This window comes from Paroedura picta, chromosome 13 (assembly GCF_049243985.1).
Source record: "Paroedura picta isolate Pp20150507F chromosome 13, Ppicta_v3.0, whole genome shotgun sequence".
NCBI classification, from domain to species: domain Eukaryota; kingdom Metazoa; phylum Chordata; class Lepidosauria; order Squamata; family Gekkonidae; genus Paroedura; species Paroedura picta.
The window spans coordinates 38,510,493-38,652,326 of record NC_135381.1 but is presented as its reverse complement, the minus strand read 5'-3'; the positions used below and the strand labels follow the sequence as shown (position 1 = coordinate 38,652,326).

The 141,834-nt window shown below is 47.7% G+C and overlaps 4 protein-coding genes and 1 long non-coding RNA gene across 8 annotated transcripts; 4 read left to right on the top strand and 1 right to left on the bottom strand.

The window, feature by feature from the left end:
- Positions 1 to 7,953: 7,953 nt before the first annotated feature.
- TBX22 (T-box transcription factor 22) lies at positions 7,954 to 32,561 on the top strand. 2 transcript variants are annotated; one of them, XR_013226302.1, is made up of 9 exons: positions 7,954 to 8,475; positions 9,639 to 9,789; positions 14,411 to 14,512; positions 19,618 to 19,792; positions 21,851 to 22,015; positions 22,875 to 22,939; positions 25,461 to 25,546; positions 25,894 to 25,969; positions 30,349 to 30,479. XR_013226302.1 is itself a non-coding variant. In XM_077308626.1 (8 exons), exons 1-8 carry the CDS (start codon positions 8,337 to 8,339, stop codon positions 30,966 to 30,968), a joined length of 1,503 nt encoding a protein of 500 aa, XP_077164741.1. In that variant the 5' UTR covers positions 7,954 to 8,336; the 3' UTR covers positions 30,969 to 32,561. The 2 variants fall into 2 exon arrangements, 1 of the variants encoding a protein (XP_077164741.1); XM_077308626.1 differs by lacking the exon at positions 25,894 to 25,969 and having other exon boundaries at positions 30,349 to 32,561.
- A 35,450-nt stretch (positions 32,562 to 68,011) lies between these two features.
- CHMP1B (charged multivesicular body protein 1B) lies at positions 68,012 to 87,032 on the bottom strand. 2 transcript variants are annotated; one of them, XM_077307941.1, is made up of 9 exons: positions 86,829 to 87,032; positions 80,575 to 80,672; positions 79,655 to 79,801; positions 79,372 to 79,440; positions 79,047 to 79,154; positions 77,867 to 77,910; positions 76,177 to 76,249; positions 75,326 to 75,399; positions 68,012 to 68,686 (listed from the first exon to the last, which is right to left on the bottom strand). In XM_077307941.1, exons 1-8 carry the CDS (start codon positions 86,842 to 86,844, stop codon positions 75,355 to 75,357), a joined length of 600 nt encoding a protein of 199 aa, XP_077164056.1. In that variant the 5' UTR covers positions 86,845 to 87,032; the 3' UTR covers positions 68,012 to 68,686; positions 75,326 to 75,354. The 2 variants fall into 2 exon arrangements, with proteins under 2 accessions (XP_077164056.1, XP_077164055.1); XM_077307940.1 differs by lacking the exon at positions 68,012 to 68,686 and having other exon boundaries at positions 74,715 to 75,399.
- A 1,256-nt stretch (positions 87,033 to 88,288) lies between these two features.
- Positions 88,289 to 95,070, top strand: ERCC6L (ERCC excision repair 6 like, spindle assembly checkpoint helicase). Its single transcript, XM_077308218.1, has 2 exons — positions 88,289 to 88,530; positions 91,592 to 95,070. Exons 1-2 carry the CDS (start codon positions 88,313 to 88,315, stop codon positions 95,007 to 95,009), a joined length of 3,636 nt encoding a protein of 1,211 aa, XP_077164333.1. The 5' UTR covers positions 88,289 to 88,312; the 3' UTR covers positions 95,010 to 95,070.
- Positions 95,071 to 113,204: 18,134 nt separating this feature from the next.
- On the top strand, positions 113,205 to 129,167 carry TENT5D (terminal nucleotidyltransferase 5D). Of its 2 annotated transcripts, none has more exons than XM_077308637.1 (3): positions 113,205 to 113,586; positions 124,489 to 124,619; positions 127,893 to 129,167. In XM_077308637.1, the coding sequence occupies exon 3, from the start codon at positions 127,909 to 127,911 to the stop codon at positions 129,085 to 129,087; it is 1,179 nt and encodes a 392-aa protein (XP_077164752.1). In that variant the 5' UTR covers positions 113,205 to 113,586; positions 124,489 to 124,619; positions 127,893 to 127,908; the 3' UTR covers positions 129,088 to 129,167. The 2 variants fall into 2 exon arrangements, with proteins under 2 accessions (XP_077164752.1, XP_077164753.1); XM_077308638.1 differs by lacking the exon at positions 113,205 to 113,586 and adding an exon at positions 123,302 to 123,420.
- A 2,038-nt stretch (positions 129,168 to 131,205) lies between these two features.
- Positions 131,206 to 137,293, top strand: LOC143822943 (uncharacterized). The gene is made up of 3 exons (XR_013226314.1): positions 131,206 to 131,966; positions 133,810 to 133,938; positions 135,625 to 137,293. It is a non-coding gene; the product is annotated as an uncharacterized LOC143822943 (long non-coding RNA).
- Positions 137,294 to 141,834: the final 4,541 nt, after the last annotated feature.

Sequence of the window (141,834 nt, the reverse complement as noted above, 5' to 3'; positions counted from 1 at the left end):
CTTTAAAACCATCGAAATTTCACTCTGCTGCCTGCACACGAAAGCTTACAGATCTTGAATAAAACGTCGTCGGTCTCAAACGTGTCCCCGTAATCCAACTTGGCTCAATTGCTTCAGACCAATAGCCACGCGAATCTGTTTTCCCCGCAACTTGCCTTTCAAAGCAGCGGCGGCGGAAAGGCGTTCAGTGGCGCCGGGAGAGAAAGGTGTAAAACTCAGCGCTCCGGGACTGAACACGCGGCATCCCCTTAAATGCAGGCAGGAAGAAAGCAAGCGAGGCTGGGAAGAGAACTTTTTATTCTTCCTCTCCTCCGTTCCTCCCCGTTATAAACATCACGGTGGAAACGCCCGAGAGCTCCGTCGCCGGACCCTCGAATGCTTTCCCAGCTACTGTCTGTCTGTCAATAAAACCAGAGTGCAGCAGGGGCACCTTTAAGGCCAACCAAGATTGATTCAAGGCGTGAGCTTTCGAGGGCAGGCACTCTTCCTGGCTCTTTGCTTTCGTTGCCAGTGTTCCAGAAGGTCTTTAATCCGGGGCAAGTTTGCCTAAGCGGTCGACTGCTCTGCAGATGTCCGGTCCGATTCACACACAGACGCTTGCTCAAAAATAAGTGTGGCTTGCGAGCAGGTAAGCTTGTGTGGGAAGCAGCGACCCCGGAAGGCTCCTGCTGCTGCGGGACTATTCATTGTGTTCTCGTGTTGCACACGCGCGCACAGCCACGGGTTGTCAACCTGTCAATCGTATTGGAAACGTATTTATTTCACGGGGAGGGGGGGGGCAGGCGACCATGAAGTGGTCACCATCTGATGATGAAGAAGATCCACCCCGAAACGAGGCGAGTGGATTCGGAAACCCTTGCAGAGAGAGAGAGAGAGAGATCTTGGGAGTCCCTCGAAGTCTCCCTAAAGAAGAAGATGGTTCTATATGCCGCTTTACTCGAAGGAGTCTCAAAGTGGCTTCCATTCGCCTTCTCTCTCCTCTCCCCACAACAGACACCCTGTGAGGTGGGTGAGGCTGAGAGAGCCCTGATATTACTGAGGAAGAAGAAGAGTTGGTTCTTATATGCCGCTTTCCTCTACCCAAAGGAGTCTCAAAGCGGCTTACATTCGCCTTCTCTCCCCACAGCAGACACCCTGTGAGGGAGGTGGGGCTGAGAGAGCCCTGAGATTCCTGCTGGAGCCCAAGGTCACCCAGCTGGCTGCATGTGGGGGGGGGTGCAGAATCGAAGTCCGCACTCCTAACCACTACACCAAATTGGCTCTACCAAAACACTGACGGGAAGGGAAATCGAGACTATCTGGGAGGGACCTCAATTCCTGGAAGGAAACCACGTCGATCAAGGGAAAGGAACCCGCAAATTGCATTAGCCCTGCAAGGTCACTTTTCCATTCACGCCAACCCTGCCCCCCCCCTCACCGTATGAAAGAGGGGGGGTCGCTCTTATTCGCCTTTCCCCCCTTCCTTGGTAAGAGTCCAGGTAAACCAGTTAGTCCCTCCTCGGGAAACAAGCTCCGGGTTCGAATCTCAGCTCTGCCGCCCCTTCCTTCCAATCAGCCCTTGGAAGGCTCGTCGGGGGGTCGAGAGGAGCCGCCGCCTCCCGCGGGGAAGATTCTTGTTAAACCGGGGGGGGGGGAGCAAATACAATGGATGGCGTGAGGTTGCGTTAGGCCAGAGCTGGGCGATGCGAAAACCTTGAGAAAGCCCTTTCAAATTGGGGGGAGGGGGAGGGGTGGGGGGAGGGGGTCGTCCGCCCCAGTCGGGATATGCTTTTTGTCATTCCATATTCTGACCTGGCTGCCACATCCTTGCATAGTTTCAAAGTCAAGCGTCAAGTCTCCTTAAGGGCCCACCTGGACAGGTGAGGCATTTTTTTTTAAAGCTCTCTTCTCATAACGAGTCTTCTTCTCTCTTAGGTACCGTTTCAGGCCGGGACGGGAGGGGAATCTTTATTACGCGGACAAAGCAGATGCTGGGGGGGAGGGGGGACTGATCCAGGGACACCCTCAAAGGCCATACCTGCCCGCGCCTCCTCGGGACTGTCTCCTTCTTCAGCGAAGAATCCCCCCGCCGCCGCCTCCTCCTCCTCCTCCTCCACGGCTTTTCTTCCCTTCATTGGCACAGATTCAAAGGGGTCGCCGTGTTGGTCTGCAGCAGCACAATAAATTCAGAGTCCAGCGGCACCTTTAAGACCCATAAAGGTTTCTGCAAGGCGGGAACTTTCGAAGAGAGCTTGCACTTGAAAGCTCACGCCTTGAATAAATCTTGGTTGGTCCTTCAAGGTGCTCCTGGACTCTGGTTTTAATTATTTAGTTTGTTACAGTGACTCGATGGGAGCTGCGCAGTCCCCCCTCTCTCCTGTGAAGCGGGGCGATGCTCTCCGCAGATGGCGCTCTGGCCCGCGGGCGACACGTGGATTCCCCCCCTAGAATCCCCTTTGCTCTACTAGGAAAGGCGTCTCACCTTTGAGAGCCAACCTGGCCTAGTGGCTTAGAGCGGCCGTCTCTAATCCGGAGAACCGGGTTTGATTTTCCCCATTCCTGCTCCCCCTGGAGCTTGTTGGGTGACCTTGGGTCGGTCCCAGTTCTCTCAGAGCTTTCTGAACCTCGCCTACCTCAGAGGGAGAGGAAGGGGGAAATGCAACTGTAACCCACTTAAAAAAACAAACAAACAATTTCTTCCCCTCCCCCAACTGGGCGTTTGAGGTTTTTAATGGGGGAGGGGGTCACCAGAAGTCGAGACAAAAACTGTAGCTGGCAGGCAACCTCCGGGACAGACGAAACGGCTTCACCTGCGCAACCCACGATCATGTAAGGCAGGGGTAGTCGACCTGTGGTCCTCCAGATGTCCATGCACTACAATTCCCAGGAGCCCCTGCCAGCGTTTGCTGGCAGGGGCTCATGGGAATTGTAGTCCATGGACATCTGGAGGACCACAGGTTGACTAACCCTGATGTGAGGAGTTCGTAGTCTGAGGAGGAGTGCTTGCACTCGAAAGCTCACGCCTTGAATAAATCTTTGTTGGTCTTAAAGGTGGACCCTGATTTCACTGTGCTGCTTCAGACCCACACGGCGACCCAGGTGAATGCATCAGAGGCGGGCATCACCTGAACATAAAGCATCCCCACTGGGGGGAATCCGAAATGAGGGGAGCGGGAATTGTCTCCCCTGGAGGCAGGACTTCACTTCAGCCAAGCGGTGGACCGAGGACGATCGAGACGAAGGACGGGCTGCGATTCTTTAATCGTCTCCACGGCGATGGTTTTGCTGTCTGGGGCCTCGATGGGGAAAGGGCCGGCAGAATCTTTTTGAACTTGGGGGGACAAACAGCACCCTAACGCGGCTCTGGACCGCAAGATGAAAGGAGGGGGGCCTTCAGTGATCATCTTCCCCCCCCTCCCCGACCTCCGTTTCCGGAGGCGATTAATCCCGTGCTACTTTAGAGGCTCGCGCCGAGGATAATCGAACCGCCCTGCAATCTTTACGCCTCGATAAGGAACTGCGACGCGGCTCTGACGGTGCGGGAATCAGCGTTGAAATGTGGGGTGGGTCGGTGCAAGAAGCTACCGCTGTTCAGGGATGGACTTCAGGAGGCCATGGGTCCTGGGGGGGGGTGAGAGAGGGGGGGGGGTCCCTCACAGGGAGAGGGTGATAGCATTCGAGAATCGCCCCTTCGGACGGCGGCGACACGCTGGCACTTCTGTCCCGAAAATGCCCTTGGGGGGGTGGGGGCTGCTCAGAACGAGGTTGCCAGGGGACCCAGCTCAGACTGGAAAACTTCTTGATCGACGAGCATTTTTATTTATTCATTTGTGACGCTGATCACGTCTCTCCCCCCCCCCTCCCCCGGACCTTCAAGACTGAATACTGGAGCTATAACAAGGGCAGCTTGCCTCGGGCACCCCAAGCTGAGGGGAGCAGAAAAAGGGTACCCAAGTCCACTTCGTCTTGCTCTCCTTCTTGTTATTGGCCTTATACTTGTTCTTGTTATTTAAAAAAAATAACCAAAAGGACTACCACAAAAATGTAGAGGATGCGATTTTATATTCCTACCTCGGTGCAAACTTAGTTATTTTATTTATTTATTTTTTATTTTATTTATATTTATATGCCACCCTCCCCCGAAGGCTCAGGGAGGTTTACTGGGAACAGGAAACAGACACAGATAACACGGGGTAACACATGTGACAACAGCAATAACCGTACAGCAACAATAAGCCCAAAATGATAAGAGCAATCATAATATGATAGAACTGCAAAAGAGCCTCAGCTCGACTCTTACTGGGACCCAGTGGGTTAGGTGGATTAGGGTGGGGGGGGGGCTTTGGGGGCCAATTGGAAGCGATGACTCTGCTACCCTAATTTGCCAAGGGAGTCCACTCCTTTGAGCAAGAGGCATTGCTTCGGGGAACCCCCTCCCCTCCTCCCTTCAGTCAAAGTTGGACCAGAAGGCCCAGAGGGAAAATCCAGCCTCGGCTCCCCTTTTTCCCTTCCTGAAACGAAAACATAAAATCCTGCAAGAATGAAATAGGCCGTCTCTGAATGGAGCCTAGAGGCTTCTCCCTGAAACGACCATTAAAAGGGGGAAACGACTCAGATTGGGGAGGGGGAGTCTTGTAATTGCTTCCTGTAGGATCCTTTTTTTCCTGAAAAGCACGGAGCTACTCGTTTGTGTGAAGTCTTCTACGGACTCGTACGAGCGCTGCTCCCGGAGGGAATGGTCGACTCAAACGGGTCGCCGTGTCGGTCCGAAGCACCCCAATGAAATCAGAGTCCAGTGGGGCACCTTGAAGAGCAGCAAAGATTTATTCGGGGCGGGAGCTTTCGAGTGCAAGCACTCTGCCTCGGAGGAAGAGTGCTTGCACTCGAAAGCTCACTCCCCGAACAAATCTTTGTTGGTCCCGGAGGAAATGGATTCTCTCCAGCGACACGCGCATAGCTTCCCCGCTCGAGAGAGGCTCAAAAGAGAGGAAGGAAAACGAACTGGGCCCCCAGAGTCCCTCCCTGCTGTCCTGAAGTACCAGCGAGTGGTGTGTATATATTGATTCGCCCGGATAAATAGACAACGCTTTCCCCTCGGAGCAGGCCTGGAAACGTGGGCTTTCCAACAGAGCAAACATGCAGGAAACAGACGCGTTCAAGCTGCGGGTCTCTGCGCTGAGATTTCTGGGCGGATCGGGTTCCGTGAAATAACCAATAGAGACGATTAGGATTATCACGGTAATTGAATATCGGTTGAAAAGGACACGTTTATCCGGCGTGCCTGACTTAAAAACAAAAACCTTGTCTTGGCATTCGAGGCGTGCTTGACTAGGAAGCCATTCCCACGGGCCTCCGATGGCCTTGGGCTGAAGCAGGGGTAGTCAAACTGCGGCCCTCCAGATGTCCATGGACTACAATTCCCAGGAGCCCCTGCCAGCATTCGCTGGCAGGGGCTTCTGGGAATTGTAGTCCATGGACATCTGGAGGGCCGCAGTTTGACTACCCCTGGGCTGAAGGGTCGCTGGTCTCCAGCACTCCTTAGCCAAACGCGCACCTCGAGGGGCAGCCGGAGGGCTCGAACCCGCCGGGTGAAGGACGGCCTGCAACAGTTAGATCAGCGGTGGTCAAACTGCGGCCCTCCAGATGTCCATGGACTACAATTCCCATGAGCCCCTGCCAGCTGGCTGGCAGGGGTTCATGGGAATTGTAGTCCATGGACATCTGGAGGGCCGCAGTTTGACAACCCCTGGGTTGGATCGTGCTCCCCACCCTTCCCCTCCTCATCTGCTCCGGGCCTTGTTTTCGGGGTGGTTCCTGGCTCTCCTGGGCTGGGAGAAAGCAGGGAGCAAATCCCCCCCCCCCGAGGGACGCCGCATGGCCAGCAGCAGACCCCCAAGCCCGTTCCTTCGCGGGCTCTGTCTGAAGTGGAAGGGGGCGGCTCGAGGAGGCCATTTATGACCCACCCAAAGGCCTCGACCTCGAGATCCTCTTGGTAGATCCCCGGACGGGAATCCTTGGTCGTTTGTCACAAGGTCACCCTCTCAGGGATCCACGGTCCTCTCGGCCCCTCTGCTCTTGCTTCTCTCCTCCTGGCCTCGCTTTTCTCGCTGTGGAGAGGAGAGGCAGGCTGGGGTCCAGGAGCGGTCGGGTTCGTCTGTCCGGAGCAGTAGAAAAATACCTGCTGAAATCGGCTGCAGGGCCGGAGCTTTCGGGAGAAACGGCTTCCTTTCTTCAGAGGAGACCCGTTTCGGTTCCTCCCTCCTCTCCCACTGAAATCCACGTTGGTCTTCAACGCCAGCCCAGTCAGAGGATATATTCCCTGTCATGTAAGGCAAGGGTAGTCAACCTGTGGTCCTCCAGAGGTCCATGGACTACAATTCCCATGAGCCCCTGCCAGCGAATGCTGGCAGGGGCTCATGGGAATTGTAGTCCATGGACCTCTGGAGGACCACAGGTTGACTACCCCTGATGTAAGGAGTTCATACTCTGACCAAGAGGGCTTGCCCTCGAAAGCTCACGCCTTGAATCAATCTTGGTTGGTCCTAAAGCTGCCCCTGGACTCCGATTTCATTGTTGCCTTCTGCGTAAAGTTAGCCTTCGAAACGAACTCTAATTTTCCTTCCCTTTTCTTCTTCTTCTTTTTTAAGTGTGTGAACCTGGGCTTCTCTATTAACCCAACCCACCTCACAGGGTGGTTGTTGGCGGCCGGGGTGGGGGAATAAAAAATGCAGGGGTTGCGAACCGTGTTGGGAGGCCCGTAGGATCCCCCATGGAAGAGAAAACTTCAGGAGAAATAAATGAGAACGAAAGGACCATGATTCCTGGCCCTTGCCCACACCTCTTGAGTAACTGGCGTTTTGAAATGTCTTGGAGTCTTTACCGGAGAGGGCGAAGTGCAGCTTGGCGGGTTTAAGCACATCAGAAGAGCCCTGCTGGATCAGGCCAGGGGTCCATCGAGTCCAGCCTCCTGTCTCACGCAGGGGCCAGCCAGTTCCTCTGGACGGCCAGCAACAGGGCACGGAAGCTGCGGCCTTCCCCTGATGCTACCCCCTGGCTCTGGGATTCAGAGGATGAGTGCCCCTGACTGTGGAGGTTCCCCTCGGTCACCATGGACAGTAACCACTGATGGACTTATCCTTCAGGAAGCGATCTAATTAGTCAATCAAAATTATTAATGGTTTAGCCATAAAACGTCGGTGCATTTGAGCGGCACCACGTCCAAATCAAAACAACCAACCCAAACCCGCCGCCCAGATCCGGGCTTCCAGCCTGCCCTTCCAACCTTCGCGGGGAGGTAAATTCTAGGGCTCTCGGATTTATTCCCAGCAACCAACCCCGGCGGTCAGGTTTAATCGTGGCCTTCTCGGGGTCTTACTCGTGAGGAAGTGAACATCGGCAGGCTCGGGGGCGGCTCTAGGTGGACATCGTTTCAGGGGTCTTTCTAGGATTCGCTTAATAAAATCAGAGTCCAGTAGCCCCTTTAAGACCAACAAAGATTTATTCAGGGCCCGAGCTTTCGAGTGCAAGCACTCGAAAGCTCACCCCCTGAATAAAACTTGGTTGGTCTTAAAAGCGCTGCTGGACTCTGATTTTATTAGGCGACTTCAGACCATTTGAATCTTTGATTCGCTTGTCTTTCAATGGACCAAGAGGAGCTTTTTGCCTGGACTGCCAACTTTTCACTCTGCCCCTCCTCCAGACGATGCGCCCGGGGTTCACCGGGAGACCTCCCAGGCCCCCTGAGAAGAGATTCCACCCACCCACCCACCCAGTCCCGGTTGTGGCACTTTGCCTGTCGCAAGGGCCCCAAGCAGGCAATGACGTCGAGTTTCCCGAGCGTGTCCATCGCCCCGATAGCGGACTTATGCTAAGGAGAGCCCCCCTTCCCGCCCCCCTTGGCCCTTCCCCGTTTCGTGTCCCCCTCCCCTCCGACATGTCGCTCCTTTTCTTAAGCATTCCCATCAGTTTCCAAAACAAACAGGGCGAGCTCCTTTCCTGCCTCCTCCCGATGGGTTCAGCTGAAGCGGCTTTGGATCTTCGCCTCTCCCTCGCACTTCCGACGTCCCCCCTCCCCTAAAGCCGCCAAAGAGGGCTGTCCCCCCCCCTCTTGCTACTCACTCCCTTGGAGAACCGGACAGACTCTTGGAAGTGGAGATCCAGTCTTGCTTAGGATACCGGGCAAGGTGATCGAAAAGGGTCCCCGGGCCGGCAAGGAGGCACGGAATTGAGCTGCCCAAGACTCCCGGAGGATTTGGAGAGGGGGGTGGGCAGCTGGGGGGTGTCAGAGGAAGGGGAGGGGGGTTCCCTCCGCGGCGTCTCATAAAGAAGAGAGGGGACCGTCAGCGCAAGAGGCCGGCATGGCTCTTAGCTCCAGGGCCCATGCCTTCTCGGTGGAAGTTCTGGTAGGCAACTGTGCCAAGCGCAAACTGGGAGATCGGGAAGAGGAGCGGCCAGAGAAGGCAGCAGAGGGGCGCCTGCGGAAGAGCCAGGTACCAGGTAAGTCTCTCCTCCCTCCCTCCACCTCTCTTAAGTTGCGGTCCCCCTGGAAGCCGCGGAACTGCTGCCATCCCGAGAGAAGCGAGCCTTAGAACTGCGCGGCGCTCTTTGGCGCAGCTCGAGTGGGTGGCCGGTGGAATCGGAAGCTGCGCGGCGCTCCCTGGAGCCGAGGGACAGGGCAAGGAACGCTATTTCCCGCAAAGAAGCCCATTTAGGCAGAATCCGATGGGTCTTCCTCACCAGGAAACCCCCCCCCCTCCCCTCGGCGCTTTGAGACGAACAATACCCTGGTATAAATTGACAGTCTGAGGCTCCTCTTCGGCTGTCCACACGCCCAGAGGCACAAAGGCTGTTCGTCTGTAAGGCGTTGTGGGGCTCCGGTTTCATTTTGCTACCATACGAAATAAGTCCACAGCTGGAATCTTCAGGAAAAGAGGGTAAAAAACCTCCTCAAAACTGCCATAGAACCAACCTTCCTTCTTTCCCTCTCTCCTTATCCTTCTTTCCTTCGTTCCTCCCTCCCTCCCTGTCTCTCTTTATTCCTTCCTCTCTCCCTTCCTCCCTTCTTCCTCCCTTCCCCCTTTTCCTTCCTTGCTTCCTTCCTTCCTTGCTTCCTTCCTCCCTCCCTCCTTCCTTCCTTCCTCCCTTCCTTCCTTGCTTCCTTCCTTGCTTCCTTCCTTCCTTCCTTCCTTCCTTCCTTCCTTCCTTCCTTCCTTCCTTCCTTCCTTCCTTCCTTCCTTCCTTCTTTACTTGCCAGTGTCAGGAAGATTCGCCTGTGACTCTCGGGCTCCCCACCCCAGCCCGCGCAGCCAAACCGAAGGGCTGGCTCCTTTGCCGCTTGTTTCAATAGCAGAGAGGGATGCCGGTCTCCCCCTTTCCAGAGCGAGAGCAGCTCTGAAGGCGAAGGGAAGGCCTGGCCTTTTCTGCGCTGAAGAGTAGCGAGGAGAGCCTAACCTGCGGGCCGTGGTGTGTGGGCAAGTGGGAACCTCGGTTATGTCCCTAGTCTCACCGCGAGTGCCTGCCCTCCAAAGCTCAGCCCTGAATCTATCTCGGTTGGCCTTAAAGGTGCCCCCCCCCCTGGACTCTGATTTCATGGTGCTGCTTCCGAGCAACAGGGCGACCCATGTGAGCCCCCCTTCTCATGTTTTCCCTCCCTGGCGCAGAGAAGAAACCCAAAGGAGGGACATCGCTGGCCGTTCCGGGGGAGCCCAGAGAGGCAGGAGCGAGTGAGATCCAAGTGGACCTGCAAGGCTCCGACCTCTGGAAGAGGTTCCACGAAATCGGGACGGAGATGATCATCACGAAAGCTGGCAGGTAGGGCGGTCCCGTCGGCGGCTCCTAATGCCCTCCGCGCCCGCGCTGACAAGGGCACACCTGGGCCCCGAGCGCTGTCCCCGATCCACGACTGGCTGGCCCAGCTGTCTCCTCTTGAAGTCGGGATGTTAAAAATAATAGTTACAATAATAAACCAAGCGTAGGTTTACTCTCTTTCCCCGAGCAAACCGGTGCCTTCGCCTCTGTCCTCCCTAGGAATCCCTAGCGTTTTCTTTAGGGGCGCAAAAAATTTAAACAAAAAACAAAAAACTCCAATAGGAATGATGTTATTTTAAACAAGAAAAGATTCCTCTTGACGTTCTCTATTGCATTCCGCAGTATTTGCGGCCTGAGATTTATTGTTATTTATATCTGGGTTCCTAATGAGATCCTATTCACACGGGGCACGATCCGGGCAGAATGCGGTGCTGATCAAAGGCCACGAATTTTACATGGCTGGCCTCTCCATCTAGCGAAATAAAAAGGCCTGAAAGGTGTTTGATATTTGCTGGATCGTGCGGAACATTTCGGGGGGAATCGGTCCCTTTGATTTGGTGAGTGCAAGCCGCACCCCCCCCCCCAAATTCTCCTTGAAGCTCCCCTGTTCACTCCGTTTCTTAAGGTGAGGTCGCCTTAATTTCAGCTGGATAGATTCAAATGAGTAGCCATGTTGGTCTGAAGGAGCACAATAAAACCAGCGTCCAAGCACACCTTTAAGACAAACCAAGATTGATTCAAGGCGTGAGCTTTCGAGTGCTTGCACTCGAAAGCTCACGCCTTGAATCAATCTTGGTTTGTCTTAAAGGTGCTCCTGGACGCTGGTTTTAATTTCTGCAGGTTTGCCGTGTTGGCCTGAAGCAGCAGGACAAAGTTTGAGTCCAGGGCCCTTTTTAAGGCCAATGAGGTTTGATTCCGGGTGTGCTCTTTCGTATCTGAGGAAATGCGTGTGCGTATCAAAGCTTGCACCTTGAATTGTCTTCGGTCTTGGAAGCGGCAAGTTACTGCTAGAATTGGGCTCTCTGCTTTGCCGGGATTGCTGAAGCCTGTCTTCTGCCGGTCGAGTCTGAGAAGGAAGGTCTACAAGGGCTGGCAGCAGTTCTCCAAGAGCTCCGACGGACTTGATCCCGGAAGTTCACTGGTCCTCCCTCCAGTTTGATGGGGATGGCAAGACCCAAACCTTCTGTTCCCAGTCCAAAACTGGTGATACCGTAAACCTGGGCCAAATGGGCACCTCTGGAGCACAGGTTGAGCTATAAAGGGATTGATTATTGTACTTTCCTTGCCCCTGGGGGACCCAAAGCGACAGACAACACCGTCTTCTCTTCTTTTCATTCCTACAAAAACAAGCTTGCGAGGTAGGCGAGGGTGAGAGTGTGAAATTGGGCCAAGGTCGCCCAGCAAGTTTCCGTGGCGGAGCCTGGATTCGATCTTGGGTTTCCCAGGGCTCAGCACCACCGTCCAACCACCGCTCTGCTTTGGGCTCCTGATATGATGGAGAGAAAACTTAGCCTAAAACCAGGCTGGGTCATGGATAGTCTTTAGATTTCTTTTCCAGCCCTGCCATCGCCCCTCCTCTTAGAAACGAGTCCATCGCAGATTCAGAAGTGGGGCTAGTTCGACCCCCTTTCTTGCTCATTGATTAATTGGGGACCGGCTGAAGTCTTTGAGGCTTACACATGAGGAGAGCCTTGTAGACCCCCCCCCCCCCAACCGCGATGCCTCCTGCACTTACTGGAAAGGCATCAATCCTATAGGAATCAAGGAAATCTCACAGGATCGCAAACATGTTTCTGGAGGCACTTCGTGTTGGGTCCCATCCGTTGGCGTTCCCTTCAGGTCTCGTAAGCCTGACAGCCTGATTCGATTCTCATTTGAACCGAAGTCGCTCCTATTTAACGGGGCTTACTGTGATTATCCGTAGAGAAGAAGAATTTCAACATCACGGCCCTTTAAGATGCAGCTTCGAAGTCTGCTCGGTTTCAAATACCTGAATTTCAGGGGGACATAGCCTCAAAAGTGAAAACATTGTGCAAACATACCGTGCGCAGATGGGTTTTGCATACATCCGGATTCTGAAGATCCTTGCCAGGGACCCCAAATCTGCCCACCTCCCCGAATGTGACGTAATTTTGATGGAACAAAGTCCAGGGGTAGTCAAACTGCGGCCCTCCAGATGTCCATGGACTACAATTCCCACGAGCCCCCTGCCAGCATTCGCTGGCAGGGGGCTCGTAGGAATTGTAGTCCATGGACATCTGGAGGGCCGCAGTTTGACTACCCCTGGAACAAACAAACAAAAAAACCCAGAGTCCAGGGGGGCACCTTTAGGACCAGCAAAGATTTATTCAGGGCGTGAGCTCTCGAGTGCAAGCACTCTTCCTTGGACTATGTGCTTGCCCTCGAAAACCCACGCCCTGAATAAATCTTTGCTGGTCTTAAAGGTGCCTGACCGGACTCTGATATATGTATTTTTTTTGTGTTACTTCAGAACAATTTGAATCTCTAATTGTGATGGGTTAACATCCCCTGCAGGGGGATACCTTTAAAAATACTCTTTGTGTATCTATAAGGGACCGAGCAGTGAATGGGCGGCGGAAGCAGTGATGAGTGAGGCTCATTCATTCTTTCCCCTGCGGTGGCGGGAGAGATTCTCCCCCAAACGGCAACCAAAGCAGAAGGGCACGATTAACTCCCTTCCGTCTCCGTGTCCAGGGCCAGGGCCAGCCAAGTGCCCCCCCCCCACCTGCATCCCGCCCTTCACAGATTCCTGTCTAAATCCAAAACTTCCGCTTCCCCCCCAGAAGCTTGGCTAACTCCAGCGCTGAAAGCCCTGAACGTGCTACTGAAAGTACCTTTCAAGTGAGTGCGCACCTGTATTTCAAACAGCAGCAATGGGTGTGTATGCAGGTAGATTCTGAAGGGGCTGTGACACAAATCCTGCGGGCCACGCCCCATCTGGGAAGAAAAGGTGACTGCTCTCAGGCACTGGCAAGGGAGGCTCGGAGGCAGGAGCTAAATTGGGCAGTTGGGCTCTGGGAGACCCGACCCTGGCAACGAAGCTGTTGGGCGATCTTGGGTCAGCCAGCCTCACCTCCCTCACAGGGTTGTTGTGATAATCTGGAGGAGAGTGGAGTCAGTACCGTTGGGGTCTTGGAGCAGCATAAAAGGATTCTCAGACTCCTCTGCAGCCCTATGAACCGGCCTGTGCTACTTTAATATAACTTTCTGCATACTTCCGACTGCCTTTAGGACTCTGAGTAAATACTAAGGAATCCTCTTAGTAGCTACCAATACCACCAACAAAAAGTAGTTCTTCTCCTGACAGGACTTTTCACTTTCCAGCAAGAGGGGGCGGTAGGCATTAGAGCACAGCACCATTGCAAACACTGGGGGGGGGGCAGGGTCTCCTAGCTGTCGGAAAGTGTACCCTCCTATCTGCTACTATGAGTAGAAGGAGAATGCACAGTGTTATGCTGTTCACATTTCCTCGCAAGGAAGCCCCACTGATTTCCCTGGCTTTTATTTTTGCAACATAAATGCGTGCAGAGCCTGGCTGCAGGAATTGTTCTGCATCCCGCCTCCAGCCCCCCTGGAATTCTCACTCCTACATCCTCCCCCCCACCAGCAGGCCTGCCCAGGGGCCTTAAGACCCACTGAAACACCAGGTCGTCAGTGTCTTGAGCACAGCAAACCAGCAAGGCCTGATGGACATCACCGTATTGCAGCTTGAGGGGCTAATGCCCTGCTCAGACCCCCCCAAGACTTCCTGGGAACTGAAGCTCCCTTCCTCAGAGATGAGATGTGAGTCTTTCTACTCCGCCTTCTGACTAGGCAAAAAGGTCTCCGGGCTTTCACTTTCGACCCATCTCCCATCCTATGAAAGCTCATCTCTTGAATCTCCAAAGCATTCCCGGGCTCGAACCTCCCTCTTTGGGGCCTGCAGGGCTTAGTCCTTTGATGCTTGTGCTGGCAGCAGATTGCTTCAGGGACCGCCAAGGAGGGGAACCCAAGCCAGGTCCGAGTGCAGCAGGGACCGTCCTTGCATGCTGCCCTCCCTTGTCAGGCCTGAACGACAAATACGCACTGCTTGGAGACACCTTCTCGCCCAGCCTGCCACCCTGTGGGGCTAGTTTTCTACTGGCAGGCAAGGAAGCTCCATCTATGGAGCACATTTTTGGATCTCCCCTTTCTGCCCTCCTCCTTCTTCACAACAACCCTTGGACGGAGGCTGTTCAGGCTGAGAAAGTGGCAGGGGACCAGTCCCAAGGTACACAGGGAGCTTCACTGCACAGGAAGGATTTGAACCCAGGTCTTGTGAATCCCAGTCTGAAAGATTCTCAAGCATGGGGCACTGATTAAGAATGTTGGACTGGAATCTGGAAGATTCTTATTTGAATCCCAACTCTTGCCATGGAAGAGGTCACACGCTGTCCGCTAGTCTCCCTCGTGGGGTTGTTGTGAAGATAAAACAGAGGAGAGGAGAAGGATGTAAGCCGCCTTGAGTCCCTGTGAAGGAGAAAGGGGGGTATTAAAAAAGCAATTAAAGACATAATGAATGACTATCCGCAGGCCCTTGTGCGGAGGGGAAAGGCCTTATCCTCTGTTGCTGTTTCTCTCTTAGGCGGATGTTTCCCTCGGTGAGAGTCAAAGTGCGAGGCCTGGACCCCGTGAAGCAGTATTACATCGCCATCGATGTTGTGCCGGTTGACTCAAAAAGATACAGGTAAGAGCCAGGCTCCCTTCGTCCTCCTCCCCCCCCCCCCATTCCAGGTCAAGCCAGGGGCCTGCTTTTTGCAGGGGTTCTGGAGCTATGGCGCCTGTTTCGATTTCCTTGTCTTCTTTCTCTTCCTGCTTCCGTTTCCTCATCTTCTTCCTCTTCGGGTATGATAACTGTCTTCAAATACTTGAAGGGCTGTCATAGAGAAGACGGAGCACAGTTGTTTTCTGTCGGATCAGAACCAATGGGTTGAAATTAATATTTGGCTAAACATCCGGAAGAAGTTCCAGACAGTCAGAGCGGTTCCTCAGTGGGTCTTAAGACAGGCTTCCTCGGGAGGTGGTCAGTTCTCTTCATTTGGAAATTTTTATAGCAGAGGCTGGATAGTCATCTGACAGAAATGCTGATGCTGATCACCACTGTGGGCAGGCGAACTTCCTCCAGGCCAGGCTGGATTCTGGAGATTTTGGGTGGAGGGATCACTTGGGCATGAAATTGGGGTCACCGTGGGTGGGCAGGTAGTTGTGAGTTCCTGCATTGTGCAGGGGGTTGGACTAGATGACCCCGGAGACCCCTTCCAACTCTATGATTCCTCCTTTTCCTTTTCGTCTTCTTCTTCTTTTGGGGGGAGGGATTGGGGGGGGGACCAGAGCGCAGCCTGCTCCCAACTTCAGGGAACTTTGTGAATCTGCTGAGAAGGATTTACTCCAAAACGCGTAAAAACGAAAGCGAAAGCCAGCCAGCCCCGGCGCCGACCCTTCCACATGCGACTTTCGTGGCATCCTCTCGAATTGCCCCCAACGAAGCGGGCCGGACCGGGCCTCTGGACCCGCAGCCAGTCCTCTTCGGTGGGGAACTGGGGGCTTCTCCTGCGTTCGGGACCCGTTCCCACGTTCCAAATCCTCGAGTCCCAGCGGAGTGACGCATCAAGGGCAGGAGGACGCGGGGCAGAGACCGGGGGCGGCGACTTGCTTGCGTCCCCCCCCCCCAGCCCGTTGATCCCCGCCGCTCACGACAGGAAGCGGAGCTCAGTTCCCACGTTCGGTGTCAGACTCGCAGGAGGCGTCCGGCGGGGGGGGGGGGGGGCACAACCAGGTCGGTGGAAGAAAACTCCAGCCTGGTGGAGAGGGAGGGGGTGAAGGATAGGTATTTGTGCCAGGGAGGGGCTGCCAGCCAAAAAGAGCTGAGGCCCTGGCCAGATGGAAAACAAGGGAACTGCTTTCCGGGTGAACAGGCGGAGGGTCTTGGGCACGGGTTCAGGTGCTGTGAGGATGTGCAGGGGATTCCCCCCCCCCTTCTTTCAGAGCTGAGCAAACTTTGCAAAGGGAGCCTGAAACCCAAGCCAGCTGGAGGGCGGGGCGGGGGGGGGGGTGTCACACCTTTGCTCTCTCCCTCTCTGGATTTCATTCTCCCTGCAGATCACCTTCTTCTGCAGGAGGCGACATTTTCAGTTACGTTGATCCAGCTTTCAGGGAACCTTGAGACCCAGTGTGGCATAGGAGTTAAGAGCGGTGACCTCTAATGTGGCGAGCCAGGTTTGATTTCCCGTGCCTCCCCCTGCAGGCAGTTGGGTGACCTGGGCTCATCACAGCAGTATTGTCAGGGCTCTGTCAGCCTCACCTCCCTCACAGGGTGTCTGTGGTGGGGAGAGGAAAGGGAAGGCAAATGTAAGCCGCTTTGAGACTCCTTCGGGTAGGGAAAAGCGGCATATAAGAACCAACTCTTTTTCTTCTTCAGTAATATCAGGGCTCTCTCAGCCTCCCCTCCCTCACAGGATGTCTGTTGTAGGGAGGGGAAAGGGAAGGGGATTGGAAGCCACATTGAGAATCCTTCTGGTAGAGGAAAGTGGCATCTAAGAACCAACTCTTTTTCTTCTTCAGTAATCTCAGGGCTCTCTCAGTCTCACTTCCATCACAGGGTGTCTGTGGTGGGGAGAGGAAAGGGAAGGGGATTGTAAGCCGCTCTGAGACTCCCGATAAAGCTGTTCTGACCGAGCAGTGATATCAGGGCTCTGTCAGCCCCACCTCCCTCACAGGGTTTCTGTTGTGGGGAGTGGAAGGGAAGGCAACTGGAAGCCATTTGAGCCTCCCTTGGATAGTGAAAAGCGGGGTATAATCACTCTTCTTGTTCCAGAGGGCCTCTTTGGCAGCCTTTGCTCGTCTGTGTATAAACCATTTGGCCAGAGGATGCTGGGTTTAAAAGGGGCTCCCTAAGGAGTAGATGGGTGGGGGGGACCGCATTTAGCACCTGCTGGAGGTGGCAGAAGGGGACTTTTTGCCTTTTGTTGCCCCCGTGAAAGACCGGATCAGGGTCAGAAGGAAAGGCCTCTGCAATCAGCAGTGCCTTTGCTCCAGGATTTGAATGGTTGGAAAGAGCAAGCCATGCAAGCCAATGAACTTGAAATGTGGGCTTGGAGGAGACTGGCCCTTGAATGGTGGTCACACTGAGGTATTTGGTCACAGAAGACAAAGAGTCACTGGAAAAGAAGAAGAACCAACATCAGATGGATTGTCTCAAGAAGGGAAACCAGGGCCCCTGCATGCAAAAGACCTGAGCAACTCTCCAATAGCACCTTTAAGACCAATACTGCCCTGAGCCATATGGAAGGGAGGTATACAAATCTAATAAAGAAATCATACAATAAATAAATAAATAAAAACTTGTAGCCACAGATTTGGTTAGTCTTGAAGACGCTCATGGACTTTTGCTCTTTTCTACTGCTAGAGACAGATGGATACAGCGACCTTGATCTATCTCAGTCTGTCTCTCATTTAGGTAGGGAAAATCATATGCATCACTATAGGATCGGTGAGGCTTGTCTTGGCAGTCGTACATGTGAAAAGGATCTGGGGGTCTTAGTAGACCATACACTGAACATGAGTCAGCAGTGTGACTCGGTGGCTAAAAAGGCAAATGGGATGCATTAAAGGGGTAGTCAACCTGTGGTCCTCCAGATGTCCATGGACTACATTTCCTATGAGCCCCTGCCAGCGTTTGCTGGCAGGGGCTCATGGGAATTGTAGTCCATGAACGTCTGAAGGACCACAGGTTGACTACCCCTGCATTAAAAGAAGTATATTGTCCAGATCACATGAGGTGATGTTACCCCTTTATTCCACTCTGGTTAGACCTTACTTGGAGTATTGTGTCCAGTTTCGGGCACCACAACTGAAGAAAGATGCAGAGCAGGGGTAGTCAAACTGCGGCCCTCCATAGACTACAATTCCCATGAGCCCCTGCCAGCAAAAGCTGGCAGGGGCTTTTGGGAATTGTAGTCCAAGGACATCTGGAGGGCCACAGTTTGATTACCCCTGATGTAGAGAAACTGGAGCGTGTCCAGAGAAGGGCTACAAAGATGGTGAAGGGTTTGGAGATGAAGTTGTATGAGGAAAGGTTGAGGGAGTTTGATCTGTTTAGCCTGGAGAGAAGTTGACGAAGAGGTGATATGATAACCATCTTCAGATACTTGAGGGACTCTCATAGAAAAGAAGGAGCAGAGCTGTTTTCTGTTGCCCCAGAGGGTCAGACCAGAACCAATGGATTTAAATTATGGTAATTCAAAAGAATTTTCAACTAAACATCCGGAAGAAGTTCCTGACAGTGAGGTTCCTCAGTGGAACAGGCTTCCTGGGGAGGTGGTGAGTTCTCCTCCTTTGGAAGTTTTTAAGCAGAGGCAAGATAGCCTCCTGACAGAAATGCTGATTTTATGAACTTAGGCAGATTGTGAGTGGGTGGGCAGGAAGGGATGTGCCAGTGTTTGTCTCTTGTGGTCCTTCCTTGCATACCCAGGGAATTGCTGATCGCCACTGTGGGATGGTAGGTGAATTTCCTCCAGGCCAGGCTAGATTTGGATATTTTAGGTGGAGGAATCACTTGTGCATGAAATAGGAGGTCGCTGTGGATTGGCAGGTAGTTGTGAGTTCTTACATTGTGCGGGGGTTGGACTAGATGGCCCTGGAGGTCCCTTCCAACTCTACGATTCTATGAAGTCACCACATTTAGCTGTACAAAATGGGAATCCATGAGCTATGACTCACAAAAGCTTTTCCCTTGTGACAAACATTAGTCTTTAAGGTACGCCTGGACTCTTTTTCTACTGCTACAGACAGATGAACACAGCAACCCGTATTGTTCATCAGCAAGTCTGTTAACTATAGGTTGTTAATTTATGAGTGTGTGCATGAATTGCCCTCAAGTTGCAACCAATTTATGGATGTCCTCGAGGATTTTCAAGGCCTAAGAGATGTTCACAAGAGGTTGGCCATCGCCTAACTCCATGTCATGACTCTGCTATTCCCTGGAGGTCTCCCGTCCAAATACTAACCAGGGCAGGTTCCACACACACACAACAGATAATGCCCTTTCAATGCACTTTAGATGTTGCTGTTTCACACAGGAAAGTCCAGTCGCCAAAGCACACTGAAAGTGCATTATCCTATGTGTGCGGAATGGGCCCAGGACTAACCTTGCTTAGTTTCCAAGATGTCATGAGATGGGGCTAGTCTGGGCCCATTTATTTGTAGGGTTGCCATAATTCAGAAGCAGCCTGATAGCACATAGCATGCACAGATTCTGCACTCTGGCATATTCAGCAAGGCAGGAGAATACAATCCAGTGTTTTAATAATAACATTATTACTATTAATAATTGTATATTTCCTGTATAGAAGATCTAGTTTACGTATTGTTGATTTTCTTGACCGTTGGTCTCGGATCATAATAAGCTAAATTAATAATGTCACCCATTTTTTATCAATTTAACTCAACTCACAGGTTGTTGTGGGGATAAATGCAGGAGGGGACAACTATGCATGCTACCTTGGAGGAAGGGCAGGATCCAGATAGCTTGGGACCTTCTGCATGCAACACAGGGGGTTGGACTAGATGACCCTGGAGGTACCTTCCAACTCTATGATTCAATTCTAGGAGAGATTCCCCTGTACTCCGATTTTGTTCTAGGGACAGTCTCAGCATTCTTTATTTCCATTGGAAGGCAGGTTGGTATTATTCCTGTACCATGCGATGGGAAGAAGCTCTCCGTGGAACTTGTGTTCCAAATCAGATCTGCCATGTTCACCTTGCCATTGGTTTGTTCTTTGGTTTCACTGGCAGGTATGTCTACCACAGCTCCCAGTGGATGGTGGCTGGGAACACTGACCACTCGTGCATCACACCCCGGCTGTACATTCACCCGGATTCCCCTTGCTCTGGAGAGACCTGGATGCGACAGATCATCAGCTTTGATCGGGTGAAGCTGACCAACAATGAGATGGACGACAAAGGGCATGTAGGTGTGGACTTGGGGATGGCGCATTTGGGATGGGAGGCGGAAAGAGAAGAAGGGCAGGCCACAAGGGTAGCCAAACGACAGCTCTCTAGATGGATGACAATTACCATGAGCCCCTGCCAGCTGGTAGCTCTCCCACTAATCCATCAGAGGATCCCCTCCAATATTGAGATCTCTAACATCGAGATCATGGTTAGATCTATTGTATTGGTGCCACCCTCTTCTGAACATTATTCTCTCCACCAGGCGGAACTAAGATCAGAATTGTGACCACCGCCGCTATATGTTATATGTAACTTTTAATTGGGGTTTTTATGGGGATTTTATTGTGTTTTAAGTATTTATGTTGTAAACCGCCCTGAGACCTATTGGGAGAAGGGCAGTCTAAAAATTAAATAATAATAGTAATAGTAATAGTAATAGTAATAGTAATAGTAATAGTAATAGTAATAGTAATAGTAATAGTAATAGTAGTAGTAGTCTTTGGAGAATGTAGCCCATGGTAATTGTAGTCCATGGACATCTGGAGAGTGACAATTTGGCCGCCCCTGCAGCAGGGCTTACTTGGGTTCAGCCCCTGAAGCATTCCAAGTGGAGGTGTAAAGAGCCCTCAAATCACAGCTGACTTACAGCTGCCTCTTGTGGGATTTTCAAAGCAAAAGATTTCAGAGGTGATTTGTCCTTGCCTGTCTTTGCATCATGAGGCTGGAATTCTGTGGTGGTTTCCCACCTATTTCCTAGCCAGGGCCAGCCCTGCTAGATTTCTGAGATCTAATGAGAATGAGCCATCTCAGGGTCCCACTCCAAGAGAATATCTGCCATAATGCAAAGGGATATTTACCTTCACTCACGAGGTTCTGTTGAGCAGCAAGGTCTCTTCCCTTGGGCACCACAACAGAGAAGGCCTAGGCAGAGAGGCCACTTCTGATGTCCCCTTTAGTAGTCTTCTGCAAAACACTGCTGGAATCCGCCAATGCTCCAGTCATGGGAAGCCACTGCGGTGTAGTGGTTTGGAGGGATGGACTCAGATGTGGGAGAACCCGGTTCAAAACCACACTGTCTTGTAAGTTTGCTGGGTGTCCTTGGACTAGCTGCACATTTTAAGCCAAACCTACCTCATAGATTTGTTGTGAGAGTAATGAAGAGGAGAATAAGTCACTTAGGATCTCCATTGGGGACCAAGGTGGGGTATGTGAATATTATTATCCATGGCACCATTGCAAAGAAGGTGCAGAGAAGCCTTTTCTGATATTATAAGTACTGTAATGGTGGAGAGTGCTGTCATCCCATCATAAGATCTAAGCCGGGGGTAGTCAAACTGAGGCCCTTCAGATGTCCATGGACTACAATTCCCAGGAGCCCCTGCCAGCATTCGCTGGCAGGGGCTCCTGGGAATTGTAGCCCATGGACATCTGGAGGGCCGCAGTTTGACTACCCCTGATCTAAGCCACGAGGGAGGAGCACAGCATGGGTCTTCTTCTGGTTGTCACCTCACTTGGGAGCTGGGGCCATTGAGCATGGCTGCCGCAGGTCCAGTTGCTGGAACCTCCATAAAGGATCTCAGGAAGCAGGTGAGTGGGGAGAATTTTGTATTCCCGAGAGGTCTCAAAAAACTCAACTAGACAGGCCCCTGGTTTGATGCCAGACCAACCAGTTGTTCATAAAATGAGAGGAAAGAATTCTTTGATTTCATGTTTATGTTCAGGAGACTCTTTGGTGACAGAGCATGGGTTGGGGGGGGCGAGGCACGAGCCCAGACTGTTTCTGTGCCAACAATCATTTTCTATTCCCTTGTCTCTGGTGAGTGTGGTGGGGGTGGTGGTGAAAGACTACCGCTCACATTTTTAATTCACCTGTGGAATTCGATGCTGGCCTCATTCAAATGCTACATTTGAAAAACTCTACAGAGATTTCTGTCCCTTGGAATTCTAAGCTGCACACAACAAGGGGGAAAGAGTTCATTTCACTGAATAAGAAGACTTGGAGCTGGCCTTGCTAGTTAATATTTTTCCTTTCCAGAGATGAGGGTGACCTTTTTATTTCCCCCCTGGTTTGCAGATTATCCTGCAGTCGATGCACAAATACAAGCCCCGGGTCCATGTCATCATCCAGGATTCCCGGTTTGACTTGTCTCAGATCCAGTCCTTGCCAGCTGCTGGAGTTCATACTTTCTCTTTTAAAGAAACAGAGTTCACAACTGTCACAGCGTACCAAAACCAGCAGGTAACTCCCGCAGCTCTTCATGGGGCTCGCAACTATCTTGGTGATTCTGTTTTTGGGTTCTGCAAGTGTTTTTAATCTGGAGTGTTTATATATTTGTGTGACTGTTGCATGTCTAATACAAATTTTAAAAAAGCAAGGTAGCAGGCTGAGAGTGGAGTCTATAAACAGGAGGAGGAGGAAGAAGAAGAAGAAGAGTTGGTTCTTATATGCTACTTTTCTCTACCCGAAGCAGGCTCAAAGCGGCTTCCAGTCGCCTTCCCTTTCCTCTCCCCACAACAGACACTCTGTGGGGTAGGTGAGGCTGAGAGAGCCCTGATATTGCTGCTCATCTGAGGTTTACATCCCTTCCTGCTTTGTAGCTTTACACAAAGAATAGTCTGTCTGGTATCTCCTGTGAACACTGTGGACATCTTGCAAGGAGACAGGAAATGACAGCCAAATTCAGGCTTGACAGTCAGTTTTTGAAATCTGGAAGTCTGAATGTGTCGTCTTAAAATTTGGGCCAGCGTCCTGTCTTTTAGCAAATTCTTTATTCAAGGTTTCATAAGTGTACAGTTATATCAGCTGGGTGGGTTATCAGTGGATGACCAAAAAGCATGCGCCCAAAACTTTTGCCCTCAAGTGCCCGAGTGGAAAAATGAATATTCTGAAATTGTATTAAATGTTGAATTTGAACAAGTAGTTCTTCAGACTGCAATTGAATAATCTGGTATAAACATTTATCCTGGCAAGAGGCATTTGAATAGCGAACATGTACGGGTAATATTCTGTTGACCTAGTTTTTGAGTGTTTCGCACTTGTGTAGATTGTGATCTAATGTTTGGGTGTTTTTTTTTCCTTTGTTTAAAAACATTCCTAGATTACAAAACTGAAGATAGACCGCAATCCCTTTGCTAAAGGATTTAGAGACCCTGGAAGGAACAGGTATGCAAACTTTATCTTATTTATTAAAAATAAAAGTCCGCCTCCAATGTCCTGCCTTCGCACTCATCTCCCTCTCCCAGGGATGGGATTTTATTTTTATTTTAAGTGAACTGCCTGGAGCAACAAATAGGCATACAAGCATGCAGGCAAAGCCAAAAATTATTTTCCCCTAAAGTTGTCACACAAAGCATGCCTCTCTAAATCCCTCCCCCAAAAAAATCAGGAACGAAATCAAGACTTGTGATTCCATAAGGAGTGGCAATAAAAAAGCACTGTGTATCTATGATTAGATGCATAGGCCTTTCAACGGAGAAGTATTGAATAAAAAAAAATTAGTGGGCACTGTGGGCTCTTTAAAATGTTGAGAAAGGGGATTGCTTGCCTTGCTTGATTGACTGGTGGAAGAGAGTTGTATGTATATTGCATTGCTCTCTTCCGCCATTTCCAGCAGGCAATGTGGAGTAGGGTTGTGCGCTTCCACTGCCAAAGCACACAACCCTAATGCGAAGTGTAAGAAGCACGAAAAGGCAGCAGATGGAAGCGAGACAGCAAGAATGGCTGGAGGTGTGATAATATTTAGCACTACGACATTACGCTGGCATAACACTATTTTTTTTGATGTGCAGAAATGCCCCGAGTCCTCCTGTCTTAGTCAGAAGGTGGGAGAGATGCTGTAAAGAATGCTTGTCAAGGGTACGAAGGGCCAATGTATATTGTAGTCAGTTTGCTTAGCACAGGGGGGAATCTTATGTCTGTATAAAGAAAGCCAGCCTCTGCTAAGGTCTCAACAAGGGACAATTTCCCATCTCTAATCCCACACAGTTCTCTCTTTCTTAATTGCAGATCAGTGGAAATCATTTTTAAGTACTTCTTCATGTCACAGTTTCAATAGGAAAACATCTTGCATGCATTATGTCAGTCAGAGCGGCAGAAAAGCATGGAGAATTGGTGTCTAATATTTGTAGCCAGTGTGTGAGAAGGATGTCAAAGGAGTGCAAGCCATTGATCTAGAAGGAAAAGATCATCACCTTTTCCTTTATACCTTGCTCTCCCCACAACTGGAATCGTGGTTGGTGTATGTTGCAGATAGTTCTGGCCAGCAAAAAGCCAGATGTCAATTTCTTTCAATGACGCTCCAAATAAAATCATGGAAAGCATAGTTCCTTCTCTCTGGCGTTACACAAAGTAATAAAAGCTAACTAAGAAACGTCAATAAAAGTCTCATTTCTCTTTAGCCGAGTAAGCAAATGGAAAAGGGAAAGGGGGTAGTGAAGAATTAAGAGGCAGAGCGAAAGGAAAGAGGTCTAAAGGAAAGAGAAGGGCTGGAGGAGAAGAAACTGGACCCAAAGGGAAAAGCTGTAATCTGTCGCGGAGGGATGGCACAAATATGAAACTGGTCTGAGCACAAATCAGGGTTTGAAGACCATTCTGGGTAACGGGCGTTTGCTCAGTCCTTCAGGTACCAATAGAACCAGCACTTTGAACAAACTTTGAACCAAGGAACAAATTGGCAGGGCATGCATGTACTAGAATAGTGGCCTGGTTAAGATGCCGCCAACGGCATTAACATCCTGCACATGGGTCCCGTGTTCCTGTTTAAGAAACACAGAACAGCCCAGAGACAGGGTTCGCCTGAGTAACACATTCTTGTCACCTCTCAAAAAAGGATGCAAACAAAATGGACAGAAGACCAACTGTGCAGAGCCCCACGAGAATACACACCTGGATCTTTGTTGCGTATGTCTTTGTGCGTGGGTTTGCCAACCCAATTTGACCCCACCCTTTCTCCAAGCAGCATACCTGATTCTGTCTCCCCAGTTTCGTCCTCACTGCATTGGGAGGTGAGCTAGGAGGGGCTGTGGCTCAATAACACAGCATCCACTGGCATCCAGAAGGTCCCAGGGACAATCCTGACATCTCCAGATTAAAACTTACCAGGCAGTAGGTGCTGTGAGAGACCTGCACTTGAGACACGGGTCAAGGTCAGCTAGCGAGCCGGGTGTCTGAATGAGGAATCCTGCCCTAATCCAAATCTTTATAGCAAACCAGGGCCCGTTCCACAGACATAGGATAATGCACTTTCAATGTGCTTTGGCAGATGGAATTTCCTGTGCAGAACAGGAAAATCTATTTCTAAAGTGCATTATCTATTGTGTGCAGAATAGGCCCAGGTTCAGGTGAGTGGCCACGTTGATCTGAATCAACAGAAGAAAATTAGACTCTTAAGTTTGTTTTATAGCAAATCAATTCAGATCAAAATCAGTATCGTCCCCTCAGACTGGCAGTGGCTCTCTAGTGTCTCCAGTGTCTGTTTCCCACCATCAACCACCCAATCCTACTACCTGGAGAAAGTTGGGGATTGAACCTGGGACCTTCTTCATGCCAAGCAGATGTCCCACCACTCAGCCACAGCCCCACCACCAGTCTGCTAATGTAAGATGTATAACACATTTAACTTCGTAACTGACTTTCTAAAAATGCTTTCTGCACACCAATTTTACTTCTAATATTTGCTTTCTAGAGGAGTATTGGATGGATTGCTGGAATCATATCCATGGAGGTCGTCACTTACTCTGGACTTTAAATCTTTTGGGGGAGAAACTCAAGGTGTGTATATCAGTTCCTCAGTGCCTTTGAAGATAATGACTGGATATTGTGCAATAACCTTGTATTTGTGGCCACCTCATCTCTGTGACTCCTTTGGAATCAGTACGCTGGAAGGAAGATGTTGTATTCATTTTTAGGAAAATGTCCTGAATTCTAGCCTGCAATAAGCACAAATTTGGGGGTTTACCCACCGGGCTAGAGAGTTAACATTTTATAAAGATTATATTCTCCCCCTGCCCCTATTTTTTCACCATCAGATTATTTGCTCTGCGATGATATTAATGGTTAACGTTTTCCAGACCTTCAACTATGTTTTTTTCATTTCCTCTGACCAATTTCTCCCATAGTTCTCAAGGTATGGTACCCTGGCTAATTCTTCCTTTTCTGGATTGCAACTGGGTTTTCTGACAGGAAAAATGAAAGGTAACCCACCCCAATCTTCATCCCCAATCTATATTACACACCCCAAACACACAGGCAGTTGCTTTTATTTATTTATATTTGAATTTATTATCCACCTTTTCTCTGGAGACTCAGGGCGGATTAAAAGAACATAACTCAGAGGGTGGTTGTTCCTCTTCCTCTTCCCCCCCTGCAGGAAAATACTCATCTGCAGGAATGCAACAGGATCTACTGGGGATTTCAGTTTTGGTCACGTTATACTAACTGCTGATTTTGGTCTATTGCAGTGTGTTAAAATTTTTTATCTTGCCCTTTCTCTGAGTAGTTCAAAGTGGTGAACAACAAGAAAAAAAAATGGGGGGGGGGGAGAGAAAACCCAGCTTGTATTAGAGTTGAGAACCTAAAAAGTTTGAGAAAACTGCAACTTTATATGATATAAACATATTTCTCTTACGGGTCCCTTGGACTGCAAGGCGAACAAATCGGTCAGTCCTAGAGGAGATCAGCCCTGCCTGCTCCTTAGAAGGCCAGATCCTGAAGATGAAACTCAAATACTTTAGCCACCTCATGAGAAGGAAGGACTCCCTGGAGAAGAGCCTAATGCTGGGAGCGATTGAGGGCAAAAGAAGAAGGGGACGACAGAGAATGAGGTGGCTGGATGGAGTCACTGAAGCAGTCGGTGCAAACTTAAATGGACTCCGGGGAATGGTAGAGGACAGGAAGGCCTGGAGGATCATTGTCCATGGGGTCGCGATGGGGCGGACATGATTTCACAACTAACAACAACAAAACATATTTCATTTGTATTCATATAAAGTTGCAGCTTTCTCAACCTTTTTAAGTTCCGAGTCCAGAGTGGGGTTCAGAGCTTTCCCAGTCTCTGTTTGATCTCTGCAGCAACCCTGGGATGGAGACTCGCCTGAGAGTGCGTCATTGGCTTAAGTTCATGGTTGACTATGAGCCTGAACCAGGTCTCTTCATCCTTGACTTATGCTCTAACACCACATCAAACTGGACCGTGACAGAGTGCCATCCCTTGGCTCTTATTATGGGAAGGAAAACCAGCACAATTTAACTCTGAGTTGGAACATGATAATAGCAGCTGACTTTGGACACAAACGGCAAAGAGAGAGAACTGATTTTATTATTTTTTCAAGGGTATTTTCCCCCCCATCAGCTCGGTCAGCAGGGAGCTGGTACATCTGTGGTGGAGCCTACAGGCGGTCGGCCCCTCCATGTCCTGGAGCTTGGCATGTTCCTGGCCTTGCTGATTAATCAAAGGAGGAATTTATTCTGCTTTGAGAGCTCTTGCTCATTAATCTATCAATTAAATTGCTTGAAGCTGGCCGGCTGGATACAAACCAAGCCTTATATTAGGCGGGGGGGGGGGGGCGTTGGTCACACACGCCTGATTGGAGAGGCATCCACTTTAAACTCTTTCCAAGGAGGGTAGGAATGGCAGAGCGGATTTGTTTTTTTTAACACTGTGAAACAGGCCCTCAAAGGAGGCGAAAGGAATTAATCCCACCACCCAAGAGTGATGCTGCTGCAGAAAACGGTTCTCTTCTCCGTCTTTACGGATAGGCCAGGTCACAATGTGCCTTCTGCCACATCATGTTGCATGCACTGGGGCTCCAATTAACGAAATGTTTTTCATCTCGTTTGGGGCCAAACATGGCCATTTTACCTCCATCCCCCTTGAATCTCAAGCACGCCCTGCTGTGCTAGCTAGCGTTTCAGCCGCAAGAAGGATCCGGCCTCGGATTCTCAGTGCCCTCGGAGGCATAGTTGCTCCAGTTAAAATTTCAAATGAGCAGACTCAGGCCAGGATACCTCTGCTTTGGATTGCAGTGTCAGATACACGACAGGTACAGAAATCTGGGGCAGGACATACAGATCCTTTTAGGAAGGGAGAGAGAAGATGTATCCCACATGCTTCATGGAATGATAAGAGACTTCCCAAGAGCCTCTCCTGCTTTTTGCCTGGCACTCTCGTGCCAAACCAGATTTTTCAAACAGATGTTCCATTGGAAACAGATTCATGATTGGGTTTAGGTGATCTTGCAGATCCCTTTGGCCACACAAGTGAGCACTGAGGACCGATTTGGGCTCAGCCCAGAGCTGCATTTAGCATCTGGTGCCTAGTTTATTTAAAGTGCTACTGGGGATGGGGGTGGGGGATGGGGAATGTCTCCCAATGGGAAGCACACCCCTTGAAATTCAATACATAGCACTCACGTCTGGTGCTGCTGGTCATGAAAATAAGATGTTGGCTTACGAAGTCAAAGACACACATACCGGTGCGGTCATCCTAAAAGGTAAAGGTATCCCCTGTGCAAGCACCGAGTCATGTCTGACCCTTGGGGTGATGCCCTCTAGCGTTTTCATGGCAGACTCAATACAGGGTGGTTTGCCAGTGCCTTCCAGTGGAGGTGAAAGGCCAGAAAATATTTATCGTGTGTATCGGTGTGTGTCGTGTAGGCAGGAGATCCAAGGATTGTTTGGCAGCCAGGCAAGGGCCGCTCGGAGGCAAGGGCCGTTCGGAGGTAGTGTGCCATTTCCCGCTTCTGCATCATGACCCCTAGTGCTCCGATAGGGCCAAGCTTACCTGGACTATCCAGGTCAAGACATACAAAAGGAGCCCGCCTGTGATGCAAAGCACAACAGAAGATCAGGCACAGAGGAAGCCTGCAGTAATTAGGTGATGGAGAAGAAAGGCAGAGATCTATCTGACAGTGCCGTAACTAACCGGAGAGTATTTAGATTCCTTTGGGGCCCATCCAATTTGCTTTCGATGAGGATCTTGCTGGGAGACTGTCCAAGACCCCGATGAACTGCTGAGATGAGTGGAAGAATTCTCCCGCAACCTTTCCTAATTTAAATTCAGTTGCAATGTTGAATTTCTTCTTTAAACCACTCACCCTTACAAATAAGGCGTAGTAAGAACGGGATGTTGTAATCTGCTGGATAACATTAACATTTTTCAGCAGCACTTTAGCTTTTTGGTTTGCTTGTTGCATGCTGATTTTTAAGAAGGCCTTTCAGAGGATTACAATGCCATAAAGACCCTCTTCTGAAGCTGCCATTCCTTCCAGGGGAACTGATCTGCATAGTCTGTATAGGAGTTATCACTTCCAGAGATCTCAGGTCCTACCTGGAGACTGGCAATCCCAGGTGAAGTGGTGTACCTCTTTTGGAGAGGCACAATCCCCAGGCACAGCCGGTGGCAGTGACTCCTATAAATTACATGATGTGCAAGTCAGTTTCATGGCATCTAAGAAAACATTACCAGGTCACCCAGATGGCTGCATGTGGAGGAGTGGGGTATCAAACCCAGTTCTTCAGATTAGAATTTGCTGCTCTTTAACCGCTGTACTCTGCTGGCACCCTAGCTGAGAATTACAGGTTCAGGCAGAGGACGGGCTATGAATTAGTACACAGCATCATGAAAATGTTTAACAGAGACAAGGGCCTTACAGGAATAACAAGCTGTGTTTTTGAGGTTACCATTTGTCTGTGTTCAACTGGGGGAGAAACCTAGTAGAGGAAATAGAAATGTCAAGATTAGAAAGACTAATGGACATTCCTAACTGGGGAACAAACTGGGAGTAATTAGCAGAGCACCTGTCACCTTGCTCTATTTAGTGGATCTGTAATTCCTATTTTGCAAGACGTAAGCTATGCTAATGAAAGCTTATACCTTGAATAAGGTCTTAAAGGTGCCCCTGGAACCAAACTTTGTTCTGCTCCTTCAGGCCAATACCTGAATCTATAAGAAATGTGTTCCTTTTTGAGGGGTGTGCGTGTATAAAGCATCATCAAGTCACAGCCAACTCATGGGGTGGTCAAGACAAGAGGCATACAGAGGAGCTTTGCCCTTGCTTACATCTCTGCATAGCCACTTTGGATTCCCTTGGGGGTCTCCCATCCACACAGTAGCCAGGGCCAACCCTGCTTAGAATCATAGAATCATAGAGTTGGAAGGGACCTCCTGGGTCATCTAGTCCAACCCTGTGCATTGTGCAAGACACTCACAACGCTCTCGCTCATCCACTGTCACCTGCCACCCCCTTGAGCATTCACAGATTCAGCCTCTCCGTCAGATGGCTATCTAGCCTCTGTTTAAAATTTTCCAAAGATGGAGAACCCACCACCTCCCAAGGAAGCCTGTTCCACTGAGGAACCGCTCTGACTGTCAGGGACTTCTTCCGGAGGTTTAGACAGAATTTCTTTTTAATTAATTTCATCCCATTGGTTCTGGTCCATCCCTCTGGGGCAAGCTTCTGAGATCTATAAGATCAGGCTAGTCTAGATACCAGGAAGACAGAAAGGGGATAAAAAATACCCTTCTTGTCCATGCTCTTTGGTTTGCTAATGCCTTTCCGCTTGCTTCATTCTAGGTGGAAGTCCAGGCTCTTCCCCAGTAATTTCCACCCCTGGGACCCCTTCTCCTCTCAGCTCCCTGCTGCCCCCTGCCTGCTCTGCTCCCGCATTCCACTTGTCCACAAGCAACATCAGAATGTCCTGCCCAGAATCTTATCTCCATCAACTCGGCCTCCCCTTCTGCTACAAACTCTGCCCGGCAAGTCTTTTAAGGCAGCCGTCGCTGATGTTCCCCAGCCACGACAAACTGGCCCACGCGCTCAGTCCTCCCCTCCTGCCCCATTTCATGGTGGACGTGCCCTCGCTGTCTTCCCTGAGCCTCAGGAACGTGAAAAGCGGCAAAGCGGAAGACTCCAACGGACCCAGCTTGCCGGGGCCTCCTTCGGCCGGTCACATGATCTATGGTCTGCATGCAGCTGGCAACCTTTCCCCCTCCAGTCCCGTCACCCGGGAGACACTGAATTGTGCCCTGCACCCGCCGTACGGTTTCTATGGCTATAACTTTGCCGTGCCTTCCAGGCTGATGAACGTGGCCAGCCATTTCAAAGCAAGCAACGGCCTGCCGTCTGCTCTCCACGAGGGCAGGTGTAGCCATCCTCATCCACCCTGGCCGGTGGCCATTCACCACTGCCTCTGAGGGGGGTCCATCCCCCTTCCGGGCCCCTCTGGGACAGCACGCATCCCGTCCCTTCTTGCACCAGCTCTTGCAGACTCTTTGCCAAAGACCGACGGAGTGTTGGCCATCAAGTCCTTTGTGACCTGACAGAGGCATCCGTGACTCATTGGGACAAGGAACAGATGGTGATGGACCATTACAAGCGGAGACAGTCCTTTGGGCTGCAGCGGACCAAGGCCAATGGAGATGTTAAAACAGACTTGGTAGGCCCAGCGGTACTGGCTGCATGGGGTCTCCTGAACTTGGGCCACAACAACAATGGCTGTGGGTTCACCCAATGGGTGAGCCTACACCCCTTGTCGTTCTCCTCATCATAGCCCTTTTTGGCTCGGCTTGTTTTTGGTTTACGGTGCCCTACAGGGGAATTTCCCAGTAAGTGATTGGGCTGCTCCATCCCTGGCAACTATTAATTGCTTGTGTTGTTTTCAGGGTCTTAGCAAAATGTCTACCTGTCCTCTTTAATATTTGCACTTTGCAGCAAAATCTTAGCGGTGCAAGGTTGCCGCTGTGTAAAGTGATCAGATTTGTTTCCCTGAGACTTTATTTTTCTGTCTTTAGCCCTAAACTTATTTGGAGAATATCTCTGCATAGCCACATTGCTCCTTTACAAGATGGAGAAATCCAGTGCTTCAGTCTTTGTCATTCCCTACCCCCCCCCTCTACCTATTGTCCACTGTGTAAAGCACTTAAGTATATTTTCCCACGCTTTCCAACCCCTGGAGAGTTATTTAATGACTGCAAATACCATCGTCTTGTACACCTACTTCTAAGATGGTACATGTACATCTGGACTGTTCAGCTTCAGGTGGGGCCTCGCTTGATTCTCCCTTATACATAAAAACATCCCTTGCATATGGAAAATTAGCATGTCAGAGAGAAGATTAGAACTACTCCCCCCTGAAATGCTAGCTTTCTAACTGCAAGGGAAGAAATTTGCTGGGAGAAATAATCTTGTGAACTTGACCTTGGCAGTTTAACAACCCAAGTACAAGTGTCCACCCTGACTGTTACTTAATCAAACAAAAGAAATATAAAAGGGTCACGTCCACAAAAGTCCTGGGAGCTTTCTTACTTCATGAGCACTGACCAGATTCAGTCCAGCTTCTGGCATCAAGGTTACCATTCTATGTGTCTTTAGCCTATCCTGTTGTCAGCTGCAGTTTCTCAGTTTATCCTGACCTTTCCTTCCATCTTTCCTTCTCACTGGCTGCAAATCTTACTCTGAGCATTCAAATAGATTAGTTGAAGATTCTGCATCTTGTTGCACACCTTAAATAAACTGGGCATGCAGCTTGCTGTTAGCATTGTGGGGGGGGGGATGTGTATATTTAAAACTTAGCATGTCTTTCCTCCTTAAAATTCCCTTAACAAAGCAGGGAGCTTAGTCTTAAATTCAACACAGAGTGGAGGTTGAAGGGTTAAACTTCTTCTTCCTTTCCTGCATGGCCTTGAGGGTAATTGAGGCTGGACAAACCTGAAATATTTATATATACAGAAGGAAGGAGATGACAGCAGGCACTAGGATACTGGAAACAGGGCTGCATCACCTTAGATAATTTGTATACAAAGAAGATATTAAAAGGTTAACAAAAAGGAGTGGACAAAATTAAATTGAAGTAATTTCTAATCCTTCTCCTTGAAATTCACACTTGCTCTGAGGAGCTCAGCCCTGCGTTATAGTGTCACAATTTCTCTCTTGAAAGCATTCAGCGTTATCACTCTAGCCCAACGTGTTATGTGTGTGGTGTGCATGTATGCATGCATACATGCCAGTCTCAAATGATTTGGAGAGCTTCATATCTGACGCAGCCCTTCTGCAGAATGCCAATTCCACTTCGATCTGGTGCTAAAAGTATAGCCCTTGCAATCCCATTCAGGCTAACTTGGAAGTAGTCCGCCAACATGCCTGGGAGGAAAAATATCCTGCCCCTTTAATTGATGGGATGTTATTTAGCAAGTTAGGTTATTGGCCTCCATGCTGTACATTTGCATGTGTTAAGCTTCTACTTAAAGAGACAGGACTTTTTTTCTCCAGGTCTGTTGGTGGTCCTTCCTTGGAGAGAACGTCACTAAACACAAAAGGGTTTGCTTCTGAAAAGGACTGCCTAGAATGGGTCCCTGATTGCCTCTTTTGTGTCTATAACAAGAGCATCATAAACACCTTTGCAAAACTGTGCAATGGAACAACTTGCAGGGTGAGCCATGCCACTCATCTGACAGTGATGGCCTCCCAAAATCCTGCCTCCTGCCCAAAACAGCTCTCTTCCTCTTGCCAGCATGTCATCGTAGGGGGGGTTGAGGGAGGAATGTGTCCGTGTGAGGCACTGGAGGGAGTGTTCATATTGGACCAGAGAAAAGTGAGCTCAAATCGTCACACAATCCGTGGCTTCAGGCCAGTCAACTGGGTCGTATTCGAATACCAGAAGCAGACTCCAGCAGACTCCATGCAGGGTAATCATCATTCCGGTCATAATGATACTTAGATGTAATGATAGTTGAGTGCTGTTTTCTTTTCTGTATGCAATAATTAGGCATGTTTCTTTCAAAGTGAGGGGTAGACGCAAAGCGGAATCCTGACGTGCTCTGAGGCTTAGGGGGCATAGCAGGCCAGGCAGAACGGCATCCCTGAAGCTTGGTCCTGGAGTCTGCAGCCAAAGACAGGAGCACATATTCAGGCACTGACTGCTGCAGCTTGGAGACTTGTGACATTCAAGAACCAGTAGATGGGGGGTGGGGGCGGGTGGTCAGGGTAGAAGAGCTTCTGAAAAGGAGCAATCTATCTGAGCAGTGAACATTAGGAATTTCAGCAGCAGTATCTCTAAAAGAGCCACAGCTCTACTAAACATGGTCTGATGCTGGCTTGCTAGAGCAGGGGTAGTCAACCTGTGGTCCTCCAGATGTCCATGGACTACAATTCCCATGAGCCCCTGACAGCAAATGCATTTGCTGGCAGGGGCTCCTGGGAATTGTAGTCCATGGACATCTGGAGGACCACAGGTTGACTACCCCTGTGCTAGAGGACTCAGGATCCTCCCTTGAAAACTATCCTGCCAACAATACTGTGCCAGCCAGAGTATACCTGACCATCTGCTTCCCTCACAGGCTCACCTGTATCCCCATCACGTGACAACACATGCAAATCCTGCCTCCTGGGTTGTCTTCATCACCTGCCACACTCAGGCCCCATTCAAATAAAAACAATGAAGTATAGTTCAATCAGACTCCAGTTCCCGGCAAGGCCCATTTAGACATGTTCCAGTAACCCTGGGGGGTGAAAAGTGATGTTAAGTCACAACCTGCGTGTAGCAAATTAGTTTTCCACGGGAAGAGAGGTTCAGAGCATGTTTGCCCTTGCCTGCCTCTGCGTTGCCACCTGGGACTCCCTCGGGGGTCTCCCACCCAAATACTGACCGGGGCTGATCCTGCTTAGAATCCAGGTCAGGCATTTATTGGCTGGTGCCAAACCAGGTCTATCCCACAAGGGTCAACAGCTGGGTTGTCACCCACAGTTTCTACTGATGGTGTTTGGATACGGTCTCTGGAACAAACATTGCGTGGCTGAGAGAGGCAGTGCAGGACTGCGGATCGTGGCAGCAGGGCTGTGCCGTGGTCTCACCAAGAATCTGACATGACTGAATGACAACAAAAAGATCTCCGAATTCACCAACCACAGTTGGGCAAGGGAGGCTGGTGTTTGCAGGCCTCAGACATTATAGTAGAGGGAGGTTCAGGTTGTCGTCTGTGCAGCAAAGTAGGAGGAAAAAAACACACCATTTGTCTATGGTTTATGCACAAACCAGGTTTTGTCACATGTCTGGAAAGACTTCCCAGAATTTCATTGTACAGAGTTGCCTGAATGCAGCCACGCACTGGTCATTTGATGACGACGATCATAGAATCATAGAGTTGGAAGGGGCCACACAGGCCATCTAGTCCAACCACCTGCTCAACGCAGAATCAGCCCTAAGCATCCTAAAGCATCCAAGAAAAGTATGTATCCAACCTTTGCTTGAAGACTGCCAGTGAGGATGATGTCATCCGTTCAATCACCCTCGGCGATTCTATTGGAAAGTTTTCACCATACTTTTCTGTCAGTGACCGCTTCTTTTAGTTGGTTCATGGTCATCCCTGTGTCGGCTTTGATTGTGTCCAGCCAGTGGATCTTGTGGCGACCATGTTCCCTTTTGCCACTGACCATGCCGAGCATTAATGATTTCTCCAATGAGTTTGATCGCACCCAACGAATTAGTGATGTACTAAAAAAAGGGATGCCCACCTGGAATCTCTTGGTATCTTCTGAGTTGGCCTGGAGTACCCTGAATGTGGAAAGAAGGGAGCTTGGTACTGATATTCCCCAGTATGGCAGCTAGTGAGTCATTCCTTTAGCCTGCTAGGGAATCAATGTACTCAGCCTCAGGGTGGTTCGGGCATTTGTGCACAGAAAATGGTACGTGGAGTTCTTCTAAAATACAAGTGATCAGACTTTGTATGGCCGGGACCCCTCCCTTTCCCCATTCCCTCCAGGCCATTTTGGAATTCCCTCCATTCCCTCCAGACCATATAGGTCATTGCACAATACACACACACACACACACATTTGTTAACTCCCACCCGATCAGTGAAAGCCTTCTGGGGCTGTTGTGAAACCCTGTCCTAAAATTACAGCTGAGTTCCACGTGAAAATGGAGAAAATGACTTTTTGGAAGAGTGGACTGTATGGATTTATACCCTGCAGAGGTCATTCCCCTTCCCGAAGTCTGCCATTCCCTTGCCCCACCCCCAAATTTCCAGGAATTTCTCAGGATTGGCAAACACAGTAGTCACCCATGGGGAAACACTTCCATATGTTCAATGGTCAGTCTCCCCTGATGGCTATCATAGTCACTCTAGCTAGATTAATTTCCCTGGCTGACATCTATAGAAAGGGGACCTCTACATTCAGGGGCACTAATCCTCTGAATCCTAAAGCCAGGAGGCAATCCCAGTGGAAGACCTTGGCTACCGTGCTGTAGTTGGCCATCCAAAGAACAGGATGCTGGATTCAGTGGGTTTCTGGGCTGATCCCCCTGGGCTCTTCTTATGTTCTTGTGAAGGCCTCCACCTCTCTGCCCTGTGTGAGGATCCTGGACTAGATGAACCACTGATCTGATCCAGGAGGGCTCTTCTTGTGTTCTTATGAGTGTCTCCGCCTCTGTACTCTGTTGTTGGCCATGCAGAGTGAGAGGATGCTGGACTGGATGGACCACTGGTCTGATCCAGCTGGGCTCTTCTGATGTACTTATGAAAGCCTTGGCCTACAGGCCCTGCTGCTGCCCCTCCAGAGGAACTGGTCTGCTGCCATTATATGCTGGACCAGGGGTAGTCAAACTGAGGCCCTCCAGATGTCCATGGACTGCAATTCCCAGGAGCCCCTGCCAGCATTCGCTGGCAGGGGCTCCTGGGAATTGCAGTCCATGGACATCTGGAGGGCCGCAGTTTGACTACCCCTGTGCTGGACTAAATCTGATCCAGCAGTGCTCTTCTGATGTTCTTAAAGATCAAGCAAAGGAAAAACAGGGTTTTGTTAGGACCGGAAGTTAACCTCATGGTAGAGGCTTACTCCTGATTGCTGGCAGTCCCCAAAGGCAGCAGCCAATGAGGGAACTTTCCCATCTGTTAAAGAACCAGGAGATTTCTGTAAGTTCAGTTCTCACACTGTTCACTGCATGACTTCTCTCCCTCTTAACACATTGCTGAAAGCTCTTTTCTACTGGTCTGCTGAAGTTCCATCAAGTTGCAGCCAACCTCTGGCAGCCCAATCAAGGGGCGTTCGGCGCAAGCGAGAAGAGTCTTCTTTGGTGGTCTCCCTGCTTCGTTTCTGAGATCTGACAAGACAGGGCTACCACTTGCTGCCTCCCCTTCCCTTTTTCTACTCGCTTAATGCCATGTCTTCTGGAACAGGCCAGCCCTGTTTTGGCATCGGGAGCAGAGGAATTTGTAAATCCATTGCAGCGTTTCTTTTTCGGCTTCAGCTCCAGCTTCTTCTACAGATGTATGTCTCAGGTTCAATGCCAGAGTCCCCTGTGAAGGATCAGGTGGTAGATGATGTGAAAGAGACCATGGAGAGGTGCTGCCAGACCATGGAGATGGTGATGACCTTGATAAAGCAGCGGTACAAATTACTGCAAGGCAGCCTCATGTGTGTCATTGTACTTAGTGCAGAATAACCAGAGCTCTTCCACCCTTTACATTAGACCAGGGGTAGTCAAACTGCGGCCCTCCAGATGTCCATGGACTACAATTCCCATGAGCCCCTGCCAGCGAACGCTGGCAGGGGCTCATGGGAATTGTAGTCCATGGACATCTGGAGGGCCGCAGTTTGACTACCCCTGCATTAGACAAATAGGCCAATTCCTGCAACAAAGAATAAATGGATGTAAGTCTGGCATTAGAAACTACAACATTTAAAAAAAAACAGTGGGGGGAAATGTTAACTTTCTAAGACATTAAGCTGCTGGGCTAAGAGTAACAGTTGGCTTACAAAGGGATTTCAAGGAGAGATTAGAAAGAGAGGTTGCTGAATCGCAACTGATAATGGAACTCAAGACAATACATCCTCCTGGACTTAATAGAAACCTCGGCTTCCTGTCTCATTACCACTGCTGAGTTCTTCAGGACCACTACCTCTTTGCATATCACACTCAATCCAATCACACCTGCAATGGTCATTCACCTTGACTCTTCAAAAAATAAGGACAGATGGACTCATGTTCTAGCTGTACCGGAAAAAGTGAGCAGTGACTCATGAAAGCTCATACCAACACAAATCATATAAGCCTTTAAAGTGCTCTTGGACTCTTGGTGCCTTTCTGCACCCGTTAAATATAGTGAAACACTTACCTTAGGTAGTCGTTATATTCCGGCTCTTCCACATGACATCACCAACGTCCAGCTTCCAGGCAGCAAATGGCTGGCTACATCCTTCATTTTCAAGCGCTAGTTGGGGAATTGCATAAAGTGGATTCCCCCAAATAAAAAGCGCTATCCCCTCCCCTCCCCCAGTGGACAACCAGCATGTATGGAGGCGAAGAAGCACTGTGTCCGCCTCCAATGTCCTGCCCTTTCTCTTCTCCCGGGCAGGGGATTTTTCTTTTAAGTGAACTGCCTGGAGCAATGAATTGGTGTACAAGCATGCAGGCAAAGCCAAAAACTATTTTTCCCCTAAGTTATCACACACCTCTCTAAATTTCCCACCCCCACATCAGGAATGAGATTAATTTTTGAACTATTCAAGATTCATGATTTCATAAGGGCCTTCTACTGGCCTTTGGTTAATCATTATAAAAAGCAGTATGCATCTCAAGGGCTGCAAACACTGAGATTCTCAAGTCTGTGTCGCTACTAGTTTCTGCACAATAGCTTGAGACAATGTGGTGGTGTGGTTAGAGTGCTGGCTGTGACATGGGAAGCCTTGGGTTCAAGCCCTGAAGATTCCTAGGTGACCTGGACCTAGCCCGGCCTACCTCAAAGGGGGGTTGTGAGCAGGGAAAACGGGATCACCCTGCCTTAAGCTCTGTGGGAGCAAAGTATGGGATTTACAGGCTGGGTGAGCAGAAGTACCATGGTGAGGGGGAGGAAGGGACTCTGCCCACCTCACCTGCAGCTGCCATCTGAGGGTAGCCAGCCACCAGGTAGGACTGACAGTCACCTCATAGACATGAACAATGTTCTGTTAGTGGACCAGGTATCCCCCCCCCCCCCCGGCCAGAAGAGATTTCAGATTACAGTGCTGTATCTTACTCTAGAATTGTGTTTTCATTCCTTTTCAATATGGGCTGCTGAGGAAGTCTATCAAGAAAGCAATTCAACCGGTGTGGTTTTCGCCTGTTGTTTTGAACAAAAACATCTATCACAGCTTATTTGGGAGCTCAATGTTTTTTAAATGAAATTTTTATTTATAATATTGATGAATTAACAGAAACAGCTAACAACTATATTAACGCTACAAAAAATATATTCTTCCACAATATGGAAATCTAGGATAATTGGTCCTCCTCACTCTATCTATGCCAGGGGTAGTCAAACTGCGGCCCTCCAGATGTCCATGGACTACAATTCCCATAAGCCCCTGCCAGCGAACGCTGGCAGGGGCTCCTGGGAATTGTAGTCCATGGACATCTGGAGGGCCACAGTTTGACTACCCCTGCTCTATGCTATTCCTCATGGGAATTGTAGTCCATGGACATCTGGAGGGCCACAGTTTGACTACCCCTGCTCTATGCATTAAATATTTAATGCACTTTACTTCCTTTCTTGAGATAGTCCATAAAATAACTACATTGTTCGTCATATTCTTCTACTGGCCTTTGGTTAATCATACTAGTAAATCTGGCCATTTTTGCTGACTGGAAGCTCCGTGTTTTATTCCTTGGTTTGATGAACCTCCAGCTGGGGCCTGGAGGCCTCCTGGGATTACAGCTCATCTCCAGATGACATAGATCCATTCCCCTGCAGAAAATGGCTTCTTTGGGGGGGGGGACGCCATGGCATCATACCCCTCTCAAAAACCTGACCTCCTCACACCCCTCCTAATCCCCAGGCCTTTCCCAAGCCAGAGGGAGCAACTTTACTCCCCCCCCCCCCAGGTTCCTTCTAGTCTTCACACTTACCCATTTCTTCACAACTTCTCCCCTAGTACATGTTTCAACCTTGCCCGGGAGAGGTTGATTTTAAAGGCTTTCCAGCAATGTCTGCTTACATTTACTGAACTGGGCAAATGGATCTGACAGCATCGGGCGGCCTGTGATTTTACAACCCCTTTGAAATGTTGCTACAGCAGCCCACATTCAGGAACACATTTCGGAGCCAAGTTTAGTTTCCCAGCTGGTTCCCCCAGAATTTCAGTAATGTTTACGGTAGACGTTTAGAAGAAACCGAACACACGACTTGAAGCAAGCAGTGGCTTGGCCACTTTGATATCTGTTCCTCCAGATCTATATATTTAATCTCCTCGAGTTTGGTCTGCAATTAGATGATAATTTGTATCAGGGTTCTATAAACAAAACCTGGAGCGAACGGCAATACGAAACAGGCAAAAAGGTACGCACACTGTTTGAAACCTGTCCACCCCCCAAACTATTTACATGTGTGGCTCGGCCACTTCAGACAGGCTGCTTCAATAAAGGGGGGAGTGGGGGGCAGGTATCATTTCCTCTCAGCGTTTCAAATGTTCGTGTTTACAAATTTGTACTGCACCCTAATATGTAAATAGATATTATGGGAAACAGATGCATCATTGGTCCTGGGTTGGGCAGAGGAGAAGGGCTATTTGACACAGAGAGATGTATGCAGAAATATACACATGTGGACAGGCATGTCCTAATAAATAAAAGCTTGGCCCCTAAACTGCCTTTCTGCCCACAGTAGACAAGGCTGCGGGGGGGGGGGGGAGCGTTTTTGCCATTTCTCCTCTATGTCTTCTGTAAGCCGCTTCGAGCCTTCTTTGGGTAGAGAAAAGGGGCATATAAGAACCAACTCTTCTTCTTCTTCTTCTTCTTCTTCTTCTTCTTCTTCTTCTTCTTCTTCTTCTTCTTCTTCTTCTTCTACTTCTTCTTCTTCTTCTGTCTGCCAAGCTTCTCAATAGAACTATTGATTATTTATTCTTTAAGCAGCCGGGGCTTTGCTCTTCCTTTGAATATTTAAACTCCGCCAGTGTTGGACTAGGATCTGGGAGACGCAGGTTCTAATCCCACTCTGCCACATACATTTTCTGGATGGCCACCTTGGGCTAGTCACATTCAGCCTCACCCCCCCTCACAGGGTTGGCGTGAGGATAAAATGGAAGAGAGAAGAGCATGTAAGCCACTTTGGGTTCCCATTCGGGAGAAAAGCAGGGTATAAATGAAGTACAATTAAACTCCAGCTGCCTTATACATAACTGCTATTAACATCTGGGCGATGGGAGAGGTGAGAGAGGAATCTCAACAAAGAGATAAGCGTGTGTTTTAAGGACCTCCTTTGAAATTCTTTGCTCGAGGCTTTAAAAATGTTTAGAGTAAGAAAGCAGAAATTGGCTTGAGCGGCAGAAAACAGTCTAGATTTTCCAGGAGGGAGAGGGAGAGTCCCATTTTCACCAAACTCAGCGTGGGGAATATTTTGGATCTCAACCCAGTTTTATTCCCAGTTGGAACTCAAAGCAGATAGGTCTGTCAAAGATCACTCGCACAGGTGAGCCAAATTGAGATGATTAGTTGCTAAGTGCTCACAGCTGTTAGGTCCCACCATAAGAACGCTGTTGCCAAGATCCCTGGCCTGCTCAGAGATGAGATCTGAATCAAAACATCAGGAAGAAACAACAGAGCTTAGTGGGGAAGTTATTTCATTGATGTAGGCATTTATGACCCATAGCCTGTGGGCACAAAGCAGACCCTCTCTCCATCTGTCTTCACCTCCAGGATTGGGGCTCAGTCTGAGCAGACAGGGGTAGAATTGTTAACTCTTAGAAGGCTCAGGCGAGTAGAGTCTGGCCAAGGCCTACCCATCACACTCAAGCGGTTGAACCCAGTGGGAACAAGGGCCAACGATGGAGCTGGGGTTAAAGGGCGAAGGGAAAAGGTCAAGTGGAGAGGGACCATGGGCTCTCTACATTCAGGTCCAAGAGTTTTCTTGAAGAAAGGGAATCAGAAAAGCCAGCCAAAGGCAGCGATTGTCCTTTAGAGCAGGGGTGATCAAACAGTGACCCTCCAGATTTCCATGGACTACAATTATGATGAGCCCCTGCCAACTGGCCATGCTGGCAGGGGCTTATGGGAATTGTAGTCCATGGGCATCTGGAGAGCCACAGTTCGGCCACCCCTGCTTTAGATAATCTGCTTTTGCAGAACAGAAAAGACCAGGAAGACAATGAATGCGCGGCTGAGAATTAACATGGCCACCGGTTTATGTGACGGAGAGGCAACAGGACCCTCCCAGCAGCCACTCCTGGGTGCGCACTGCATACTCCAAGTGCGCTCCCAAGGTGGGACCCACAGCACCTATGACAGGTGCCACGTGGGAGGGTACAGCTGCTCCCATAGCGAAGAGGCCTTGGAGGTGCCGGGTATGGCCGCCTTCGGGTTGCCTTGCCAGCCCGGACAAGCCCTACAGGGAAGAGTGGCTCACTGTGCATCGTGACAATTGAGCTGCCATTATACTCTTGCTAGGGTGCCTGCTGCCTTTTCTTCCTTTGACTCTGTGATTAAAAAAAAAAATAGATTCCTGGTTAGTGTAAAATATATGCTGTCTGCGGTTTGTTCTCCAAATACTTTACATTTGCATTGTACGCAATCGTCCCTAATATTAAAAAAATGTTAAAATATCTTTTTCATGCAATGCAATTAGTGTCTTTCACAAAATCCCCAACCTCTTTGGTCCTTTCAATTGCAAGCAAAGTTTCGATTCAAGCAAAGGTTGGATACACACTTTTCTTGGATGCTTTAGGATGCTCTGGGCTGATCCTGCGTTGAGCAGGGGGTTGGACTAGATGGCTTGTATGGCCCCTTCCAACTCTATGATTCTGTGATTCTGTGATTATTTGAAAGGTTAGATTTTTGCATAAGTGCCATTTTGCATGACTTATGGCAGTGAACTGGACGCTGCTCTGCAGAAAAAGCAGGGCAGAGGAATGGATGGAGAAATAGCTGTAACACATAAGGTGCGTCCTGAGGAATCAGGTGCCTGATACATGAGCTGGAAGCTTAGGAGCTATGAAGTAATAATTCCTAACATCTGTTAAAATCTACCAGTCCACATTGTTCTCTGTAATATATGGAGGTCTACCACCTAGTGCACCAATGGAGCTCCACTTGCTTGACACTAAGCACTTCCATGTGGAATATTTATGCATTTCCTTGGCCCAAGATAGGGAAGGATCAGCTGGAGCTCATCCCTGGGGGATCTAATGGGAAAACATCACTGGATGCCTTCAAGTAGCCCCTGACTGATTGCTGATCAATGACTCCATGTTAAGCCATGGTGCCTTAGGGCTCAGTGGAACCAATGGAACTTCATAGCAAGTGGAGCACAGAGTAGCTCACTTCTCAGCTCCAACCTTATATTTTTTGTCCTGCTGTACCAGATGGAATAAAATACATCCTTCATTTCTGTTTTTCCTGGGGAAGAGAAAGCATTAGTGTATCCTTTTTGGTCTACCTTACAGCAAACCAGTCCACTGGTCCATTCAACCAACCAATGTGGTGCAGTTGTTAAGACTGGTGGCCTCGAATCTGAAGACCGGGTTTGAATCCCCACTCTTCCTTGGTGTAGTGGTTAGGAGTGCGAACTTCTAATCTGGTATGCCGGGTTCGATTCTGCACTCCCCCACATGCAAACAGCTGGGTGACCTTGGGCTCGCCACAGCACTGATAAAACTGTTCTGACTGAGCAGTAATATCAGGGCTCTCTCAGCCTCATCCACCTCTCAGGGTGTCTGTCATGGGGAAAGGGAAGGGAAGGCAACTGTAAGCCACTTTGAGACTCCTTCGGGTAGAGAAAAGCGGCATCTAAGAACCAATTCTTCTTCTTCTTCTTCTTCTTCTTCTTCTTCTTCTTCTTCTTCTTCTTCTTCTTCTTCTTCTTCTTCTTCTGCCAAGCTTCCCAATAGAACTATTTATTCTTTATTCTTTAAGCAGCCGGGGCTTTGCTCTTCCTGCCACATACATTTTCTGGATGACCACCTTGGGCTAGTCACATTCAGCCTCACCTCCCTCACAGGGTTGGTGTGAGGATAAAATGGAAGAGAGAAGTTATAACCCTAACTAGTAAGAATACATGCGAGAAAATGAGACACAGATAAATGTCCCATATGAACCAAATTTAATGCTGAGTCATTAACAGTATCAATCAAGCCAGGCAGCCAATCCTCTTTCTCCTTGTTTTAAATATCCCACAATACCCACTAATTTTTTTTTGCATTCATATTTCTCTGTTTAAACGCCTATGCATCTAATCATAGATGCATAGTGCTTTTTGAATGCCACCTCTTATGAAATCATGAATCTTGATACTTTTAAAAAATAATCATGTTCCTGATTGGGGGTGGGGAGGGAACTTTAGAGAGGCATGCTTTGTGTTACAACTTTGGGGGGAAATTATTTCTGGCATGGCCTGTACACTTGTCCGCCTATTCCCATCCCCAGGAACAAGTGAGAGGGAGGCGGGTGTGAGGGTGGGACCAGGCAGGTGCCTTTAGTGCATTTTAGCCTCCAGACCTTCCCTCTCTTTGTTGCCTGCTGGTTGTTTTCCCTTAGCTAGCGCTAAATAGGTTGGGGAATCTACTTTATGTGACTGTCCAACTAGCGCTTTAAAATGGAGGATGTATCTGGCCGGTTACTGCCCAGACGTTAGATCTTGGTGATGTCATATGGAGGGGCCAAAATATAATGACTACTTAAGGTAAGCATTTCACTATTCATTCATTCATTCATTCATTCATTCATTCATTCAATTTATTGCCCGCCACTCTCGTAGTAGACTCATGGCGGGTTACACAGTCCGTTAAAACCCTTTTAAAAACCCCATTATAACTATCCAGACAAACATTGATACAAATTCCTAAAAACAGACTCCTAACAATTAAAAAACATGGTGGTCAATACTCCCACTAGAAGCTGGTGCAGCCAAAACCAGTTTGGACTTCAATCATTCTGTTAATTAAGAGAGACCTAACAGCCCACAAACTGCAAACTTTGTATGCAGAATGTCTCTACCCACGCAGGCCCAGCCCTCTAGACTCGAGAAGAACACAGATCATGGTGTCTCATAAGGAAAAGGGTCACAGCCACAACAACAACCCCAAGAAAAGTCTAAGTCCTCCATTATTGAGGAAAACTCACACAACAGGCAATTTGGAAGAAGTCTAAAGAGTATATATCTAATCCAATGCTGATTTTTTGAAATGCTTATGTTATAGTAGATGGTGATTTTAATTCCAGGCTTGGTCATTCAGATGAGCTGTTACATTCAGCTAATAACTCTAATACCACATTGATACATTTGGGGTAGCAACAAGCCTGGATAATTGTTAGGCAAAGATTATGGAACATCACTCTTCAAAATGACAGAGCATGAACGCATTCTAATCTAATTCTAATTGAGCTGAGGCTCCTTTGCAGTCCCATTATCCTCTCATGTTATTATCATGTTAATGTTGTTGTTATAATGTTATTGTTATTATCACCTGTTGTTACCATATGTTATCTGCATCTTCTTTCCTGTTCCCTGTAAACCGCCCTGAGTCTTCAGGGTAGGCGGTATATAAACAAACAAACAAACAAACAAATAATCTTGCAATGAAAAAAATTCGCCCGTTAAAGTATTTATATACCTTAGAGCAGCGATCACCAACCCCCGGGCCGGAGAACGGTATCGGGCCACAGCACCTCCTCGTCCTCCTCCTTGGGTGCTACCTCAGGGGCTGCCCTGCCACTCTGCTGCCAGCTCACCTTTGGTGCTCTCCAGCAGCCGCCATAGCTGCGGCTCCCCCTCTGCGTGGCACTGTGCAACAGCTTCTGGCAGCGCCCCGCAGTGGGCAGCGGAAAGCCAGGGGCACCAGTGGGAAAGCAAGTGGAGCAGGGGCTCAGGGGGCAGCTACATCCCACAGCAAAAGACTACCCCGCCCTGGGCCCCAGTAAAATTGTCAAGCATTGACCAGTCCCCAGTGATTAAAAGGTTGGGGACCACTACCTTAGAGCACCCTCAGCATCACAGACCATTTACACTAGCTTGGTTCAGTGCCCTGCCCCTCTCGATTTCCTGATCGAAATAAAAATTAAAAGGTGTGGTCTGAAGGTCTGCATGACTAATAGAGCACTCGAGACAGGCAGGAGAGAAATAAATCGGCTTTTAGCCTCTTTCAGAAACGACGATGAAGAGACACTGTAAGCAAAAAGACACGGTTGACCACGCAGAGCAAAATCAGTTCTCTCCTGAGCAGAGATCAGAAAAACCGTGACATTTTTAGTGAGTTTTCATCAGCTTTTCCATTGTGAGTGAGTAAGGAACATTTTTGTGGGCACCTTTGGAATTCTGAGAGTGTGTGGTGGTCGCAGCCACAAAATGTCTGCTGGAGGATGACTGCTGCAGGGGAAGGTTCCGTCCCAAAAAATATTTAGAAGAAGAAGAGTTGGTTCTTATATGCCGCTTTTCCCTACCCGAAGGAGGCTCAAAGCGGCTTACAGTCGCCTTCCCATTCCTCTCCCCACAACGGACACCCTGTGAGGGAGGGGAGGCTGAGAGAGCCCTGATATTACTGAAGAAGAAGAGTTGGTTCTTATATGCTGCTTTTCTCTACCCGAAGGAGGCTCAAAGCGGCTTACAGCCGCCTTCCCTTTCGTCTCCCCACCACAGACACCTTGTGAGGTGGGTGAGGCTGAGAGAGCCCTGATATCACTGCCCGTTCAGAACAGTTTTATCAGTGCTGTGGCGAGCCCAAGGTCACCTAACCACTACACCAAACTGAAGCTTATCTTCAGTCTTTGCTCATCTGTTGTGGTGGCCCCCAAAGCAGCATTCTAAAAAAATCCACACAGCCAATCAAATCTTAATTTGCTAATTCCTCCACCTGGCCCCGCCCACTTTCTCCAAACTCTTGCTGGACACCAAGAAAGGTGTTACCAGGCTCCACGTGGGCCCTGTGTTGAGGACTCTGGTCTAAAGCTTGAACATCTTCATATGGATGTAAACACACGTGCCTATATGTAATCACTTATAGACAAGGAACTGCTTTTTATCTATGGATGATATTTAATTGCATGAACATTTTATAGAAGGCTTGTTTTTGTTTTGGGTTTTTTTTGGCAAGATTAGAAAGGAAAACAGTGCTCCCATGCGCCAGCCGTTTGACAGCCCAATTCTGGAAGGTTACATTCTGCACATGCCCGCAGCTGCAGCCAATCAGTGGGCTGTCTTGCGTATTCTCCTCTGATATGAAGTTAAAATGAACTGGAAATGTTTATGCCATACATGGCGTGCAGCAAAGAAAACAGATAATGCAAGGCTCGGGCTTTCCTTGAAAAACACCGGGCGTCTCGTCCAGGCAAGTCGAACCGTTGGGTAACCTTATCCGATGCTTCCCCCCCCCCCCCCCCCCGCCCCATCACTGGAATGGTTGCCTTGCTCAAATGCACCGCACAATACATCTTTGAGAAAGCAAACCCGTTTTCCATCTCCTTCTTCCCAGGTAGCCTTGCTAAACAAAATGTGCATTTCATGTGGCAATTGCAGCTAATCTATTGCGGTTACTCTGTTTGCCTTGCCGGATTCTTCTTTGCCATGTAGCCTTGTTTAGATCAATCTCTTTTGGTTCCTATTTGCTTCTTTGTTTAAAAAAAAATCCCTAGAGCGTGTTTATAAGCAGCGTAGTAATTCTTTGGTCATGCCGTTGGTATTTTCGACTGGGTTGGAATTGGGGAGCGGGGGGGGGGGAGGGAGGAGGAACGCCCCTGTTAATCATCTCAACTCAACATTCCATTTGCTTGTTTGCACCCGTCAATCAATTGGGCTAAATCAAATTATTTAAGGTTGTTAATTCCTCCAGTATTTGAGTGCCCTTTCCCCAACATGTGCACCTGACGTCTATTTTCCTTGAAATGGGATACCTCTCCTGCAACAGACACATGCCAATCAATCTAGCTCCGGGGAGGAAATACCACAATGGCATGGAGAGGAGGCTAGCTGACTTGGGCTTGCAAATTGCTCTTCAAGATGTTCTCGAGCCCCTAGGGATGAAAAGGCCATATGGGGAAACGAAAAAACCCTCCATGAATGGCAGGAGCGAATGTTTGTTCATTTGATTGGAAGCACTGTTTGGAAAGGGAGGCATGGACACAAGGCAACAGGTTTGCTTTAGACTCTGTGTGTGTGTGTGTGTGTGCGTGTGTGTGCGCGAGTAATGGCATACTTCCTTTGCATTCTGGTGTATATGGTTCCTGGTTGTGGTGCATGCATCTTCAGCATATTCCCCTATTTAAGGTGCAGGCAGCCTATCTGGTACCATCCCTCACTCGTTGTTGAGGAAGTCAAAGCAAACCACATGGATTTTTCTGGATTCCCACCCAGGATACACAGCGTGGGAGACCAGGGACTGAGCATGCTTTATGTCAGAGGCAGTGGGAGTCCGATGAACATGGAACATTGTTTCCTAACCTGTGGGTCGGGACCCAAAAGTGGATCAAAAAGCCTCTGAATGGGTTACGTATCAGCTCTCCTTAATGGCTGCCCCTCCCCCTTTCCATTGCTTTTTTTTTGGAAACTCAGATCTAACCCTTCAAACAATCTCTTTCATCTCATACATTTGTGGGCATTTTTATCTTCTCTGCATATATTGTTGATCGAGTAATATGTGTCTTGATGCATATTAGAATTAGTTGCTTAGAATGGGGGGGGGAGTAGACGGAGAAATGGAGAAGGAGAGGGTGGTCAACAGCTAGAATGTAGCCCCTCTAGGCAAAGACTGTGTCTGTTGGAATGCCACGGGCATCGGGTTCATTGTGGGGACAGCTGCCCCCTTTGCGCAATGTGTATTGGTTTCCCCAAAGAGAGCCAGTTTGGTGTAGTGGTTAGGAGTGCGGACTTCTAATCTGGCATGCTGGGTTCGATTCTGCGCTCCCCCAAATGCAGCCAGCTGGGTGACCTTGGGCTCGCCACAGCACTGATAAAACTGTTCTGACCAAGCAGTGATATCAGGGCTCTCTCAGCCTCACCCACTCCACAGGGTGTCTGTTGTGGGGAGAGGAAAGGGAAGGCGATTGTAAGCCACTTTGAGACTCCTTCTGGTAGAGAAAAGCAGCATATAAAAACCAACTCTTCTTCTTCAAAACATCTGGTTATTCACTCTAGAACAGGGGTGGGCACACTGTAGCCCTCCAGATGTCCATGGACTACAATTCCCATGAGCCCCTGTCAGTGAATATTGGCAGGGGCTCATAGGAATTGTAGTCCATGAACATCTGGAGGTCCACAGTTTGCCTACCACTGATCTAGAATATGGAATGCTGAAATAGACCAGTGCCAAGGTCATAGATTGCCAAGGTGCTCCCCCCCCCAAAAAAAAAAACCCCTGGGCCAGCCCTGAATGGGTCACCATACCGAGTAAATTTGCAATTATGGGTCACTGTGCTAATATAGTTGGGCACCCCTGATTCAGAGGGCAGGAGCAGCCAACATCTGCTGGGAAACAGGCCCGTTCTCCATGTTGGAATAGACAATATCTGGTGTACAAAGACAAGAAGGGAAGAAGAACCTGAAGGGGGCAGCAAGAAGACTGTTGGACAGGTTAGCGAGTTTAGGACCTTTCTCCCCTATTAAGTGTGCTTTCTTGTCTGTCCTTAGATTGCTATTCTTAGGTCAATATCCTGCTTCTTCTCAGAAGTCTCCTTCTCCTTCTTCTCAGGTAGCCATGTAGAGCAGACGCCTGTCCCTGTCTCTCCCTGCACTATCACAGTTTATCCTAAAATACAGCGTGTGCATATCTCTGACTTAGTTAGCCTGCTAACACTTCTTTGCACCCTCTCCATTATTTGCAGTCATCCTAAAACCCCTGAAGCTTGTGGGCTCCATCCTAGGCAGATCTTAAACAGCATACCATATGCTTGCATTATCACTTACATTTGATGTTAATGGGACTTCCACCTGGCTATCTAAGAGCAGGAGCCGGTGGCTTACGAATCCCTGCAGAGTCTTGCAAATAAAAGGAAAGATTTACCGAAAGCGCCTGCAGAAGAACTGGCAAAACAGCTGCAGGTTTAGGCCTTTTCACATGGGGAGGGGGATGGGATTACATTTGGGACTGTTTTGTTTTCATAAAGTGTAATCCACAGTGAAATACATTTCCTATGTGTGACAGGTGTGCTTGTGTCTCTAAGGCCCTCCCCTCTGCAGAAAACATTCACAGGATGCTTTATGGTCCGAGCAACTAAGTCAGTTTTGAGGCTCCCTTCTTTTTGAAGGAAATTTACAATACCCAGAGATGTGGGACAAAGTAGAGGGAACAAGGAGGAAGGGGGAAGCAAGAAGCATTATGAACAGAAGGAAGAGAACTTCGCCAAAATCGCAGTCCAGGATTTCTTGGCTGATTTGTTGCCCTCCAACCAGCAGAAATTTGATTCAGCCTCTGAGGATCAAATTAAGGATGATATCGGGAAAACGGTGAACAGATCTCTGGTAGTTTGTTAAAAAGAATAAATAGAAGTTGTGGGGGGGGGGAGAGATGGTATTAACCCTTTTCTTCTGACCCCTTTCCATGACCTCAGCCGTCCTTCCTGAAGAGAACTTGGATCCCACTGGAGGAACATGCTGGCAGCTGCATTTAGTGATTTATAGGCATCTTCATGTCCAAATTTACTTGGGATGGTGACCCCACACCCCTTTAACAAACATATACACAACAAGCCAGCTGCAAAGTTCTGTAACCCAATTTCACCATCTTAGTGACGAACCTACTTTGCGTGGGGGTGGGGAACTGCCATTTGGGAAGTGCGGCTTTCTACCACATTCGGCCAGATTCATAGAAGTGTTCAGCCCACACCCCTCTCTGCTTCTCTGACAAGGGTAGGTGACCTTCGACCTTTCTTGTCTCAAGTGCTGAACAAATTACAGTGTCTACTTGTAAATATGGTGATATAGCAGCCAACAAAATTGAAGGGGAGGAGTCAAGGAAGGATGCCAGCCTCTAGGTATCTCTTGGCATTCAAGGAAGGACACCAGCCTCCAGGTGGGCCCTGGGTATCCCTTGGCATTCAAGGAAGGATGCCAGCCTGCAGGTGGGCCCTGGGTATCCCTTGGCATTCAAGGAAGGACACCAGCCTCCAGGTGGGCCCTGGGTATCCCTTGGCATTCAAGGAAGGATGCCAGCCTGCAGGTGGGCCCTGGGTATCCCTTGGCATTCAAGGAAGGATGCCAGCCTGCAGGTGGGCCCTGGGTATCCCTTGGCATTCAAGGAAGGACACCAGCCTCCAGGTGGGCCCTGGGTATCCCTTGGCATTCAAGGAAGGATGCCAGCCTCCAGGTGGGCCCTGGGTATCCCTTGGCAATCAAGGAAGGACACCAGCCTGCAGGTGGGCCCTGGGTATCCCTTGGCATTCAAGGAAGGACACCAGCCTCCAGGTGGGCCCTGGGTATCCCTTGGCATTCAAGGAAGGATGCCAGCCTGCAGGTGGGCCCTGGATATCCCTTGGCATTCAAGGAAGGATGCCAGCCTGCAGGTGGGCCCTGGGTATCCCTTGGCATTCAAGGAATGACGCCAGCCTCCAGGTGGGCCCTGGGTATCTCTTGGCATTCAAGGAAGGATGCCAGCCTGCAGGTGGGCCCTTGGTATCCCTTGGCATTCAAGGAAGGACACCAGCCTCCAGGTGGGCCCTGGGTATCTCTTGGCATTCAAGGAAGGATGCCAGCCTGCAGGTGGGCCCTGGGTATCCCTTGGCTATCTCCAGACTACGGAGACCAGTTCTCCTGGAGGAAATAGGTGCTTTGGAAAGTAGATTGTATGGCATTATATTACAGAGATCAAAGTAAATGGCTGCTTTGAAGGGTGGACCCTGCAACATTGTATTGTACTGAGGTTCCTGTTCTCCATAGACTCCATCCCCAAGTCTCCAGGATCTGGCAACCCTTCCTCCCCCATCACCTGCCAATGGCCACAAGGGAACCCTAGAGCTGAAGCTTGTTCTTGGCCAGACATGCCCAGAGCCAGCCAAGTCCTGATGGTGCTGCTGGGACCTCAGGCATTTTCCTGGCAGCTGTGCTGGCCCAGGAGGCCAAGGCGGACACCCCTGGTGCTTCCTCTGCATCTCTGGTCTCACCAAAGCTGCTGGAGCCTCACTGGCTTGGATTGAAAACTAGAATCAAAACTGCTGGGCGTTTAAAGGGCCAGTCTGTATCCCCCACCCCCTTGTGTCTGTATCCCCCATCTCCACGTCCCTGGGCCAATAAAGGCAGTGGTAATGTAGGGACTTCCTACAGGGTGTTCAGAATAAGGCCCAATGCCAAACATTGTGATATGGATGGATCCTTTCCCCAGAAGCAGAAAAGAGTCTGTTGGCTCCTCAGGGAGTGTCTTGGCTGACTGCTTGGCACAGGGATGTAAAAGCCAGGCTCCTGTTCCCCATGAGTCCCTTGGGGCCTCCCAGCTGACTGCTTGGTCTTTAACCCAACCGTTTGGCTTTCAGGACTTCCCATTTGGGGATCAGTGGCCTACCATGAAGACCTGCCATTTGCCTGTTTGTTGATCCAGTAAGCAACAGACGAGGATGACTTCTTTTTTGGGGTCTTCCAAGGGGAAGGCTAAATAACAGGCCCGCTCGTCAAAGGGTGCTGGTATCAAGAGGCTACCAGTGAAATTCCGGGAGAATTTGGAGCCTTGGGGAGGGGGATAAAGCCATACAGCCCCACCCTCCAAGGCAGCCCATTCCTCCGGGGGATAGATCAAGATGGGCAGCGATGTCTGCCTGTCGGTAGCAGTAGAAAAGAGCATGAGTCCAGAAGCAACTCCTTCAGGGGAGCTGATGTCTGTAGGCTGGAGATCAGCTGTAATTCTGGGAGAAGTCCAGCCCCTACTTAGAGTGCGCAAACTCTGCACTAAAGTTAGGCCAGGATCACCATTCTCTGGCCAACTGGGATAGTGTAACCGAGAAGAGCGTCAGCCTGGGAGGGAGACTGAGCCATGAGCTCACCAGGTAACCCTTGGAGGCAATCCTAAATGCACTTAATCGGGAGTGAATCCTATTGAACTCAGTGGGACTGCACTGATAAGGGAAGCTCACATGACCTCAACCAGGGCCAGAGCTTTTTCCATCCCAGAGGAGATCAGGGCCCTAACAGATGTAATATCAAGCAGTTATTTGATATGGTTTTATACATGTTACACAATTTATCTGGAGTCATATACCATCTATTCCTAACAGGGAGAAGGGAAATTGAGATGGCATCACCCCCCCCCCCCCCCCCCCAGCGCTACTGACATTTTCAAACTGAACAAGCAGGGAAGAAATAAATGATAACAACCCTCTTAGCTTTCAGGGAAAGCAGCATGATTTAGCTGCCCTGGCTTTTTTCTTTGAGTGCATTTTGCCCAGGTTTGTTTCCAGCCCTGCCTTTGGAACTGTTTTTGCTTTAGGGTTACTCCAGCAGATCCCGAAGCGTGGAATCTGATGCAGTCTTCATTGCCCCCTTCCTTTGCCTCTCTTCCCCTCTCCCCCCACCCTTGCCCTAGATCGTGTGTCAGGAGGCCAGTCCCCTGGCCATTGCTTACAGATGTTTGCCAACATTTCACTTAACCTCTCAGGCCATTAATTTGTTCGTAGCTTTTCAACAGATCTCACAGGGGCATAACTTCATCGATAGCCCTCGGGTTCAGTGTGGATTCCACTGAAGAAAAATGCTACTGTCTACTTTCTTTTTAGAATGGGCCCCAAGTCCATGGACTTTCATCAACTTTGACCTTGCTAAACCATTGCTGGATATATCTTAATGGAACTGGTGCAAGTGAAAGTACGCTGGATCTTGGAAATGTATGTATTTATATATTTTTCAATTTGTAGACCGCCACTCCCCAAATGGGCTCAGTCCGGTTTTCATCATAAAACAATAAAAACATATAATCCCCAGTAAAACCTTCCCAGATTATCAAAAACACAGGCAGCAGTGGTCACAACATCTAGCCCAAACAAAAAGTCTTTCTTTATTAGTGTGATAAAAAGGATAAGAGAATTGATAAAACCATTACAGACATGTAAAAGTCAGAGGACAGTAATAAAATTAATAGAACCATTATAATAACATATAAATTATGGGAGTAAACAATGATCAACTTTCAAGTTTAGCTAGACGCATCCTAATAGCAGCTGACAAAAATGTCAGCTGACAGCAACATCTAGCCCCATCCTGCCTTGTTCAGCCTGGGGGGGCAAGTTGTCTTTCTATGAGAGTGGGAGCAGAATTAGTGAACTTTGGGGAGGATCCTTGATGGAACTGCTGGGACTCTGCCCTGGCCACAACCATACGTCTGGTGGAAGAGCTCCGTCTTGCAGGCCCTGCGGAAAGCTGACAATTCTGGCAGGGCCCTCAGCTCTTCCAGGAGCTCATTCCACCAGGTTGGAATAATAGGAATATAGTTATTACTATTGGTGCACTCTGCCTTGAAGAAGAAGAAGAAGAGGAAGAGGAAGAAGAAGAAGAGTTGGTTCTTATATGCCGCTTTTCTCTACCCGAAGGAGTCTCAAAGCGGCTTACAGTCGCCTTCCCTTTCCTCTCCCCACAACAGACACCCTGTGAGGGAGGGGAGGCTGAAAGAGCCCTGGTATTCCTGAAGAAGAGTTGGTTCTTATATGCCACTTTTCTCTACCCGAAGGAGGCTCAAAGTGGCTTACAATCGCCTTCCCTTTCCTCTCCCCATACCAGACATCCTGTGAGGTGGGTGAGGCTGAGAGAGCCTCAATATCACTGCCCGGTCAGAACAGTTTTATCAGTGCCGTGGCGAGCCCAAGGTCACCCAGCTGGCTGCATGTGGGGGAGTGCAGAATCAAACCTGGCATGCCAGATTAGAAGTCCGCACTCCTAACCACTACACCAAACTGGCTCTCTTAAAGAAACAGGCAGCACAGTCAATGGATTTGCAAAAGTCTAGTTAGGTTGATTTTTCTCTGATTTGCAATACAAGCAAGGGTTAGAAACTCTTGGAGACTTGAGAGTAGAGCCTGGTGAGGACAGATCTAGGGGAGGGAAGGGAAGGAATTCAGCAGGGTACAATACTACTTTCAAAGCAGCCAGTATCTCCAGGGGAACTTATTTCTATAGCCTACCGACCAGTTGTATTTTCAGGAGATTGTGAGGCCCCACCTGGAGGTTGGTAACCCTAGAGGGGGAGATAGGTACCTTCCCTACAACTGTGTCTGCTGATAGCCCATTTCCACGGTATTCCCCTACTTTGCTTTGATTAGAATTTTTAAAAAGCACACACCAATTGCAGTCCTAGTAAATTTGCATACTGTGGATAGGAAAGAGCAAGGGGATTTCTATACCTGTTAAATGTAGTGAATGCTTACCTTACTTAGTTGTTATATTCTGGCCCTTCCATATGACGTCGCCAACCTCCCACATCCGGCCAGCAAACTACTCACAATATCCATCATTTTAAAGTGCAGCTTGGTGAATCCTAAAAAGTGGATTCACCAACTTAATAAGTGCTACCCCCCAGCAGACAACCAGCAGGCCAGCAGCCAAAGAAATGTATGGAGTGAAGAAGCACTATTTCCGCCTCCAAGGTCCACCGTCGCACCTGTCTCCCTATCTCTTTTTCTGGGGATGTGATTTTTTTTTTTAGGTGAACTGCCTGGAGCAACAAATAGGCATAAAAGCATGCAGGCGATGCCAGAAATATTTTTTTCTCAAAGTTGTGACACAAAGCATGCCTCTCTAAAGTCCCCCCCCCCAAAAAAAACAACCAGGAATGGAATTAATTTTTTAAAGTATCAAGACTTATGATTCCATAAGGGGTGGCATTCAAAAAGCACTATGCATCTATAATTGGATGCATAGGCTAAGGAGACCAGATTTTAACATTGGTAAAGTGGGACACCATTGACCGGGGGGGGGTCTTGATTAAAAATTTGGTCTATATGGAGCAACAAATTTTTCATAGAACGCATAGAACTCAAAAATAGAAGTGTAATAATATATAAATATTTAATTTCAACATAAGTACAATTTGTCAGGTGCCCCCAGATGTCCCTCCAAAAGTGGGACAATCTGGTCACCTTAGCATAGGCACTTAAACAGCCCCAAGACTGTTTGGAGAAAAGCGGCCTATCAGCTTTAAAATAAATAAATAAAAACAGATTGTAAAAGCCCAACTTTCTCTGGAAGCCGTTCCCCTCAGAATCACAGAATCACAGAATCATAGAGTTAGAAGGGGCCACACAGGCCATCTAGTCCAACCCCCTGCTCAATGCAGCATCAGCCCTAAGCATCCTAAAGCATCCAAGAAAAGTGTGTATCCAACCTTTGCCTGAAGACTGCCAGTGAGGGGAAGCTCACCTCCTCCTTAGGCAGCCTATTCCACTGCTGAACTAATGTTGTATATTCCGTGCAACAAATAAATGAAAAACTTCTAGCTGACTGTTTCACAGGGTGTGAAGCTGCCAAAATTTAGGTGAAAGACCTTAAACATTGCTGACTCCCTGTTTTTTGGCAGTCTGGAAACCAATCACACACCCGAGTCCCAACTGTTCCTCATTGACCCCAAAAAGAACAGTTCTACTTCATTAGGCATCAGAGACAAAATGGCCCATTTCATCTGCAGGGAACATGACGAACTTTCTCCAGCCTGTTGAAACAAACTCTTACCTTGGGATTCAGCCTCATCGCTCCACTTGGGAGTCAGCATGTACAAACAAGAGGTGATGAAAGCTGGCTGATGCTTGTGGGATCCATCTTTCTTCAGCAGAGATCCCGAGCCGTTCCCCTTTGCGTCCTACCTTGACTCTTGGCAGGAGAGTCATTGAAAAGTCTTCTGCAAAACTGCACAGGCTGTTTTCACCATCAAGCTGTTTTTGGGCCCTCTGGTTAATCTAATGAACTCCCTTTGCTGAACTGTTTTGAATAGACTGCACTCCATGCCATTCTGTCTTTAGAACAAAAATCTCTCTTCCCTTTCTTGCAATAAACTTCTTAAGTGGCTAGAAGGTCATTTGACTCAGTCCTAGCCCAAAGATAGATCAGGATGCCCCAAGGTATGGATGGAAGGAGTATGATACTGCACTCCTCGTGCAGCTAAGCAGATCTGGATCTGGCCAGTGGTGGGATGGGAGATCTGGGCTTCCATGATGGAAGAATGGTGGCTCATGCATATACTAACAAGAAGCGTATAATAGAATAATAATAATTTTATTCTGATAACCCACCCTTCCCTGCACAACCTAGGACAGGTAACAACAGGTTTTAAAAACAAATGTATATAAAAATGTTAATAACATATTGATTGTTCAATTATGTTGGAATTAAAATCAGCAAGTAATTTGTTGAAGTCAACTCTGAAGAGTTGTTGTTGTGTAAGAGTGTTAAATTGCTAAACTGTACCTATGTGCTCACTAGTGACACCTAATGTTAACTCTGTGGATTGCAGTGGGAAAGTCCCAAGCACATGGCTGGAGATTCCTTTGTTTAAACTGGGCTTCTGCCCACTTTCTGCTTCTTCAGGAAGAGAAGCTCTTTTGCTAGTGAGAAGGAAGCAACCCTCCGTTAGGCTCAGCTCTCTACATCTGCTGATGTGTGGGCATGTAGTCTGCTTGTAGCCCAACCGCTTTTCTCTACCCGAAGGGGGCTCAAAGCGGCTTACAGTCACTTTCCCTTTCCTCTCCCCACAACAGATTCCCTGTGAGGGAGGTGAGGCTGAGAGAGCCCTGAGATTACTGAAGAAGAGTTGGTTCTTATATGCCATTTTTCTCTACCTGAAGGAGCTTCAAATGGGCTTACATTCGCCTTCCCTTTCTTCTCCCCAGAACAGACCGCCTGAGAGGGAGGAGAGGCTGAGAGAGCCCTGAGATTACTGAAGAAGAGTTGGTTCTTATATGCAGCTTTTCTCTACCTGAAGGAGGCTCAAAGCAGCTTCCCTTTCCTCTCCCCACAACAGGCACCCTGTGGGATAGGTGAGGCTGAGAGAGCCCTGATATTCCTGCTCAGTTTCAGTCCTGTGGCGAACTCAAGGTTACCCAGCTGGTTGCATGTGGGGCAGTGCAGAATCGAACCCGGCATGCCAGATTAGAAGTCTGCACTCCTAACCACTCCACCAAACTGGCTCTCTCACAAAAGGTGTCACCCAGCACAGAATCCAGCAAATCAGGGCATTTTCAAAGACTCAGGGACAGACAGAGACGGACTGATTTGCGGCACGATTTGGAAAGAGTCGTGTGCAAAGCAGAGTTTAATTAGCACCTCCCCAACTGCAGCATAAATTGCAACAGTGTGTGAAGGAAGTGAACTGTAGATCAAGCTGTCAGCAGCTCCCTACGATTTGACAGAGCCCTGCAAATGCATTCCACATTCTGACCCCAGCCGTCAATCAGCAGGCCATAACTGCGCGCATTTCCCAGCGTAACTGTCATCTGTTCTGCAGACCTCGGGGCTGGGCTGTTCCTCGGAAGAGCTTGTCATCGATCATTATTTTGAGAATCCGAGGAGACAGAAGAGCATTCCTCGGGCTGATTGAATGAGTCCTCAGCCCTCCCATCGGAAACGTTGGCCTTCCAGGGCTCATCGGGACGTTACGCAATTGTGCAGAGACCTTGCTAAAAACACCCAAGCAGTGGTCTGATTCAGGTTGCCACAAGAGTTCCGATGCGCATCAGGCCACAAAAATTAGGGCTAACCAGCCTCCCTCAGGAAGTTGGATCCCCCCTGGAATTACAGGTGACGGAGATGAGTCTCCCTGGAGGAGAAGAACAGCTTCAGAGCTCCTTTCCCTCCCTACCCCGAACTTCAGTCTATCTTCAGTCTAGCCACCCCCACCCCAGTCCTCAAGAATTTCCCAGCTTGAAGTTGGGAACTCTAGAATAGGGGAACATTCACAGTTCCGTAGCTGGCAACTCTAGTGCCCAAGGAACTAGGCAAATCAGGTGATTTGTTGTCATATGAAGACTAGCGTAGGTGAGGATAGGGTTGCCAGCTCTGAATTGGGAAAAGCTTGGAGGGTGGAGCCTGCAGAGGGTGGGATTTGGGGAGGGGAGCTACCCTGAGTGGGTGTTAAGCGCTGAGTGGCACTTAAGCCATGAGAGCAGCTCCTCCTCCAAGCCCTTCCCAGGAATATTAAGTGGAACAGATTTATTTGCCATCTTAATTCTTAAGGAACTCAAGGCAGCTGACAAACATAGATAAAACACGTGGAGTGAAATACATTAAGAAGACAAGAACCAACATATAAAATCACTACTGAGGACTGCTTCAAAATGTAACCCAAATGAAAGTGTCTTTGATTGCCTCTGAAGGAGTGAAAGACAAGAGGCCAGGGGCACCTCTCGGGGGGGGGGGTGTTCCATAAATGTGGGGCTGCAGCTGAGAAGGCCTTTCTTGGATTGATGGACCAGCCGGAGGGCTTCTCCCTGAGCTTAATTCCTGAGCCAGGGCAGCGCTGCCAACCTCCAGGTGGTGTCTGGAGATCTACTATTATAACCGATCTCCAGGTGACAGGATCAGTTCATCCTGAGCAATGGCGGCTTTGGAAGGTGGGCTTTAGACCTCATTGACGTCCCTCCCCCCCAAACCCCACCCTCCACCCCTAAAAGCTCCAGGTATTTCCCAACCTGAAACCAGCAATCCTTTGGTGAGAAGAATACATCCATTTCTCCTTGGGAGGGTGTCTGAGCAAAATTGGCTCGTGTGTAAATACAGAGATTGTCTGTTCCTGTTTTAGTGGTTTATGAGACCTTAGAGGAGATAGGGGTTGATGCATGTAGCATTTTTATAATTATACTTGTTTGTCCGTGTGTATGTTGAGCAAGCAGTTATGGAGACTGGCAGTATTAACAAACAGGCTCAGTCGTTAACCCCCCGCCCTTCGGCCTTCCAGTTCAATGAAATAATTTTGAAAAAGTGATTTTTCTGGCTTTTCTTTCACATACCGCTAGGTTAAAGCAGTATATGGTATATATCAGGGGTAGTCAAACTGCGGCCCTCCAGATGTCCATGGACTACAATTCCCATGAGCCCCTGCCAGCTAACGCTGGCAGGGGCTCATGGGAGTTGTAGTCCATGGACATCTGGAGGGCCGCAGTTTGACTACCCCTGGTATATATTGTGTATGCAGACAGTCTGCTCAAGAGAAAATGAATGGTTCTAATGTGACCAATGAGTGACTTGGATTAGGACTCTGCTGTGGACCAATGAGATGGCTCTGCTAAGGGCCAATCGGGTTCCTAGGTGGGCCAGCTCAAATCTATATAAGTCCCATGAGTTCCTATCTTTGCTGTTCAGTGTTCTAGTTGGTGTTGAATAAAGACCTGCTGGATTTGAAGAAACCATGTCTGAGTCTGGGGTTTCTTAACAGGCCTGGGAAGGGTTTCCTGAATGGGTGGGGGTTAATTAATTTCTTATATATATATTTTAATGTGTTCAATATTTATCGGGTGATATAATCATAGGTGGTCATGTCGACCCACCCACCCCCCCTCCCAAAATGGCCACTGATGGGCCTGGAGGGGATGGGAAGGGGAGGGGCCTTGGGTGGCCATGTCCACAACTTGACTTCCCAACCACATTCTGCATGAGGGTGCATCTTCTGGGATTTCTCGAAGGCTGAAGAATGTTTCAGGGGTTTCTCAAGGGTAAATACATTGAGAAAAGCTGTGTTAAGATGCTATGCTAGGATCTGGAAGACTGGGCTTGAATCCCCTCTCTGCTATGGAAATTAACCTGGCGACCTTAGGCTAGTCCAGGGGTAGTCAAACTGCGGCCCTCCAGATGTCCATGGACTACAATTCCCAGGAGCCCTTGCCAGCAAATGCAAGGAATTGTAGTCCATGGACATCTGGAGGGCCGCAGTTTGACTACCCCTGGGCTAGTCACTCACTCTCAGCCTAACCTACCTCCCAGGGTTGTTGTGAGGATAAAACAGAGGCGAGGAGAACAGTGCAAGCCATTTTGGGGTTCTCACTGGGGAGCAAGGTGGCCTACAAATGAAGTAAGTACAACATTTATTTTAAAAAGTAAACATGGCTTCTACTCATGCCTTCGCAGGCCCTTTGCTCCAGATGTTTGGAACGACTAATTGCCCATCAGTGCCCATTATGCTACGGTATCGGAAATCCTGAACAGATGGCCCCTTTGCAGAACTGGACAGCATGACTTACACTAGAAGCAGAATTTCAGCTGCAATTTCTCCCCAGGAAGCCAGAATAAAATGGATCTGGGTGAGTGGGTGCCCTAACCCAGGGGTAGTCAACCTGTGGTCCTCCAGAAGTTCATGGACTACAATTCCCATGAGCCCCTGCCAGCAAATGCTGGCAGGGGCTCATGGGAATTGTAGTCCATGAACTTCTGGAGGACCACAGGTTGACTACCCCTGCCCTAACCCACGGAAAGTGATTTAGGAATGGAAATAGCCTTTCATGCCAGCATTGATGTTTTGGATCAGTTGCTGCATGCCCTGAAAGATGCACACAGCGGAGGGGGAAAGACATTTGGCACTGTGGTACTCCTGTGCATGGAACTCCTGAATCCGACAGGAACTGCCAGATATTGCGACAGCCAGCTCTGACAAGGAGGGAAGTGACTCCAAGTACCCACGTTCTTTCCTCACAGGTTAATAATATCATGCAGGGTGTTTGATCAGGCCCAGGTACAAGTGCTCTACCTGTCCCCGGATGCATTTTTAATATAAATCAACACTGCTGCATTGCTATGGTGAAATGCTAGAACAGTACAGCATTCCCCCCCCCTTTTGGGAGGGATTCGTGTTCTTTTGGACTTTATTTATGTCTGGGTGAGTTTCTGAGATGCTGAACATGGCGACTGGAGCCCTAAGAGTCATTTTGTGTAAACGGTTGGCTTAAAAACAAAGGACTCAGACCCCTGTATGATCGGGAGAAGGCTGCTTGATCACCTGCGCCCCCCCCCCTTCCCAGCTCATTTCCCACATCCAGAAAACAGAAATGGGGCTGTGTTCTGCCTGCCTGATTCCAAAAAGACTGTGGACACTTTGCAGAGGAGGAAAGGAGCAAGAGGAGAGCAGAGAGAGAAGGAAGATGGAGACAAGGAGAAGGGACAGAGAAGGAGGGAAAGGTGAGCCAGGACGGAAGTGTCCCCAAGGGCACCTGGAAGGACTGGGCGGGGGTCTTTGGACCGAGAGAGAGAGGCTCAGGCTGAGTCACCCGAGGGTAGCACAGGGAGCGATAGCCACCCTCACCCCCACCCATCAGGCAGCCTCCAAAAGGAGGGCATTTCTAGGTAAGCCACACACACACCCCTATCACAAGATGTCATAGTCCCATTGTATGTGGCACTGGTCAGACCACACCTCGAGTACCGTGTGCAGTTCTGGAGGCCTCACTTCAAGAAGGACGTAGATAAAATTGAAGGGGTACAGAGGAGAGCGATGAGGATGATCTGGGGCCAAGGGACCAAGCCCTATGAAGATAGGTTGAGGGACTTGGGAATGTTCAGCCTGGAGAAAAGGAGGTTGAGAGGGGAACATGATAGCCCTCTTTAAGTATTTGAAAGGTTGTCACTTGGAGGAGGGCAGGAGGCTGTTCCCTTGGCTGCAGAGGAAAGGACACGCAGTAATGGGTTTAAACTACAAGTACAACGATATAGGCTAGATATCAGGAAAAAAAATTCACAGTCAGAGTAGTTCAGCAGTGGAATAGGCTGCCTAAGGAGGTGGTGAGCTCCCCCTCACTGACAGTCTTCAAGCAAAGGTTGGACATACACTTTTCTTGGATGGTTTAGGATGCTTTGGGCTGATCCTGCATTGAGTAGGGGGTTGGACTAGATGGCCTGTGTGGCCCCTTCTAACTCTATGATTCTATGATTCTATACACACAACTGTTCTTTTTCTGAATCGGTCCATTATTTTCCATTAGAAATGTAATCCCTGTTTAGCTTTAGTGGTCCAGAAGTTCCTTTTCCTCCAAACTCAGATAAAGGTAGGGTTGCCAGACTGGTTGGCAACTTGCAGGAGCTTGGGAAGCTGGAAAATGGCATTCAAGGTGTGGGGTGACACTGCAAAGTCATTGAAAACTGGAGGTGACATCACCATCGAGGGGGTCCAAAGCTATAGAGATCTGGGAAATCCCTAAAGCACTGTGCAACATGGTGATGTCACTTCTGGAAGTGACATTTGATTGGAGATAACTTTGCAACATCATGAAATACAGCACCAGCCTCCCTTCTGTGCTCCTGGTGCCCATGCCAAAGGCAGGAGGCTGACTACCAAAGCAGGCAGCCTGGGAGCTCTAGCCAAATAAATCAGCCTAACAACCTGCGATAAGACTGAGGATCTTATTCCAAAAAGCATTTCCTGTTTTTGTAAAGCCGTTGCACAGAGTAACCTTCCCCAGCATGCCTTTCTGGCACAAACGGATCTAGTCCTTTCAAGTTCGAAGGACTGCAGAAGGTCCTTACAATCTTTCTGAGAGCTTGCACTCCAAAATTATTATCCGGTGCTGAATAAATAGTGTGCAAAAAGTATATCACCAAATGATTACTAGAACAAAACGACACATGGATGGACTTGACTAAACTCGTTCTAAGTAGGTCGCCATGTCCAAACATTCTTCAAGGAAAGCATGCCCATCTAGGAGGAAGAGAAAACCATCAACTGTAGACACAGCTTTGGAATGAATTAGTCATTCCTTCATTTGCTGAGTATAAAGCCAGACCCCCTCAATCTTGCGTTGAATGGAGGCACATAGGGTTGGATCCGGCCACCTGTATTTACTCAAGCTTGCCTTGTTTTCCTCCTGACTAGTAACTACAACCTCCATCCCAGTTGTATTTTTCTCATGCTGGTCCCATGATCCCAGCATAGCCTTTGAAGCACTCAGAGGGGTTACACCAGGGGAAGAAATGGCTGGATCCAACCCAAAACCCATGTATCTTCTGTCCCTCTAAAGTAGCGATCCCCAACCTGTGGGCCGTGGACCACATGTGGTCCTTCGACTAATTGGAGGTGGGACCCGAAGGACGCCTTCTCTCCCCCCCCCCGGCCCTTTACTTCATCCCCCCCCCCCAGCCCTTTACAACACACTTCGGGTGTCCTTGTCTCCCATCACTCCCAGATGGGACTATCTCATTGCAGAGAAACAAGCTCAAGGTTCCCATTGATTTGTCATTGTCATGAGTTAAAATGTCCATGAAAATAAAATGTTCCTGATGTTCATTGTTGTGGCGTGTCTGTATCTTATTTTGAAGGGATGTTTAAACATTACCATAGCGACCAGAGAGCGTTAGGGCAGTGGTTGAGAGTAGAGGAGTAAACTACCCCCCCCCCAGGCCTCAGTAAAAGGCATTGAGTGGTCCCCGGTGATAAAAAGGTTGGGGACCACTGCTCTAAAGGATTGTATTCCTAGCAGAAGGTTACTGTTCCTTGAGAGAAACCACACACAAAGCTGTTCCAAATCGTTTGAAATAAAACAGGACATGGGGTATACAAATAAGTCTTTTTGTTTGTGTATCATTTTCCACCTATGCTTGGTTGCCTTTTGTTTTTAGGACATTTTTACACGAAGAAGAAGAAGCAGAGTTGGTTTTTATGCCCCTCTTTTCACTGCCCTGCTTTAGAAGATTAGGAATATTTCCTAAGTAGTAGCGGTTAGTCGCTGAAATAGTAGGGGTTTTTCAAATGTCCTAGGGACCCCTGAAGTAGTCAGTCAGGAAATATCTCCCCTTTTTCTGCTTTTTCAAAATCTGGTAACCCTAAATATGCATTATCGGTTTAATGTTTGCTATCGTCTGCGTTTAAGTATCGTGGTCTTTAAAACTGGGAATCTACACATCTCACCAGCATTGCTGTGCTTTTAGCAGTTGACACACATCCACCCAAAAAAGTTTTCAAGAAGTCACCAGAAGTCTGAAGAGTACAGAATCCATTTCTACCACCAAATGTTCCACATGCTAACCCATCCCTCAGTTTTCAAAAGGGGTGACAGCTCCTGTTTATATACTGCACACAACAAGCCTTCAAAAAGGCCTTCTTATTTTGCCAGGCCCTCTGTTTTTGTTCTTTGTGATATACTACTCTGCTATAATCGAACCCTTTGGTAGCATCCAGGATCACTGCCGCCAAAATGGACTTTGAATGACTGTCTGTTCTGGTTCCCCAGCTTCTTGCTCGGCTTCTGTTTTCCTTTCATGTTTGGGAGCAGAGGTCAGCCCGAGGAAGGCAGGGGGGTCCTTCACGTGCTCTCCCATTTGTTGCTGTCCTTCTAAACCTGCTCCAGTCCCCCCTGCAGAGGGACAGGATGTGTCCGTGTTCCTGGCTTTATATGCTAATTGATTTCGTGGGGAACCCATTCGTCAGTTTAATTTAGGAGATCACCCACTAGGTTTGCAGCTCACTGTCAAAGGTAATTCAATTAAAAGGCCAAAAGTGTGACTAACGTCCCCCTCCAGTTAAATAGGTTTACCAGCTGCCACCAAGCATCACCCCAGCCCAGGGAGTCTGTCAGGCCATCCTCTTTTAATAGATGACTCTTTCCTGTAGCCCAGTGGACTAAGACAGGCAGCAGCATTTCCAACTGTGCCAGAGAAGCCGTCCAAATACTTTCAGCCGAACAGTATAAAATACAAATATCTCTACTATGGAACTAGGAGCTTAGGCAACTGTTATACATCAACAGGCTTAATGAACTAGGAGAGAGCTGTTGAATTGGCCATAGAAGAATGGCCTTCCTAAATCAAACAATCCAGTCTCTTATTCACAAATAAAGAAGAGAAGCTCTAAGCAATTCACCAAAAAGCTTCTGAAACAGTAAAACTGGAGGTAAATGCAAATTAATGGATAATTGACATGTTGCATGAGAAGGTTTTTAAAAAAATTGTTGTTGTTGTTAGGTGCAAAGTCGTGTCCAACCCATCGCGACCCCATGGACAATGATCCGCCAGGCCTTCCTGTCCTCTACCATTCCCCGGAGTCCATTTAAGTTTGCACCGACTGCTTCAGTGACTCCATCCAGCCACCTCATTCTCTGTCGTCCCCTTCTTCTTTTGCCCTCAGTCGCTCCCAGCATTAGGCTCTTCTCCAGGGAAAAATAATTGAAGTAGGTAAATGGGAGGATTGGGTTCGGACTAGAGTTGCTTGTAAGTTTAAGCAAGTTTACATGCAATACACCAGGTGTACCCTATTTGTTTGGCTTTTAGAGATATAAATCAACAATAGTAATAGGCCAATATTTGGAGATTCCGTAGGCATATGTCTAGACTTTGTGTCAGCTTGTAAAGCTTGAGTACCTTGGAGACTTGCGATTAATTCTCTAAAATGCATTTAGTTTACATTTGATTAAATTCATTTTCTAACCCTTCTTTGGTTTCTTACATGAGGTTGAGATCATTAGCACATTGAGGGACATCTGCCCACACAGAAGCTTGATCCTACATTAATTTGTGAGTATTATAATGGAGTAGCAAGCTGTGCTTTACATGTTTTGAAGACACAATTTAATTTTTGCTATATATTCCCTGTCATGTAAGGAGTTCATAGTCTGAGGAAGAGTGCTTGCACTTGAAAGCTCACGCCCTGAATAAATCTTTGTTAGTCTTAAAGGTGCTACTGGACCCCATGATGTGCTGATGGATAAATTGAAGGACTGCAATCTGGATTTTCAGATAGTTAGGTGGATAGGGAATTGGTTAGAGAACCACACTCAAAGAGTTGTTGTCAATGGTGTTTCATCAGACTGGAGGGAGGTGAGTAGCGGGGTACCTCAGGGCTCGGTGCTCGGCCCGGTACTTTTTAACATATTTATTAATGATCAAAGTGCATCAGTTTGATAACAGGCTTTATGTAAACAATGACATTACGTTAAAGGGTAGGATATTTTTATATCTGGTGGTTGTGTTTCGTAATGTTTATTTAGCTCAGCCTTTGAGTGGGGGCTTGAGATTTAATTCAACAGGTTGAATATATACTGTCAACCACCCCGAGAAGGCAGATCCAATGGGGTGGTCTACACATGTGACAAACAAACGTATTGTTAAAGTCTAGGCCAGGGGTAGTCAAACTGCAGCCCTCCAGATGTCCATGGACTACAATTCCCAGGAGCCCCCTGCCAGCGAATGCTGGCAGGGGGCTCCTGGGAATTGTAGTCCATGGATATCTGGAGGGCCGCAGTTTGACTACCCCTGGTCTAGGCCATAGCAATCAAACAAAAGCATCGCTCTAAGTAACAAATAACCACAGGCACACTTTGTCCACAATACATAGTAAAAATGAAATCAGTTAAAAGTTTTCACAAGTTAAGAAGTTAATAACATCCAAATTTGCTTTAAAAATTACTAATAAAAATGGCTGATAGTTCTTGCTGTCCGGGAAGAAATATTCCCTGCCATGTGTGTGAAAGAGAGAGGAAGGGGGGGGGGGGGAGAAGGATGCGTCTTCCAAGATATCAATTACCATCAGCACTTTCAACAATTTCCTTTCAAACAAACCTGAACATTGTCGAGTTAGCAAAAAGACAATTAATCTGCTGAATGATTAATTAAGGGAGCCACTTTAGTCCATCAAAATGTGTTTCCATTGATACACCCCACCAATCACTTGTTCCCTGGCAGCCGTGCCATTGAAGATATCTTATTAGGCATGTTGTCAATTCATCCGTGAACAAGTATCTCTCTTGAAAACTCCTGACACAATTTACAAGTGGTCACCAAAAAAAAAAAAGATCCGGGGAGGATGTAACTGGATAAGCAGAGGCCACCTGGCTTAGATGTGTATTTCCACCCTCCTTTCTTGCAGATGCTGGTCGAGCACCTGCTGTACAAATCAAGAGAAATCATGAAAGCCATTATCACTTCCAGGGGGAAACCAAGGCCGACAACCTGGGAAGAGAATCGGAGCCCTCATCTATTTAGAACCTTAAAAGATTTGGTGTGTCAAGTTATTGGGGGCAAAGATTGACAGAGGTTTCCTCTGTCAACCTGCAAGTCATAGCCATTCATCACAGCCTTCTCCTCTAGACTGGAACTAATTGACAACATTCCCAGGGGAAAGATCTCTGCACTAGCTAGAGCCTCAGGCCACATAGCTGGGACTTTATAGTAATAAAGAACGGAACTTAATGAAGGGCACATATTATGGAGTGGGATGGGAAGGAACAAACCCAGGGAAAAGAGAAATACAGACTATGGAGAAAGAAACCAGCTAGGGGAAGAAATAAGATTTCCATGGTTCTGTGAGTCCACCTGCCCTTGCATAAACATAACACCAATATCCACTATTCTATACAATGAATGTGATATGAGAGGTACAGTTGGATAGCTCCCCATAAGAAATAAAGAGTATTCTCGAAGCACCTTGAAGACTGACAGATTTATTGAAACACACAGTGACATGGACCAGAGCTCCATTCTTCAGCCACATGAAGTCAGTTCTCTATAAGCAGAACATTTAGACAGCAGATGGCAAGGGCAAAGAGGAGACCGAGACATTTTTATGCACAACTCAAGCATGTACGTAAGCACAGAGACCATGCCAACTGACACTAATTGATAACTGGTTAACTTCAACCTGTAGCAACTGAAGAGCATGTCAGCTCTGACCAGTTATCGAACCACTTAAACCTATTGATGAATTCCACTTCAGCAATTTCTCATTTGAATCTGCCTTTGAAGCTCAGTTACTGAAGACTGACAAGGTTTTCATCCAGAAAAAGAATGTTGTGGTAGACTGAAAGGTGTTTCCAGTAGTTTCTGAATGTTGCCCTACTCTAAATGTCCTACTCTAAAGGTGTCCATCTCATAAGGACTCCTGTTCTGAGCAGGACAGTAGAACATCCTTGAGTCCATTAGCAATGGTGATCTCATCAAGATACTATTGACATATAATGGTTGGCCATGTGTATGACCCTCTACTCATGCAGTGGGCTACTAGAAACAGTAAGAAAGATCTTGGCACTGCAATAAGTCCAAAGGGAAAAGTATGATCCAGATAACTCTTGCCATCATAAGGGAAGTGTAGACAAAACCTGTGGGAGAGAAGAAGGAGAAGTATGTAGACAGGGATCTTTACACTAATTAGAACAAAGCAAAACAAATATGCCCTTGAATAAATCTTTGTTGGTCTTAAAGGTGCCACTGGGCTCTGATTTTGTTTTGTTGTGGTGCTTCAGACCAACAAGGCGATCCACTTGAAAATATGCCCTTGTCCACCTTTCTCACTTAGACTCAAGGCGGATTACAAAAATCAGCACAATCAACATGATGGGAGACTGATCAAAATGATAAAACAGGATGTGGGTTGAAGCACCAACGAGAATTCTAAAAGAACTAAAGCAAAGCATTAACATGAGGCATGAAATGATGCAATATTACATAGTAGGATCCAACTTACAGCCAACTATGCACTGATGTATACATCACAATCCTTAACAAGTTGTCAGCATAACTTTGTGGATCATTTTGTACAGTATGACTCTATAATCTGCCTAGAAAATCTGCCTAGAAAAGCCCCAATGAAAAACTCATTTTTGACTGGTTGATGGAAAGCCAGGAAAGCAGGAGCCTTCCTAACCTCCTTGGCCAGGCCATTCCCCAAGTCAGGGGCCACAATGGAGAAGGCAGTGGTTGATTTTGACCATTAGCAGATTGGCAGCTGCAGAATGTCTTGCTTAGATGTGTGAAGCTGTTGTGACAGAGCATAGAGCAGGGCTGGCCAAACTGTGGCTCTTCAAATGCCCATGTGCTGGCAGGGGCTCATGGGAATTGTAATCTATGGATATCTGGAGAGTCAAACTTTGGCTACCCCTGGTATAGAGGGAGAAGTGGTCTCACGGCTATCACAGCCTTTCAGAAAACATTGGGCGTTGATTCTCAGGGGAGAGAAGGGAACATCCATAATTATTGAAGAAACTTAGAATGCCAGTCTGGAAAGCACTGCAATACTACAGACCAGAGGATACTTTCTTCCTTTATTTACCATGTTTCTGTTACCAAATGTTCAGGAGTCCAAGAGGGATGGGATGGTCAGGGACATATTTCTCCATTCCACCTGATGAAAAGGCCATGACCCTTCCCTCTAAGACCTGATGACAGCCATTCACACCTCAACAACTTCAAAGTTCAGGGCTGACCCCCAATGCCTGTTGGCAACCCAATGTTTCTGGGTTCTCTGCTGCAAGGTCTTCTTCTTTCAACCTATAAAGTCTAACTTTTGGCCCCTCTCCGCTTTACGGTCTGCATTTTCTCACCAGGCATGGGGCTGCACAAAACTTCTCTCTATTTTATGGTAAAGAAACACAACTTCCTCTTACGCATTCCCTTTCCCCCCTCCCCAGTCATTTGCAGCTAGCCATGCACCTTTGGAGGACCCTTCTCAGTTCGCATATCAGAACTGATTCAGCATGACTTTCTCAATAAAGAAGAGCCAAAGGTCGCTCCCAGAGCCTGTCGGATTGCTAACAAACCTTCCCCAGGAGTTTAAAGGGCTCCCCCAGTGCTTGAAATTGGTTACAGATTGTCCCAATAGGGTTTTTCCTATACTTGAATGGTAATGACAGGGTGGCATGGTTGAATGAATAGCTTCCAACATTGGCTTTCCTTGCGGGTCTGCTCAGCACACAGCGTATGGCCCACATCAAGGCACTTACTGTGGGTGCCAGTGGAAACACAATTAGTTTAAAAAGCAAGTTCACTTCCGAAAACAGTTCTACCATACTTTCTGCAAGGAATGCAAAGCTGAATTTGTTCAAGAGGCCCCAGGAATTCGGGCCACACTTTAACAATGTGTTTCAGAAAGAAGCTCGGGGACTCAAGACGGCACCAGTATGTATAGTCCGTACTATCTGTAAGTAAGTTCCTACTTTGCGTTCATCCCATTTGTTTAATACAGCCTGTCTCAACTTTTCTACCATTGAGAAAGCCCTGAAACCTTCTTCAGGCTTTGAGAAAGCCCAGAAGTGACACGATCGGGCAGAATATGGTTGGGAAGTAGAGCGGTGGACACGCCCACCCAAGGCTCCTCCCTTTCCCATCCCCTCCAGGCCTTTGATTGGCTCTTCGGGGGGACAACATGACCGTATATCGTCATATCACTGGATAAAAGTTTAATACATTTTAAAATATATATATTAACTCCCACCTATTCAGGAAATCCTTCCAAGCCAATCAAGAAACCCCAGGGCTCCACTAAACCCTGTTTGAGAAAGACTAGTGCTCATGCCAGGGGTAGTCAAACTGCGGCCCTGCAGATGTCCACGGACTACAATTTCCATGAGCCCCTGCCAGCAAATGCTGGTTTATGCTATGCTGGCTTATGCTATGCTACATCCCTGGCTGGCTTCCAGATTTCTACAAGGAAAACTCCATCCTATTGTCTGCCGGATGTCCCTCCCTGCCACTTGTATTGACTTAGATGCTGCATAATCTGCCTTGAGTCCCAGGGAGACGGGAAAACTATAAATAACCTTAAGTAACAAATAGAAGTCGACTTGTAATGGTGGAACTATTTACCTCGAGGTTTGCCCTCCAAAAGCACTGTAAGACTTTTACAGCTGAAATTAAATATGCTTTTATTGCATTTTTGGCCAGTAATTGGTCCCAGGCTAATTAAGTCTGGAGCAAGGCTCACCTATTTCTTTCGGCTTGGAACAAATCTATAATATTGGCTGCTGTATACACTCAATTCCACCACATATGTACCATCCTGTAATATAAAAAGAACATTTTCTACTTCATTACTCAAATACCCTGGTGATAGATCTGCAGATCAGCCCCCTGGAGCCAGCTTGGTATCGTGGTTAAAAGCGGCAGCATCTAATCTGGTGAGCCGGGTTTGATTCCCCGCTCCTCCCCCACATGCAGCCAGCTGGGTGACCTTGGGCTAGTCACAGCCCTGATAGAGCTGTTCTGACCAAGCAGTAATCTCAGGGCTCTCTGTGCCTCCCTTCCCCCCCCCCCCCAGGGTGTCTGTTGTGGAGAGAGGAAGGGAAAGAGACTTTGAGATTCCAATACACCTGTAATTTTTAAGAGTCAGCATGGCTTCCCCTAGTCATGTCAGACTAACCTTATCTCTTTATTTTTGAGAAAGTTTCTAGCTTGCTAGATCAGGGGAATGCTGTGGACATAGTTCACCTTGATTTCAGTAAGGCTTTTGAGAAGGTTCTGCATACGTTTTGAGAAGGTTCTGCATTCTCATTGACAAGTTGGGAAAATGTGGTATGGATCCTATTACTGTTGGATGGATCAAGAACTGGTTGACACCCAAAGGGTGCTTGTAAATGGTTGGTCGTCTTCTTGGAGAGGGATAAGTGGAGTGCCTCAGGGATCTGTCCTGGGCCCCGTGTGGTTCAACATATTCATAAATGATTTGGATGAAGGAATAGAGGCGGTACTTATTAAATTTGCAGATGATACCAAACCGGGAGGGGTAGCAAACACACCAGAAGACAGAAACAGAATACAGGATGATCTTGACCAGGCTAGAAAACTAGGCTAAATTTTTTAAAAAGGAATTTCAATGGTGATAAACGTAAAGGGCTTCATTTAGGTAGGAAAATGGAATGCATCACTATAGGATGGGTGAGGCTTGTCTTGGCAGTCGTACGTGTGAAAAGGATCTCAGGGTCGTAGTAGACCAAACACTGAACCTGAGTCAGCAGTGTGACTCGGTAGCTAAAAAGGCAAATAGGATTTGGGGCTGTATCGAAAGTAGTATAGTGTCATTATCATGCTACTGTGACACTGTTTACTAATTTACTCTCTCTATATATCGGTAAGAGCCTCTTGTGGCGCAGAGTGGTAAGGCAGCCGTCTGAAAGCTTTGCCCATGAGGCTGGGAGTTCAATCCCAGCAGCCGGCTCAAGGTCGACTCAGCCTTCCATCCTTCCGAGGTCGGTAAAATGAGTACCCAGCTTGCTGGGAGGTAAAGCGGTCATGACTGGGGAAGGCACTGGCAAACCACCCCGTATTGAGTCTGCCATGAAAACGCTAGAGGGCGTCATCCCAAGGGTCAGACATGACTTGGTGCTTGCACAGGGGATACCTTTACCTTTACTTTATATATCGGTACTCTTATGATTCTTGTTCCATGGTCTGAGGACGTGTGCCTGCATCTGAAAGCTCACACCTGAAAGTAAACTTTGTTGGTCTTAAAGGTGCCAGTGGACTTGCATTTTGTTTTTGTGAGAGAAATTAAGCTCACTTGGGTTTTAAGAGTTGCAGGAACTCATAAACAGACTGAATTTAAGGAACTGACCAGGAAGGGTCTCTAAATTATCCTGCCTCTATTGATAAAAGGAAACGTTCTAGAGGAACTCTCTGATAGAAGCAAGGTCTGCTGCTCCCCTCTACTGGTTTAAGGAGTAAAGACACAATCATTTTATGTCATTGTGTCATTTTAAAGTCTTTTAATGGGAGTTTTAATGGGTTTTTTTAAGACACTGTAACCCGCCACGAGCCATTTGGGAGTGGCGGGAAATAAATTGAAATAATAATAATAATAATAATAATAATAATAATAATAATAATAATAATAATCCGAAAAACAATCCTACTGCCAGGGCTGTCTTGAAATCCATCAGCAAGACCATCTCAGCCACAGGCAACACAAAACAGTAGCTAAGAATGAACAGACATTTGTTTATTCCATCCCTTCTCCATAAACTGCCGGCCAGGTTTCCCATCCTTTCTACAAAGCTGCAGTCAGCCTGCCTTCTTGAGAAGCCTGACCAGGCAAGACCTGTTGATTGAACTGGCTTCAGCCGATCTGTTTAAACGCAAAGCTGCAGAACAAGTTCCCAAAAGAACAGCAGTGCCTCTCCTCAGGAAATAACTAGGATGAAAGCGCCTTATGATAAATATATCAGTACAAAATAGTTGGGACATGCATCAGACCTCCCCCACCCCTAACTCATTCAAAGTATTTTAAAAGCTGCTATTCAATGCCCACAGAAAAGCTCACCCAATCAACAGCAGAGGCTTATATAAGAAGAAAACAAGGAGCCCTGCTGGATCAGACCAGGAGTCCACCTGTAATCTTGCCTCACAGTGGCCAACCAGTTCCTAGAGCAGGGGTAGTCAAAGTGCGGCCCTCCAGATGTCCGTGGACTACAATTCCCAGGAGCCCCTGCCAGCAAATGCTGGCAGGGGCTCCTGGGAATTGTAGTCCATGGACATCTGGATGACCGCAGTTTGACTACCCCTGTCCTAGAGGGTCAACACCAGGGCAGAGAGGCCGAGCCCTACCCCTGATGTGGCCTCTTGTCCTTATGATTCAGAACTTTCCTGACTCTGAACATGGAGATTCCCCTCAGTGACCGTGACTAGTGATCAATGATAGACCATTCCTTGATGAATCTGCCCAGTCCACCATTTTGGCAACCTCCAGCAGCAAATACGGTGCAGCAGGAAGGGGGACTGCCAATTATACTAAGAGAGAAAAGAGAAATGGCTGTGCTCTTTATTAGTGACCCCACTTGGTGATGCTAATATTTGTAGGCCTCTGTAGAGTGGATACCGCAGAAACATTTGGAGACTGAACCACATACATATTACCATAGGATTAAGGCAGGAGTAGTCAAACTGCGGCCCTCCAGATGTCCATGGACTACAATTCCCAGAAGCCCCTGCCAGCAAATGCTGGCAGGGGCTTCTGGGAATTGTAGTCCATGGACATCTGGAGGGCCGCAGTTTGACTACCCCTGGATTAAGGTCATATCCTTCTGATATATGATAGGAATTCATTTAAAGAGGGCTTATTATTAAAGGTTAAATAAAGAGTATCTTACATCAATGACGAAGATAGTGAAAAAAAAATACCTAGGAGTTTGTTTTGATGTTTTGACAGTTTGAGGAATTGTTTATAGTGGAATAAACTGTTCATTTGCCATTGCCAGCTTGAAAAACATCTCCTTCGCTTGGTCAAGATTTAATCACGCTGGCTGAGAAATGCCCTCGCAGCACTGCAACCAAGCTGGTATTTTGAACGGATTCCTTAAAGACACCTCAGCCAAAGTCTATGCACAATCATTAATAAATATATGAGAGAATACCTAAGCAAAGTGTTGAAAAATATATTTTATTTCTTCAGAACTGAAACGATAGAAGGTTTCACCTACAATAACTGCTATCATTCTCAGCCCTGCTACATAGAATGCTTGTCCTAGAGTGCCCAAGGCAGATAAACAAGTACAGTTTGAGGAATATACATTTAGGCACAGTACACATTACATGTACCAATCTGTCCACCTGGTCTGATCATGTGTCTTGAGCATGATGTATAAAAATCAGGCAATGGACACATACTACCTCAGTCAAGCACAGACCTTATTCATAACTTAAACATCACATACGTCAGGGGTGCAACTTTCCTTTTAATGGGATGAACTGGCATTACACTTGGTTATTCAGACATTTCCATCAGGGCTTTCGTGAAAGACCTCTGCAGTAATACAGCCCTCAACTGTGAGGGGAGGGCAGGGGAAGGAACTGTACGGAACTAGGAAACCACGCACACTTTGAAGGGTTAATACCACATTTTGGATTTTAGAAAGCGCAGCTAGACAAAGACAAGCACCCATGAGTGCGCTGGATAAATACGCAGAGGGGGTCAGACACAGGGATCCTAACAGCACTGAGAGTTGTGTACACAGAATGCTTCAGAAGCATACTTGAAGAACTGCTGAATCGATTCTTCCCGTCACACTTGATCACGAAGGCGAGCCAGTCTTTGCGAGAGCTCATCCTGCACAGGACAGGGAAAGACATTCTGTGATCCGCTGCTAAAGGAATCTAGCAACTCCTTATAGATCAGCCCCCCTGCCCCCCCCAGCTTAGCTCTTTTATTCCTCAAAAAAAAAGTGACGCTGAAATAAGATCTTATGAATTTAAGGAACTACTAAATCTGTTTGTTTCTGCTGCAACAGCTTATCTGGAATTTTTACCCCAACTTAAAGCAACAAGCACAACTTCTACGTGACTCAACACTGTTTTCATGCAAGATGCCAAGAGGTCCAAGGATCTAAGCTTCAAAGAGAGGGGAAGTCTGAACTGGACTGCTGGATTTCAGGGGCACCGAAAGCTGTACATGAGCACTGCTCTCAGACAGAGGGAGCATCCAGGCATTAAAGCTGAGAAAGCAGTGAGTAAAATACTTTAACTGAGGTCTTAGCAATGTGCAAGAAATGGCCCCTTCCAAAGACTTGGCATAAAAAGAACAAGCAACATCCTAATAAATGGTCAGAGCTTCAGACAGCATGTCGGCTGCCTTACCGCCCTGCGCCACAAGAGGCTCCCTGTATATGTGTGTGTGTGTGTGTGTGTGTGTGTCTGTATACACACAAATATACATCATAAATGAAAGACTGAGAGGCAATTAGACAGTTACTTCAAATATGTCATGCTGACACAATGATGTACTAGCAGAAGTCAATTTAGGAGACGTTCCAGTGCTAAGATGCTGTGGCCACTTTTATGGGCTATTAGGGGGAAAGAGAGAGAAAGGGAAAAATGAAATACTTACCTGTTCTGCTGAAGCAACACTTGTGCCAACAGACCCTGTCTGTCCTTGAGGTAGCTCCATATTCAAGTCAAGACTAGAGGTCAAAAGAAAAGCCAAGATTACTGCATGTGCAATCAAAAACCTCTGGAACAGAACTCAACTCTCAAGCCCATGATGCCACAACATACACACTGGAACTGAACACGTGAAGCTGTCTTACACTAGCTGGCCTTCTGATGGGCACTGGCTCCCCAGGGTCTCACGTAGACAGTTTATGCACTGGAGGTTTCATTCTGGGCTGCAGGCTGGAGTTTTAGTCATGGCAGGTTGCTCCACCTCTTCCTACACCCACATGGGGGAGCATTTCATAGAATCATAGAGTTGGAAGGGGCCATACAGGCCATCTAGTCCAACCCCCTGCTCAACGCAGGACTAGCCCTAAGCATCCTAAAGCATCCAAGAAAAGTGTGTATCCAACCTTTGCTTGAAGACTGCCAGTGAGGGGGAGCTCACCACCTCCTTAGGCAGCCTATTCCACTGCTGAACTACTCTGACTGTGAAAAACTTTTTCCTGATATTTGACCTGGTGCATCTCATCCACCCCCGATTTTTAGTCCTGCATGGGAGCTGGGACAGTGAAGTCCCAGTGCGTAAACGGTCGCAGAGGTCTTTCATATCAACCGCTATGCAAACCTTTGAATAGGAGATTTTGGGGATTGAACCTGTGGCCTTCTACATGCAGCACAGAAGCTTTACCCCTGAGCCACAGCCTTTCCCCTTGAGCTGCCCACTCTTGCAGGCTTACAACTCAATGCATTCCCCTCAATGACACGAGATTCATGCTCAACTCATGAAGATTAATGACGAGACTCAAGGAGCTTGGGCAGCCCAAGCAATGTTCAGGCCACAGGCCATGCCCCGAAATCCTCTGCAGATCTGTCAGGGTTTCTCAGCCAAACTTAACATATCCTACATGCGCTCCTTGGGACGTACAAGTAACTCCCACACAATGGGATTCCAAGCTTCCACCTGTGCAAATGTTGTTACGCTTTCCTTATATCGTCAAACCAAGCATGGTTCAGTGAATGCCCCGCTAAGCATGAACATGACAGAAGCAGATATAAGAGCTTGAATGTTGACTTCAGGCCCCTCGGGGATCCCCACACCCGAAAGTAACCTACTGACACAGGGCTGTGATTCGGGTGGCCAGAAAAAAACAAACAAACTCCCCTTTTAGCAGGTTTAATAAGCAGCTGAAATAGGCAGGTGAAATGTTTCTTGGCATGGAGTTAGGCAACAACCGCAGACGACTGCTGCAGATATTAAAGTGACAGCTAGAGGGATCAGTTTAAAAGTTGGCAATCCCAGACAAGGATCTTCTGCAGAGGGCACGACCCAATTAATATTCCATGGCCCTCTTCTTAATATACGTTCCATTTCTTTATCTTCTCAAACATTTCATGGGAAATTATTCTTTAATTTCAAAGATGAATCACCAGTATATCTCCCAAATGGAGGGAGGGGGCTGGCTGGCAATGTTCTTGCAGAAATACAGTGTTATAGTTACATGAGGTTATTCCCAGGCAGTCAAATGCCCGTAGCTTGCTGAAACAGGCAGAGCAAGCACTGACTGGTAACACCCAAGCACATTGCCAGGTATTTCTGCCATAACGATGCCTGAGGTTTCAGCCTCTTAGAAGTTTACACTCACCCAGCTTCATCAGCCATTTCTTGAAGAAGCAGATCCACTTGATTCTGGAACAAAAAGAACAGAGAGAGAGAGAGATGACCAAAACACAGCCCAACGAATGAGAAAGATCACCCACATTTAAGAACTTAAAGTACTTCACCACTAGGGGGAGCTACAAGCATATAAAACTTACTCAATTATTCCCTTAAATCCAATGGATCAGCATTCTGGATGTTTTTCCTGGCCAGGATCCACAGAAACCTTTGGCTATTGTGGCTTTGGGTCTGCATCATCTCAATCTGCATCCCCATGCCAAGCCACATTCAAAACTCAAAGACTTTTGGAAGTGGAGTGAGTTAAATCATGTGGACCTGCAGTTGAACTCCCACCGAACATGCTTAAGATAGACCTTTGGGACCATACCACCTTTCTGCGTGAATTGAGGGTATGCCTCACAAGCACACATCCGTTTGGTTGGAGGGTGTGGACAGGAAAGACAGCATGTCTGTCTAACCAAGCCTACTGAGAACTCCTGACCTGCACCTCTAAGCAAAATAAATAAAATAAATTTTTCTAGTTCAATAAAATCCCTTCAACTTTAACATTTCTACCTCTAAGTGGTTTTTGTTCTGGATGCAGCTCCTGACATGGAAATGCACTGGTGGCTCCTGCTCTTGAAATAATTACATCAGAGCAAGGAGTGAGATGCCCTGATCTGGATGGGGACAGGGTAGCCCAATTTAATCACATCCCAGGAGCTAAGCAAGAGACTGGTTAGGAGTGTGGAGTTCTAATCTGGAGACCTGGGTTTGGTTCTCCCCTCCTCCTCCACAGGCAGCCAGCTGGGGGACCTTGGCATGGCACTCGCCATGGCACTGATGAAGCTGTTCTGACCAAGCAGTGATATCAGGGCTCTCTCGGCCCCATCTCCTCACAGGGTCTCTGTGGTGGGGAGAGGAGGGGGAGGCGATTGGAAGCCCTTTTGAGACTCCTGACACTTGTCTTTAACAATGATTTCCAGTTGTGATCGTTGGCCCATTTCTGCACACTGGGGCCAATACAAAAACTCCTTGTGGACCTTGAAAGCAAAGACTGTGTGAGGCTGTTTCTGTGTCCAAAATCAGATGAGCATTGTGGGGTCATGACAACAACCATAAGGGAGAACAGCTCTTCAAGTCATGTGACCCTCTGCTGATCTTACCTGCGGTGTTGTTAGTGTGGTGGTACTGCTCATGGTGTCTTCCATTTGCTGTGTCTGAACGTCTAAGGTCTCAAACTGCTGTTCAAATTTGTCCATCAAAGCAGAGATCTGCAGAGAAGAAAATGGCGTCAAGGTAGCAGTCCAGCCCCCGCCAGGGAAAAAGGAAAATTTAAAACTTGGTATATAGTTGTAAAATTCATTTGTATACAGTCAGATACCTTTATATAAGAGACAAGTTTGTAAACAATAAGGTAGAATAAAACTGATGTATTTGCCTAAATATGATGAAACTGTATAAAAGCATAAAAACTCAGTATATGTTTACCTTTTCCAAGTTCATAGTTTTCAAGGTAGCATCCATAGATTTAACCACTCCAGCCATTGACTTCGTTACCTAGAAGACAACATAGTAGTGATGTTGAGAGGTATGCCATGGAGCATCTTAAGGAAATATGGAACATCCTTCTTTACACATGTTGGTTTCAGACACAATACAAACTGGCTGCCAAAATCTGCAAGAAAACCAGCAGATCTGCCTAGCTGGGCATGGTGCAGTCTGGTACTCTGGCACCTCGTGAGCCTTAATAACCCTCCAGTAAGCTGCTTACCTTGCCCATTGTTACTGCTGTCTGAACCCTCGCAGCCACGGCATCCACCCGAGCACTCATGCGCAAGAAGTTGATGGCCTGATTCTTCTGCCGGATTGCGTTTTCGGCATGTATTCTTGCAACTTCGGTATTACCTTTCTGAATTGCCTTTAAAAAGAGAAAAGAAAAGAAAGCAGTATAGTTTTGTCTACCTTCTTTGAGAATTATTATGCCCTAGGTATCCTAAATTAGGTAAATTAAATTATTATTAATTTAAACCTTCTAACCCTGAGACATCTGGATGAGATGAGACCCCTAGAATTGACACTTGTTAGACCATTCCCTTAACTACGCCCAAAGCAGATTAGTGTTATGCATTAAAGGTAAAGGTATCCCCTGTGCAAGCACCGAGTCATGTCTGACCCTTGGGGTGACGCCCTCTAGCGTTTTCATGGCAGACTCAATACAGGGTGGTTTGCCAGTGCCTTCCCCAGTCATTACCGTTTACCCCCCAGCAAGCTGGGTACTCATTTTACCGATCTTGGAAGGATGGAAGGCTGAGTCAACCTTGAGCCGGCTGCTGGGATTGAACTCCCAGCCTCATGGTCAGAGCTTCAGACAGCATGTCGGCTGCCTTACCACCCTGCGCCACAAGATGCTCTTAGTGCTATGCATTAAAGACACTCAAATGAGAGATCCCAGAAGACTTGGAAGCTCTCTGACTCCTTCAGATGGTGAGAGACGTAATACCCATATTTAGGTTTGCAAGACATGGCAGCCCTGGAGATATGTACAGATGCATGTCCTGAATGGAAACAACTATACATCAGCTCTGCCAGTTTTTATGTACATTTCTAACATTACAATAGAAGACCCCAATGGCACGCTATCAAATGGATCAAATGGGATATAGGCTTCAATTTTTGTAAACAATTGCTTACCTTCTTAATTTTAGCCTTTTCAAGCTTTTCTTCTTTATCACACTTTTTGGAATTTCTGTTCAGCTCTTTGGCAGCAAATTTCAAGTTAAAAAGATGTTCTATAAATCAAGTTAAGGAAGGCGTTTGGAGTCTCCAAAACGGCATCAATACCAACAGCACAAAGTCTGAAGAGGAACTCACTGAAGGTCAAAAGCTTTCTCCCTGGATAGTCAGGCATGATGCTATACACAATTTGTTACCCCTGCAAATCTATATTTCACTTACATTGCATTCTTATTTGGATTTATGAGTCATTCAACCAAAAAGTACAGGGAATCATACAGTTGGAAGGGATCGCCAGGCTCATCCAGGCCAACCCCTGCACAATGCGGGAACTCACAACTACCTGCCTACCCACAGTGACCCCAATTTCATGCCCAAGTGATAGCCCCTGCAAAAAAAATCTCCAGAATTCACCTCCCATCCCACAGTGGAGATCAGCAATTCCCTGGGTATGCAAGGAAGGGCAACAAGACACAAGCACTGGCACATCCCTCCCTGCCCACTCACTATCTGTCTAAGTTCATAAAATCAGCCTCTCTATCAGATGGCCATCCAGTTTCTGCTTAAAAACTTCCAAAGGAGAACTCACCGCCTCCCGAGGAGGCCTGTTCCACTGAGGAACCGCTCTAACTTTCAAGAACTTCTTCCAGATGTTTAGTCAAAACTCTTTCTGTCAGTGGCTATTAACCACAAGGTATAGATGGAGGACTATATCTGCAGCAGTGATGACCCCTATTTTTGGTGCTTAGGGGGCAACAGTGGGAAGGCTTCTGGACTTCCTGATGGCATCAGAGTTTTGACCACTGTGTGACAGAGGGCTGGACTGGATGGGCCAGTGGCCTGATCCACCATTGCTTCTCTTATGAAGAAGAGTTGGTTCTTATATGCCACTTTTCCCTACCCGAAGGAGGCTCAAAGCGGCTTACAGTCATCTTTCCTTTCCTCTCCCCACAACAGACACCCTGTGAGGGAGGTGAGGACTTGGAAGGTCCATTAACCATACGGACTTGGAAGGTCCACTAACACTGGCCATCAGTAAGCCTCCAAGAAACAGGCCAATCGTTTGAAAGTACATAAGCAACCTCAAAGGTGAATGAATGTTCTCATACAAAATTAATATAATGTCTTCCTGCCAAAAAAGCTGAATCACCAGATAGGTCCAAAGTATATGGTAGTCACATCTTGTAAATTACACCTTTTAGTTAGTCCATTGCTAGAAGGGTGTGGATCCTAAACATAGTTTTTTGGGTGAATTAGTTGCAGCTTGAGGTCTACAGAAGCAATAGGTGCAAAGTTGAGGGCTGTAGTCCATGAGGGTGATCCAGCTTCTTATTCCATTTCAGTTCTGAGACTCTGGATCTAGTATAGATGAGGAAGACCAAAACAGCATCTACTAAACCGGAGAGCAACTGTAGTACAGTGGTTAAGAACAGCAGACTCTAACCCGGAGAACTGGGTTTGATTCCTCACTCCTCCTCCACTTGCAACCAGCTGGATGACCTTGGGCTAGTCATAGTTCTCTTGGGCTGGTCTCATAGCAGTTCTGACAGAGCTCTCTCAGCCCCCCCCCACACACACACACACACCTGACTGGGTGTCTAATGCAAGGAGAGGAATGGGAACGTGTTTGCAAGCCACTTTGGAACTCCTTTGGGTTGTGAAAAGCGGGGTATAAAAAAACCAGGTCTTCTCTTCAAAATATGAAGAATCTATTCAACTAGGAACTTATAAATACTGAGGCAGAAACTGGATACCTAGGTACATCTTCCTCTAAAAACTCTACATGCGTCTAGTTAAAGGCTTTCACGAAAATAAGTTCAAATGGGTAGCCGTGTTGGTCTGAAGTAGCACAATAAAATCAGAGTCCTGTGGTACCTTTAAGACCAACAAAGATTTATTTGAGGCGTGAGCTTTCGAGTGCAAGCACTCTTCGTCAGACTAAGAACTCCCTACATGACACTCGAAAGTTCAAGCCCTGAATAAATCTTTGTTGGTCTTAACGGTGCTACTGAACTCTGATTTTACTAAAATAAGTGTTACAGCAGATCTAAATCTTAGGCTTTCCTTCATGTAACATACTAGTTACTGATTAATTCTAATAGTTCAAAATTAGCTTCAAGCCCCAAGACTGCCACTAGTTCTGAACAGCAACCATTGCAAAACTGAGGGTCATTCCGCTCTTTGTCCAAGGGGCTTAGGGGGTATATGGTTCTGCACTCCATTTTGTCCTCAAAACATCCTTGCATAGTAGGTTAGCCTAAAGCAACTAACCCAGTGTCATCTTGTACTGGCTTCATAGCAAAGTGGTGATTTGTACCCAGGGCTCTTCTTGAAATAGCCTCCCACCTCACTGAATGCTCATGGAGGAAGGCCACACCTTCACATCAGTCAAAGCTCCCAAGTCATCTTAGCTTCAGGAAAGGTGTATCTGAAAGGTTATCAAGCCTTGGATGAAAGGGAAGGAGAACACTAATTTAACCAGTAACTACCAGCAGACTTGGATGCAAGTTATAAAAGAGATCCCTATATACTGTCATGAACTATTAATCAAAAATAATCAGTGTGCTTTATTATTTTCAAAATACAGCTGATAGAGGAAATATTCAAGGAACATACAGTATAGCTCCCGTGGCCATGCATAAAGGTTTCATTCAGTTTTAAATGGATATGTTTGTACAGCTCATATGTAGGATATGGCTATTTAATAAATGGGTCTTTTTTTAAAATTGGTCTTTCCCACCTTCCAAATAAATAAATACATAAATAAATAAATAAATAAATAAATAAATAAATAAATAAATAAATAAATAAATAAATAAAGCAGCACACCATTGGATTGGTCTTTGTCTCCCTGCAAATAACATTATATTAAATGAACATAGCATAGGACAGCGGTCCCCAACCCCCAGTCCGGGAACCGGTACTGGTCCGTAGATCAGTCAGTACCGGGCCGCAGCTCCTCCTCGTCCTCCTCCCCGGCTGCTGCCTGGGGGGCTGCCCTGCCACTCTGCCGCCGGCTCACCTTTGGTGCTTTCCACTGGCTGCCATGCCTGGGGCTCCCCCTCAGCATGATACTGCGCAGCCGCTGCTGACAGCGCCCCCCAGTGGACGGCGGGAAGTCAGGGGCGCTGGCGGGAAAGCAAGTGGAGCAGGGGCTCAGGTGGCGGCGTCCCTCGACAAAAGACTACCCCCCCCGGGCCTCAGTAAAATTGTCAAGTGTTGACCAGTCCCCGGTGATAAAAAGGTTGAGGATCACTGGTATAGGAGACATGTCGAGCGAGTTCACATTCAGGTCAAGACGTGGGGCAAGTGTCATCGATTATATTATCATCCCCTCTACCCCTTCCAATTAAAGCCACCATGATTTGAATGCATCCACAGTTGCAGGAAAGGTACCAACTATCTTTTCCCCTACAGGATACAATGCTCAAGAATCTTTATTTGTTCTCTCAGATCTCCCTCATCAGCACATCACTTTCAACACCGCGAAGCAGACGGAGAACAAAACAAACCAGCCTGGAAACTGCTGTTAAAATTCAGGACACTCCCTACTTAACAGGAACAGCGCAAGACTAAACAGTTCTTAAGTCAGATTGTCCTGTAGCCATTTGATGAAACAGCAGAACGAAAAAAAAGCAGAGTTTGATCAACAATTGAAACAGTAGGGTAGAGACTTTTTTCTGTGTTCCTTGACAGCACACAATTTCAAAGAAGGAAACCTACATTCACTGCAAGAAGGGAGAGGATAACATAAGGTGCTATTGAAATCAGCCATAGGCAGAGCAACCTTCAACCTTAGGAAGAGATTGAGCCCTATGGGGAGCTGGGCCCAGTCCTGGGCTACTGTGCAATTCTGTGCAGAATTACTCCAATAACCCACTGATTTCAATGGGCTTTGATCAGAGAACTTTGATCAGGTTGCACTATTTAGATCTAGGGAGAAGAGAGGATATTCAGTTCTGAAGCAGGAGGCTGTGGGAAAATGAGGAATGCCAAAGAGATACCTGCCCTCTCTATGGAAGTAACATTAAAAACAATCTAGCAGCACCATCATGAGTTATAAACCTTCACAGCTTAGAAAAGCCACCTCATTAATCCCATTAAGTGTTCTCTTCAGTTAACAGTTAAACAAAGAGAAATGCAAGAAATACAAAGACTGCACTTTTGCCAGTTTCAAGTGGGTAGCTGTGTTGGTCTAAAGTAGCACAACAAAATCAGAGTCCAGTGGCACCTTTAAGACTGCATGTCTGAGGAAGAGTCCTTGCTGTCAAAAGCTCACGCTTTGAATATATCTTTGTTGGTCTTAAAGGTGCCACTGGACTCTGATTTTGTTGTGCACTTCTGCCAATTATTAATGCAGTATCACAATGCTTATCTTGCAAGTACACGTGACAAAGACTAAGATTCTGCAGTCCACGTGTACGTTTCTCTCTAGATACCAAAAGCGGCCAAAGTTAACATTTCTTGACCTTTACAAAGAGGACCCCAGTCCAGAAACACATGCTTCTACAACACTTGAAGAAGAAGAAAGCAGAGTTGGTTTTTGTACCACACTTTTCTCTACCAGGAGTCTCAAAACAGGTTCCAATTACCTTCCCTTCCTCTCCCCAGAATAGACACCCTGTGAGGGAGGTGGGACTGAGAGAACCCTAATATTACTGCTGAGTCAGAACAGCTCTGTCAGGAGTCTCAAAGCGGCTTCCAATCACCTTCCCTTTCCTCTCCCCCACCACAGACACCTTGTGAGGTGGGTGGGGCTGAGAGAATCTTGATGTTACTGATCTGAGAAAGCAGCAGTATCAGGGCTGCGACAAGCCCAAGGTCACCCAGCTGCCTGCCTATGGAGGAGCAGAAATCAAACCTGGCTCGTCAGATTCGAAGCCGCCGTTCTTCACCTCTACACCAAGCTGGCTCTCTTGGCACTTATACAATGTTCTGTGAGTCCAAGCCATGTCACAATATCTCAGTGGATTCATCAGAATAGGCATGTGAGCTACACCAGCTCTGACACCAAACACACACACAACCCCAACACTGCACACTGGGGTTGAGGGGGGCTCCCACTTGAAGAAGAAGAGTTGGTTCTTATATACTGCTTTTCTCTACCTGAAGGAGCTGATATTACTGCTTGGTCAGGACAGCTCTATCAGGAGTCTCAAAGCGGCTTACATTCACCTTCCCGTTCCTCTCCCCACAACAGACACCCTGTGGGGTGGGTGAGGCTGAGAGAGCCCTGAGATTACTGAAGAAGAAGAGTTGGTTCTTATATGCCGCTTTTCTCTACCTGAAGGAGGCTCAAAGAGGCTTCCATTCGCCTTCCCATTCCTCTCCCCACAACAGACACCCTGTGAGGGAGGTGAGGCTGAGAGAGCCCTGAGATTACTGAAGAAGAAGAGTTGGTTCTTATATGCCGCTTTTCTCTACCTGAAGGAGGCTCAAAGAGGCTTCCATTCGCCTTCCCATTCCTCTCCCCACAACAGACACCCTGTGGGGTGGGTGAGGCTGAGAGAGCCTGAGATTACTGAAGAAGAGTTGGTTCTTATATGCCGCTTTTCTCTACCTGAAGGAGGCTCAAAGAGGCTTACAGTCGCCTTCCCTTTCCTCTCCCCACAACAGACACCCTGTGAGGGAGGTGAGGCTGAGAGAGCCCTGATATTACTGCTCAGTCAGAACAGCTTCATCAGTGCCATGGCGAGCCTAAGGTCACCCACCTGGCTGCATGTGGGGGAGTGCAGAATCGAACCCGGCATGCCAGATTAGAAGTCTGCACTCCTAACCACTACACCACACTGGCTTGAGCAGAATGCCTTGCTGAAGGACACCAAGTCGGCCCTTGGTGGAGGTCACTGCCAGGACTTAGCTGTGCCCATGCCTGTCAGGGCTCTGAGAAGATGCTCTTTTTGGGGGGGAGGGGCTTATAATAATCACAGCCCCAAGGAAAGCCTCCACCCCCCCAACTCCTACTCACAGCAACACACTCCCCAGCCCTGCCTCCCACCCACCCCCAGCCAAGGGGAGGGGCCTACCCTAAGACCACGCCCACACAATCCAAGCCTACCAATCAGGAGCGCCCTCTAGCGCCGGGGTTCCAACAAGCCAGCCGTGCCCCCTCTCTGTCACTCACGGGCGAGGGGTGGGACTTAGGCGCCCTCGAGTCCCGCAGCCCCCAATCAGGAGCGTTCCTCAGTCCCCCCCCCCTCCCGAAAGGATACTCTCCATCGCTGACATGGCGGCGGTGATCGAGGCGACTCAGGCCTGGCGACGATGCCTCTTAAGCTCGAAAGCGGCAGCGGCTCAGGCTCCGGTCTTGTTTTTGAGTCCTCACTTCCTACTTCCTGCTTCCGCTTCCTTCTCCGCCCCTCCATCCTGTCACGCGCAGAAGGCGGGGCTCGGCCGCGGATAACGCCGGCCGCGGGATGGGCTGAGGGCTGAGGCGGCGTTTCTGAGAGTCACCCGAAGGCGCATGCGCCGGCCGCCGTTGCCGGCTCCCAATCACAGTTCGGCTTTCGAGGCGAGTGGGAAAGCACTCAACTGCGCAGGCGCAAAACTCTTAGCCCTCTCTGTGTCTCCTTCCTTCCCCCTCGACTGTTCGTTGCGTTAAAATGCTGCCCCTGCAGGATACCAGTGGTAACTGCACGGTGCTGCCTTGCGAAAGGGTGGGTGGGGAGTCAAGGTATTCAGAGCCCAGGGAGGGCACCTTTAAGAGCAACAAAGTTTTGGTCCAGGTATGAGACTCATACTGAGGCTCATACCTGGACTAAAACTTCGTTGCTCTAAAAGGTGCCCCTTTATTTCACAGGAGCTGCAGAGCGCAACTGCATTATTGTAGGCAGGCATCCTGGGGAGAGGTGCTGCAGGTGTTTAGAGTTCCGAAATATTGTTCTGGAGTGTTTTTAACACGTCCCAATGTTTTTTTTTTCCCCGCAGCACTATTATTTGTTTAAAGCCCATTCCAGTCTCTTCCAGGGACATTTTGGCCTGGAAGTAGTTAATAAAGGTCTGGGAGTTCCACTTTTTCATTTATATTGTCCTTTTGTGTCTGTAATCCATCCCACTGCTTTGTGCGGTATTAGTTTGTTTAATGCCCATTCTGGGGTGTTCCAGAGGCATTCTGGCCTGGAACGGTTTAATAAGGGAATTACACCTCTTTATTTCTAAACTATTGTTCTGGAGTGTCTGCAATTCATCCTATTTTTGAGGTACTTTTGTTTAATGTCCATTCCAGCCTGTTTCAGAGGCATTTTGGCCTGGTAAGGGTTATTAAAGATGCAGGATTTTTGCCTTTTCATTTCCAAGATATTGTTCTCGTGTGTTTACAATTCATCCCAATCTATTTGTTTTTTTGCAGTACTCTTGTTTGCTTAATGCCTGTTCCGGAGTTTTCCGGAGGCTTTTTGGACCTGTTAAGTGTTCATAAAGGTGCAGGATTTTTGCCTTTTAACTTCCAAGATATTGTCTGTCATGCATCCCTGTGTTTTTTGCAGTACTCTTGTATGCTCCGGAATGAGGTCGCTCAACAAACGCACGGCTATCACGCCTCCCTTAGGGCTGCAGGCGAAGCAGGGCCCATCAGCACTACGCAGCCCGCCAAACGCAGCGTAAGCCAAGAGACAAGTGACGTGCATGCCCAGACGCCCGACCGCTCCTTCCCGGTCCCGCTCTGGTCGAACGAATAAAATCAATGGCGCTTTCCTGAATGACGGCTTCTCCGGCAAGCGCATTGGCTGGCGGCCCGGAGCCTCATTTGCAAGTCGCGACGGGATTGGCTGCCGCAGAGGGCGGGGAAGCCGGCGGGTTTGAAACGCTAGGCGAGAGCAGCGGCGCACCCGCGAATTTCTTCGCTTGCGGGTCTCGAGCCAGCATGGCTGCGGCCGCGGGATTGCTGGACCCGGAGCGGGCGGAGCGGTACCGCAGGTGAGAAGCCGGGACGGTCTCTGGGCCTCTCGGAACCATCCCGGAGCGACAGCGGGTCCGGCGGAGAGGCTGGTCTGGAGCTGGGGGAGCATTGCCTGCTGGGGCGGGGAACCCCTGGAGATTTGGGGGCACAGCCGGGGGAGGAGGGCTGGGACTTCAGTGGGGTTACTGAAGCCCTAAAATGCATCCCCCGAAGGAGTCATCTTCTGCAGGGGAACTGGCCTTGGCCATCTGGAGGCCTGCAGGGGCTGCCTGGAAAAGGATGATGAAGAAGAAGAGTTGGTTCTTATATGCCGCTTTTCTCTATCTGAAGGAGTCCCAAAGCAGCTTCTTCTTACAATCGCCTTCCCTTTCCTCTCCCCACAACAAACACCCTGGGAAGTGAGGCTGAGAGAGCCCTGATATTACTGAAGAAGAGTTGGTTCTTATATGCCGCTTTTCTCTCCTCAAAGGAGGCTCAAAGCGGCTTACAGTCCCCTTCCCCGCCCAACAACAGACACCCTGTGAGGGTGGTGAGGCTGAAAGAGCCCTGATATCAGAACAGCTTTCTCAGTGCCCTGGGAAGCCCAAGGTCACCCAAGTGGCGGCATGTGGGGGAGTGCAGAATAAGCTGTGAGAGGCAAAAAATAGCAAGGAATATTTAATGCTCTTAACTATTTTGTGGATGAATGCCTCAGTTCTCACATTTAGAAGAAGAGTTAGTTTTTTACCCTGCTGTTCACTACCCTAAGGAGTCTGAAAGCAGCTTATAATTACCTTCCCTTCCACTTTCCAGAACCCTGTAAGGTAGGTGGGACTGAGAGAGCTCTGACAGAGCTGCACTGTGAGAATAGCTCTGACTGTGACTGGCTTCAGCTGGCTGTGTGGGGAGGAGCAGGACATCAGACCCGCTCATCAGATTAGAAGTTGCCACTGAACCACTACACCAAGGAATGGTACTCCTGTGTGAGAGTCTCTGCTAGTCATTGTGGTTATTATTTTTGATTCTGCTGTTTATCTTTCTGGAAAGTAGTGCATTAAATATTCTTTGTTACTCCATCTTTGAGGATTTGTAAACAGAGGCTGGAGAGCCACCTGACAGAGAGGCTGATTCTGTGAAGGCTCAAGGGGGTGGCAGGTGACAGTGGATGAGCGAGAGGGTTGTGAGTGTCCTGCATAGTGCAGGGGGTTGATGACCCAGGAGGCCCCTTCCAGCTCTATGATTCTATGGTTCTACTTTTTGCCTCTCATGGTTTATCATATCTTTACCTACAGTTTTAGAGACCGAGTGCCCAAACTGCAACCCAAAACCCACATTTATTGCAAAGTGCCAATACTGCAATTTAACCAGAATACTGCCCTTTTGTTTCCCCCTTCTATGAATGTTCCCCTCATTTGTCCCTTTGCTGTTGGGTTGTTTATTTTTTAGGTTTTGTCCTTTTCTTCCTGCACCTTTCCCTTCCCTCCCTTCCTTCTTCACTTCCCTTCTGTTGAGGGGAGGCGATGAGGCTGGGTTGGCATGTGGACGGGCAGTGGTCTGTGGCATCTCCGTGGGCCTGGCTGTGCTGTCCCTGGGCTCCCTTGGGCACAGACTTCCCACTGATGCTTGCAGACACCCGCCCAGCCAATGGCTTCCTGGCCCAGGGAACGCCTGGAAAGAGTCCTCTTCTCCTCCCCGTCTTCTGGGCGCCAGGAAGCCAGACCTCCTGAAGGCCGATTCAGCGAAGAACTCTGTGCTGGGGCGACAGCACGTATAGGCTCTGAGTGCTGTCTCTGGCACACATGCCATAGGTTCGCCATCACTGACCTAGATGGAGCACTAGAGCTCCTGGCCTTTGAAGGGTTCTGCAGTGGGAAAGGCAGCATATTATTTTGGGGGTCTTCAAGTAAAACTTTAGTTTTTAAAACAATTTCTTCCAATTACTGCTGAATTGGTTTGTCCTTGGAACACACCTGCATTCTGAGCGCAACACAAACCCTCCCTGGATTTGGAGATAAGGTATCTCCAGCGGCTGCCATTGAGCACGAGAGCTTGACCCTTCTGTTACAGCAGGTCAAATGATATCAACACCTGAACATTGCTTCCCGATTGGACATTTCAAGTGACCTAACACCTGGTTACTAAGGCTCCAATTGGCTTTCATCAAAATTAATATAATTTGATGAGTTCTTAGTAGGCCCCATGTGGGAGACCATGCATAAAAGTTTCGATATTGCTTAGGTTCTTAGGATTACCTTGTTGATTTTCCCCTCTTCTGTCACCTTTGTTGGCCTTGGCTCTGGGTGCGATCATTTTGTGCCTTGGACTCTGCTTATGCTATATGGACTTTTCAGTGCAAATTTAAATACAACATAATGAAAATGGTTAACAAATTCAAGAGATATATAGTAAAAACCAGCAATCTGGGTTATGTATTCACTTGTGGTTCCTGATGTCAGATTTGGGTCAATTTATCCTTTGGCCTACCTATATATCTGTATATACCCCCGTAATGCCAAAACTAATTTAAACATCTGGCTTAGCACTTTCTCCCCCCTCCCCCTCCCAAATTGTCAAGAAAGGAAGACCACTTGTGAGCAGTAAAACACAGGAAATAGAAATAGTGACTTTTAGCTATTATTTTCAGATTCTGGTACTTGAGTGTGGTGATTTTAATTGAATTGGAACTGTTGTTTTTACTATGATATAAAGCATGCTGAGCTTTTTGTAAGGGGAGGTAATTGTAGTCCATGGACATCTGGAGGACCACAGGTTGACTACCCCTGCTGTAGAGGATGTAGCAATGACCACAGGCGTAGACAGCTTAAAAAGGGGATTAGGTAGACCAATCCTCCATCCATCTATCAGTAGCTACTGGCCATGATGGCTAAAGGGAACCTTCACATTTAGAGCCAGGTTGGCAGGCAACCTTTGAATACCAGTGCCACCTGGCAACATCAGGAGGCCTCAGCCTCCGTACCATGTTGTCCATCCAGAGGATCAGATTGGCTGCTATATGAGATAGGATGCTGGAGTAGATGGACCACTAGCCCGGTCCGCCAGGGCTTTTCTCATGTTCTTATGCTTGGTTGTCTTTTACAGGTGTGTGTCCGAAGCAAAGCAGGAGGCCCGAAATGGGAATCTGGAAGAATCTATCCAACTCTTCCAAGAAGCCCATGAAATCCATCCCAGTGAGAAGCTGATGAGGAACATTCAAACGCTCAAGGAGGCATTAGATTCCCTCTCCCTGGATCAGGAAGATGATGGCTTTGTGGACGTGTGTGGGAGTGGGCTGCTGCTCTATGGGGAGATGTACAATAAGCTCTTTGACTACCAGAGGGAAGGGATTGCCTTCCTGTACAGCTTATACCGGGATGGCCGGAAGGGAGGCATCCTGGCCGATGACATGGGCTTGGGGAAGACGATTCAGACCATTGGCTTTCTTTCCGGCATGTTCGATGCTGAGCACATCCGATGTGCGTTGCTTATTATGCCGACCACTCTGCTTAGCAACTGGATGAAGGAGTTTGCCCACTGGACACCCGGCCTGCGAGTGTACCTCTTTCACGGGGAAAGCAAGGCCGACCGCTCCAGAAACCTGAAGCGAATCCAAAAGCGGAACGGCGTCTTGATCACTACTTACCAGATGGTGCTCCACAACTGGCAGCAGCTCTCCGCCTGTGAAGAGAAGGAGTTTGTCTGGGACTATGTGATTCTGGACGAAGCCCATAAAATTAAAACACCTTCTGCCCAGACCACAAAATGTGTGCATGCCATCCCCTCCCAGAATCGCATTCTCCTTACTGGGACGCCGGTGCAGAACAATCTGCAGGAACTGTGGGCTCTCTTCGACTTTGCTTGCCGTGGCTCGCTTCTCGGCACAATGAAAACCTTCCGGATGGAATATGAGAACCCCATCACCAAAGCTCGGGAGAAAGACGCCACCCCAGGAGAGAAGGCCCTGGGGCTTAAGATGTCGGAAAACCTGATGTCCATCATCAAGCCATATTTCCTAAGGCGGAGCAAAGACGACGTCCAGAAGAAGCGCCAGTCTGGACCTCTAAGCAAGGCCGCAGCTCCAGAGATGCCATCACTTCCTCGGAAAAATGATTTCATTGTGTGGGTGTATATATCACCTGTACAAGAAGAAATATACAAGAACTTTCTGTCCTTGGAGCATGTCAAGGAGTTGTTGATGACCACACGGTCCCCCTTGGCTGAGCTGAACATTTTGAAGAAGCTCTGCGACCATCCCAGGCTGCTATCTGCCCGTGCTTGTCACCAGCTTGGCCTGGCAACCTCTGACTACTCCGAGAGAGAGGAAGGTGCTGAAAGTGAAGCTGCTGAGCTCTGGGGCAAGAACATAGACCCGGAGTGTATTTCTGACAACATTCTCATCAAAGAGTCTGGCAAGCTCAGGTTTCTCATCGCTCTGCTGGATAGACTGAAAGAAGAGGGGCACCAAACCCTGGTGTTTTCCCAGTCCAGGAAAATGCTGGATATTATAGAGCGCATCTTGACTCACAGGGGCTTTAAACTCATCCGCATTGATGGGACGGTGATTCACGTGGCGGAACGGCAGAAGAGGATCGAAGCCTTCCAGAAAGACAAAGGCTACTCGGTTTTTTTGCTCACGACTCAAGTCGGTGGAGTTGGCTTAACATTAACCGCTGCTACCCGGGTGGTGATTTTTGACCCCAGCTGGAATCCGGCGACTGACGCGCAAGCCGTGGACCGGGTTTACCGAATTGGGCAGGAAGAGAATGTTGTGATCTACCGGCTGATAACCTGCGGGACTGTGGAAGAGAAAATCTACCGCCGGCAAGTCTTCAAGGATTCGCTCATAAGGCAAACCACGGGAGACAAGAAGAACCCCTACAGGTATTTCACCAAGCAGGAGCTGCGGGAGCTCTTCACTTTGGGAGACACTCGGATCTCTTCGACCCAGCTCCAGCTGCAGTCCTTGCATGGGACTCAAAGGGCCACCGACGTCCAGCTCGATGAGCATATCGCCTACCTCTACTCACTGGAGATCTTTGGCCTTTCAGACCACGACTTGATGTACACGCGGGAAACAGGACATGAAGATGAGGCGGAGGACGAACAGGCTCAGCGGTACATTGAGCACAAGGTTCAAAAAGCTCAAGAGCTGGTGCAGCTTGAATCACAAATGAAAAGCCAGCTGGCAGCTCGCATGGAGTACACAACAGAAAGAGCACTGCCAGGAGCAATGGCCTCCTCATATGTTCCGCCAAGGAAACAGTTGCCAAAGCCCCCTCCAGCTTATTCTGCTCCGTCACCTGTAGCTGGGCAACCTCCAAACAGTAGTGACACCATCAGCATGGAAACTGACAATGAAGACGACTTGGCCAACATGAGTGTTAAGATGACTAGTTTGGTTATTGAGGACAGGACTGAGAAAAGCTCCGTTCTGGATTTATCTTCTATGGTTGTCTCTGAGGAAACCAGACCCGCCAGCCTACTGGAATGTGAGCAAAACCCCTGTCTGAGCACTTCATCTCACCTGGGGTCAAACGAGGAGGACAACAGTTGTGGATCCAAAATGATCTTCCAAGAGCCACCTGCTGAAGCAAAAGACCTCTTGAGTGATGTTCATGTGGCAACTTTGCAACAGTCAGTTATATGTGTTTCTGATGATGATGATCATGATCATGAAGCCCAAGATCAGGTAGAAATGTCACTCGAGGGTCTTGGAAGCCAAGGCAGAGAGGCAAGTCAAGCTGGTGAGCTAGATGCAACCACAGAATTATTATTATGGGCCAGTGAAACATCTGAGCTGAGAGCAAAACGGAAGTCTGGCAGGAGTGAAATTCTGGCAAGGGATGAATCTTTGGTTTCGCCTTCCTTATACCCGTCTGATTTCAACCTTGCGTTGGAAGATTCGGAAAACCAACCACAAGATGCTTCAGGCAAAGAAATGTTGGTCGAAGAAACAGGCCACACTGGATTTCGTCTGAGACTAGATAGCTCTGCAGCTCATTCTGGGATAGGGGATAACGAACACAGCCTCCAGGGTAGTGGAAATCTAATGACATACCATATGAGAGATGCTTCCAGCAGCAAGCATGATGCTTCAGTTGACAGCAGTGATGTTTCTGTTGTGGGTAAGAAGAAGCCGGTCCAGAGGCTCATTTCAGATAGCGAAGAAGACAGTCCTATAATTTATCTAGGTGAAGGTGAACATGGAAAAGCATTTCCCTTCAGCAACCCCGGTGGAATCTTTATGTCCACGCCGATTTCTAGCAGACCTGTGGTTGATCTTCGGTCTTCTCCATTGCTCAGACTGAGTGAAAGAAGGTCAACAGCTTCCCGAAGGTCCTTGGCGAATGTAGCTTTGGATCAAGTGGAAGGTGTTGCAGAAAACATCACAGAGACGTCTTCTGAAAGACGCTTTCCCGACTCTGAAGAAGATCTGGCTTGGCAGCTTTCAGGGGCAGAGGAGGAGCCATTTGTAACAGTACATTCAGAGCTCAAATTGCTTGAAGCAGACTCTCCCTAAGACAATTCTGCTATTTTTGAAAGAATGATGTCTTGAAACACAAATACAAATTCTTGAATAATTTGGATACTGTGCTTTCTTGCAGCTGACTGCTGAAGGTGACCGGTTTTGGCCCCGATCAAGTTTCAGGGTTTTGGTTCTGACCCTTAAGGCCATTTGCAGCCTGGGCCCAGCCTATCTGAGGGACTGCTTGCCTGCTTATGCTCCCCAGAGGGCATTTCGCTCTGCGGGTGTTAATCTGTTAGTGGTCCCTGACCCCAGAGAGGTATGCCTGGCCTTGACCCAAGCCAGGGCCTGCAAAACAGAGCTCTTCTGCCAGGTCTATGCTCAAGCCTGGGGTCAGTAAGAGCAATGGGTCACCCTTAGGCTGCTCTATACAACCTCTAGCCACACCCCTTGTTAGATGAGTGCAGGAGGTAGGAGGGACCTTGCCATCTTGGTACTTTGGGAGTTAATGCTGGTTTAAGGGTTTTTAGAGGTTTTTATGGGGCTATATATATATATATATATATATATATATATATATATATATATATATATTTTAGAGCCTCTTGTGGCACAGGGTGGTAAAGCAACCGACATGCTGTCTGAAGCTCTGACCATGGGGCTGGGAGTTTGATCCCAACAGCCGGCTCAAGGTTGACTCAGCCTTCCATCCTTCCAAGGTCGGTAAAATGAGTACCCAGCTTGCTGGGGGGTAAAACGGTCATGACTGGGGAAGGCACTGGCAAACCACCCCGTATTGAGTCTGCTATGAAAACGCTGGAGGGCGTCACCCCAAGGGTCAGACGTGACTCGGTGCTTGTACAGGGGATACCTTTACCTTTATATATTTTTATGTAACCCGCTTTGAGTCTTAGGAGGAAGGCAGGCTATAAAACTAATAATAAGAATATACTTGGTTTCACTGTTATCCCTTTGTGTTTCTTGGTATGTTGCATTCACTTTCATTCAAGTTACAGTAGGTGTGGCATTTGCTGGCAGGGGCTCATGGGAATTGTAGTCCATGAACATCTGAAGGACCACAGGTAGACTACCCCTGTTATAGAGGGCCTTCTGTGGGCACTTAGGTGGAAAATCTCTAACCCTGTTCCCAAGTCACAAAGGATGCCCATACAATATGTACTCTTGATTTTTCTTCATGCATGTTGAGTCATTCTCTTGTTACGTTCAGTGCATGTTTAACTGAACACGTGAGTTAAATTTCGCATTTATCCAGGTCCTTGCCTGCGGTTTCATTTGTAAAGTCAATGTGGGTTGGCACTTTCTTCACCAAAAAGATGTGCATGCCATTTGGATATGTGATCACTTTTAGCTTGTGAGCAGGGCTCCCGGTCTGGGGCCACAAATTTCATGAATAACCTTCCATGATTTTCTGAATAAGGAAATGGTAGCAGGGAGTGAGGAGAAAAGATACCTTGTTCATACAACCACCAAGGGCAGGGCTGTGGCTTAGTGGCAGAGGATCTGCTTTGCACACAGGTGTCCCAGGTTCAATCCCCAGCAACTCCAGTTACAAGCAGCAGGTAGGAAGAGATGTGAGGCTCTGAAGAGCCACCACCAGTCAGAGAAGACAAGACTGTGGTCAAACAAGGGTCTGATTGAATAGATTGCTGCTTCATACGTGTGTTCAAGGCCTGTAATGACCGGGATGTGCCACTGTTGCCTTTCTTCCAGCACTGGAGCCAGAAAACAGTTGCCTGTCTCTGTGGTCCTGCAGGAGTTTAGCAGGATGGAAGTGTGAGGAAGTTGGCAGACATCAGGAAATCTCTCCAAGTTCCAAAGAAAATGCAGATAGGGTTGGCTTTTTGGGTTAGATCTCAGTTGGATGTTCCTCAAATCATTCCCTTTCTAAGGAAAAAAAGATATTCACCAAGCAGTCTTGCCAGCTAATGACTGGACTGCTGGGAAACAATGAACTGAACTTGTAGTCAGTGATTTGTAAGGTATCGGTGAGAACAATTCACTAAACATAGATTCAGGTGGGTAGTTGTGTTGGTATGAAGCAGCAGAACCAAGAAGAAGAGTCGGTTCTTATTTGCCACTTTACCAGAAGGAGTCAAAGTGGCTTACAATCTCCTTCCCTTCCCTCTCCCCACAACAGGCACCCTGTGAGGGAGGTGAGGCTGAGAGAATCCTGTTATTACCTCTTGGTCAGAACAGCTCTATCAGGAGTCTCAAAGCAGCTTCCAATCACCTTCCCTTCCTTTCCTTTCAACAGCCACCCTGTGAGGGAGGGGAGGCTGAGAGAGCCCTGATATTCCTGCTTGGACAGAACAGCTTTCTCAGTGCTGTGGTGAGCCCAAGGCCACCCGGCTGGCTGCATGTGGAGGAGGAGGATTGGGGAATCAAACCAAGCTTGCCAGATTAGAAGTTGGCACTCCTAACCACAACACCAACAAGTTTGATTCCGGTAGCACTGTTAAGACCAACAAAGTTTATTCAAGATAGAAGCTTTTATATGCAAGCTTTATACTTTGTGGGTCTTAATGGTGCCGCCAGACTCAAATTTTGTTTCAGTTCACTGAACAGTTTTGGGTTATTTTTTTCCCGGAACCGCCTTGGTTGGGTTAGGTGGGTGATGGTGTAAAAATGAGATGAAGACCATGCAAAGTAATTACAACACAACTATTTTAATTTCAGGTGGATAGCCGTGTCAATCTGCAGCTGTGGACCAAAATTGCTACTGGAATTTTAACATCAGTTCCTTTAAAGTCACTGCTTCTCCCCCCCCCCCCCATATGCCTGCAATTACAGCACCTGGCCAGTAGGAGACACTGTGGCCTTCTTGGAAAAGAAAGGAATAGTTTTGCCATAATAAAATGCTTGGTAACAAACTTGTCCAGTGACTCCCAGTTATGACCATGGTGTCAGCTCAGGTATGGTACAGCCCTTGGTAGGGCCATGTTGTGTGTTCTCATTCAGTGAAAAGGTAGAATACCCATGGGGTAATTCTGGTTGCTGTCAAGGGTACCTAGAAGGGAAAAGGCACTGCTGCAGGTAGGCAGGACCTATGCTGTTAAGTGAAGGCTTTAAAGGTGAGACCGGTCTCCTAGGAATAAGCTTTAAAGGTGAGATCACTTCTGGGAGTGGTGCTAAAAGCTAGACAGGAGACAGCCTTGGATAAGCATTAACTTTGGTCTCCTTGAAAATAATCAGTGGTTTTCTATGATCTGCTCTAGCTGAAGCTTTTGAGTTATTTTTCTCCCAAAGACAGCCCAATGTAAAACACATTGTAATCTACCTGGAAGGTTACAATTGCATGATTGACAGGTCAGGAATCAGGCAGAGGTCAGCCAGTAAAGTCTGTGATAAAGGAGCTTCCAAGATCTCAGTCAGGGTGAAGATCCAAAGAAAGTCTTTATTAAACAGAACGATACAAAAGCTAATATGTGCCAAGACTCGTTGAGCAAACGTCTTGGCAGAGACAAAGGTACAATAGACATTAGGATGTACTTATAGGGGTGACCAAGCAGGGGAGGGGGCGAGAGGACCCAGGATGGCAAGAAAGGTATCTTCACAAGGAACTGTAGAGTTCTCAGCCGAACCAGATGGCCCAGCTTTGATCTAAACTGTTACTTCTGTTGAGTCTCCAGTGAAATGGGCAAGGTTGCAGGAGATAAGGGTGCCCCGCTGAGAGCAGCTTTGGAATGCAAAGGAAGCCTGGAACTAGCAAAGGGATTTAGGCTTTATAACATCTGGCGACGGGGAGGCCGATACCGGCAACAAGGGGGCATGAACCAGGGTTCATGACACAGGTGCAAGATTCTGATTAGAGAATGGGGAGGGTGGGGACTACACGTCCACCCTGGCCATCCAGTGGGAAACAAGCCAATCCTGGCCCTGCCCCTACCTTTTCTGGGGGGGGGGGTGATTTCTTCCTTGATGGGTGTTCCTCCACAAGACCCCTGATCAAGATCTGACTGAAAGTCAATGGACTGGTCTTTGGCTCGCTCCCAATGTCAGCCAGCCTCTGGTATAGCAGCAGTTATCAGGCTTCTATCCCATTCAGACATACTTGTATGCCCTGCAATCTTTAATTCTTCCTTTGCTCCATAATACAAATTAGATGGAGACACTGACTCTTTTATTAGAATACTAGATCTAAAGCCCATTTTAATTTTAAATAAAATGGGCGCTAGATGGGCTGGGGCTCCCCCTCCCCGACTCCCAAAGGCTTCAGCGTAGGGGGGGGAGGCGCAGTGGGGCCACAGAAGCCTTTCTCCTCCTCCCCCCTGTGGGCCGGGGAAGGCTTCAGCGAGGCCGGGGCTGGATTCGGGGGAAGCGGCCAACCTTTTCTCTGCACTGGCAGCTCCTCAGGTGGTGTGTGTGTTTGTCTTTCCGGCGAAGCCGGAGAAAAAAGGGGCGGGGCTGCTGCCGGGGCTGGGCTCTCCCTTGTGGCTGCGAGGGAGAGCCCGGCCCCGGCAGAAGCTGGAGAGAAAAGGGGGCTGGGGAAAGGAGGCTTCTGCCGGGGCCGGGATCTCCCTCGCACCTGCGAGGGAGAGCCCAGCCCCGGCTAAAATGGGCGCTAGAAGCCGGTCTCACGGCCCCGGGAGCAGGCTCACCGCAGCGAGGCAGCTCCCGGGGCCGACAGAAGGCCGGCTCCCGGCCCCCCACCCTCCCAAAAGACAGAAGAGCGGCAAGGGGAGCTTACCGGTGGGCGAGGCTCGAGGGCGGCCATCTCGATGCCGAGGCAATGGCGGCCAAGGAGGCAAGGGGAAGGCACGCTTTGTGCGCCTCCCCATTGCCTCCTTGGTGCAGGATTGACAGAGGAGCAAATCAGCAAATCCTGATTCGCTCCTCCGAGTTTTTATCCCAGACAGAGCCCGCCCTAACTCCTCCCCCCAAGGCCTTAGCGCCATGGGCGGTTTTAAGATAGAGGCAAAGCCCATTGCACCCAGGAATACAATGGGTGCTAGGATGCAAACCTGCACTGTGGCCTTCCAGGGGGCTGGTTATATGGCAAAAGCTCCTGCCCACCCATCGACTCTTGAGGCCCTGCTCCAAAACCTCGAGGAACTTTCTTGACCATGGGGTCACCAACCTCCAGCTGTGGCCTGGAAATCTGGAATTGGACTGTAGATAACAAACCTTTAATAGCATATAAAAGTGCAATATAAGAAGCGAAAGTGCAAAAGGATCCACTGCTAGTGAAAACAAAGGCAAAGGTCATGCTTTAGGGTAGGACATAATACATTCACGATTTCTCATGGTAAGATATAAAAACTTTGCAACTGGTTCAATTATATCAGGGTTCTGGGATGTCAAAAGAAACTGGGTCTTTCATTCATCCGAATGCAGTTCTCTTTTACACAGCAGTGGGTTAAGAAATTTAGCTCGGATCGAAGAATAAAATGGACAATGGAAGAAAACGTGTGTAATTGATTCTATACAGCATTGTCCACAGGGGCACAACCTAACTGAATGCGGGATCTGTTGAAATCTCCCATATAGAACAGCAGAAGGTAGAGCATGAGTTCTAGCTAACATGAATGCTCTACGCTGTTGTGGGCTGTTTTGGAGGGGGGACCCTACAATGAGAACTCATCTCCAGGCTCCTGGGGATGAAAGGGTTGCTTGGGAGGGGGGAACTCTGTGGCAGAGAGGTTGCAGGATGGGAGAGGTTGGGACTGGGGGATTTGCTGGAGTTGCAGGTCCAGGCAATGGATCAGTCTCGCTCTTGTTCTTTTCTACTGGAAGAATCTGTCATTGGAGTTTCTGAAGTATCAGATGGATTCCCTACTTTGTCAGGGATATTATTATTATTATGGTTTCTTTTTAAAGCGGTTGGCCTGTGTTGTGGCCAGCTGGCCTGGAGGACAATCAATTTATTAGAGTCTTAATTAGGATGTGATTTGGGCCAGCCTTTTTCAACCTTTTGACCATGGGGGAACCCCTGGAATATTTTTTAGGCGCTGAGGATCCGTGCAAGTGGTGACTTGCCCTTCAGAGAAGGGAGTATGGAATTAAGATGCAGGAGCCAGCCAATCAGGCAATCAATCGTTTACTATTAACATGCTGGAGAAAGAGACTGAAAATGCACTCACTTGGTTTATTCCGTTGTGGATCCTGCTGAATCCAGTTCGATTTGAACTCGGGTCTTCCTCTATCCCCCCCGCCCAATTGAAACAGAAAAGTGTTCTGCACGTGGTTAGGGAAGCTCAGAAGGGGGGGGGGGGAGCCACACTAGTTCTCTGGCTTCTCTTCCACCATGGCTGTGTTCAATGAACATCTTCCATGCACCAGATGGACCAACTTCAGCAAAGTGGCTGGAGCACATCTGAAGACTTTTATTTGTTATATCTTATTAAATGTATAAACTCTGCCTTTCCTTGTGGCCTGAGGTGGTTGTTATCACTCCTCATGGTTCAGGTGTGTGACGTCATTTCCCCTGCCTTAAAATCTAGATCCAGTCAGCTTTGTGGCTGGTGAAGAAAGGGGAGCCACAGGGGGGGGTCTTGGTTCCCCTCTCCCCCTCATGAGGGCTGTTGCATGACCTTGCTCTCTGACAACTCTCTCAGCCCTGAATACCTCACAAGGAACCTGCTGTGGAAAGGGGATATGATCATAAGCTGATTTGAGACTCCTTACGGTAGAGAAAAGCAAGGTATTAAAACTCTCTTTGGCTTGCTAGGAAGGTTCTCCTGAAAGTAAGGAAGGGATTGTTAAATGATTCTATAATTCAAAAGAAGTTCCATCTAAACCTCCGGAAGAAGTTCCTGACAGTCAGAGCGGTTTCTCAGTGGAACAGGCTTCCTCGGGAGGTGGTGGGTTCTCCATCTTTGGAGATTTTAAAACAGAGGCTGGGTAGCCATCTGACGGAGAGGCTGATTCAGTGAAGGCTCAAGGGGGTGGCAGGTGACAGTGGATGAGTGATTGGGATGTGAGTGTCCTGCATAGTGCCGGGGGTTGGACTAGATGACCCAGGAGGTTCCTTCCAACTCGATTATTCTATGATTCTATGAGTGGTGTCAAGTTGCAGAGAGCCAGATTGGTGTAGTGGTTAAGGAGCAGGAGCCTCTAATCTGGAGAACTGGGTTGGATTCCCCACTCTTCGACATGCAGCCAGATAGGTGACCTTGAACTTGCACAGTTCTCTCAGAGCTCTCTCAACCCTACCTACCCCACAGGGTGTCTATTGTGGTGAGAGGAAGAAAAGGCTACTGAAAGCTGCTTTGAGCAGGGTGTAAGAACCAACTCTTCTCCTCATGAAAATAGAGCCCAGTGGCGCCTTTAAGACCAACAAAGATTGATTCAGGGCGGGAGCTTTCAAGAGGTTGGAGGTTTCCCATCTGAATCTTGGCCAGATGGGGCTACCTGAGCAGGTGGGGCCACCTGGAAAAGTCTGGGTCCAGCTACCTATCTATGGATTGAGCATCTACAATGTTTATAGCCCAATTGGAGCCATACATAAGTTCTAAAAAACTTTGTGGTCAATGAGATTCGCTTCTAGTTCTGGACGCACAGGATTTGCAGTCTTATTTAATGCTGAATATGATCCTGATATTTAAAGCTTAAAATCCTGGGTTTTCCTAAAGGACTGTAGGGAGTCCATTGCTTTGGATGGAAGAGAAGTGATGCAGAGATGCCCAATAAATCAGGCATGTAAAAGAAAATGCCGAGCACACAAAATTGTATTCTTTCTCCAGTGCCTTCATAAAAATCTGGTTTTCTCTTGACAGATTGCTCTGAAACGCAAGATTAGCATCAATCCGTCTCCCTGGCTGGACCTGTTTTATTACAGACAATAAAAGTCTGCATGAAACAATTGCACTGGAGTTTGTGCCTCTGCTTTATTGGTGGAGCTCCTTCTGTACAGCCTCATCTTTGGAAATCCATCTTTTTGGTGGTTCTGTCCTTTTGAAACGGCAGAGTAAAACAGCTTCACAAAACAAACTGATTTATTTTTAATCACTGAGCTGTCCTCTGACTCTGTGGGCTTGTAAGTTCTCATGTCTTTTTCTAAATGTCTCTTCTACAAATACACATGAAAGATGACCTGGCAAGCCAAAGTACTTACATTACTTGTATAAAACAAGCTTGGTTTGACTTCATGCAAGTACAAAGATTAACATGACAACCCAAGACTTCTCATGCCCATATTTAATAAAGAAGCAAAATCTATTCATTTTTTCTCCTCTTGTATGCTTTTACATATTGCTTCTTATACTAATGCAAAAAAAAATGCTTTGTATTTTGTGGGCCCAGCTATAATTTGCCTTGTTTTTCAAAGTTTATAAGGACTACCCAGTGCCAAAACATTGTTAACTTTGCTATTTTGCCACTTTAATTTGTTAAGAGATTTCCCATCTTTGCAAGGGGGCATTGCCTTTCCAAAAATCTACAGGTTGAGTTGGTAGGTGGAAGTTTTAAATCTGTTTTTAAAGCTCTTTGGTTCCATCTTGGAGCCATGATAGCTGGCTGGGTAACCTCGAACTAGTTATACACCTCCAACCTCACCTACCTCTCAGGATTGTTGTGAGGATAATATGGGAGAGAGGAGAATGAGGTCAGCTGCCTTGGGCCCCCCATGGGGAAGAAAGCCAGGATATAAATGAATTAAATAAATTAATCAAAACAAAGTGGAACAAGCACACCTACTAGCAATTTTAGAGGCATGGTCTCTGGAGTGGCTGGAGTATGGGGACCTGGAAGACCTAGATTCAAATTCTCTCTCTACTCCAATGAGTTAAATGGCAACCTTGGGGCAATCTATCTTTCAGCCTTGCCTACCTTATAGGATTGTTATTATTAGGATCACAATGGTGGGGGGGCACAGTTGGCATTTGGACTGCTTTCATAAATGGTTGTATAGAAATGTATGAATCGATAGAATATTTGGAAACTGTGCTCCCTAATACTTTAAAGAGGAATTCTTTAATATGGGTACCTCCTAAAACTGAGAGATGTGATAGCCAGAGTTTATTCTTATTGTTTACTTTTTTTTTTAAAGAACAATCTATTTCTACAGAACTTGCATACTGACAATCTATTTGGCTCCGGGTGTCTAGTCATGTTGGTCTGAAGCAGCAGAGCAAAATTTGAGTCCATTGGCCCCTTTAAGATGATCCAAAATTTAGTATTGGTGTCAGCTTTCAAGTGTATGTCCCTAGAAGAAGTTCACACCTGGAATAAAACTTTTGAGAGCCATTGGACTCAAATCTTGTTGATCTCTTTGGCTTTAGCTCTACAGTGAAATGTAGCACAACTTGCTGCTTTATTTTAAGCACAACTGCCGTAAGCCATTCGGGCTGGACTCATTGCCTTGTGACCTGCTATTAGTATCAGCCTGTGTTTGCACTTCCAGGGTCTTCCTGCACCCCCTCGAATGCCATCAGATGCTGGCCGGAGCGTACAAGCTTTGTTTGGGTTTTGTAAATATAGACCCGGCTAAGGTTACCGCTTCCCTCCTCGGTGACTCATGTGCTGCTGACGTCAGGCCTCTGAAGAGGGAAAGAGCTTTGAGGTCATTAGAAGCTGTACAGCTGCATCCTTGTCAGGCCTGATTGATCTTCCCTTCTATCACTGGTGCAGGAAGCCAGTGGCAGAAACTACCGTCTGGCTTTGGGAACAAACATCCACCCCTGAGTTCTTTCTGCGTAGAAGCCACAGCCAGCAGGACAGAGGGCCCCGAACCAGTCACTTCGCTGGAGAGGCTAAACTTATTCATCAGTTCACTTTCCCCCTCAAAGGAAGTCCTCAATGTGATTTCCAGCAGCAGATTTTATAAGAAATGAACGATGACAAAGTCTCCTGGAATATCCTGCGGCTTCACTGGCAGGCCCCCACCAAGGGTTGCTAGCCCCACCCCCCACCCCCAGGCCAACAGCAGGGGAGGGGGGAGGGTTTTCGGCTCCAGGCTGGGAAACGTCTGGAAATTTGGGGGTGCAGCCTGGGGAAGACAGTGATTTCAATGGGGTACAATGCCAGAGCAGCCGTTTTCTCCACGGGGATTGACCTCTGTCATCTGAAGATGAGAACTTATTCTGGGGGGTCCCCAGGCCCCACCTGGAGGCTGGCATCCTTGCTCCCACCTTGGTCTCCTTAACTCTGGAATTTCTAGCAAGTGCTAGAAAACAGGTCCGTGATTACTCCTTGCACTTAGTGCTGAACTAGAAGAACAGTCCAAGCGATTTACAGGGAGAGTGAGAAAGGCAGGTAAATCAAGACCCCAGCAGCAGCCAGAGAGGGATTGGGATCCTTGAGCCAGCAGTGTGCGTTCAGGGTACGGGAATAAACAGACAGATAGGTCCATAAGTAGAGCCATGCTGGTTCAGAACTGAGGCTGGGTGCTGCTAGGAAGGCCGTCAAGAGGATGCCTGTGGCAGCGTTAATCCTGTCCGTGCTCCCTAGCAACTAAAATGTAGTATTTGCTCACAGGGGATATAGTGATGGTCACAGGAAGAAACAGCTTTAATTGGGGATTAGATATATCCATGCAGTATAGGTCTATCAGTGACTAAGAGGAAACTCCACGTTCAGAGGCACTAAACCTCTGAATCCCAGAGCCAGGAGGCAACATCGGGGGAAAGTCTTGGCCTCTCTGCCCTGTCCTTGACTGTCCAGAGGAACTGGTTGGCCCCTGTGCAAGACAGGATGCTGGACTAGATGGCCCCTCACTGGCCTGATCCAGCAGGGCTTTCTTAACTGATTTAAAGAGGCACATTGCGTTGAGCAGGGGGTTGGACTAGATGGTCTGTATGGCCCCTTCCAACTCTATGATTCTATGATACACCAAAATTGTTCTTTGCCCCTGACTGATGGGCCAAGGGACAGATCCAGTGTATGGCAGGTTCACACGTTCCCACCATTGTGATTTACATAATGAGCAATCAAACCTGTAAGGTTCTTTCTATGGATTGGGGTCAGACTCATGTGCATTTCTTCTTTTAATGAGTGTTGCATCGACTGAACTCATTGTGGCTGAGGAGAAGCTTACAGAAGGTTGTTCTACAACCTGTCCTCCCCCTTTCATTTTAGCCCCTCTAATGACTCCCCACTAAGAGCCTCTTGTGGCGCAGAGTGGTAAGGCAGGAAAGCTTTGCCCATGAGGCTGGGAGTTCAACCCCAGCAGCCGGCTCAAGGTTGACTCAGCCTTCCATCCTTCCGAGGTCGGTAAAATGAGTACCCAGCTTGCTGGGGGGTAAACTGTAATGACTGGGGAAGGCACTGGCAAACCACCCGGTATTGAGTCTGCCATGAAAACGCTAGAGGGCGTCACCCCAAGGGTCAGACATGACTCGGTGCTTGCACAGGGGATACCTTTACCTTTACCTTTAATGACTCCCCAGACTTGGCTGTTTTAACCTTCTGCTTGGACGACAAATGCCTTCAGCTTTGATGGGGGAGGTGAAGGACTCACAGCCCTTTTACTCAGCCCAAGAAAGAGAAGAGGAACATGACATTCAGTTGACAACACTGTCTCGTAACCTCCCCTTACTCATGGTAGGCCAAATGGTCCAAGCCAGTTGACTCATGCCTGAGTAATCTTTTGGATACACTGTGTGTCCTGAAGCAGAAACAAAATGCTGCATCCCTTTCTCCTCTAAACCCGCTGGCCTTTGATTGGAAGTCAGAAGAAGGTGAGTCTCAGAGATGGAACAAAGCACAATGGAGGCCAGGCTTCCTGTGGAGGAGAAGCAGGGAATCAAACCCACCATGCTGGCTCTCCATTGGTATCTGTGCTAAGGTTGCCAACTTCCAGGTGTCCCTCCACTATTCCAATTGGTCTCCAGATTACCAAGAACCGATCTCCTAGAGCAAGGGTATTCAACCTGTGGTCCTCCAGATGTTCATGGACTACAATTCCCATGAGTCCCTGCCAGAAAATGCTGGCAGGAGCTCATGGGAATTGTAGTTCTTGGACATCTGGAGGACCACAGGTTGACTACCCCTGCCCTAGAGGAAATAGCTGCTTTGGAGGGTGGGCTATATGACATTATACCCTACTGAGGTTTCTCTCTGCACCAAAGCTCTCCCTCCCAGGCGCCATTCCCAAAATCTCCAGGTATTCCCAATCCAGGAGTGGCTTACCACCAACCACTGGAGGCCTCCAACCTCCCCCCCCCCAGTAGCTCCTCTCCATCACATGATTTAAAGGGGAGCAAGAAGGGACTTTTAGGAAACAACGTGGAACAGGCCAGAGAGAAAGAACAAATGAATAGGCAGCAGTAAGTAGGTGGGACCAGTCAGGAAATGGGTCTACTAATAATCTCTCCTTCAAGGGCCCACTGCAGTCAACAGCCATTGGTCCCAGCATGGGAATCTTTACTCCTATGGCAGAAAACCTGTGAGCGCCTTTTAGGCCAAGAGAATCCAAGCAGATTAAATCATCTGTCAACTAGACTATACATTAAATTCTAATGAAAAGTACATAGTTTGACCGCTACCGTTTGAAACAGGCAACTGGAGCTAAGCATGTGAAGTACTCAATTGCCTAGCCAGTGGGTTAGCTGGGCAAAGGAATACGTATTTTTGTTTTCATTTCTGATCCTCTAATCACGTCTCTGCACTAGAGATTTAGACTCATATCTGACCAGTTGCAGTGCCAACGGAACCTGATTTTGTAGTTTTATGAAAAGGCAGGGAGGGTGTCAAAATAAAGTCTTCCTTCCCCCTCACAGAACTGTATCTTCCAGGAGACTCCAAAGTCAACTGTAGTGCTAAGGCAGGATTCAAAGCAGAGAAATGTTCTTATGGTGGACCCACTCTCCATTTGTAGTATTGAACCTCCTTCCAATTGTAGGAGGCATACTATGGGGTCAAAGCTTCTGTGGCTTCTCGTCCCTCTGGCCTGATGGAGCTTAAATAGTTCTGCAGGGCCTGCAAAAGGGAGCTCTTCCGCCAGGCATTTGGTTGAGACCAGGCGTAATCAACAGCGAATTAAGGGCCCCTGCTCCCCTCCCTCTCAGAACTCCACCAGAGTGCTCTGGACCTGTTTGTACTGTTTATTGTATCATTGTTTACACTGTTTATTATTACAACTACCTGTTATTAATATTGTATGGTTATTGATGTGTTATTGATTGTTTTATGTATCGTTCATAAGTTCCATGTAAACCGCCCTGAGCCCCTGGGGAGGGCGGTATATAAATCAGATAGATAGATAGATAGATAGATAGATAGATAGATAGATAGATAGATAGATAAAAAATTTTACAGTGTCATACCTGGTAGCTATTGCTCAGGTAGGCAAGGAAAAAGGCTGGCTCCTACAGGACACTCATTGGACACTGGAAGTGCTCATCTGGACCAGGGACTGCATTAGAAGCATGATGATGATGATGATGATGATGATGATGATGATGATGATGATGTCATCTGTTCAGTCGTGTCCAACCTTCGGTGATTCTAAAGGAAAGTCTTAGCAATGCACCCCTGTCTCTGACTGCTTCTTTTAGTTGGTTCATGGTCATCCCTGTATCGGCTTTGATCGTGTCACGCCAGCGGACCCTTTGACGACCACGTTTCCTTTTGCCGCTCACCATGCCGAGCATTAATGATTTTTCTAGCGAGTTTGATTGCATGATGTGTCCAAAGTAAGTGAGCTTTAGCCGTAATATCTTGCCTTCTAATGACATAGTTGGTTTGCTCCTCTCTAAAACTATCTTTTTGGTAACTTTGACTGCCCATGATATTTGCAGCATTCATCTCCAACACCATAATGCTTTGAAGCATAAGAGGCCTCAAGGAATCTTATCTGGCCTTCTGGTCCATAGAATCGATTAAGGTACTTAGTGTCCCATATAGTTAACATATTCAATCACTTTATGTAAAGGAGCCAACTGTATATTGAACATTTCTCTTCCTGTATTTCATGTATACTGCTTTATTTATTTACTAGATTAAAAGCCCATTTTATTTTTGAATAAAATCGGCGCTAGATGCCTTTCCCACTCCCCACCCCCGACTGCAGAAGGCTTCTGCGGGTCCGGGGACGGCGCAGGGCAGCTATGTGAGCTGTCCAGCTGTGTCCCCGGGGATGCAGAAGCCTTTGCCTTCCTGCTCCTTTTCCCACGGGGGAGGAGACGTTGCCAGGAGGACTCACCGCCTCAGAGGTCTTCTCCGTCTGTGTGGCGAGTCCCCTGGTGGCTGAGGCGAGGGTGGGCCAAGCAGCCCAGCCAATAATCCCCATTGGCCTCTTAGCCCCTGAGTGCCACTCGGAGGGGCGAATCAGGAGCCACTTTGCGGCTCCTGATTCGCTCCTCCGAGTTTTTATCCTGGCCAGGGCCCACCCTAACTCCTCCCCAGGAGCTCTTACCCTTTTATTTAATCCACTCCACAGGAGCGGTTAAAGATGCCTGACCACTGATAAAGGCAGGAATGCCGAAATGCATCTGGACAGCAGTGGCATTAGCATGAATGTATATTTGGATTTTAATGAGGCTATGGTTCAAGCCTTGAGTTTTTAATTTTAATAAATATGAATATTTAATGTTACAACACATTTTACCCTACAGAAGCTTGAACATACTTTCCCTTTGACCCTTCTTGGGGGTGGGTTCTTGACCTGGGTCAGGATATTTTCTCCTTTTTCCTGTGAGCCATACTGCTCTACAGATCATCCAGCCACGAGGTTCATTGGAGGATCTTGGTCCAGTCACACAAACTGTCTCTTCCTCTCTCAGCCTGGCCTACTTCCAAGGGGTGTTATGAGGATACAAGGAAGAATGGAGAATTATGAGTGCTGAGTACCTTGCAAGACAGACCAGCTAAAAAAGTATGTGTGTATTTGGGGGGGGGGGTGGCAAAATAATAAATGTCACAGGGAGGAAAGAATTCCCTACGGGACTGTATAATATCAAGTCTTAAAGGAAGTCGTGTGCTTAAAGTTCAGTGTCTCTGGGAGTTGTATTGATCATGACTGTGCTGCCTCTGGCTGTGACCTCTGCGGATGCCTATTAACTCGTGTGTCATCTCTGTGACCGGCTTGGCCTGTTCCTGCATCATTTCCAGGCAATGACTTATTACCCTGGAAGTTCTTTCAAATGCTTTATGATCACAGAGGGAGAATTCCCTCTGCCAACTTAATAACTGCACAATTGTCAGGGGGGAGGGTTCTTATATGGGACCTTGTTTCCTGCTTGAGGGTCATGCCTCAGGTTCAGGAAAGCCCTTCCTTGAAACCCCACTTGAAGTGGCAACCCACAGGCTTGCCCACTTCCTGGCTCTCCTCCCAAAAGCCCTGTGAGCGTGACTGTCCCAGCATCATCCCAAGTGGGGATCTGCACCCTTAGTTCTCTCCCTCCGCTGGACTAGTCTGTGGACCTGGAATCTCACCCCCCTCCCTCCCTGCTACTTAGGGCTGTCATCAAACCGAAGCCTGGTTCATGCTAAGAGTTTTATCCAATTGCTTCAACCTGCATCTATTTGCATTCCAAATCAGGCAATATTTCTGAAGGGAACAGATGAATCACAAATTTCAGCCAGCACCATAGCCGAAGAGGCATTCCCTCCATGGTGTGAGAAAACAGAAGAGAATTTCTCTCCAAAGTGCCTGTCACCTAGAGCAGGGGTAGTCAAACTGCGGCCCTCCAGATGTCCATGGACTACAATTCCCAGGAGCCCCTGCCAGCGAATGCTGGCAGGGGCTCCTGGGAATTGTAGTCCATGGACATCTGGAGGGCCGCAGTTTGACTACCCCTGACCTAGAGCTTTCCTGGCATTATTTTTATGATTTTTTTGCAGCCATCGGGAGAATCTGACGAGGAGGAGGAGTCGCAAGTATCACATTACCGGCTGGGACAATGCTTTGGGGCTGAGCTATGTGGTAGCATTACGCAAGCCAAAAAAAAGGGGGGGGGGATTTCAGATCACATTAAGAAGGAGTTCTGGTGTTGCTGCTCATCTCCTGCCATTTTTTGCAAGGGCAGGAATCAGGAATCCCCTGCTGGAAAGCAACCAGCCAAGGCTTACATAACCAGGCTTATACAGGATATGCAAGAGAAGGCTGCTCAACTTCACAGTGGAGGTTTGTGCGTCCTAAGTGCCTTCCTAAGGACTGTCCTAGTGCCTTCCTAAGGAGGGTGCCTTCCTAAGGACTGTCCTAGAAGTGTGGTGGGGATGGGGGAAAAAGCTGTCAAATCTCAGCTGGCAAATGTTGACCACTGGGAGGGGTTTCCAAGGAAGAGTGAGAGAGAGAGAGAGAGAGAGAGAGAGAGATGTGGAATTAGAGCTGTGGTTCTCAAACTGAGGGTTGGGACCTCTTTGGGGATCGAACGACCCTTTCACAGGGGTTACAGCAGGGCAAGCAGCTTGGCCGGGGGGTGCCATCCACACAACAGCCTTGCAAGGTAGATCTAGATAGAGCGTTCGTTTGTCTGGAGCAGTGGAAAAGAGCAAGATCGGCATGGTGGAACAAGAGGCAGAACTGAACTGAGACCCCCCCCCCAAAAAAAAAACAGTTTATACACAATTCTGAACAATGGATCTTCACACCATGGGTCAGTTTTGGTTTAATTTCTGTGAAAGAACACTTGCATAATTTTATGGCTGGGGGTCACCACAACAGGAGGAACAGTATTAAAGGGTCACGGCATTAGGAAGGTTGAGAGCCTCTGAATTAGAGGAAGGCCTGGGGACCCGGTGGTTGAATTACAGCCACCTTGACTAGAGTGCAAAGAAACCCTTTGACACCTTTCTGGCTTGAGATCACAGGCACTGCTCACAGCTGACTAGCCTCAATTATGATCCGGTTTACAGGGTTGTTCCCTTGGAGGAAATGATATTTTAGAGTACGGACTGTTTGGAATTGCACCCCATCAAGGTCCTTGATCTCCTGAGGCTCCATCCTGAAATCTCCGGGAGTTTTCCAGAGTAGATAATATTTAGCTTCTAAAGGTCCCCCACCCCCCGCTGCTGCCGCTGATATCAGCTTGAATGCTGTGAGAAGATGGAGGTGGTTAGGTTTGCTTTTCTGCTGAAAGGAAAACAAACAGAGTGAGGCAAAGGGATGCCAGTCTCCAGGTGGGACCTGGGAATCCCCTGAAATGACAGCTCATCTGCAGAATACAGGGATCATTGTGCCCATCAAGGTTCCTGTCCTCCCCAGGCTCCATCCTGAAATCTCAAGGAATTTCCTCATGTAGATCATACCCAGCATCTAAAACTCTCCCCCAGAACACCTGAAAAACAATGGGAACTGGAAAGTGTATGGGGGAGGGCCAAAATGCAGCAGAGGGTTAAATGGGATGTAGCGATTTGAACTAAGTGGCCAATAAAACATAACATAAATCAAACAGCAAGCAGAAGTCAGGAATCTTCAAGTATTTATAAGGCTGCCATATAGAGGATGGAGCAGAGTTGTTCTCTCTTGCCCCGCAGGGACGGACCAGAACCAATGGGATGAAATTAATTCAAAGGAAATTCCATCTCAACATCCGGAAGACGTTCCTGACAGTTAGAGCGGTTCCTCAGTGGAACAGGCTTCCTCGGGAGATGGTGGGTTCTCCATCTTTGGAAATCTTTAAACAGAGGCTGGATAGCCATCTGACGGAGAGGCTGGTTCTGTGAAGGTTCAAGGGGATGGCAGGTGACAGTGGATCTGAATCTGAATCAGTGAATGAGCGATAGGGTGGTGAATGTCCTGCATAGTGCAGGGGGTTGGACTAGATGACCCAGGAGGTCCCTTCCAACTCGATGAGTCTATGATTCTAGGGTTGCTGAGGGATGGTGCTCCATGGCTGTCCCCACCAGAGGCCTTGGACAGAGCACAGCCACTTCCACCACCTGCAGCCCACCTGCCATGGGAAGATGGTGGGAAGAGAGAAAGCTTCTGTTGGGATGGTGGCTGTGAGCGATGGGTGGATCCCAACTTCCAGACAGGGAGAGGCAGCTGGCCTCTCTGGAAACAGCAGCCTGGCCTCCCTGAAGAAGCCTGAAGAAGCCCCCAAGATGGGGGCCTGCGATGATCCTCTCCCTCCCTCCCTCCCTCCCGCCCCGTTCCCAAAGGAGTTCTGTTACGGGCCCAAGTCTTTATTTTGGCACCGGGGGGACCCGCAGGAAGCCCCCACGCGACAGCTGTCCCGCCGCGGCTCGCCTGCGGGGCCATAGAAGGAGGCAGCGGGCGCAAGAGGCGGGCGGAGGGGGGGGGGCGTCGGGGCTTCCCCCTCCCTCCCTCCCTCCCCTCCTGCCGCCTCCCACTGGTGGCCCCCCCGCCCTCAAAGTGTGTGACGCGGCGTTGCCATGGCCACTCCCTGACGCTACAAGGGCGGCCGAGGCGGGGGAGGCGCGCCGCGCATTTCAGCACCACCCGTCGGCGGACAGCAGCCCCGGCGCCCGGCCGCCCTCCGCTGGGGCGCGCTCGCTCTCGCCGTCCCTCCCTTCGGGCTTCCCCCGTCCGGGTTGCCGCTGCCGTCGCCGCCGCTGCGGGGGACTGGCGGGTCTCGGGGGTCGCGGCCGACTCTCTCGCTCTCTCTCTCTGTCTCCCTCCCCCCGGGCGCCCTCGGGCTGAGCCATCCCCGGAGGGGCGCGGAGGGAGGACCGGAGCGGCGAGGGGCGCGTCTCCCCAGTCCCCTGGCCAGGGGGTCGCCAAGGGGGAGAGGGGACCCGCAGCTGTCGCTTCCAGGGGGACATCCCGGTGAGTACGCGGCTCTCGACGGGGACGGAGGGAGGGAGGGAGGGAGGAACAGACCAAGGGGGGGGGCTGATTGCTGGGCAAACTGTGGCCCTCCAGATGTTCATGGACTACGATTCCCATTCGCTTTGTAGTCCATGGACATCTGGAGGGCCACAGTTTGCTCACCTCTGGCTTAGAGGGTCTTTCTGGGGGTCGCCCCAAAGGGTCGTCCTGTTTGCCCAAAGGGGACAGTCAGGAGCTCTCAGGAAATCTGGCGGGGGCTCATGGGAATTGTAGTCCATGGACATCTGGAGGGCCACAGTTTGCCCACTTCTGGCTTAGAGGGTCTTTCTGGGCGTCGCCCCAAAGGGTCGTCCTGTTTGCCCAAAGTGGACAGTCAGATGCACTCAGGAAACCACCAAACTGAGCAGGTAGGCGATAGCTTCCTCCCCACCCCCAAACGCAGACTGCTGTTTGCCTGCCCTCCCCAAGCAACCTGTGTTTAAGAGGTACACTGCCTCTGAACATGGAGGTTCTATCGAGACCTCAAAGTTAATATTGCACTGACCGCACCGTTCTCCATAGCTGCCTCCCTCTGAAAGCCACGAATGGATTCCACGAATGGATGGTGTGTGGTGTGACAGGCGCTTCCTTTCATCTGCCCTAGATCTGCTGCCCACCCATTTCCTTGGGTGACGCTAAGAATTAAGGGGGAGGGAGGGGGGATTATGTTAGGTGTGGAGAACGGTAGAGAAACCCCTACTTTCATCAACCCAAGGGAATTTGGAGTTTGGATGGGGATCCCCCAAGGATCTAGGCTGGGCTCAAATCCCATTAAAATGGGGCCATTTAAGGATGCTGTGTGTCCTACAGATTTCCCCCAGTAAAAACTATAAGGGGAAAAAATGCTGGAATGCCTGTTGTTTTGTCACTGTCCCCAGAATTTAGAAATCAGGGATCTATTCCCTCTGAACAAGGAAGTTTCATTCTTAGCTGTTGTGCTTCCGATACAGTGCAAAGGAGGAGGAAGGGAGACATGAAAACGTGGCAAATGCCCCCCCTGAAGGTCCTATATGAGCTCTGGGGCTGTGTTCTTCGTGTGGCGATTCCTAGGATGCTGTGTTTACTTTCTTGGCTCCAAGAACCAGGGCTGCTGTGTTTTTTTTGGACGTGTGCGTGTGTATTCACACTGCCTGTGGATGATGTATACGCTCTGCCTTTTGAACAAAAACATCTTGGAAACATAGAAGGTCTTTCTGTGCCACAAGACAGGACTGTATCCGTTTTGCCCTGATTGCCGTGGCGGATGAGCCTGTTGAATGTAAGATCCACAAGGGCTTCTGAAGTTTCCATAGTGGTCTCTAGACTGTCAGCTTCCTAGAGATATCTGTCCAGCTGCTGGATTGCCTACAGCCTCTTGGAGTAAAAGGATCTGTAGAAGGCTTCTGTAGAAGAAAGAGCCTCTTGTGGCGCAGAGTGGTAAGGCAGCAGATATGCAGTCTGAAAGCTCTGCCCATGAGGCTGGGAGTTCAATCCCAGCAGCCGGCTCAAGGTTGACTCAGCCTTCCATCCTTCCGAGGTCGGTAAAATGAATACCCAGCTTGCTGGGGGGTAAACGGTAATGACTGGGGAAGGCACTGGCAAACCACCCCATATTGAGTCTGCCATGAAAACGCTAGAGGGCGTCACCCCAAGGGTCAGACATGACTCGGTGCTTGCATAGGGGATACCTTTACCTTTACCTTTAGAAGGCTTGAGTTCAACACAGACCTCAGGCCAATGGGCATTCCGTAGCAAGGATGCTGGGCGATAAAGGTTTGATCTCCATGTTGCCTCAACTTGTTTTGCCCACAAGTAACCCAGGTGCTTATGTATGAGCGCCTGCAAGGGCCTGTGAAGTTTCTGATCCGGGTTTCCCAATGCTGCTAGACATCGGGGATTTCACTGAGCCTGGGGAAGGCCGGGATGACTTTGCCATGCAGTATTGGCCTTCCTGGTGTGTTTTGACTCCTCCCCCTGTTGAGGCATCAGATGAGCACTGTAGCCCCCCACATCCCCAGTGAGACCACTGGTCTGTCTCATGAAGTCGTCCAGCGGCCACTCTGCAAGGTCTCAGGCTGAACACAGTCTTCCCTGGGCCATCTGTCCTAGGCCTCTTAAAGCAAAGAATCCCCTGGGCAGGGCCAGTGTTTGCTAGCAGGGGCTCATGGGAATTGTAGTCCATGAACATCGGGAGGACCACAGGTTGACTACCCCTGCCCTAGGGAACCTTGCACATCAAAATGAATGTGCTACTGTCAAGTTGTGGATGTTTGGGGGCAGAAAAAGGAGAGCTCAAACACTTCCAGAGGTGGTCACAGCCCTGGTCATTCAAAAATGGTTGCCCGCTACCAGGAAAGGTAACGGGCAGCCCTAAGCTTAATGCCGTCTAAAATGCCAGGTGATGCTATTTACTTCTGTGCCATGAAAAGATTCAGCCTTAAGCCTTTGTTAAAGGAGCAGCAGGGGAAGGGTTGGCCCTGGTCAGTTCCTGGGTGGGAGAGTCCCAAGGCAGTCCAGGGCTGCTGCACAGAGGCAGCCATGGCAAATCTCCCTTGTCCATCTCTTGTCCTGAAGACCCAATGAGTGTTGCCTAGAAGGCATTTTCCATCGCCACGACGGAGTAGGAGATATTCTTCCCTTCCTGGTCGTTAACAGCATCCCTGCTTTAGATCCAGTTGGATATTTCCAAGTTCCGCATCTCTAGAGATGCTTTTCCGACTCTATCAGGATTCTTGTACGTTCCCTGGAAAGATCTCTGCTTTTCCTGTCTTCCAGGTGCGAATATGTTTGTGAATGTGTGTGCAAGCACAGGGGGAACAGGAGACAGAGGGATCCTGGCTCCCAGGTTAAATGCATCGTTGGTTGGAAGGGGCAGATCACAGGGATCTTGATGTAACAGTGGCTTCCATCCATCCAACACCCAGCTACACAATTAGACCTTTCTAAGGCCAGTGACATCAGTGGCTTAGAAAGGTGGCAACTGTTCTTGGGGCTGCACTGTAAAGTAGACTGTTTCTACAATGGAGAAGCATTCAGCAGAGTTGTAGGCTGGAAGGGGTGTGGGCCATCCATTCCACTCTCCTGCTCAGTTCTGGTCTGTGGGGTTTCTCTCCTGGGCCGTTCGCTCCCACACCCTCCTCTTTGCTTCTGTCATCAGCTTAATGGTTAGGGTGTGCAGTTCCCTTTGTCTGGCCTCTTTCAAGAGTGGCATGCCGGTTGTTCCTGAGGGAAGTGAGAAATTCATAAATGACTCATTGGCCAAAATGAATCTCCCCTCCCCCTTCTACACTGGAGATGTGCCAGATTCGTTTGTCTATTGTCTTAAACACTGCAAAACAGGAGGGAGGGGGGAATTAAACTGGGAGAGAACACAGGCAATCTCCTTCTGGAATTATTCCACTTTATGGTTAATATTCTTTTCTCTTTTTGCTTTTTGTATTCCTGTTGTGACCAGGATGAGAAACCCTTCCGGGAAATTGCGTTCTTTTTAAAAAGAGCAGTCACTCAGAGAAATTCTGTTGTGCTCCTGATGGCTATCTGTTATTTTCAATCCCAGGAGCGGTCACAGTACAGCTGTAAACAAACAGATTTCATTCAACCACATTTGCAAACTTGCTCAGGAGTGATTCTGAATTTTGGTTCAAAACTGGTGACTGGTTTTTAATACCAGGGTATGGCTTTAGCAAGCCAGTATGGAGTAGTGGTTGGGGCAGAGCTTGGAGGGCCAGGCTTCAAATCCTGACTCTGCCACAAACTCATTGGTGGATTCTTTTGCCTGTCCTACCTTTCAGGGTTGTTGTAACAGTAAAACAGAAGAGCAGAGAACCATGTATGTCTCTCTAAGCTCCTTGAAAGAAGGTTATGGCAGGGTGGGATATGGGAGAGTGAGGCTCAGGTTTTACCTCTGCCAATGGAGCATCTTGGGTTCCATTGGGCCAGTCACTTTTTCTCAGCCTAGCCTACCTTACAGGGTTGTTCTGAAGATAAAATGGATGAGAGAGGGATGTTGTCAGCTGCCTTGAGTTCCCATTGGAAGGAAAAGCAGCATAATAGTTAGCAAAAAAAAAAAAAAAAGCAGACTAGGCACTTCAGACCTTCCCTATCTTGGATGGGGTTCTCCTTCCCTTGATAAGCCAGGTTCTCTTCCACTTGGGATTTTGAAAACTATGCCCCCTCTCACCCCATTTAAATCCAAATGACTTTATTTTGCACTAATTGAAGATTCCAAACAGTCTTCAAGGACAGGCCCCATATTTACAGTTCTAGATGTTTACCGGGGCATTTATGCCAATAGGTATGTTTTTTCCTAGAAATGGCTATGATTGGTGGACCATCTTAAACTGGTAACAGCCCCTGTTGGCTCCCTCCAGTGGTGGATCCAGGAATACCTCCGAATTGCAAACTTAATATTTTATTAGGAGCGCAACTCTGTCTAAAGCAGGCTGTACACCTATTCCTGTGTTAATTTTTATCCCAGTCCACATCTATCCCAGTTTTGATTTTTCAGGATTAAGATGGTGAGTTTGCCAGGGGGCTATCATATTGTATAGTAGAGCTGCATACCTACATGTTAGGTTCCTGCCCGGTGGAGCTTACAAACTCAAATGTTATTCAAGGCCAGCAATACGGAAAGAGGAAGGGACCGATCTGAGAAGAAACAGGGAAAGAATGACTGGTGAATTTCTGCATATAGCTTAGCTCTCCAAAGTGCTTTATTATTATTTCATTACTTTGCTGTTATTTTTAAGTGCTTTCCTGTTATTATTGCCACTAACTGTTTCTCTTCCTCCGCGTAATAATGAATCAGAAAAAGGATGAATAGGAACTTTGTATCCAAAAACAACAGATAGATAATTGCACAAACCTTTAATAATTATGAATCACAAGCCATTATGGGCCTCAAGTTGGTGAAGTACAAACTTCTGGATTCATTTTATTCATGAAGCGGAGATGTATATTACAAATTTCTGCTCTTTTGTTTGTGTGTGCCTATATCCCAACATTTTATGAAGGATTGCTAGCGGTCTGTTGTTTCTAAGCACCAGATACATGACTATCCCTGATCTTTCCCACATATTCTTTGGTTGTGGAGGCAAGAAAAAGACAGAGCAGAGACAGGTGATCAAGATACCAACTCCTTTTAAAGAATGGGGGAAATTCAATTCAACCCGCTGACTCTAAGCTGATGCCTCCAGATTCAGAGAAATGCGATAAAACTAACAGTGAGGCTGATACAGTTGATTCTAGGAACAGCCATGGAACTTATGGCTTGTGAAACCGAGATTTTGTTCCCAACCCCTGGGCATCTCAAAGAGAAAGTACCTGCCTTTTCTAAAGATAATTTTCACACTCCAATTGCCAGGCTTCATGAAGAACACCGCTTGCTGTTTCCTGAATGTGTCAACCAGCAGCCTAATTGAATCTCTCCTACAAGTTACACGTACATAGGGTTGCCAACAGGCCTGGAGACAAAATACCCTGTCCCTTTAACAGAGATTTACTTGGCTGTTATTTATCAAGTGATAACTATTTTCCTCTGTGTCCTGGTGAACTTTGCCTATTTATAGAGGCAGGACAGTTTTTCTCTAGGCCTTCTGCCAACCTTAAATGTATGCTGGTCTATGTACTTGATGAAGAAGAAGAAGAAGAAGAAGAAGAAGAAGAAGAAGAAGAAGAAGAAGAGTTGGTTCTTATATGCCATTGTTCTCTACCCAGTCTCAAAGCGGCTTACAGCCACCTTCCCTTCCTCTCCCCACAACATACACACTGTTAGGGAAGGGAGGCTGAGAGAGCCCTGATATTACTGAACAAGAAGAAGAGCTGGTTCTTATATGCCGCTTTTCTCTACCCGGAGGAGGCTTAAAGCAGCTTACAGTGGCCTTCCTTTCCTCTCCCCACAACAGACACCCTGTGAGATGGGTGAGGCTGAGAGAGCCCTGATATCACTGCTCGGTCAGAACAGTTTTATCAGTGCCGTGGCAAACCCAAGGTCACCCAGTTGGTTGCATGTGGGGGAGTGCAGAATCGAACCCAGCGTGCCAGATTAGAAATCCGCACTCCTAGCCACTACACCAAACTAGCTCTTTTGGTGGCATAGTGGAACTATGGCTAACCTGCTTAATTTTGCTGCTTCAGAACTTTGGTCCAGTCCTGTAACAATAAACAGGTCTCACACTAATCTTTCTGCAATACTACAGTGTTTCCAGTTAGCTGTAGATTACATTCTCCTTGAAGCCTCTGCACCTGCATCCTTGAATCTTAGTAGCTGTGCTTTGTTGGAATGTTTGAAGATTAGACATTCTTTTTCCAGCTGTTGCCAATGAGTGAAGTCATTTCCCCCCCCCCCAACCAAGCCCTTGATTCTTCATTTCCATTGTGGCCACCCTGATGTCCACCTTATTATTGGCCTTGATATTGATTAACATATGAATTGGATTGATTTTAAGCCCCCACATGGGACATTTCAGTACAGAATTCCATTTGGTGTCTCGCCTCGTCTTGCCCTTTCGTCGTATCCTTCTGTTTTGCTGGAACTCTGCTCTTTTTGAGTTTTGTGGGTCTGACCATTTGAAACTGCTTATCCTCTGTGGACTTTGTAACTCTACTTTGCAATCTTTGCTTGTGAGTATGAGTGCTTAGGCAGAAATATTAAATAACTTCCTTGTTTGTTTTCACTGCTAGTGTCAGACTTTTTTGTGTGTGCACATTTAATAAAATCAATTTTAAAATTCTTGTCTGTTTCTTGAATGTGCTATGACAGGAACCCTCCAGTGCAGGGGTAGTCAGACTGTGGCCCTCCAGATGTCCATGGACTCCAATTCCCAGGAGCCCCTGCCAGCGAATGCTGGCAGGGGGCTCCTAGGAATTGTAGTCCATGGACATCTGGAGGGCCATAGTTTGACTACCCCTGCTCCAGTGTCTTCTTGGTCACTTTGCTCTGAGTCACACGCAACAGGGCCTTCTATGTGGTGCCATCTCAGCTTTACAGTACAGCCAGAACTGACTGACTGGCACTCAGTCTGTTTAGCTTTCAGCATCGGTGTCTTTCCCCTTCCTCTTTCAACTTCAGTCGATTTCCTTTAACTTTGATAGCGCAGATTGTTCCTGCAAGGCCTTTAAAAAGGCTTTTACAAGTTTTGATGACTTTTGTTCCAGCTGCCTTTTTTTCCATTGATGATGAGAGCACATTTTAATTGTTGGTTTTTCACTGCATGTTAAGAAGCTGCCATCAGCTGCTCCTGGGAGCGCAGGGTGCAACTATTTTAATTTTCGAAAGCACCTTTTCCAAAACAGGGGAGCTAATAAGTTCGAGTGGAATACCATTTTCTCTCTGGGCGTTGTCTTTGGTGATCCACAGGTGGAACTGCTCCACTATTACGGGGTGGACAGCCTCCCACCTTAAACAATTTGTGGCTTGCTTGTATAGAGCTCAGAAGGCCTCTATCCAAGGCATTACCAAGCAGTAAGTTCTGAAGCTCACAAAGATCATTTCCAGACTCTAATCGTAACCTGGGCATGGCCAGTTCATTTGTGCCAGGTGCTATTCAGTGGCTTGGGACCAAGTGGCTTAGGACCAAGTGTCTTATTTGGCCAGTTCCTTCTCTTTGATGCCTTTTCATTGCATTGAAATGTTTGTCTTCTCAGACACTCTTTCATCGGCTTCTGGAGAAAACAGTCCAATGCTTTTGTGCACTTTGGGCACCGTCCCTGCGATGGATCACTTTGTGATAGTTCTGACATGTTTCTCTGTTATTGTCTCTGTCACAGCATCCAAGAGCACTTCAGTTGCTTGCAGGCTGAAGAAGGGCTGGCCAGCATTGTGCAGTCAAACAGCTCTCTGGAGACCTGATCTCTTAATGGAAATGAGCACTTGATAGTCCTAAGTTGGCATCTTTGTACTGTTACACTTAGCAGGATGGTCGAAAACTGCAGTCTATTTTTCTAAATGGGAAGTCTTGACTTCCTCTGAGCATAGCATTATTTCTCAGGTTTGCATTCTGTTTTTCTTTCACGGAGCTTGGGACGGTTTACATGGTTCTTCCCTATCATCTCCCTCTTAACATCAGCCTCATGAAGAAGAGCAGCCTAAGGTAGAAGGTCACCCAGCAAGGTCACCCAGCAAGCAGTGATGAAACGGCTCAAGCAGAGTAGTTTGAAGCTCAATCCTTCAAAGATGGAGGTCCTATGGCTAGGCAGGAAGGGACCATGTGAGGAAGTGCATCTGCCCAATCTAGACAGAGTGCAGCTCTCAGTGGCTCACTCCGCCAGGAACCTGGGTGTGATCCTGGATGCTTCCCTCTCAATGGAGGCTCAGGTCACAAGGGTAGCATGGCTTCGCCAAGCCAAACTACTAGCGCCCTACTTGACCCCAGAACACCTAGCCACAGTGACCTATGTGATGGTCACCTCTAGACTGGACTTCTGCAACTCGCTCTACACAGGCCTGCCCTTAACCTTGTTCCTACAATTGGTCCAGAATACAGCAGCCAGGATCCTCACAGCTATACCATGGAGGTCCCACATTTGGCACAGTGTCTAACAACTGTGCTGGCTATCGGTCAAATTATTGGATCAGACTTAAGGTTCTGGTATTCACCTTTAAGGTCATACATGATCTGGGCCCAGTGTATCTGAGGGACTGCCTCTCTGCCTAGGCCCTTCAAAGAGCGTTATGCTCCGCTACCTCCAACTGGCTGGTGATGCCTGGCCCCAAGGAAGCTCGCTTGACCTCAGCCAAGGCCAGAGCCTTCCCTGTCCTGGCCCCCACCTGGTGAAATGAGTTCCCAGAGGAGATCAGGGCCCTGACGGAACTAAAACAATTCTGCAGTAAGCTCCTCCACCAGGCATTTGGTTGAGACTGACTAGATCTAACATCTTCCTCTGGGTCCCCAGCACTCCCATGAAAATTAATGCCTTGAACTGATCAATCATGTTGCAGTTGTGTTGCAGTTATGAATTCATTGTTTCCACTGTTCATTATTGTTTTACTGTTATTTATGGTTAATGAATTTTTCTGTACTTCCTGGTCCTATGTTTTATCTGAGCCTCCAGGGAGGGCGGTGGATGGATGGATGAATGGATGGGTGGATGGGTGGATGGGTGGATGGGTGGATGGATGGATGGATGGATGGATAGATGGATGGATGGATGAGTGGGAGGGTGGGAGGGTGGATGGGTGGGTGGGTGGCAGAGGGCAAGGTTTGAACTAAGCCAGAGAAGGTTGAAGAGCAAAGATATATACTAATAAAACCTGCTCTTTGAAGTAGATATAATCGAGGCTGTTTAAATATCCTTTAATCAATGCATTAAATCTATAACATTCAGCAGAACATTCCTGTTGTAAGCCATAAAAAACCAAAGGTTTTGACTAATGCCTTCAATACTGGCCCTTTTACACCTTTAAAAAAAAATAAGTATACCTTTTTAATAGAAAAGGTATGGCAAAACACATAAAACATTTAAATATCAAGCATGCAGGCATTTTATAAGGTTTTCAAACCCCTTGGTGGAGGCAGGCTCCATCCCTGTCACTGATCAGCTGGCCAGGGTGTGTGTGTGTGTGTGTGTGTGTGTGTGTGTGTGTGTGTGTGTGTGGAGGTGGAGGGGCTTACCCTGAGAAATGAAAAGGCCCAGACCTCATTGCCGATGTCACACAGGAAGTGAGGTAATCACAGCAGCAACATATAGGTGACACTCTTGGTATTTGGGCAAAACCTCTCCAGTAGAAGCTGGTTTCATAACAGAGGATTTGGCCACATGCCAGAGCATCTCTGTGATCCAGGTGACAAGGCCTGGACCTTTCCCTGTCTCCAGGTAAGTCTTCCCAATCTCCCGACGGTTGCTAGGAGGGGCATGGCAACCCTATACCTTGACCTATGCCCATACATTCATAAATAAACAAATATGGAAGTGTTTCCTGTGCTACTATGAGGCCATTGATACATGCAACTGATGCTGCTGCCCTCCGTTGTTGAATGTAGTGTTGGCAGAGTTTAAATATGCAAAGCAGTGCAAAGCACTACGGTACTTAAGAGAGAAAAAATTTATTAAGAGAATACATTTTGTTTTGTTCATTCAGTCTGTTCTGGAGGCAAGCAGGGAGGAAGTGTGCTCAAAGGAACAGGAAGTCTCCCAACAACCAATCAGGATACTGGAAGAGAGTCTTTGAAAAACTTCAGAAAATGCCCAAGCTACTCAATGTTAGGATAAAGGTTTCTGCAGGGCTATTTGCAGAAGAAAATCCAAATTGTTTTTTATAAAATTGAGGGGTTAAAAGACCCCACATGATGTTAGAGGACAGCAGAACCCTGGGACTTACCTTGCAATCATTTGGTCATCTTTGGGGAAACCTGTGAGAGTTCACTGGATCAAAGGTGACAAGTGTTCTTGCATCAAAAGCAGGCATTGACTGAGAAGCCAAAATGGTCCTGGAGGAAGCCAGGCTGGGTTGTCTCCTTGCAAGAGCATCCTAAGTCGGGTCTCGCCCTCCTCAGCCCATTGACATGAATCACCTCCAAAGGGTATGATTTCACATAGGATGGCACAGCTTAGGGTGGCCACCTGAGGTCTTTTGCATCAGAAACATTAAGGGAGCAAGCCTGGGACTTGGCTAAATTGTGACCCTCTCAGCCTCAGCACACCCAAAAAAAAAAAGGGGGGGGTGGAGCCATAAAGCCGTTGGATCATTCCAAAACTGAGCGCTCCAATTCATCCTAAGCAAAGTTCTAGTTTGGAAATCTCAGGACTTGCCTTGCTTCTTAGACTTTAAAGAACATGGTCCTGACTGCAGGGCATCCGAAAGCTAATGCATGATTTATAGCAGGTGACTACCCTAGTATTCATGTCTGGGGAAAAAAAAAATTCCTTCCTGTTTCTTTTCAGCCCACAACATTTCCCCAGGTGGTTCGTGCTTTCATCGGTGACAAGATGACAATTCTCATTTCTGCCGAAGGATCCAGTGAGTCATCGTGTTAAAGCTCAAGAACTGCATGTTTGGCAAGGTTCCAGCCGAAGTAAGTATGTTTCTCTCCGTTCGTCTCTTTGAGGAAGTTCTATTTGTGGAATCCAGGAACCTGCGGTAAGAAACCCAAAGGAGATATTTTCAGGGCCCAGCTTTGGTTGGATAAGAGGGTGCAAGGCTTTGAGCCTGGTGGAAGACTCCAGGGAACTGACAGAAGGAGCTTTGGGGGGCAGCAGCTGTCTCTTTCTCTCCCTGGGCTCTTTCCCCAGCTCCCTCTTGAAGGCAGGGGGGACACCCCTCCTGAAAATGGGTGGGAGTTCATTGACTTAAAATATATTTTAAAATATTTGTTAAACATTTATTGAGTGATATGACCCATCCCCACCTCCCAAAATGGCCCATGATAGACTTGGAGGGGGTGGGGAGGTGTGGGAATGCTTCCAACCATATTTGGCACAATCCCTCCACTTCTGTGGTTTCTTTAAGCATGAAGAATGTTTCAGGGGCTTCTCATTGGTAAAAATAAGCTGAGAAAGGCTGATATAAAGTGATGTCGCATTTAGAGTGTCCGATTCGGATCTGGGAGTCCTGTGTTCAAATTCCGTCTCTTCCCTGGGCTGTTTCTGGAAAACTGTGGGCTCATCGTGTCGTCTCAGCCTAGCCTGTGCCACAGCGCTGTTGTGAGAAGAAAACAGAAGAGAGGGTTACAATATAAGCCACTTTGAGCTCTGACCATGGTCCTTCATGCCCAACCACTCAGTTGTCCTCTTGGCCCGATGATGAAGATGAAATTTCTTACCTGCCTCGCCCCAAAGGCTCGAGGCGGGTTACAGCAGATATAAAACCCTCAACAACACTTAAAACCAATATAAAATACATAATAAAGCATCAACCCCATAAAACAAGATGTTGCGGCCTAAAAACTCTTTCCGGACCCAGAATTTCCCAACTAATTCCAGAGGGGAAAGGGGCAAAGAGGGTGCCGTCGAGGAACACACCTGCGGTGACTGACAACGCTCCAAGACCTGTCCTGTGTACTGCTGATATGGAGCATAGCTGCACATCACTTTCAACTTGCCATCCGTTGTCTCTACATCTTCTAGCACAGGCTCCTGACTAAAGGTCTGTGGACCCCCACGGGTCTGTGGGAACTCTGGAAGGGGTCTATCGCCTCTTCCCTTCCACCTTAATGCACTCAGTCACCAGCAAGGGAGACGACTACTTCCATTACTTCCCCCCCCCCCCGACTTTCAAGCATGAGTGTGTTCTCTCATGGTTTGTGTGCCTGGGAGGGGGCAGAGCCTGCATGCCTACTCCTGCATTCAACCATGCCCTGCCTTTCCCCCTCACAGGACTTCTCAAACCTGCCATTTAACACAGATGGTGATGTCATTTCCTGTGACATGTTGGCAAGGCAGGGAGGCGTGGCCATCTGACATCATTTCCAGGGCTCCTCAAAATCTGAAAAATTATTTCAGGGGTTCCTCCGTGGTCAAAAATGGGAAGAAGTCTCATCTTAGAGCCTGGAGACCTAGCGATGGTTGCGTTGCCGCTCATTTGGCACAGAGCTATCGCCATGGCTGAGATTTCTCAGCCTGCTGTTTGGGCTTGCAACTTCGCAGATGGAGAGAAGCCTACGGCTGTCAGCTGCCATGTGTTTTGTGAGAGAGGCAGTCTGGAAAGCTTGCGGCAGCCGTCCATGTGTTATCTGGTGACAGCAGAGCAAACAAACAAACTCCAACAGTATGTTGACATTAATTTAATGGAACCAGGCTTGAAAGTCCATGATCAAAAGGGATCAGATCCTCTTCCTGCACCATTTCACTTTCCTCTGCCATGGGAGGACTATATGGTCCAGCACGGTGGTCACTCTTTCAACTACCTGTGCCCGTATTCCCAGTCTTTACATTCATGAGGTGCTCCGACCTAGATGGTCCAGGCTAGTCTGACCTTGACAGACCTACAAAGCTAAGCAGGGCTGATCCCTGTTAGACCTCTGATGGAAGACCACCAAGGAAGCCTAGGGATGCTATGCAAAGGTAGGCAAGGGTAAACCAACTCTGTTAGTCTCTTGCGTCAGCTTTGACTTCATAGCAGTTTCCACCAGCATCCAGAGACTGGGGAGGGGGAAGGGACATCAGCATGGCACAGTGTTCCCTGTCCCATCACCCAAAGTGGCCACTTTTTCCAAAGGAACTGATTCCTGTCATCTGCAGATCATTTTTAACTCCAGAAGATCTACAGACCCCGCTTAGAGGAAGCAGCTCAAGTTCAAGTTTATTTATACGCTCCCAGACCAAAATGCAAAGATTTTAAGCATGATATTAGTGATACTAATAACATTGATACCTGGAAGAATCAAATCAGTCTGTTGAGGAAAAGGTATAGCTCATTCCTTTTGATACTGGAATGCTGGCCTATCTTGCAGGAATGTTGTAAGCATTTCAAGTGCTCATTTATGTGGTATGCGCTGAACACTCAGAAGGCAACTGGTGATGACCCGTCAGCAGTAATACAAGCAAATGAAATGATTTTCAAGTTGGTGATGGCAGATAACAGTTTATTCCACTATAAACAATTCCTCAAACTTCCAAAACATCAAAACGAACCCCTAGGTCTTTTTTCACTTTGGGTCTCTTTGTCAGTGATACTCTCAATACAAAATATATATGTAAACATGCTAAGTGTAAATAAATAGTAATAGTAAATAAAGATAAAAATACCTTTAATCTTTAATAATAGGTCCTCTATAAATGAATTCCTATCATATATCAGAAGGGTATGACCCTTAAAAACGAATAATATCATATAATGTTAATCAAAGTTTTATACAATCAAATAATAAACATATATTAAGTTCATTAAATTGTACCTATTTAATCCTGTGGTAATATGTATGTGGTTCAATCTCCAAATGTTTCTATGGTACCCACTCAGAAGCAGCAGAATAAATATCAAGTGATGTTAAGTTAGAGTCAAAGTTGTCTTTTATTAATAGCCCAAAAGGTGGTGGTGGAACTTCTTGTCAGATCACAGCTAACTTCTGACAACCCCTTGAGGGTTTCAAGACAAGAGGTAGTTTGCCATCACTTGCCTCCACCAACCGAGTAAAGTGAAATTTCTTCCTAACTCCAAAGGTGTCAACAGTCAGCAGTATCTGGATCGTGAATCATAGAATCATAGAGTTGGAAGGGGCCATACAGGCCATCTAGTCCAACCCCCTGCTCAACGCAGGATCAGCCCAAAGCATTCTAAAGCAATCCAAGAGCATTTTAATCATTTTGAGAACTTTCTGACTTTTCCTTGTTGTGTTTCTCTCTTCTAGTTTACCACCTGATTTCATGATGACTGAGGATTTAGATCACAGATTCAGTTGTCTCACCTGGGAACAGATTCAAATATTGGATCAAGTGCTCACAGAGGCGATACCCATTCATGGAAGAGGGAATTTCCCAACACTGGAGGTCAAGCCCAAGGAGATCATTCATGCTGTCAAGGAGCAACTGAGCAAGAAGCAAATTGTCATCCGGGACATCCGCCTGAATGGCTCCACAGCAAGTCACATCCTTGCAAAGCAGAACGGTACCAGCTACAAAGACCTGGACATCATTTTTGGGGTGGAACTTCCAAGCGAGCAAGAGTTTCAGGTTGTTAAGGAGGCTGTCCTGAATTGCCTCTTGGACTTCTTGCCAAAATGTGTCAACAAGGAAAAGATCACGGCGCAGACCATGAAGGACGCCTATGTTCAGAAGATGGTCAAGGTGTCCACAGACCATGATCGCTGGAGCCTCATCTCCTTGTCCAACAACAGCGGCAAGAATGTCGAACTCAAGTTTGTGAACTCCCTCAGGCGGCAGTTTGAGTTCAGCGTTGATTCCTTCCAGATTATCCTGGACTCTGTGCTGAATTTTTATAGCGGGGCGGACAGCAAACTGTCAGAAGCGTCTCCTCTGTCCGTTGTTGCAGAGAGCATGTACGGAGACTTCAAGGAGGCCATGGACCACCTGAAATATAAACTGATCGCTACCCGGAACCCCGAAGAGATCCGTGGGGGAGGCCTTTTGAAATACAGCAACCTTCTGGTGCGGGATTTTAAACCGGCAGACGAGGCGGAGATTAAATCGTTGGAACGGTACATGTGTTCGAGGTTCTTCATTGATTTCCCCGACGTGGCCGAGCAAGAGAGGAAGATCGAGTCCTACCTGCGCAACCATTTCATCGGGGAGGAGAAAAGCAAGTACGACTACTTGATGACTCTGCGCGGGGTGGTGAATGAGAGCACGGTTTGCCTCATGGGGCACGAGCGAAGGCAGACTCTCAATATGATCACCATCCTGGCTCTCAAGGTGCTCGGAGAGCAGAACATCATCCCCAATGTGGCAAACGTCACATGCTACTATCAGCCTGCTCCGTACATCAGCGACCGGAATTTCAGCAATTATTACATTGCCCACGGACAGCCCCCAATTCTCTACGAGCCCTTCTCCTTTCACATACACATGCAGAGTGGGATGGTGTAGGGGACCATCAACTCGCCTTGCATCAGCACCCGCCTAGCCTCACCCTTTCAAAATAAAGCCCCCACCCCAGTTCGAGCAAATCTCCCTCCCCTGTTTGATTTCCAGGATGTTCCTTTCTGGTTGTTTGTTTGTTTGGTGTGTCTGCTGGTGTAAGTTTGCCAGTGGACTGATGATCAGCCAAGCTCTTGGAAACCTCTGTTCAGCTGCTCATGACATCTTCTGTTCTATATATTGTATTAGTGATGTGTCAATTGTCGAGGTTCCAGCATGGAGTCCTAAAACTATTAATTCACGTCATGACCTGTCTCTGTTGTAATAGTCCACTCATGGGCTAGTCCAGGGGTAGTCAAACTGCGGCCCTCCAGATGTCCATGGACTACAATTCCCAGGAGCCCCCTGCCAGCGTTCGCTGGCAGGGGGCTCCTGGGAATTGTAGTCCATGGACATCTGGAGGGCCGCAGTTTGACTACCCCTGGACTAGTCCAACAGCAGTATAATTGCCACATAGCCTGTTATGTTAGTGGCGTGGCTGGACAGCAGTGGGACAGTCTGTTGGCCTGTTGGGGGAATACTTTCTGCCCCCTCTGCTATTGCTTATGCCTTCATTCAGAAGGCTAGGAGCAAAGCCGTCTCAAGGAACAGAGATGAGATGAACAGCTAGAGCTGTATTGTAGAGCAAACTAGAGTGATTCTGTCCTGTATTTTGAATTTGAGAGCCAGCATGGTGTAGTGAGTACAGTAGAACAGGGGTAGTCAATCTGTGGTCCTCCAGATGTCCATGGACTACAATTCCCGTGAGCCCCTGTCAGCATTTGCTCATGGGAATGGTAGTCCATGAAAATCTGGAGGACCACAAGTTGACTACCCCTGCAGTAGAGGACCAGGACCCTGGACAACCCAGATTCAAATCTGCACCTCAGCCAAGGAAACTCACTGGGTAACCTTGGACCCATCACAAACTCTTAGCCTGGCCTACCTTATAGGGCTATTGTGAGAGAGAGAAGGAGAGGAGATCGGCATTCTAAAGGCACTTTGAGTCCCAGCTGCGGAGAAATGTGGGTTAGAAAAAAGTAAATGCAAATGCCAGCACAACTTGGCTGGTGGTAGATGTGGTGAAAAAGCTGCCCACCACCCATCTAAAAACGGTATTCCCACCCCTTTTCAACATGGAAATATAGAGGCTCTGATCCAGCAGGAAAATCTGCTCTGTGAGTCCTACTGGTGTGAACAGCAGTGCTCATGAGTAGTGCTCATTTATTTCAGTGGGGGATCCTGGTGAAGATTTTCCCACTGCACCCAGGTGACATTAGAATCAGAGAATCAGAGAACCCACCACCTCCCGAGGAAGCCTGTTCCACTGAGGAACCGCTCTGTCAGGAACTTCTTCCGGATGTTTAGATGGAATTTCTTTGGAATTAATTTCATCCCATTCGTTCTGGTCTGTCCCTCTGGGGCAAGAGAGAATAATTCTGCTCCATCCTCTCTATGGCAGCCTTTTAGCGCAGAGAAATACAGAAAAGGAAGTCAAGCTAGCAAGCAGAGACCAAACTGCTCCAATCCAGCTCCCATTGGCCAGGGAATAAAGATGGATTCCCCCAGAAGTTGCCACTTCTGACTCTAAAATCCCTCCTTTTTAAGTCAAATGGCAAAACTTGTCCAGCACCATCAGGGATGGAATCATGGCCTAAAGATTTGGGCCGGCACAGTGATGCTGCCTTCAGGTCTCAGCAGGAAATATTTCAAATCCACTTTTGGATCAAAAAGATGTTCAAGGCAGGCTATTCTGTCCAAAAGGAAGCCCTGCTCCTTAATTCTCAGAATGTGGGCACAGTGATGAGCAAAAGGCACTCGGTCCATGGAGCTTGCATTTATTATCTATGGAAGAAAAAGGGGCTCAGTTTTATTTTCTTGCCACAGGCGAATTAGGGATCTGCTTCAGAGGATGGGAAACCCAATTCCAGTGGCTCCTAGTTAAGCACAGTCTTTAGACCAGGGGTAGTCAAACTGCGGCCTTCCAGATGTCCGTGGACTACAATTCCCAGGAGCCCCTGCCAGCATTCGCTGGCAGGGGCTCCTGGGAATTGTAGTCCACGGACATCTGGAGGGCCGCAGTTTGACTACCCCTGCTTTAGACGGTCATAGGCATGTAGCTCCTCCAGGGGATGAGTGGCTACAAGCATCTTCTTCTGCTTTGAGGCTAACCAGATGTGTTGTGGTGGTATTTTTAATTCATAGCTTTTCATCTTCTGATGGGGGATGTCTCTGTCTGTGTGCCTAACCACTTGCCTCAGGATACAGTGACCTTTTTTTGGGGGGGGGGGAGAAATTCTTTCTGAGTTAGAGTCCTTTCATTGCCTTGCCTGATGTAGCAAACGAGGTTGGCCATTTTAATCTCTCCGTTGTTATGCCGCACAATGCTTGTAAGCATCGGAACGCGTCTGGAACTCCCCCAGACAAAACATGGGAAGCCGACCCAAGCAAATGTGGCAAAGGGAACATTTTAAGAAAAGCGACTGATTTCTCTCGGAAAGTGACAGCCTGAACTTTGAAATGGGTTTCACAAGCAGTGCTGTCCTAAGAGGAGTTGTACGCTTTTGCGTCCATTGACCTCAGTGGATTTAGAAGGGCAGAACTGCATTGCAGGGAGCACTGTTAAGGTTGTCCTAGCCCTCCCGTTTCGTTCCTGAATTCCTATAGGATGTAAACGAGAGCCGTTGTGGTGTAGCAGTTAAGAGCAGCAGCTTGTAATCTGGAGAATCTGGGTGACCTGGGCCAGTCACAGTTCTCTCAGAGCTCTCTCAGCCCTACCTACCTCATCAGGTGCCTGTTCAAGGGAGAGAAAGGGGAGGTGACTGTGAGCTGCTTTCAGGCTCCTTCAGGTAGGTTTTTTTTTTAAAGCTCTTTGTCTTCTTCTATGAGACTGAGGCCAGCATGGGATGGAGCCGGGGGGGACCTGAAGCTGCATCTTTCTTGCAGTGGGACTTCAGCCAAGACTGAAGAGATGTCTTTAGGAAGCTGTCTTGTGTTCAGTCGGACCATTTGGTCCATCTTGTTTAGTCTTCGCTGACAGGCGGTAGCTTCCCAGGGCTACCAGCAGTGAGATGTCTTTTCCAAGAGGTCCTTTGTCTCAGGAGAAGAGATGTCTTACCTGCTAGGCAGAGCCAAAGCGCCCTGCTCTTGCGAAACAGCTGAACTTTAGCCAATGGTATATTTGGAATAGGGGTGGGCAACATTTTCAGCCAGAGAGCTATATCCACCCACTGTTGAGTGTTTCCAGTTTGACGCTGGCCCTTCCTGTTTCTGATACTGGGAGCCCATCATCACCTAGGGCAGGGGTAGTCAAACTGCGGCCCTCCAGATGTCCATGGACTACAATTCCCAGGAGAATTGTAGTCCATGGACATCTGGAGGGCCGCAGTTTGACTACCCCTGACCTAGGGCTTCCATTCAGACAAACCGATGGTTCAAGGGAGCCACTGAAGGCTAAATACTGCAATCCCATTTGGCTCTTTTGCCTCCTGTTCTTAATGATCTGGATGGGTTTCTGAGAGCATGGCCTCGCAAGCTGATGCCACAGTCTGATAGCTCCATGCCCCAGTCCAGCAGCTTGAGAACTGGATGAGCTGCCCGTGGCTTCTAAGTCCTAATTTGTTCTTCTCTGCTCTACAAGTATATCTGGTCATGGCTTTGCCCCCACAGAATCCTGGGAAATATAGTTTGGGAGAATTTCTTTTTCTGTGATTGCTTGCAGTGGAGTCCTCTGAGTCCAGAGATCAATTGGCTCGGAAGGATATAATTCTACTTATGGTTCAGGACCTCTAGTTATTCCCTCTGGAGAGGGAATAATAAACTAGTTTACATCAGTGAATACACCTCAAGGAGATGTACCAATCACAAGCCGTTGTGAAATGTGGAAAATTGTTTTAATAGGCCATAACTTTGGAATAGTTTCAGTTGTGACATTTGAAACTGGACAGTGAGGGTTACTGTAGCTGGATGCTACTGGACTCTTATTTAATTGTGAGGAGGGTCATTCACTGGGTGTGCCTTGTAGTATCAGCTGATCTTGAAGAGCAGATTTTGGTCTTTGAAAAACCTCCCTGTTGGATGCTCTTGAAGGAATTCAAGCTGACAGTGGATAAATGCAAATGTTTCTTTATTAGTAAACAGCCAAAAGGATATCCCTTCCAACTCTATGATTCTATATAAAGCCAAAATGGGCCCCGGAGGAACAAAGCTAATTTTCGACTTAATTCTTCATCACTGTCTCTCATTTACTGTTCACATCAAAATAAAAGATTGTTTTGTGTAGCATGATGCGAAATATCCAGTGGACCCATATTGGTTCCTGAATTTTTAAACAGAGTTGGGGCCGGATCCTGTGGTACAATTCTACAGTATGGTCCACGCGCACAAGAATTAAGTTGAAAATGAGATTTGTTCCTCCAGGGCTCGTTTTGGCTTTATATGATTTTGGCTGCATACTAATAAAGAAGCATTTGCTCTTAGCCCTCATCAGCTTGAATTTCTTCTGGACTTCCTCAGCTGACGGGTCTTTCACTTTGTATTTCTATGGGTTGGATTCTCTTGTTAGAAGACACTTTCGTAGTAAAATAGATACCTAACAATGATACCCAAACAATGGGTACCCAAACAAATAGATACCCAACAATGTTCCTGAACCAGCCCATAGAGTCTTATACCAGCTGCCCATTTGTTCAGCTTCATAGGTTATTTTAAGGATACCGAAGTGATACCAGCAGGTCTGGAAATGACCCTTGAAGAAGTCAGTGAGAATGTTCCAAGTGACAAGAGAGGCCTTTGAATAGAAAATGTACCACGATAACAAAGGTATGAAAATACAGTATGAGAATGCTGATATGCAAAAAAAACAAAAAAGTCTCAGGTATCAATTGAAAAAAAAACTCTTAATATATTCAAAAGATCTTGTATTTCTTACATAGAAGTAGTAGATCAAGTCTGAATGTCACCCTCGGGCAGGGGTAGTCAAACTGCGGCCCTCCAGATGTCCATGGACTACAATTCCCAGGAGCCCCCTGCCAGCAAATGCTGGCAGGGGGCTCCTGGGAATTGTAGTCCATGGACATCTGGAGGGCCGCAGTTTGACTACCCCTGCCTGAGGGTAACTGTTTGGGATATCTGTACATATAAGATCAACGAATAGTGATGTTTTATAAACATTTCCTTTTAATAGGTTATAGTATTATGTAGAAGTTTAAAGAGATCTGGAAATGTCTGTTGATTCTGTTAAAAAGACACACACAGACACACACACAGGGAATTTGTATATGTCTGCTGCTTGAGAAATGTAGATTTGTAAAATACAATGTGGACACCTCTTTTCTAGGTCTTTGGCACATTATTCTGGGAACGTCCCCTAGGAAAGTTCAACAAAATGAGCAACAGAAGTTGCTGAAGTGCACAGCTGTGTTCTTGTAAAACTCTGGGTGAAATGGCAGAACACCTCCTGCATAGTGGCTACACTAAAATAATCATGTCAAGATAGCTTTTCCTATGAAGCATGTACCCCTTGGCTACATAGTCTACCATGTTTGATCAGTCTGTGTTCAGATTTCTGAGCATTCCTGGGGGAGTAATAATGCCTGGTCTACTGTGTTTGACCCACCTGTGCTCTGATTTCCGAGCATTCCTGGGGGCATAGTAATCCAAGTGATAACACGAAGTTTGGAAATGAACCCTGAAGAAGTGAGAAGGTTCCAATTTACATGAGAAGTCTTTGAGTCAGAAGATGTACCATGGTAACAAAGGTGTTCAGTCTAGCCCAGGGGTAGTCAAACTGCGGCCCTCCAGATGTCCATGGACTACAATTCCCAGGAGCCCCTGCCAGCATTCGCTGGCAGGGGCTCCTGGGAATTGTAGTCCATGGACATCTGGAGGGCCGTAGTTTGACTACCCCTGGGCTAGCCTGTACTACGAACCAGATTTCCGAGCATTTCTGAAGGTGTAGTAACACTTAGCCTACTATGTATTGCTAAAGTGTACTCAGATTTCTGAACATTTTGTGGGTATATTAACACTTGTTCCACCATGTATTATCAACCTATGCTCAGATTTCTGATCATTCTCGGAGGCATGTAACACTTGGTCTACCACCACATATTAGCAACTTGTTCTCAGATTTTTGAGCATTCCTGGGGGCATGAATAGAGCTAACTTGTTGGGTGGCTTGAAACTACCAATGACTGTTGTAAGCGGGGTCATTATATGACAAACATGGTTATGAATCCACTCGTTCATTCATTGCTGTGAAGCTTTCATGGTGCCAAGTTCCTGGTGTTGCACCTTATCTCTCAGTTCGTACATTTATTGTCGTGGTGGTCCTTTCAACCTCACGGAGAAGGGGAAGGGTGTCCCAAAGGCAAAACCTTCACCACTTACCTAATGTAATGAGTGAGTCAGGGGCTCTGCACCTGGCTTTGATGCATGAATGCCCAAATTTGCATGAAGGGGAAGAGCTGCATGAATCAAGCATTTCTGTGAATCTGTCCTTCCCAGGGGATGACCACTTCCCAAACTAAATCATGTTTGTGATCACCTCAGGAGCCGCCAACCGGTTCCTTCACCCTGTAGAAAGGATCATCAACCCAGTGAGTGCTGAAACTGGATCATTCTCTGATTACCTTCAGGTATAAATCTGGACCAAGACCCTCCTTCCAATGATTTTTCATTTGTTGCCAGGATCGATACGTTCAGCACAACGTTTATGTAATCTCTTCCTGTTGACAGTGCTGTGATTCTGCCTGTTTATTATATGAACCTGGAAAGGTATAAACCTGCCTGATCAGAATTCATTGTTTTCACAAGAATTTGCACAAACCTTTACAGCTTTGAGTAATCTAATGTTGTCAGGACAAGTGTATAAAAGTCTAAAGTGCTTTCTTAAAGGATATCATCTATATATCTTCTATATATCTTTGTAAAGCCTTGAATTCTTCTCTTTCAGTTAGAACTGTTAAACTAGGTTGAAAGTGGATACTTTTATGGTTTGTTTAGAATGTGATTTTGTGACAATTTCTACTGCTTAAACACATGACATTGTTTTTCCACAATAAGTTTTTTAAAAAGTTGTAGAGTTGTCCTCTGTCATGGTGATATGATATGTTTGTTGTATTACAGTGACCCTACAATGTACGAATATTCATCGGCCACACTCCTCAGTGCTGCTGGCATGAAATACAAGCCAAAGCTGACAGTCTTAAACTTTGGGGTCCCAGTCCAAAGTCCTGTAGATGTTTACGTGCAATTAAATCCCATGTGACAGCAAAAGTCCCATGTGCATAAGGAACTGGCACATAATATGGGGTCCATCCTTCAGGTCCTTATGCGCAGAGAAATATAAGTGTAGGGCTAACTCAAACACTTAAGTGTGTGAAGATGCTTTTCAGTGCAGACTAGCTCCCTAAAGGTTCTCTTAGAGTGGGCAATCTTCTCATAGATTGCACAGAGATCCAGGTAGGAGTTTGGTCCATGCAGCTCTTTCAGGATTATGTTGTAAATGTTGTAAATGTCTCAGCTCTGTCAAAGACCAATCCTAATTATAATTATAATTGTAATTATAAAGGGACACTTCTTCACGACTGTCTTCTGGGAAATGAGACATTGCTTCAGTGCAAGCAACTCCTTTTATACCACTATGACCGTTTATGCACTGGAGGTTTCATGCCGGGCTGCAGGCTGGAGTTTTAGTCGTGGCAGGTTGCCCCACCTCTTCCTGCACCCACATGGGGGAGCATTTGGCCCAGTGCACCTCATCCACCCCTGATTTGTGCTCCTGCACAGGAGCTGGGGCAGTGAAGTTCCCAGTGCATAAACGGTCTATGTGAAATGTTGTTTTTTCCACTGGTTTCTACCCATTGATGTACAGAGGTGATGTCCCACTGCAGAACAAGCATAACTCCCCCCACACACACACACACGCACCATAAAATTTTACCAAAACAGAAAGCTCAGCAACATTTCAAAATTAAAAATCAGGTGAAACTCCTTTCAGAGTTTCCTTAAACATTTGCCTTGCTCTTGTGAGCATATTATTAACAATCTGAATCTGAAAACTAGCAGAGAAAACTTAAAGTGGCTATATTAAGATATCATATTGTTAACCAATTCCTAAACACTGGGGAAAAGAAATGGACATTGGAATTTTTGCAAGGCCATTGGCTTATACCAGGGGTAGTCAAACTGCGGCCCTCCAGATGTCCATGGACTACAGTTCCCAGGAGCCCCTGCCAGCATTCGCTGGCAGGGGCTCCTGGGAACTGTAATCCATGGACATCTGGAGGGCCGCAGTTTGACTACCCCTGGCTTATACAATTGTTGCTTTAATAGAGGTTTCCTCTCTATTCCTTTCAGTTTGTGGAGCTGCTTCGCTGCTCTTGAATTGGAACAGGGGAGAGTTCAATGAGAATGGCAGATTGTCATCTGATCTGTGCCTTTGTTTATGTGCTACACTGCTAAATAAGGACTATGGATGAGCTTTGGGGATGAAACGGGTTCAAAGTTTGCACTGAATCCTTCCTAGGAAAGAGGCAGGAGGCAACCTGGATCCAACCTGCCCCGGGATTCTCCAGATCACCCCTTGTTTCAACCAGCATGTATTTTGTATAATGTCAGACACTTATTTGATGTTCCAGAAATGGAATTGTACTGTGAGGATGTTATCCACTTGATGTGCCATCTAAAACTGTACAAACCCCCCCCTTAAAGTGCTACAAATATGTCCTGATCTTGTATATTTGTAGGTCATTAGTTCATACATTGACTAGTGCCTTTGGGTATTTGGGGGAAGATTATTAAAAATAATGACCTGCTTTTAATCTGACTGCCTGGTTCCTTAAAAAAAAAATTCATTCATTTCTTCTTCATATACAATGCCTAAAGCAATGTTGGGGGCTGCATAGTGGAAAGGGCAGTCTACAACTAAAATATTTATTTATTATTACATTGATATCGCTGCTAAAATATTACCCTCTCTTTTTTACAACCAGAATCATGTTTTTGAGGTGCCTCCTCCTTTCCAAAAAAATCTCATCTCTGAATTAGGGATGCCAGCCTGCAGGTGAGACTTGGAAATCTCCCAGAATTACAGGTGATCTCCAGACTACAGAGATCAGTTCCCCTAGAGAAAACGGCTCCTCTGGAAGGTGGACTCTATGGCATTGTACACCACTAAGGTCCCTGTCCTCCCAGGCTCCGCCCCCAAATCTCTAGGCGTTTCCCAGCCTGAGGTTGTCAACCCTAGACCACTCATCCCCCGCTGATGGCCAGGCAGGGGGGGGGGGGACCTGGCAACCCCTCTTAATATCTTTTCCTTTTTACTCTTATTTGCATCTATCATTCATCCAAACGGATAGCCCTTTGGCTTTGGGGACAAGGACTATATTACAGTCTATGTTACAGGACTACATTACAGAGCCAGCTTGGTGCTGTGGTTAGGAGTGAGGACTTATAATCTGGCAAGCCGGGTTTGAATCTGTGCCCCCCACATGCAACCAGCTGGGTGACCTTGGGCTCTACACAGCACTGATAAAACTGTTCTGACCGGGCAGTGATATCAGGGCTCTCTCAGCCTCACCCACCCCACAGGGTGTCTGTGGTGGGGAGAGGAAGGGAAGGCGATTGTAAGCTGCTTTGAGAATCCTGATAAAGCTGTTCTGACCGAGCAGTGATATCAGGGCTCTCTCAGCCTCACCCACCTCACAGGGTTTCTGTGGTGGGGAGAGGAAAGGGAAGGTGATTGTAAGCCACTTTGAGACTCCTTGGGGTAGAGAAAGCAGCATATAAGAACCAACTCTTTTTCTGATCCTGGAGCTCATTCCACCAGGAGGGGGCCAAGGCTGAAAAACTGGGGTCACTGTGGGTGGGTGGGTGGTTGTGAGTTCCTACATTTTGCAGGGGGTTGGACTAGATGACCCTGGAAGTCCCTTCCAACTCTATGATTCTATGATTGTATCATCTCCTTCTCAAGACAGAGACCCTTTGAAAAGGTTCTATCCAATGGCTGAGACAGAGCCATGGAACATACATCAAATTCCAGCAATGGTAGTATGCAGGGATCGGCAGGCACAAACAACAGCAGTGATATCAAATTGCAAATCAGGGGACTGGATTGCTGGCAAGTTTCAGGACCTTGCACAACACACAGCTGGTAACCAGAGATGTTGCTCTGGCATTGGTTGGAAATCGATTGATGGCTAAATACAAGATATCTTTACTGTTCCAAGGTGCTTCCTGTCTGTATTCAGATCTGGCTTTTAAACCAGAGTGTGGTGCAGTGCTGGAATATGGTTGCAGGTGCAAATCCCCAAACCATAAAGGTGATGGGATGACTTTGGCTCTTTTAGTCTGTCTGTTTAACCAACCACATAGAGTTGCTATGAAGATAAAAGAGAGGGGGGGGAGAGAAATATCTGTACCACTTCATTTTCCTTCAAGGTATGGTGGGATAAAAATGAACAAGATAACTGTTAAGTTCGTGCTCTTTTGATGCTTTTGAGCCCTTCCACCCCCAGGAATTCCAAACACTTGTTAGAATCACAGAATCATAGAGTTGGAAGGGGCCACACAGGCCATCTAGTCCAACCCCCTGCTCAATGCAGGATCAGCCCAAAGCATCCTAAAGCATCCAAGAAAAGTGTGTATCCAACCTTTGCTTGAAGACTGCCAGTGAGGGGGAGCTCACCACCTCCTTAGGCAGCCTATTCCACTGCTGAACTACTCTGACTGTGAAAAGCAATGTTACAAGCAATGCTTGTGTTACAAGCAATGCTTGAAGATCATTGACTTCAATATCCCTTTCTTGGCAGACTCTGTGGAGTCTAAGCATTCATACATTCAGCAGCCCTTTGTTTGTTGACTGCTGAAACTTACTCGGTTTTTTAAAAGTTGAAATATCACTTACAAAATGGCGGGCTGCTTCCCACCCTGAGCCATTCATTTGGCTGAGTATTTTCAAGGTGGTGGGGGAATGGTGGACTGACCATGCATTATGCAAATTATGACCTTTGAAAGGAAGGAAAAGGAGCATCATACAGTTACCTAGGTGACATATCACCTTCCCTATCTACCTCCACCTTCAACACATTTCATGACACTGCAAGGACATTTTAAAAAAATTAAGCCAGTTTAGAATGCTTGAAAAATAAACTTGCCCTCTAAAATCTTTGCTGATGTCACTCAGCAACAAAGAGCTAATTATATGTGTAGTAATTTTCCAGCCATAACTTGGCTCCAAATAAACCCATAGGAATCAAAATCTACTAGGAATGACAATTCAGGTTTAATGTATAATGTTACTTGGGGGCCGGGCTGCAAATAATTCACATGAGCCATAAAGTATCCAAGGGGTGTATACACACACACACATACACACACACTCACATGCTTCAAGATGGCTCTTAATCAGCTTTAAAAAAATAGTCAGCATGGGTGAAGTGGCCCACACCCTTCCCCTGCACCATCAGTGGCTTGTCAGAACTGTTTCTATGTGGGGAGGAAGGGTATGGAGTGATTCTGTACAATTGCACCACAAGAGTTGGTTTTTATATGTCGCATTTTCTCTACCTAAAGGAGTCTCAAAGCGGCTTACATTCGCCTTCCCTTCCTCTCCCCACAACAGACACCCTGTGAGGGAGGGGAGGCTGAGAGAGCCCTGATATTACTGAAGAAGAGGAGTTGATAGATAGATACAAAAATCCTTTATTGGTGTAAAAACAATACAGGTAAGGAGATACAAAATAAGAGTCAGGCAGAGTTACCGTAAGCCATGACTTCTTCGGGTAGTAAAAAGTTCCAGCTCTTCAAGTTCCATAGAGTTGGAAGGGGCTATTCCACTGCTGCACTACTCTGACTGTGAAATTTTATTTCCTGATATCTAGCCTATATTGTTGTACTTGTAGTTTAAACCCATTACCGCGCGTCCTTTCCCCTGCAGCCAACGGGAACAGCATCCTGCCCTCCTCCAAGTGACAAACTTTCAAATACTTAAAGAGGGCTATCTTCATAGGGCTTGGTCCCTTGGCCCCAGATCATCCTCGTCGCTCTCCTCTGTACCCTTTCAATTTTATCTACGTCCTTCTTGAAGTGAGGCCTCCAGAACTGCACACAGTACTCCAGGTGTGGTCTGACCAGTGCCGTATACAATGGGACTATGACATCTTGTGATTTTGATGTGATGCCCCTGTTGATACAGCCCAAAATGGCCTTTGCCTTTTTTACTGCTGCATCACACTGCCTGCTCATGTTTAGTTTACAATCCACAAGTACCCCAAGGTCTCGTTCACACACAGTGTTACCTAGAAGCGTATCCCCAATCCAGTAGGCATGCTTTTCATTTTTCTGACCCAGATGCAGCACATTACACTTATCTTTATTAAATTGCATCTGGTTCTCGTTTTGCCCATTTTTCCATTGTGTTCAGATCTCGTTAAACTCTGTCTCTATCGTCTAGAGTATTTGCCAGTCCTCCCAATTTGGTGTCATCTGCAAACTTGATGAGTAGTCCCTACTACTAAGGAGAAGAGTTGGTTCTTATATGCCGCTTTTCTCTACCCAAAGGAGTCTCCAAGCAGCAGACAGCTGTCTTCCCTTCCTCTCCCCATGCAGTAACAGAATGCAGGGAGGGAATGAGATCGCTATAAACCATACATCATAGACTGGCTGCTCTAATTAACACAAGGCCAAATTCTAAGCACCCATCTACATTTGATA

Excerpts from the sequence above, each read along its gene's own strand:
- TBX22 (XM_077308626.1), top strand. The coding sequence starts at position 8,337 with ATGGCTCTTAGCTCCAGGGCCCATGCCTTCTCGGTGGAAGTTCTGGTA. Across the intron at positions 14,513-19,617 it reads GTTGACTCAAAAAGATACAG|GTATGTCTACCACAGCTCCC; the intron begins GTAAGAGCCAGG and ends TTTCACTGGCAG. Across the intron at positions 25,547-30,348 it reads TTTTGGGGGAGAAACTCAAG|GTGGAAGTCCAGGCTCTTCC; the intron begins GTGTGTATATCA and ends GCTTCATTCTAG.
- ERCC6L (XM_077308218.1), top strand. The coding sequence starts at position 88,313 with ATGACGGCTTCTCCGGCAAGCGCATTGGCTGGCGGCCCGGAGCCTCAT. Across the intron at positions 88,531-91,591 it reads CGGGCGGAGCGGTACCGCAG|GTGTGTGTCCGAAGCAAAGC; the intron begins GTGAGAAGCCGG and ends TGTCTTTTACAG.
- TENT5D (XM_077308637.1), top strand. The coding sequence starts at position 127,909 with ATGATGACTGAGGATTTAGATCACAGATTCAGTTGTCTCACCTGGGAA.
- CHMP1B (XM_077307941.1), bottom strand. Across the intron at positions 76,250-77,866 it reads GAAATGGCTGATGAAGCTGG|TCTTGACTTGAATATGGAGC; the intron begins GTGAGTGTAAAC and ends TTTGACCTCTAG. Across the intron at positions 75,400-76,176 it reads GTGTTGCTTCAGCAGAACAG|GATGAGCTCTCGCAAAGACT; the intron begins GTAAGTATTTCA and ends TGTCCTGTGCAG.